The 144,179-nt window shown below is 34.7% G+C and overlaps 1 protein-coding gene across 1 annotated transcript; it reads left to right on the top strand.

Annotated features, from left to right (window-relative positions):
* The first annotated feature begins 47,443 nt into the window (after nt 1–47,443).
* On the top strand, nt 47,444–77,116 carry LOC149576737 (single myb histone 4-like). Its single transcript, XM_089819421.1, has 6 exons — nt 47,444–47,817; nt 55,010–55,221; nt 58,409–58,493; nt 70,064–70,147; nt 76,221–76,497; nt 76,590–77,116. The coding sequence occupies exons 1-6, from the start codon at nt 47,668–47,670 to the stop codon at nt 76,619–76,621; spliced, it is 840 nt and encodes a 279-aa protein (XP_089675547.1). The 5' UTR covers nt 47,444–47,667; the 3' UTR covers nt 76,622–77,116.
* Nucleotides 77,117–144,179: the final 67,063 nt, after the last annotated feature.

Genomic DNA, 144,179 nt, shown 5'->3' with positions numbered 1-144,179 from the left:
ATCAGTTCTTCATGAGCAACAGATAATATCAATTAGTAATCATATGATCACGACAGTTCTCTATTAGCAACTGAAGGCATCAATGATAAGTTACAAAATCCAATGGTTCTCCAATGAGCAACCAGAAAGTATCCCAATAGTAAATTACCATACTGATCGAAGACTCCAAAATGGTCAAGTCAACACATGACATCATCAAGAACATAACAACCACTTCAGTCCTTTCAAGCAACTGAAAAGCAATCCAAGTAGAATTGATCGAGACTCAAAAATGGTTATCAAATATAACTGATCAAGACTCGAAAATGGTTAAGTCAATTATCTCAAATACGTACATCTCAGCTTCACACAAGGAAACTGGAAAGCAATAACAAACAGTAAACACAATCATGTCATAGAGCACTTCATCACATTACCATGGTCGGGTTAAGAAAGATCGAGACCAAATCATCATGACATCACATTCACAACCCCGAGCCTCTGGTAACAACCTAAACTGGTCAACGCTAAACCAACCCCAAAACATTCAAAGCACAAAGACAACATCAAAGTCTCAAAGATTGGATCTGAAAGTATATTATTTGAGTTAAGGTAAGGTTTATGTTTCAGTTTAATGTCGAATTTCAAGTAACTAAGTTTTCATAGCTACCCCTTACGATTAACCCATTTCTATAATAACTTCCATTAAGTCAATATTTCAAATCTACCATTTAATCAATTAACATTCATTATTAATTAATTTTAATTAAACTAATTTTAATTAAATTAATCAATAATCATTTGTTCCAATTACTTATTTTAATCTATCCATTAATTGTTAATTTATTAATATTTAACCAACATTATTAATAAATTAATATTCAAAAACTATGTTAAATGTATTATTATTTAACTAATCAATATTAATCAAGATTAAAAATATTTATTAATTAATATATATTAAAAATTTATAAATTGAAAATTTTAAAAAGTAATAAAATTTATACATAATAAAAAACGAATTTAAAAAAATCCTTTTAAAAAAAATGTTTTAAAGCCCGTCGGCTGAAAAAGACCCTACGGTCTGCCGCAGGCCTGCCGTCGCAGTACCTGCGACGCAGGTACTGTCGGCTCTGCCGACCGTGGGGGTGGGCACGGGATAATTCCCTCCCCCCCACTAATAACATATGAATATATATTTTTTATTATTATTTTGTTTTATATATTATTTTTTTTTTTTTTTTAAACAAAAGAATACCATTTCGTTATTAATAAGATTTTTATTAATAAACAAATTAATTAAGAATATATATATATATATATATATATATATATATATATATATATATATATATATATATATATATATATATATATATATATATATATATATATATATATATATATATATATATATATATATATATATATATATATATATATATATATATATATATATATATATATATATATATATAAGCATTGAAAAATTGGTTCCCTTCTTTAAATTGATATAGAAAATATAGTCAACCATTCGAACTTCTAATTTAGAATTTCGGTATTAGATTCAACCCTTCCCATTTAAATCTTATGTATACAGAAGTTTGTTGACAAGCATCTGATAAATTCCAATATTGTAATGTTTTAACATTCATCACAGAGAATTCCAGATTTACAAACCCCAGACACGAAGAAGACAGGAAAGGATAATTGCGTATTTAATCGATAATCGAAAACACAAGACCCTACCTGATCCTGATGCTATTATGCAATCTCCAGGAACTGTAAGAGAATTTGCTCCTCTCAATAACCTTCTTCTGAAAATCTTCCTTTAGTATTAGCCTTCTGAAATTCGCTTCCAAAAGTTGTCTCTCCAAAAATTCCCGTCCAACTTCGTATATCTCAAAAATGAACCCCCAAAGTTGTGATAAGCAATTTCTCCTCAATTCGGGGCACTAATTATGCGTTTACCCAAGAAGACTCTTTGCACAACTCAGTTAACTCCAAATTAACCTTTATTATCTTTTCTTATTCTTTTGCATTCAACTTTCATGCACATTAAGTTGAATTATTAAATAACTTTATTTAATATTCCACTTGACTTCTATTTTAAATTAATTTATTACTTTAATCTTATGTGCACTTTTAAGAAATTAAAATAACATTATTAATTTCTATAATTTAATCTTTTAATTTAATTCTCATATTTAAACTCATGCTTAGATCATGCGATCTAGAATTCTTAATAATTTAATATCTTTCAACTTTTAATTTATTTTAGAACTTAATTGATAACATATTTAATTAATTTAAATAACAATAATATTTAGCATTTATTTAAAAATGAACTCCAAATATATTATTATTAAATTAAATAAATATTACCCTGTTCTAAATTCATCTTTGAACTTTAATCTCCAAATTTAATTCTTTTATTTAATTAATTAATTAAATAAATATAAAGATATCATAATAATTCTCTATTAAATTAAATCATTAATTAATCTTTTTAATTAGACTTAATTAATAGAAAATACACCAAGGACTCATAAAGCAACATACGAAAACCCATCATAGAAAAATACATACCAAATCAAAAAAAAAGGGTTATAATCACGAAATTGCATCATTTGATGCATTCGGAGGGTACTTAACTCAGATACTTGTCCTAATTATCAATTAGGACAATTGGCTAAAGGGTTTAGGATTTGGACTTAAGAGTTTATCTCCCCTCTCTTACCATTGAGACAGTGCGATAGGGTACGCTCATCCTGACAATTCAGGGAAGTCGATACCCGGTACCTGCAACCTGCATAAAATCCACGCATGTACAAACACAATATTCTAAGCTAAACAGACAATGGCAGGAAGTGGTGCATCGTGTAGATCCTGACTAGCAGGTGACTACGACTCCCTTCCTTAACCATATTAGAAACACCATACATAAATAAAACAACACGCACACCATACACATGCAGTATGGGGTAAGTATCCATAAGAAGCACATGGAATAATAAACCATCTAACTAATCATCATCGATATCTGAAACCATTGAATAATCATCATACATGCATGAAATATAGAGTACCAAGTAATCTCATCATATAATAAACTGAGTGTAAACATCATCTGATAATCTCTAAAATAATAATACTAATCATCAAACATAAATTGGCCTAAAAGAGTTTGGCAATGATATCAGAAATGTAGCTCGAAAATGTAAACTAGGGGCAGGCACTACATCCACCCCCCCTAGACTTAGGCTTACTCCTGGAAGCCTATAAACAAATAGGGATATAAATCCCATAATCTAGATGCATCCTCCCATGTAGCTGAAGAGTCATCAGTAGGGTCCCATTGGACCCTTACCTGCTCTATGGTTCGACCCCTGAGGGTCAACTCCCGCTGCTCCAGAATACGAATTGGCTCCAAAGCCAGCTGCCCGTCCTCTACCTACAATGCATTCCGATCAAGAATATGTACCACATCAGGGATATACTGTCTAAGTACTGAAACATGGAAAACATCGTGAATGCGAGCAAGGCTGGGCGGTAAAGCAAGACAATAGGCAACTGGACCAATCCTCTCAAGAATATCGAATGGTCCCACAAAGCGAGGTGCTAGCTTTGAGCCCTTTCCATAACGGATCGGACTCTTCCACGGATGCACTCTCAAGAAAACCTTCTCTCCCACAGCGAACTGCTTATCTGACCTATGTGCATCAGCATACTTCTTCTGCCTATCTTGTGCCGTTGTCAAGTGCTCTCGGATATGCACCACCTGTTGCTCCATGTCACGAAGCATCTCTGGACCCAACAGGATGCGATCCTCAAGGCTATCCCAACTCAAAGGTGTACGACAAGGGCGTCCATATAAGGCTTGGAAAGGTGCCATGCCAATAGAACTGTGATACCCGTTGTTGTAAGCAAACTCCACTAGGTAGAGATAGTCCTCCCAATGAGTTTGCCTATCCATCACGTACATCCTCAACATATCTTCGAGAACCTGATTCACTCTCTCTGTCTGCCCATTTGTCTCTGGGTGATATGCTGAACTAAAATTCAACTACGCTCCAAGATCATGCTGTAGTGATGTCCAAAATGCGGAAGTGAAAACATGATCCCTATCCGAAATGATCTTTCGGGGAATACCATGTAGTCTCACAATGTCATGCATGAAGACATTAGCTACTGAAGTTGCAGTGTAGGAAGACCTGATTGGTGTAAAGTGTGCCACCTTGGTCAACCGGTCAACGGTGACCATGATAGCATCATGACATCGAAGAGTCATAGGTAATCCTACTATGAAATCCATAGAGATGATGTCCCACTTCCATGAAGGAACGAGATTCGGTTGCAAAAGTCCTGCCGGATGTTGGTGTTCTGCCTTGACTCTCTGACACTCAAGACATCTAGCCACAAAATCAGCAATGTCGCGCTTCATCCTGAACCAATAGAATAAATGTCGCAAATCTGCATGCATCTTCTTGACACCTGGATGTGCCGAGTAAGGTGCACGATGGGCCTCTGATAGGATCAATATGCGAAGCTCATCCAGTAGCGGCATATAGATCCTTCCTGAATGTCTCAAAAGGCCATCCGACTCTAGGACATAGCCTGAAAAATTACTCTCCAAGGGTCTCCCTGAATTGATCTCACTACACACCTCCAGATACCATGAATCAGTGGGGAGTGCCTAAAGTATCTGGCACCTCAAATCGACACTAAGAGTCATAGATGATATCACATGTTTCCTGTGACTCAAAGCATCAGCTACAACATTCTCCTTCCCCTGGATATACTTTACCTCAAATTCATACTTGCACAAAAACTCCATCAAACGCCTTTGCCTAGCATTCAGATTAGGCTGCGTGAATATGTATTGAAGACTATGGTGATCGCTATGTAGTTCAAATATGTGTCCCAATAAGAAATGTCTCCATCTCACTAAGGCATGAACTACTGTTGCTAACTCAAGGTCATGTGTAGGATAATTCAACTCATGATCCTTGAGTTTGCATGATTCATATGCAATCACTCGACCATTCTGCATTAGAACTGCTCCAATACCCTCAAGGGAAGCATCTGTACACACCATGAAATCACCTTCTGGATCAGGTACTGCTAAGATCAATGCACTGGTCAGAAGCTCTTTGAGTTTCTGAAATGCTTCTACACATTTTTCTGTCCACAAAAACTTCTTTCCTTTCCTCTGAAGGGAGGTAATAGGGTGTGCTATTCTGGAGAAGTTTTGAACAAATCTGCGATAATACCCAGCTAGACCCATGAAACTACGAATCTCTGACACAGTAGTGGGTGCAGGCCAATCTACTATTGCCTGGATCTTCGCAGGGTCTACAGAGATACCTTCGCCTGAAATAACGTGTCCCAAATACTGTATCTCTGATTGAAAGAAATCACACTTTGCCGCATTGGCATAAAGTTGATTATCTCTCAAGCACTGGAAAACTAAACTCAAATGTTCCTCATGTTCCTTTTGGGTCCTAGAATATATCAGAATATCATTGAGGAACACAAGAACAAATCTATCAAGATAGGAAGGGAACACCCCATTCATTAAGCACATGAAAACTGATGGAGCGTTCGTCAGTCCAAAAGGTACCACTGTGAACTCATAATGCCTGTAGCGAGTTCGGAAGGTGGTCTTATGAATATCAGCCTCCTTGATGCGAAGTTGATGGTATCTTGACTTAAGATCAATCTTAGAGAACACTGTAGCCCCCTTGATCTGATCAAATAAATCATCAATCCTTGGTAAAGGGTACCTGTTCTTTATTGTCACCTTATTCAGCTGTCTGTAATCAATGCAAAGGCACAAAGAACCATCCTTCTTTTTCACAAAGAGCACTGGAGCTCCCCATGGTGATACACTAGGTCGAATACTACCCTTGGCCAAAAGTTCCTCTAACTGCAAACGCAACTCACTTAACTCTTGAGTGGTCATACGGTAAGGAGCTCTAGAGATAGGTTCCGCTCCTGGAGTGAGCTCAATGCTAAAATCAATGTCTCTCTTCGGAGGCATGCCTGGAATCTCACTCGGAAAGACATCAGCATACTCCTGTAAAATAGGGTGATCTAGGGTCTTCCTCATAGAGTCTTCCTCATTTAGCTCATTTACCGTAACGGCAAATACCTAACATCCCTTACAAAAGCTTCGCTTTAGTTGCATAGCAGAGATCATTCGTAGGGATATAGGCCTCGGTATCCCCACAATCTCAACATCCTTCCCTTGGTCATCCTGACACATAATGGTCTTCTTTCTACAGTCTATACTAGCCCTATGAGAGCCAAGCCAATCCATACCTAAGACCACATCGTAGGAGCCAAGAGGAATAACTCAAAAATCGACTGAAGTCTCAAACCCTCCTATGCTAAGTCCACACTTATGAACTACAGAATCTGTGGAAACTTTAGCACCTGAGGCTAGTTCCACTTGCCAACCATGATCTTGCTTAACCGACTCCAGCTTACACTTATCAACTAGAGATGGAGAAATGAAAGAATCTGTAGCACCTGAATCAAATAATACAGAGAGAGGTGTACCTCGGATAGCTCCTATAGTCTCAACTACTGTCCCCTGATGGTCTGCCTGACGGTGATCCACCACTGCAAATACTCTATGAGATCCACCTGCATTTTTGACTGTAGGCTCAGATGTTGTTGGCCTAGGTCCTGAATACTGAGATGCTCGTTGTGGGCAGTACGCTGCAATATGACCAATCTGTCCACACAAATAACATCCCGTGCTTCTACCTGATCCTCTCCCTATAGGTGGTGCATTCGACCGCTAGTGGCTACCCTTGCTAGCAAAAGACTGGCTGCTCTGTGCAGGCCGAGATTGCTGATTCTGTTTATTATGTTGAGCATTGCGATTGATCCTAGAGTTGGATCCACCACCACCACTCTGTGCCTGAGGGTAAAATCCCTTATGCTGCTGAGGCTGCTGTTGAGAATGCTGCTAAGGATGTTGATTCCTCCTAGGGAAGGGAGGCTTCCTGATTCCACCGGAGTTGTGGTTGCCCTTAGATCCTGCTATAGTAGGCGCTCCCACAAATTCCCCTTGCCCAAAGTTGACACTCTGCTCTACCAGGATAGCTCGATGTACCGCATCCTTGAGGGTCTTAGGCTCAAATACCTTAACACCCCCAATAAAACGGTTGTTCAAGCCTCGAATGAAATGTTGTGCCAACTGCGTTGGGTTGTCACTTAATCCCGAAAAAGGCATGAGCTCATAGAACTTGCGCTCATACTCTACAACGGTCATAGTGAACTGTCTCAGGTTATGGAACTCATCTGCTCTATGCTGCTTCCATTCCTCTGGTAGGAATCGCTCATGAAAACTCTCCAAGAAAATCTCCCAAGTGACACTACCCATGTTAATGCCCAACTTCTTCTCCTCAATAGTCCACTAGGTGGCTCCAAATAACTCTAGATTGGTAATGGAAAATCTCGCTTTGACATTACTGTCAAAGTCCTGTATAGCAAAAATCCTGTCAAGGGCAATAAGCACTGCTCAGCTACATACCCAGAACCTTGCCCATTAAAGGGCTTGATCTTGGACCTCTGAAGGTCCTTCATCTGAGAAGATACTATGGATCTATGTCGATCCCTCTGAGGACTCCTAGATTTGTGTCTATGCTCATGTCCAACCTGGTGTGCTCTATCCTGCTCAAGAACAGGAGGTAAGTGATCAATAAGGGTTTGCATCATTTGCCTCAGATCAACCTCCTCAGAGTCGGCATGTCCCTCTTCATGGTTCTCTTCCTGATGTTCACTGACATGCTCTTCCCTATTCTCTACCTGAATGGGGCTCTCGTGGATAGACTCATGAACACTAATATCTCTACCTCATCCACGGCCTCTGCCACGGCCAAGACTATGGCCTCTAACGGAAGATCTCGTCCCAGATACCATCCTACAATAATATCCAAGACACAAGATGCTAAAATAACCATGAGACACTACTGAAACACATAGATAAAAGACACATGTTTTGCAAACAAGATATTTTCAATTTTCAGTTTACCTATAATTTCAGTTTAATTATAATTTCAGTTTTGAAGTTTTGAGTGTTGAAGTATGAAAAATAGGTAACTAATAGTTTACATATTGTTTCAGTTCAACTAGTTTCAAGTTTCAGTTTAAGGTTTGCATTTTTATTCAACTAGTTAACACTCGTGGCGTTCCAATATACCCAGAGCTCCCAATGTAGAAACTCGGGCTCTGATACACATTTTCTCGCACTTGAATAGGTTCCTAGCCAGTTTGAGGGGCTCAATGAATTCAAATATGATCGGGAAATGATTAGACCCAACAATAGGCAAAATGAAATACTGAATATTTAGATTACTAACATCCGGATCTCCCTTTAACATAAACCTGTCGAGTTTTTCTGCGATATAAGAAAAGTCCTTTCGCCTATTGTTCCATGTTTAAGTACCATTATTGGTTGGGGTGTCAATCAAATTATGCAAAGCACACCACTCTTTAAAGTCTTTGGATGCTTGTGATAGCATTTGAATACCTCCTACCTTTTCATTGATGTCTAGGATAGTGTTAAAATCACCTCCTAGTAAAAATAACTCATTATTATGTTTATCCATAAATTGACCAATGTTATTCCAAACTAATTTTTTATCAATATTATTAATCAGACCATAAACATTTATGATTGTAAATTTAAGGTTTGATTTTAAACTTTGAACATTACCACTAATCTAGTTGTTAGAACTATGAAGTATACTAATGCTAACCTTCCTAGGATCCCAGATGATGCCTAGACCCCAAATGCCCCTGAAGATTCTTGAAATACATAATACCATACTCCTAACATCCTACTTATTTTAGCTATTTCTACTGTATTTAATTTAGTTTCTTGAATCAGAACAATATCAGAAATAAAGGATTTGAGGTTATGTTAATAACCTCTTTTTGCTAGGGGCATTGAGGCCCCTAGCATTCCAAGTAGTGATCTTCATACCTGATCGGGAAGGCACTTCCCCTTCCCATGTTGAAAATTCGATCTATCTTCTATTGTTCCCTATTGAGGCCATCTACTTCCCTAAGATCCTTTAGTGATATTCTTCCTCTTTTGCCCTTTACTTTGCCACAATTGGGGGATTTGAGCCCTTCTTGAGACATATAGATACCTAGCTAGTCTAGGTTAGCTTCCGCCTTCTATACTATATCAATCTTCTCTGCTAAGGATTGTTCATGTACCTTAAGATTGGCTTCTATATAATTTGGAATAGAGAGACCAGATTGCTTAACAAACTCTGAAATATAACCCAATTTAATGTGATTAGAGGTATCACTATGCCTTTGCCATGTAGAGAGATCTAAGATTGTTATTTGGGATTGATTAGCATAGATGTTTTCCAGTTCAATGTTTGATAAGTCTTTTCTAAAATCTTCACAAGTATGGTTTTTCCCTCCTAGTTTAAGGATCCTCTAGATAAGTTCTTCCTTTTGAGCTGTCGAGGTTTTGTCAATTCTGTCAGCACTAAAAACTTGAATTAATTCATCAACGAGCTAATCCAGATTCTCTTCTTTTGATTCTATCATGTCAAGTTCAATATGTGTTGGTTTTGAGTAGCTTTCCTTGTTCAAAAATTCTTGAAGCTCTTTAACTGGTAGCTTGTTTGCTTGTTCACAGTCTCTTTCCCTATGGTGATGCTTGCTGATAGGTGTGAATGGAGAGCTACTTGTTGCAGCTAGAGTTTGCCAAAACTTATTATTCTTGATCGGAGTATCCAACTTGTTGTCAGCCAACCTGGGATGATTAAGTTCTAGTGAGACTACTTCCTTTTGGGGATATTCCTCTTTGTTTACCTTACAAGAAGTAAATAACATGAGATTCTCGAGCTCCTATAATTTTCCTTCTTGATTATCTTCTAAAACACCTACTTGCTGGATACTAGGGATCACTTATGAATTATAATCTTCACTTGTCTAATAAATTTTGTCTTTTAAACCTTTCTCAGTAGGTATCTCCTTAGATTTCTTATGGCTGGGTGAGGTAGTCCTGAGAGATTCCTCCCTATTATCCGTATGTCCCTGTCCTTGAGATATTTGAACTTTTCTATCTCTACTCTTTCTTTTTTTATTTTTCTTTACACTCTTTCTCTGTTTCCTATTGTCCACAATGATGCTCTACAACCTAGGTTTGCTAGATTTGTCAGAGGATTTATCCTTGTCTCTATTAACAACCTCTTGATAGGATTTGCCACTAGTTTCCAAAAGGTTCTTATCTGATTGAGTATTGTTGTCTTCATTGTTTGCAAATTTGTTTGAAATGCCTTTGTGGCACCTTTCCTTATGCCCTATCTTGTGATCTTCCATGATTGGCTTTAGTTTAGTCAAATTTGAACCAATTCTTATAAAGCATTCCTTTGAAGCCTAATCTTCTTGAAGCATCTTGAGTTGTCTACTTTTGATAAGAGGTAGAGATCTGCTAAGATCTAATTTTTTGTCCAACATGTTGAAGGATTGCCTTCTTTCATCGTCAAGTCTGATAATATCTAATATTCTGCCCTCATACCTGAGAAATTCTAAATCATACTTGGATCTATTTGTGATGAGTTTTAAATGTTTGGAATTGGATTTATTAATTTGACAGCCAATTAGGAGTTTAACATTATTGCTTTTTTCAAAAGCCATATCCAATCCAATGAGATGTCCTAGTGATCTACCAATCCTTTTTAAGATGTTAATGTGCTTTAATTATGGAGGTAGTGAGTAAACTACAAACCAAGAAGGAATTGATAAATCTAAATCGCTTTCATTACAATTAGGTATCCAATCAAAGAAATAAAATGCATGACCTCTAAACATGCAATCATAAGCCTTCAGAAATTCCTCTTTTACTAGTTCATCATGGCAATGAAGAGAGAGAATTCCATCAGAGAATTTAGAGATACATACCTGGGCACCACAAAACTCTTCAAGCCAGTCGATCAATTTATGCAAATTAGTAATGGGGCCATTCCATTAGGCGAAGAGGCCCACCTCTTGAAATTCTTCCCATTGCTCTTCACTGTCTTGATCACTGATGATGAGAACCGTGTCTTCTAATGCTATGAGGGAATGGAGGGATTGGGAGGGTCTAGGGTTTAGATGGGGGTTTTTACTTACTCTACGATGCGGGAGGATGTAGGTAGGGGACGAAAGTAGAGAAGGACAGATCAATGAATGAGATGGAATATCTAGGTGCTGAGAATGAGCAAAACCTTCGTGCCCTAAGCAAGAAAGATTCTGGTTATGGCTAGTGTACTTAGTCAAGTTGAACACCGTGATCTATTTGTCTAAGCTTGAGACCAAGAATATTTTGGATGGCTTCTCTCGGCTGAGTCTTACTATCGTGTTCTCCTCCTTCTCCATTTGCATATCTGCCAATGGAGCATAGTAATTTGAGGTATGGACCCTCGCTGTGCCAAAATAACCATAGTCATTCTCCTTGCTTTGGTCTCAATGATTATGCGAAGCTTTGCCAGGCAGTTTGGATGTTTGGGGATGTTGTAGGAAATGGTTTCCTATGATGGTCCTCGAGAAGGGTTTCAGAAGGTTCACTTGTTTTCTTCGATTCACATTTTTCATGTGTCTTTTTCTGCTTGCCATTTTTTTTAAAAAAAAATTCAGATGCATTTTTTTGTTCTTAATAATGAATTTTTTGATGGGATTTCTTTTTTTTTTTAAATCATATTTGATAAATTGAGTTTGAATAAATAATATTTATTAATCTATTTGAAGATTAAAAATTAGCATTTGCAACACTTGTTCCATTTTAACAATAGTTAGTATATTGAATGGACAATTGATACTTAACAATATACAAAATATACAACTACCAAAATATTGATAATTAAAAATCCAATTTGAACTTTATTCATATAAATGTGTCAAACGCATTTCAGTATGTGAGTCTTCTCAAATTTTTGGCTATTTGAAATACTCTGACCCCGTATTTATAGATAGAAGTTGAACAAATGACAAGATTTATGCATAGTTTTTAGGAAATTTTAATAAAAAAGTGAATGATTTTTTATTTTATTTATTATTTTAGAGATTTGCAAGTTTTATATTATTTTTTTTTATTTTTTTTTAAATGACAATTTATATTTGATTATTTTTAAAAATAAAATTATATAGTTTTCTTGCCAAAATTAAAATTTAAAAAATATTTTTTAAATTAATATAAATCTATTTTATTTCATACAAATCTAATTTAGCAGATAGGTTATTTGTGGGAACTTCGTTCCTGGAACTTAAATTTTTGACTAAAAAGTTGTCAGTTTAGTTTGGCCGAAATTTTTTAAATCCTTCCCGTTAATTATTTACTGGCTAATTTTTATCTCACTCCACTGTTAACTCTTATTTTGATATTTATTAGTTGCACTTTTAACTATTGTTTTTCCTTTTCTATTTATTTAACTTTTAATTTTTAAAATTGATTTGGATTTTAGGTTTTAAATTACTTTTATAGTTTAAATTTTTATTTCAATGTTATTTTTCATATTATTTTGACGTATTTCTCTTATTAATTTTTCATAATAAATTTTTTGATGGGATACTTTAAATAATTTTTTTCATATTTGATAATTTGAGTTTGAATAAATAATATTTATTAATCTATATAAAAGATTTTAGTAAATATTATGTTATTTAAATTGAAAATTATTAATAATCCAATTTGTTAACATAAGATTACATTTTAAATCTCCACTTTTGACTCTTGCTTTTTCAATTTATTTAAAAAAGAGTTACTTGTGATATCCAAATTAGCTTATGTTGTGATCTCTATTTATTTAACTTTTAGTTTTTAAATTTTTTTTTTAATTTTTAGTCTTTAATTTATTTTTTATATTAGTTTAGTTTTTTCGCAAAAAGAGGGGTAAAAATTTATTAAGACAGAAAGGAATACAACAAGGAGAGCTCAACAAGGAGCTCGATCCTGAGCAACAAGATCATCAAATTCTTGCACCATCTCAAAGGACAGTTGCCCCCTATCCCTAATATTCCAACCCGGATCATGACTAGAAGCCCATTTGGCTAAACAATCAGCAGGTCTATTCCATTCTCGCGGAATATACTTGAACCTAATGAACTGAAAAGAGGAAGAGAAGAAAATAATCTGCTTAACAACAGTGGCCAGCTGCCAACTAACATCCTCAAGCTCTTGCGAAGAAAGCATGTTCACCACCACCTGGGAATCAGACTCACAAATAATCTTACTCCATCCCCACAAGCAACACTGTTCCATAGCATATAAAATAGCCTAAGCTTCCATGAGATTGTTAGTATAATCACCCTTATGAATTGAGAAGAAAAATTTAACATTCTCAGAACTACAACGAGCCACTCCGCCAATACCAGTCGGACCAGGATTCCCACGAGAAGAACCATCAGTGTTAATTTTCAGAACTCCACAGGGAGGAGGAGTCCAGTGCCCATCTCGGTTAACCCAACCCTTCCTCTGATGGTGAAGCTGCCTGGACATAGAAGGAAACCTATGAGCCACAACCCCATCCTGCAGATGAAAATTGAGGCGATTACAGATAGCAAGATCAACCGGATCCATACCCTCATCAAGCTCACACTTCACAAGAATAGTTTCCTGGAGAGAATGTGATATTTTCCACCAAAGATGCAAAACACCAAGCCGAACATCTTGGAATATGCGACGATTCCTCTCCAACCAGATATGCCAAAGCATGAAAGATGGGCTAGCAATCCAAGCAACATGGAGAGAAGAAGACTTGGAGGGAGCACTACCCAAGCGAGCCCAGAACTCAGGCAAAGAGGAAGCATGCCGACAAGAGCAACCCCAAGCGCTCCACCAAAGGTGCCATATTTGAGTAGAATAGGAGCAATGGAAGAACAGATGGGAGACAGACTCCTCTCCATTACCACACAAAACACAATAAGAGGGGCCCTGAAATCCACGTTTACAAAGATTATCCCAGGTAAGACAACGGTTGGGAGCCACTAGCCACATGAAAAAATTGCACTTGGACCAAGAAACTTTATTCCAGACTTGCTTCCACCAAGGGACCTCAGCATCCCCAAATAATTGTCTAGTTATCTCCTGATACCCAGTAGAGACATGATATTTACCAGACAAGGTACTGCCCCAAGCCAATACATCTGGACCAAGCAAAGAGGAACACTCTCTAGAGGCCAGAATTTGAGAAAGCTCCTGACGATCCATGTCTGTACCTCTAGGAGGCCAATCAGAGGAATGCTTCCATCTATAACCAACAACAGGTCCCAATTGATAAGGAGTCTTGTAATGAGCCACTTTATCCCATCCAGCAGCAAGAAAAGAGTCACAAAGAGGCTAAAGATGAGGGTATATGGATAAAATGGAAGGGAATCCATCCCAAGCATCAAACCAAAACAAATCCTAAGAACCTCCTTTACATATCCAGAATAGACCCCTCTTCACCAACATCGCACCTGTCTTCAAAGTATGCCAAACCATTGAGCCATGACCTTCAAGAGGAAGTGCAGAAATAGAGCAAGGATCAACACCATGAAAATATTTATGAGTGATAATACGAGCCCAAAGTTGATGCTGTCCAGAGCACCATCGCCAATAAAGTTTAGCAGCCAAAGCTTGTCTACTCAATAGAGCAGAACGAAGACCAAGACCACCCTCCTTTTTAGGCCTACAAACAGTTGCCCAATTAACCAAGCTCCATTTAGTACTACGCAAATTACCACTCCAAAGGAATTGTCGAGAAAGAGCATCAAACTCCTTGAGAAAGTAAATAGGTGCAGCATGAACCATGCTTCTATAAGTAGGAAGAGCTTGGATAACAGCTTGAAGAAGAGTAACCCGGGCAACAGTAGAAAGCCATCTATGAGTCCAATGATTTACCTTATCCTAAAGCTTGGTAATCAAATTTTGCCAGAAGAGACGTGGCTGCCTGGAAATAGCAATAGGAATGCCAAGATAAGTCAAAGGAAGTGAACCTATTTGAAACCGTAGGATACCAACAATCCTGTGCTGAATAGAATCAGGAGTGTTAAAAAAGTAAATGAAAGATTTGTGCTCATTAACTTTCTGGCCTGAAGCTGCCAAATAAACGTCCAAAGCATGTCGAAAGGCTTCAGCTTCCTTGATCCTAACAAGACTGGCAAGAGCAGAATCATCAACAAATTGAAGATGGGAAAGAGAAGGTAAGCCATTACCCCACCGCCAGCCTTGAATAGAATTCTGGGACACCTGATGCTTAATGAATCTGCCCAAGCCTTCAGCCATGATGATGAATAGATATGGGGAGAGAGGGTCACCCTGGTGGAGGCCTCTAGAAGCACCAAATAGTTGTGAAGGTTGACCATTAATAAGAATAGTAAAAGAGGCAGAAGTAACGCAACTCATAATCCAACTCACCCAGTCAGAGCTAAATCCAAAAGAAAGAAGAATACTCCTTAGGAAGCTCCATTTAACTCTATCGTAGGCCTTAGCCATATCCAGCTTAACAAACATGGCTCTCTCCCTTGAAGTAGCCATAGAGTGAATAGCCTCAGTAGCAATAACCACCCCATCCAAAATTTGTCTTCTAGCAACAAAACCACCTTGTTCTTCTGAGATAATAATGGGAAGCCAACTTTTCAGTCTCTTAGCAATCAGCTTAGTAATAACTTTGTAGACCACATTACATAAGGCAATTGGTCTAAAAAACTCCAATTGATTAGCACCCTCTCTCTTAGGAATAAGAGTCAAGAATGTAGAGTTCAAAGCTTGAAGCATCTGCTTGCTAGCATAGGATTCTTTAACCACCTCCAACAAATCATGATTAATGATGTCCCAAAATTCCTGAAAGAATTCAACTAGAAAACCATCAGGACCAGGAGCCTTCCCCTTAGGCATGCCAAAGACCACCGCCTCCAGCTCTTCCAAAGAGATAGGACGCATGAGATAATCATTCATTTCCTAAGTGATAAGGGAAGGAATACAGGACAAAATAATATTTTCTTCATTATCAGCAGGAGGAGAGTCCTCAGAGAAGAGGGTAGAGAAGTACAAAATAGCCTCCTGGAACAAAGCTAGCAAGGAATTCAGTTGGATACCTTAAAAGGGTTTGTGGTAAACCTAGTGTGACTCGAACCGGAGTTGATGCGTAGCACCGGGATCATTAGCCTAACACTACGCCTCACGACTCGCCTTCACACCAACTCGGCTACTCACTCACCCTTAAAAGGGTTTGTGGTAAACCTAGTGTGACTCGAACCGGAGTTGATGCGTAGCACCGAGATCATTAGCCTAACACTACGCCTCACGACTCGCCTTCACACCAACTCGACTACTCACTCACCCTTAAAAGGGTTTGTGGTAAACCTAGTGTGACTCGAACCGGAGTAAATAATTTTTTTTTCATATTTGATAATTTGAATTTGAGTAAATAATATTTATTACTCTATTTAAAAGATTTTAGTTATTAATAATCTAATTTGTTCACATAAGATTATATTTTAAATCTCCACTTTTGACTCTCTCTCTCTCTCTCTTTTATCAATAAACGGCCAAGGCCATGATAGATTTTATTAATAATAGAAAGTAACAACAACTTTCTCCATTCAAACGGCCACTGGTAGGAAAGAACAGAGAACGAAAACCTCCAGTCTAGCCCGGGACTGAAGTCCTGTATCATTACATCTTATAAAATGGGCATACCCTAGTGACCTATGTACTAGATACACATAGATACATTTCTTCTCATGCATGGATACGCATTGACAGTTTAATCCATTCAATCTTCATGAAATAGCTACTATAAGAGAAAGGACCAATTTGATATATCCAATTTCCATAGATATACTGTTGTCCTCAGGATGATCATCCTTGACTGCACCCTACAACATGACATTTCTACCAAAGGAAATTTTCCAACTAACTAAACATCAAATGAGGTTAGAGCGAAAAATTATTAAACATAATCCTGTCAAAATTGTTGAATCAGATCTCAAATTGGCAAAGCCAGAACAAGTTTTTGCAATGAGATTTAAGAGACTACATTCTATTCTATCCATATTTCATCTATCAAAGCTAAAGTACAGACCAGAATACATACTAAACCACAACCTGAATAAGAAACTAATTAACATAGCATCTTAGTATCATACTGGAAGATGACATAAAAGCCCTATTCTCCTATACCCCCTAAATTAAGGTCATAGTAGTTCTTCAAACTTAACTTTCCTCCGAGTCTTTAAATCAAAAATCATAGATAAAGACTAACATAATCTTACCCAGCCAAGAAGGATATGTCAAAACAAAACAAACCAAGAAAAAGATCCAACTAACCTATCAATACGCTTCTTACCACAATTACCAATTCAAAATTACAGAGCTACTCCTAGAGGAACCATTATACATAACTCCCAGTCATCTAAGATTATAAATTTGATAGAAGCCCATTCAGAATTTAGGGCTTCTATACCAGTTATGATTCTGAAGACTACCATCTAAATCCGTCCTGAAATCATCAAGCAATAGACCTGGCATCAATTAAATGTCCATCTTTGTGCTACTTCAGAAAGGGATTCCTTCTAAAAATTTTGATACAGAGTGTTCCCAAAGCTTACATATCCTAAACCCGACTAATGAAATTTATACTTAAATAAATCTTTGAGCTGATATTCTGATTGAAAATCTCAATGAAATTCGAGCTGAGCATGTCAATTAAACAGACTATTGACGATCGACGCAAAAGAGCAGAAACATAAACATAGCCATGTCCAAGACAATGACATAAATTCTTACATCCAAGAAATATCAGGTGGTGACATACATCTATATTGTTTTTGTGAGGATACATCCCATTCTATAGTTTGAATCCTATAATGGAAATAAATACATACTTGAAGCAAACATTCCCCACTCCATGTTATAGGATTGCAACTATCAAACCTACTATTTCTCAAAACAAAAATCATCATATCTACACCCTTAAACCAAACATAATACATGCTAGGCTATGAAACTAAAACCACAGGTCCCAAAACAATCTTTGTCAAAAAAAGAAGATACAGGGGTTCATCCATAAAGCATTTTAAATATACGGCAAAGACCCAACATTATATATATATATATATATATATATATATATATATATATATATATATATAAACAGCAAGTTCCATAAGTATTGATTACATTAACATACTCTAAATACATCTGATACTGCTATCTAGACAACCCCTAGTAGGTAGAAGCATTTGAAACTTGAATTAATCCTTAATGTATCTATATGGGACTAGACTTTTAGCATAGTATATACCTACTCTACCTAATATAATAAAATTGGGTGTAGAGCACCACCTAAAGATCTACATACCATATTCTTGCGAAAATTAAAGTTCAAACCCTAATTCAACATTCAATTCTCTTCCTCCCTGCACCTTTCTTGTTTCTTCCATGAAACCATGATCACCTCTAGAACATCATCAGATTCCTCCACGTCCATGTAAGGAGGCAGTTCAAATGAGACCCTGTTTCTACTTGTCTTTACCGTGTTAATAGTTTAGAATTCTAGCTCACTGAGGTCATCAAATATCACTCCTGACTACACATAAACCTTGAATAATTTGAGGTAATATGTGATCCATTTGTTCTTTTCCTCTACAACTATCCTTCTCCATCATAAAAGAAAATTAACACTGGCCTCCATTCGTGGCCATTCCCTATAGAATGCTAGGTTTTCCCTGACTATGAGGGATTGTCGCCGAGGGGCCGTCTCTAAATTTGCAAAGCCTAAAGGTTCCCTCATATACCTTTCAGGCAATGGAATTCTGAATTTGTCATCAATGCTATAAACTTCCTTCTCCATTCCTTTCCTCCACACCGGGTCAAAAAGTTTGAAGCAGAGCCTTACTATATCTTCTTTCCGAGTTTTTGCCCTAATCATTACCCCTATGAAAGAGCCAATTATGGAGTTGTTGGTTCTCCAAGTTGCACTGTAGTCAAAAAAATCTTCTCCTATAGCTCTAATTATGGCGAAGTGAATCATATCATCTATCTCTCTCAGCAAACGATTCCATCTCTCTGGTTTGACCTTCCCCAAAAAGGCCATTGTCCTATTTTCAGTTGAGTGAAAAACATGAATATTAGTCTCCATTCAAGCTGAGATTAGGGTGCTCGAGGATATCAATTGAAAGACTTCTGTAGAAACAAATCCACCAACATCTACCTTAATTGAAATCCTTCTTCGCTTCTGCATCTAAAATACTCATTGTCTGTCCTTTAACAAAACGATCGAGATTACTGCCATCATTATGGCTTTGACACATATCACTTCTTAATGAAGCCTCACATGTAAAACCCCTTACCTCATCGTACTCGAGTAGCATAACATTGATAAGTTTTGGATACCATTACCAAAAGTGGGATCCTACAAGTGCCTTCTAATGATGCACTTTCTACAAAAAACTACAGTGGGACAATATCATACTAAAAACATATCCTTTGGGATAAGACTTAAGAGGGACGCGCATGAGAGCCCTAATTACTTCAATACCTTATAAGCATAAGATACCAAATTAATTAAAGTCCTAATATTCCTATTTATTATAACTATTTTAATGATAATTAAAATCTAGAAAGTTTTTAGCTACTTAGATGGGAAGGATCAAATCTATAAATTACAAATTGTATGTTAAAATTGGAATTCCATCCGCACCCTTATTAGCTAACCTGTCAGCTTTAATATTCCCTTCTCTAAAAATATGAGTAATATGAATTTCCTCAAAATTATCTAATATCATAAGGATTTCTTGAAGCTTTGAATTTAGCACCCAATTTGGAGTCTTTTTCTTATTAACCGCATTGAGAACAATTTGAGAATCGCCTTCTATAATGATCCTGGACAAGCCTAGTTTCTCACAAAGTTGTAATCCCTTCTCTAAAGCTACTAATTCAGTTATGTTGTTAGAAGACGAAGGTAGCGGTGAAGCCAACTTGGCTAACCATTTTTCACGCTCATCATTGATAATGCAACCAATATCAGCTATCCCTGGATTGCCCCAGGCTGCACCATCAAAATTTAATTTATACCACCCTTGAGGGGGTGGAACCCATTTGCAATTTTCTCTTGCCTCCTTGCTATGTATGTGATGAACTAAAGGAGGGTTGATAATGGTGGGCCAATTTTTCTTCATATACCCATCCTACATTGAGAATGAGCCTTCTACTTTTAATGATTTCCTAAGATGAGCATTTAGCACTTCCACTATAGAAGCTTCTAATTTCAATAAAAACCTTTCTATGCTTATTGATTTTTCTTGAAAAATGCATTGATTTCTCTCCTTCCACAATTCCCAAACCACAATTGAGGGACAAATATTCCAGAGCTTGATATATACCCCACCTATAGAATTTGTGGGCCATGAACCGAGCAACCCTTTGATAGAATTTTGCAAAGGGGAAGTCCAACTAAGATGAGCCATAAGCCATTCCCAACAATTGAGTGCATAAGGACAATTGAGGAATAGATGATCTACATTTTCATCACTCTGCTTACATAAAACACACCAATTAGGGCCTATAATACCTAATCTTGATAATCTATCGGCAGTCAAAACCCTCTTTTGTAGGACTAGCCATCAAATGAATCTGACCTTAGGAAGACATGTCGCATCCCAAAACAGATTAAGTGGGATTTCAATCTTAGACCATTTCTGAGATTGAATAATAGTATTATATCCTTGTTTCACACTATATAAGCCATCCTTGGATCCTGCCCAAATAAGGTTGTCCGACTTTGCGATTTGTTTGATATTTCTGCTAGAAATAATCTTTTCATAAGCCTGTATGAGGTCTGGATCAAATTCTATGTTGTCCAGCGAACACCACTTCCATTTTAGGACCCCTTCCGAAACTTCTTTTATTTTATAGTCCTTAACTTTACTGCCCCATAATGAGGTCAACCTTTTCTTAAGAATATCATTAGTGGGGGAGGATTCAATCGGAGGAAGTTCGTCCCATGAGTCTTCCCAATACAACGCTTTGTCACCAGATCCTACATCCCAAGTCAGGATTTTACCAATAAGACTTCTACATTTGGTCATGAAATTCCAACATTTTTATCCTTTAGGGAGTTTATCCATTCTAAACAAGGATTCTGGGTCTGAAGAGTTGAGATATTTGTTAAATTAAATTTTAGCCTATTTTTTATCCGATTCCTTATATAATTTCCAAATTAGCTTTGCTCCAAAGGCCTCATTTTGCCATTGGGGCTTTTTGATACCTAGGCCCCCAAACTCTTTCGATTTACATATGTTATCCCATTTTATAAGGGCCATTTTCTTATCTTCTCCTTTATCTTTCCATAAAAAGTTCCTAAGTTTGGATTCGAAAGACAAAGACATCCAATTGGAGAGAGGTAAAAAAGCCATAGGGAAAATTGGGATGGTGGAGAGGACTGACCTGATCTTTGTAATTTTACCTGCCTTAGAAAGCCATTTATTTTTCCAACTCCCAATTCGTTTATCTACCTTTTCAATTGTGTCCTTCTATACTTTGGATTGCTTTGATCCTTTCTCTAGGGAGATTCCTAGATATTTGCAAGGAAACTGACCCTTTTTAAAACCCATGATCCTACAGATCAAATTTTCCATCTCTAGTCTGGTATTGAAAAAGAAAATCTCAGATTTCTCTTTGTTCACTTTTTGTCCTGAGGCCTCCATATAGGTCTACAAAATATTTTTATAGCCCAAAGCCTCTTGAACTGAGCTTTTACCTGGAAGGATGGTATCATCCGCATACTGTTGATGAGTAATGTTAGGGACATTTCTAGTTACAGAAATACCTGAAATCCTTCATCTTAAATATGCATCTGAAATAGCCCTTCCAAAAGCTTTGGCCATAGTGATAAAGAGGGAAGGTGAGAGCAGGTCTCCTTGTCTAATACCCCTAGAAGTCTCAAACAAGCCTTCTGGGGTTCCATTGACGAGAACATAAATTTTAGGCATAGAGATAAACTTAAAGATTAGATTAATCCATTTGTGAGAGAAGCCAAATGCTTCTAATACTTTACAAAGAAAGAGCCAATCAACCATATTGTATGCCTTCTGTATATCTAGTTTCATTAGCATACATGGTTCCTTGTCTCTGTTTGCTGAGTGAATAGTTTCTTGAATTATAAGAATGCCATCCAAAATGGATCTCCTTGGAACAAAACCTATTTGTTCTTCCAAGATTAGTTTTTGTAGGTATTCCTTGAGTCTGGTAGCCATAATTTTCAAGAAAATTTTGTAAATTGTCTTACATAAAGCTATACGGCGAAAGTCACTAGGATGTTCCAGCCCTTCCTTCTTAGGAATTAGTGTAATAAAGGAAAAATTAATTTCTGCCAGCAGTGATCCACCATTTCGTGATGCTTCAATGGCTTTCCATAGGTCTATTCCTAATATATCCCAGCATTTTTGAAAAAAAAAAAGGCTTGAAAACCATCGGGCCCTGGCGATTTGTCAAGGTTCATATTAATGACTGCGTGACGAACTTCTTCTAGAGTGACTGGGCAGTTGAGATTTTTATTATCTTCAGGAGTTATGAGTTTTGGAATGAATTTGAGCATATTGGACTAGGCTATCCTATTCGATCCTTCATAAGTGTTGAGTAATTTCTTGAAATGGGAGACTAACGTATCTGTTATTTCTTGTGGACTTCCAGTTTGCATACCCGAATTGTTAATGATACTCGTGATTCTTGATTGAGCTCTATTATAAATGGTTGAGTTATGAAAAAAATTTGTATTACAATCTCCCTCATCCAACCATTTCTCCCTTGACTTTTGTCTCCAAAATGTTTCCTCTTTTGAAAGTATGTCTTCTTGTTTTGTCAACAATTCTTTTTCTAAAAGGTATTTCTCATAATCCATACCAGATCTAATGATTTCCAAGTTTAAATTATTTAATTTTCTTTCTATCTCCAGTTTTTCGTTGAAGATATTATTAAAATGTTCTCTATTCCATCTTAGAATGTTTTCTTTTAACATTTTAAGCTTAGATACAAAAATGAACATTTTAGAGCCCTCAAAGTTTGCCTGTACCCACCATATCCTAATTTGTTCAATAAATTTTGGATCTTGAAACCACATTTTTTCACACTTGAAAAGATTTCTGGGTGGTTTAGATGGTTTCGATATTTCCATACGTACTGGAAAATGGTCTAAACCTGCAAGTGGCAGGATGGATGAAACGAGATTTTTATTATAATTCAAAATTTTACCTACTATAAAAAACCTATCTAACTTTTTCACAATGAAAGCATGATCCTTCCTTCTATTATTCCAAGTAAATGTACCATTACTTAATGGAATTTCTACCAAGCTTTGTTTATCTATCCAAGATTTAAATTCCACGGAGGAGGATGAAAGATGTTGTATTCCTCCTACTTTTTCATTCAGATTGATAATGGTGTTGAAATCACCACCCATTAAGACATGGCTATTCTGTTGATTATGTATCACCATACTTAATTCATCCCACACCTCTTTTTTCTTAATTGGACAAATAGGTCCATATACATTAATTAAAATAAATTTAATATCAAATTTTAAACTTTGTATGCTGACACACATCCAATTAAAGCCATTAACTAAATACTTCAATTCTATTTTTTTGGGATTCCAAATAATACCTAGACCACCCGATGCACCCATTGCCTCAACAAATACTGAATCCCAAAAACCTAGGCTTCTATTTAATTTGGAACTTTCTAATTTGTTTAATTTAGTTTCTTGTATTAAAATTATTTATGAGTTAAAATTATTAAGGTATTGTTTAATTAGTCTTTTTTTACTGGGGGCGTTTAGACCCCTAGCATTCCAAGTTGTAATCCTCATGGTGCCTTGGGAAGGCACTTCCCCTTCCCCATGTTTAGAAGCTCATCAATTTTCTTCTGTTCCCTACTTAGTCCTTTAGTTTCTCGTAATTCCTTCAGAGTTTTCCTTCCTCTTTTTCCTTTCAACTTGCCACAAATAGGGGAACTCAATCCTTCCTGATTCATACGTAAACCTAGTTCTTGCATATTATCATCAATATCATGTACTGATGAGATTAAAATATCTCCTATTGTTTGGAACTCCTCTTCCTCTATTTCTCTGCATATCTTGGTCCCAATCTTTTCTTCAACCAATATTTCCAGCTTATGTTCCTCTTCATTTCCTTCTGATGTTCTATACTTCCCTTTACTAGTTTCTGATTTATTCCTACTTTGCTTGTCCATTTCCATAGCACTATCCTCCATCTGAATTTGAAGTAGATCTCTTCTAAGGTCTTTAGTTGTATACTCCTTCCCCCCCAGTTTGATGATTCTTTGAATCAATTCCTCTTTCTAGAGTGTAGTACTATTGTTTATATTATCATAATCGAAGGCCTGAACTAGCTCTTCAGATAGCTGTTCAAGCTAGTAACAAACATTCTCTGGCACTTCTGCTTCTTGAGTGGACTGTGAGTCCTTATTTAAGAAGTTCTGAACTTCTACCAATAGTAAGTTATCTGAGTTTATTTCTTTCCTCTGCATCTCTATCTTACTTTCCTCTGGGGTGAAGGGTGAAGTGGGCATATGACTGGGTGTTTGCCAAAATTTGGATGCTCCTTCGGGCCTCTTATTTCCAGGTGTTGATGAATCTGCCTCAATATTCTTATTTATTGTTTGCTGCATAGCATCCTGATTATTATCTCGCATTGTATCTTCTTTCAATCTATCTGTTGGAGATGAAAAGAGAAGGTCATTTTCTTCTTCACCTATGTCATAATTCTCTATTATTTCTGAAACTTTGGCTTGAGTATCACTGAGTTCCTTTTCTTTGAAATTCATTTCCCCTATTTTACTTGCAACTTGCTTAATTTGGTTTGCTTCCCCTATTTGTTCTGGGATCAAAGAACAATTATCTTTTTCCTTCCCTTCAGATCCAAGCATCTTTTTCGACGATTGCTTATCCTCTAACTGATTCCTAAGTTTAAGATCTGGTTGAGTTGTGTATGAAGTTTCTTCTTGCAATGTACCCTTTTTTGTGATATCTCTGATGGTAGTCACATTATTATCTGAACCAATGTCCTCCATATTTCCAGAATTATGTTGTATTTGTAGGTTGCCATCTTTGTCATTCTTAGTCTTACCTACATTCCTTTTCTTCTTATCCATTTCCTTTTCCATTTTTCTTTTCTATCTTTTTAGGATTACATCATTAGCCTCCTTCTTTGCCTGTTCCATGGGCTTAAGTACTATGACCGATTTAATCCTTCTTCTTTCTGGGGAATGTTCTTCCATATCTTTGAATTCCCTCCCTTCCTTCTGATTGGTTTGGGCATTCTACTGCTTTGTGAGCCAGTCTTGTTCTTGAAGTCTTTTAATCTTCATTATTCTTAGCCAAGGATACTTGCTTCTAACATTCGAAGTCAGGGGAAGTATCTTGGGCATGATCTTATGTGCTTCATCAAATTTTAAAATGTCAACTATTTTCCCTTTATACATCTGAAAGAGGATATCATACTTAGCCTTACTAGTTATGAATTCATTTTTAAATTCATTTGGATGATTAAACTTAACATTAATAAGTATTTTGACATTGTTACAACAATAAAAGGATGCATCTATACCCTCTACCTCTCCAACTACAGATCCTAGGGATTTAATAATATCCTCTTGACAAAGTTCTGGAGGCAGAGAAGGTAGAATAAACCATGAAGGCATCTTACAATCTATCTTTGCTTCATTGAAATTCTATGACCATTCTATGAATTTAACACAATAACCATTGAAAAAGCATACAAAAATAAAAATAAACTCTTTTTTCATAGCTTCATCTAAACATTGAATATAAAGTACCTTATCCGAAAAACACGATATACTTACCTGTTCCTTCCAGATTTCTTCCAACCAGTTAGATAAAAGAGGGAGATCATGTTGTGGACCATTCCAAATTGCGAATACTCCTCCCTTTAGGCATTTGTCCCAAGAATTATCAATTTTTTTAATCAATATCCTTGTTGGTTCTTCCAAATCTTTACCCAATCCAACAGATGCTTTAGGGTTTGATGTTTCTTTTTGTTTGTGACTTCGTCGGTGTGGAGGGATGTAAGATGGGGGTGGATCAGTTTTGGCGGGTATCTTTGCCATCTAAGGTGTTGCCAGATATTACTGTCTATAGGGTTTAGTGGTAGTCTCCGTGCAAGCATATTTTGTTAAATTAAAGATCCAAAATTGATTATCCAAATGCTCCAAAGTGAAAAACAAGTGCCAATTAATGGAAGAAAGTACCTCTGAGCTTTTGAAACAGGTTATCCATCATGAGTCTATGCATTGATTCATCTGCTTCCCTCTATTATTTGTTTGGCTGGGAGGCTCTTCATCGAATTTGTTTAGGATCTCAAAACTGTTACCTATTTTGATTTTGAATTATTCACCATGGTTGCTTTGAGGTGTTCTATGCTGCCAATTTTTGCCTTCGTCTAGATGCGATCCTTCCCATTACTTTCCCTGACCATATGAGTTGTTTTTCCATTATTTTTGCAAAAATTTCTTCTCATGATTCTTCGCTGGATTTTGGAAGTTCGGCATTATCGCAAAAGCAAAATTATTGTTAAGCAAACTTTTTGTCAAACTAAAGAATTTCCACTTTTGACTATTGTTTTTCTTTTTCTATTTATTTAAAAAAATAATTACTTGCGATCTCCAAATTAGCTCATGTGTGATCTCTATTTATTTAATTTTTAATTTTTAAAATTGATTTAGATTTTAGTTTTTTTTTTTAAATTATATTAGTTTAGTTTTTTCTTTAAATGTTATTTTTTCATATTATTTTTTTATGTCTCTTATGATTTTTTTATAGTAATTTTTTTGATGGAATTTTTTTAAATGATTATTTTTTCCATATTTAATAAATTAAATTAAAATAAATAATAATTATTAATTTATTTAAAGGATTTTTTGTATTAAAGATTGAGAGTTCAAAAAAAAGGATTACATCCAAAGAGGGGAGGCTAAGCCTCAACCCACCAATTGAAGAGTATTAGTTAGAAAAAACCACTAAACAAGTTATGTTTTTGAATTAAAAGGAGCCAAAAACTAGGGGGTTGGCCGATTAAACACTCAAATTGGTGAACCACTAGCAAATTACCACCATCCAAAATTACCCCCTACCACTTAAAACACAAAAACATAGTTCGGGAACATAACTAAAAGAGTTTCAACAAGCATAACATAACTACTGCCTGTACTAGAACTAAAAAAGCTAAGGAAACATAAAAACAAAGACACAACCGTCTTAAACCCAGCCAAGTTCAACAACCAGTAGAAAAAAAACATAAAAAACCAGAAGAAGAGAGCCCTAAGGCTTCTTGGCCTCCTTCCTCCCTAGGAGGATATTGGCCTAGTCTTCCACCAAGAAGTTAAACAACATTTTGGAGTCCTCCTTTAGCAAATCACCTTTTGGTCTTTAAGCAAGTGTAGCGTGGTTGCATTTGCATGTGCCTTGATAGTAAATTTTGTCAAGAGGTGCATTCTTTCTTCCAACACATGGATTCTTTCCCACATCATTGCCAGTCTTCTTCCTGATCTCTGCGGTAACCTCTTGCTTGTCACAAAGGTAGTCATCAGCCCGCTCCTTAGTGACATCCTACACAATTATGGGGTTAGCATTATCTTTGGAAGAAACCCTAACAAGAGAGGATATCATTATAGGGAAGGGCACTCTATCCATAGTTTTAGGGATCTGGTCCTGAGTTAAGTCCGCACACCCCAACCTAATGGTGGTTGAAACATGCATCATCTCCTTCTTCTCCTCTATCCCACCTCCTAAGCTAGACCTTGAGGAATAAAAAACCTCCACTTATTCCTCCCCCATGTTCCCCTCACCAAAAGTTGAAGCCTTTTCTTTCATCCTTTGTATAGGACGACCCATATCCTTTGAATTCGTCTTCTCCTCTTGTGAGGCCGTAGTTCTCAGTTTCCTTTTAGCATTGGATTTTGTAATTCTCCTTGACCCCCTCCTACCACTTCTCACCTCGTCCTCTGACTCATCTTATTCCTTCTCTTTCCCTTTGTCTGAATTCCCTATTTTTCAAAGGGGGTGGGCTTCAACTCAATAGAGAACCCACTGGGCCAAGGTTGTGGGGTAGGGGCTCTAGGACTCGTGATCCCAAGGGGGGCTTGTTGAGGCCAAGGCTTGGGGTGAGCAGGAATATCAATCTCAACAATCCTAGGGGAGACCAAAGTAAGGTGAAATTGATACAGCTAGAACATCAACCCTTGATGCAAAATGGTATAATTAACACCCTTCCTAATTTTTTCTTTGACATCAGTAACTGTACCCACCAAATCATGTAACAGAAAGAACGAAATGGAAATAAAGTCATGGTGGTGAAAATGGTTTAGGAGAGGGAAGTGATAGTAATAATAGACACCATACCTCCTTTCCAAATTTGGGTAGTTCATCAACATCAAACAAACCTCATTCTATGGCTTGGGGAGCTTCTCCTGCATAAATCCTCCTCTATGTCGAATAGGTTCCTCCCCTTCCAAGAAGAAGCGTTGCAGACTTGCTTCGTTAGCCACCCTTGTCACTTTTTGCCATTTTCTTCCCCTCATAGCAAGACTCATCACCGTAGAGATGACTTCCTCAAAGATATGAAACGATATGCCATTAATTATTACTCTTCGGTACTCCCAGGAATTGACAAATTGCAGGGAACAATTTTCATTGTACCCATTCAATGCCTCCATAAATGGGATGAAACCACCTTCCTTCAGCATGTACCACACCAATGGCTTTCTAGCATTCTCCTCTATCATGGAAGACTCAATTTGCAAAAGATCTCCTCCCATCTCTACAATTTTCCCTAAAATGCTCTTCTTCTTCCAAACCCAGAGGCAATTACTAAGAATGAAGTCACACTTAGGCATAAAAATAATAGCCCTTAAGTGGACATAAAGGCCTTTATTGTTAATAATAGCAACATCCCTTCTTGACATAAATGTCACGTGGCAACCGCCTCTATCTCTTCTCTAATCTTTTGCATCATTCCCAATACTCTCAAACCATTTAAAATTTGAACCTTTACTTATCCCAGATTACAAGAACACACACAAAAAAATCATTAAAAAACCTATCATCTCAAACTTCAAAATTCTTTCTTTTTTGGGCCATGCAAATTTATTATTACAACTACCTTTTCCACCACTCCTTGCCATCTGTCCATCATGGCTCTATCCTATCCGCCTATTTAGCAACAGGTCACTAAAATTTAAAATGATCATCCAGCTAGATTTCATCATACTTGATTTCTTTATTCACTAAATCCCTTACCAAATTTGGCAAGGCATTAAATTCCCTCCAACATCTTAATCCCTTCACATTTAGGCCTATAGCTGCCATTCCATCAGCCACTCCATTTCCCTTTCAAAAAATATGATTCAAATTATGTTATTTAAATTGAAAATTATTAATAATCTAATTTGTTCACATAAGATTATATTTAACTTTTATTATTTATTATTGAGCACCTATCAACTTATTGTTGCAAGCACAAAAGTGTGCAACTCCTAGTTAAGCCGATAGGCTTATTGTGGGAGCTTTGCTCCTGGAAATGCATTTTATTGTCGAAAAGTTTGTAAGACTTTTATCGGATAATTATCTTTTCTGGTGAACATGAACTTTATTAACTTTGTAAAAAAATAAAGTTCTTAATTTTTTTAATTTTTTAATAAACAATGTTATTAGAAACTTCCTATTTTTCAGAATATTTGTTTTACCCAGTTTCCAATTTTTTATAGTTATCTTTGTATTTGTAATTATGAATAATTACTATTTTATAGTTTTGAAATGTGTTTAATTTTTATTTTTTATGATTGTTTATATATTTAGAGAAATCTTTAATTTCTATTTAAATTTTTGTTTTGAACTTTTTTTAATAAAATTAATTGATAATTATAAATAATTTAAAATTCAGAATTCTTATTAAATCTAGGAAAAAAATAGAGAGATTTTATATAGATATAGATTTTAATTTTAGATTTATTCTAAAATTAAGTGATGATACATTTTAAAAATTAAAAATTATTATAATTTTTTTTTAAATGAAATAATTTTATGTGAAATAAAAAATAAAATTAAATAGAAAAAATAGAAAGGTTCTATATATATATATATATATATATTAAATTAAAATTTTATTATGAAATTAAGCATTGATGCATTTAAAATTAAAAACATATATACAATTTAGTCTAATTTTAGAATTTAAACAATTTACATGCAAAAAGGAAAATATAGGTTACAAGTGTTGTTTATTTATAGATTAATTTCTTTTTTTTTGGGTATATTTTATCCTAATGTCTAAACAATATAAGTCTACATTTTAATTAAAAATATATTAATTAATTATTAAATTTTAGTAAGTAAAATAAAAAATAGAAATGTTAAATCGCTATAGTTCTTATGCATTACATTTATCTAATATATTTACTATTAAATATAATAGATATTTGAATTATTGTTTGATTAACTTTCACTAAATAAAGTGTACAAAATTATCAAATGATAAATTGAAAAATTTGCAGATTAAATAACAAAAATCATAACCAATGTGTAATCTAAAGCCTGCAAATATATTTTAATTGTAAATAGTAATTTTAACCTTGATCTTACATAAAACAAAAAGATAATTATAACTACAACTAGTAGTCGCATGCTTTTGTACATGCAACGAGTGTGCCGATAGGAGATGAGATTTAAGAGAAAAATGTAGAAAGAACATTAAATAATGTAAATATAAGTTTTTTTAAAAACGAAAATTAAAAAATAAAAAAGTTAAAAATTAAAACATAGATATAAAATTTACAATATTTAAGAAATTTGAATATTGCTTAAGAAACGTCTTCAATAATTTCAATATTTTACAATTAAATTCAATTTACCAAATATGAAAAAAAAAATCATTTAAAAAAAAAAAAAACCATTAAAAAATTTATTACGAAAAATTAATAAGAGAAATACAAAAAAAATAATATGAAAAATAACAACATCTCTAACAAATATTCTATTGATTAAATAAATTATAGAAATTAAAAAATATATATTTAAAGAAAAAAACTAAACTAATATGAAAATAAAATTTAAAGTAATTTAAAAACTAAAACCTAAATCAATTTAAAAAAATCAAAAGTTCAATAAATATAGATCACAACATAATCGAATGTGGAGGTCACAAGTAATTATTTTTTAAATAAATAAGAAAAGAAAAACAATAGTTAAAAGTGGATATTTAAATTATAATCTTATGTGAACAAATTAGATTATTAATAATTTTTAATTTAAATAACATAATCTTTACTAAAATCTTTTAAATAGATTAATAAATATAATTTATTTAAATTAAATTTATCAAATTAAAAAAAAAATCATTTTTAAAAACGATAAAAAATTCTATTATGAAAAATTAATAAGAGAAATACAAAAAAAAAAAAAGTCTAATAAATATTCTATTGACTAAATAAATTATAGAAACTAAAAAATAATAATTTAAAAAAATTAAACTAATAAAAAAATAATAATAATAATTTAAAAACTAAAATCTAAATCAATTTTAAACAACATGAGCTAATGTGGAGATTCCAACTAATAAATAATAAAAGAAAAACAATAGTTAAAAGTGGAGATAACAACTAATCAATATCAAAACAAGAGTTAAAAGTGGAGGGAGGTAAAAACTGACTGGTAGGTAAAAACTGACTGGTAAGTAATTAACGAGAAGGATTTTCAATTTTTCGGCCAAACTCTTACAAATTTTCTGTCAAAAAATTAATTTCTTGGAACAAAGTTCCCACAAATAGCCTATCGACTAAATTATAATATGAAATGCAACCCTAACTATAATTCTATTTTAAATCCTATATTTTATCCCGTTAGTAAACAATAACTGAGCTTTTCGCACCTTCCAAAATCTACTCCCTATCTTCAATGAAAAATTTGGATCACTTGATAAATGAATCTTTAAACTTAACCATAAAACTTGTGCTAAACAAACTTGAATCTTAATCCATATACAATCTAAACAAATTATGAGCCTATATCATACATATCCCTAATCTAATCCAATTTGAAAAATAACCATAAATATAGCTAAACCTTAACTTAAAATCTAAACCTAATCTAAATATAATTAAATCATGATCATATGTCAATTCTCGATAGAAATTTAACTTGATGAAAGACTAATCTTGATTAAATACCAAGCCTCGTAAAATTAACTAATTCAACCCTAATTGAACTATAGTCATAACCTTATCTAACTAAATGTAGTTGATCTATGTTGCATTCGCGTATAATACTGCACTTTTATTCCACATCAAACATATCACTCCTGTCACAAACATATCACTCCTGTCAGCTTATCATTGCATGCACAAAAATGTGCAACTGCTAGTTTATTTAGTATTCTAGAGATTTAGGTATTTTATTACTGTTTATTTTTATTTTGATATTTTAATTTAATTTTAAAAAAAAATTATTTTGATTATTTTATTTATTAACAAATAGAGAAAAAAATTATATATTGAGAAAATATTTATTTAATTTTTAATATTAAAAAAATCTTAAATTTAAGTTTATTTAAATTAATTAAGCCTAGAGGCTTTCTACAGTGGTAGCAATCTTCAATGTAAACATTTTTCATTTAAAAAAAAAATTGACGTTCATTTACATGTCAAAAAAATAAAATAGAAATAAACTAATTATAATTAAAATTGTGAAAATTAAAGAGAAGAAATGGAAGTAAAAATGAAGCAAAGCAAGAGTTTCGAATCATTTTCTCATGCCTCTTAGACTCGCATAAACATGCAATGATGAAAAATATGGGATTATGAAAATAGGTGCCTCGAGAAGAATATATATGTATGTGTGTGTGTGTGTGTGTGTGTGTGTGTACATGTACATGTACATATACATAGATACATATGCATATATATGTATATGTATATGTATATATGTACATGTACATATGTATATACATATATACATATACATATATTGGTATATACATATGTACATGTACATATACATATACCTATACATACATATACATATGTGTGTGTGTGTGTGTGTATACACATATATGTGTATATGTATATACACATATGTATGTATATATATGTACATGCATATACATGTATATTTATGTACATACATACATATACATGTATATGTATGTACACACACACACACACACACACACACACACACACATATATATGAGCATAAGCTAGTTAAATAGACTATAGTAATTTTTTTAATGAAATAAAATATTGAGAAATCATTTGTTCAATTGTTCATATAAAAAGTAATCTTAAATTTATTATATAATTTTTTTCAAATATTATTATAATTTAATTTTTTAAATGGGAAGACATTGCATTTAGATTTTTTCTATTTTATTCATTGAAGGATAATATTTTAATTAGAATGAGAGTTTTTTTTTGCAAATATAATATTTTACAAGTTTTAATACTTTATTTGATTAATATATGTCTTTTTTTCTCAAAAATATAAATTTTAAATTTTATACAATTAATTAATGCTGATAGACATTAAAGGGTGGTAATGTTAACAATTACCTTTCTAACTTAAATTTGACAACCATTTGCACTCTAAAATTTTAATATTTATTATAGACATAATATACTTTTAAAAATAATTTAATAAACACCACATAAAAAATAAATATATGATTTTCAACAATTACATGTTTTGAAGATATAAATAATCAATTTAAAAAAATTAAAATACAAAACTTAAGTTAGTCTGAAAAGAATAAATATATATATACAATGAAATATAAATATTTTTTAGTGTAATAAATTAACTTTTTAAGTAGTTTATAACTCACATCTATTGACGTTTATTTAGATAGATTTATTATATGTATGTATATATACACATACATATATATAATAGTTTTTTTTTTTTTACTATTATTTTCTTTAAATGTTATCATTCCATTTAATTTATTTTATTTTGTTCACTTCAAAATATTTTTTTAATTAGTAAAAAATAAAATGGTAATAATTATTTTAATTTTTTTTCTTTTCTTGTATTGCAAAAAGAATAATTAAATTAAAGAAGAACTAAACTTGTTATATTATAATTTATTAAAAAAAACATACATATATTTTTATCTAAAAAATATAAATAGATTAATCTAATTATCTATATGACATCTTTCTTGTGTTCTTTTTTTTTAATATTTCTATGTGGTTACCAACTTAGTTAAGTGTTATCTCTATCACTTGACTAATCTTTAAATTTAATAATTTATAAAAACTAATATTTTTGAAGTATCGATGATGAGAATAATGCATTTGGGGAATTAAAGGATGAGAATTGGTGAGCCAAAAAATTGAAATATAGAATGAAGAGGGGACAATTTATCATTTTTATGAATTGAATTATTCTTTTGGAAAAAGAGGGGTAAAAAATTGTTAAGAGATGAATGATTACAACAAGGAGCTCTATCCTGAGCAACAAGTTCATTAAATTTTTGCACTAGCTCAAAGGGAAGCTGCCCGCTATCCATAATATTCCAGCACAAAACATGACCAAAAGCCAATTTGGCCAAACAATCAACAACTTTTTTCCATTCACAAGGAATGTAAGTAAACCTAATGAACTGAAGAGAGGTACAAAAGAGAAGAGTCTTATTAACAATAGTGGCAAACTACCAACTAACATCCTCAAGCTCTTGTGAGGAAAGAAAGTTCACCACAACTTGGGAGTTAGACTCAAATAATCTTGTGCCACCCTCGCAAACAACATTGTTCCACAACATATAAAATGGCCTAAGCCTCCATGACATTGTTAGTGTAGTCACCCTTATGCACTGAGAAAATGAATTTAACTTCACCAGAACTACAACGAGTCACTCCCCCAATACCAATAGGGCCTAGATTCCTCCGAGAAGAAACATCAGTGTTAATTTTCATAACTCCATGAGGAGGAGGAGTCCAATGCCCCTCCTGACTCACCCGTCCTTTTCTCTGATGTCGAGGCTACTTGGGTACTCTTTGATACCATTGAGCTACAACCCCATCGTGAAGATGAAAATTGAGGCAATTGCATATAGCAAGATCAGTTGGATCCATACCCCCATCTAGCGCACACTTCACTTGAATAGTTTCCTGAAGAGAATGTGAGATCTTCCACCAAAGATGCATGACACCAATCCGAACATCTTGGAAGATGCAACGATTCCTCTCTAGCTAGATATGCTAAAGAATGAACAATGGACCAACAATCCAAGCAACATGGAGAGGAGAAGACTTAGAGGGAGCACTGCCTAAGCAGGCCCCTAACTCAGGCAATGACGTAGGCAAGAGGAGGAATAACTAGGCCCAAAGGCTCACTCAGCTATCCAAACCACCCTGCAAGAGTTAACACAATAGAAAACACAACACAAACACAACACCAAGGAGAGAGAACAAGATATCTTTATTTAATTCATCAAGTAAACAACATACATGCCCAACTGTAAGGCCTTCTCGGTTACGGCCAGATATAAAATACAACTTCCAGATCCATGATCCAACTTCAAATTCGCATTTCCAAACTCATACCCTATTCTTTCTAAACTCTCCCCAAAATATCCCTTTAATCTAAGCCTAAGCACTCTATTTATACTTGCCAAAACGGCTTATAGAACATTCTAGAACTTAGAGAAGCCACAAGTCGACTCTCAACAAATATAACTACCTATACCAAATTAAATGCGAGCAAAGTCGGCCCAAATAGGAACCAGACACAAACAACTTGGCACCCACTGGATCACTCGACATGATCAACTAGAAACTGGTACTCGATACCACACGGCATCCACTGGAAACTAGCACTCGGCATCAACTAAAAACTAGCACTCGGCATCACTCGGCATCAACTGGAAACTGGCACTCGGCATCACTCAGCTTCCACTAGAAACTAGCAACTCAGCATCACTCGGCATCCACTGGAAACTGGCAACTCGACATCAACTGGGTAACTCGGCACATGAAGGAATGCTATAATAACTCGGCACATGAAGAGTGCTACAGTGACTTGGCACCAACTAAAGGATGAACAAAATGAGTAGGATAACAAGGCAACCCAAGATGCTCCTGCATCAAACAACCGGGGTTGAAAGAAATGATTTTCCTGAACCATTGAGATGTCCCAACCTGATTTGAATCCAACTCAAACTGAGAAATCCATGAAGCATCTTTAATAGGTTTGTTCTTCCACTTCACCAAATATTCATAGTAATCTTTTCCTTTTGTACTCTTGCCAACTCTCTGATCCAATATCTATTCAACTTTCTCAATCTGTTTCTTAGGATAATCATCTGGTATAACAACTTCATCATCTGACTCATGATACTTATACAAATCAGCAATATTGAATATAGGAGATATATCCATGTCATCAGGTAACACAACTTCATAAGCATTACCACTATGAAACTTCTTCAGGTTCTTACAAGGTCCAAATTTTTTCATCTTCAGCTTGCTATAAGTTCCAACCAGGAATCTTCCTTTCTTTAGATGAACCATCACCTCATCACCAACTTGAAAATCATGGTGTCTTCTAGACTGATCAACATTCTCCTTATACTTTTGATTGCTTTGTTCCAACCTCAACTTCACTTCCTTATGTAAGGACTCCATAAAATCAACAAATTCTTCTCCTGCAGCACTTCTCTTTTCTTCACTGGCAACATCTCTCAAATTTGATATACCTCTAGGATGCATTCCAGTAACAATCTCAAAAGGTGTCTTCCCTATACTCCTATTCACATAATTGTTATATGCAAATTCAGCTTGTGCCAGTACCATCTCCCAATTACTCGGCTTATTCCCAACTAAACATCTCAGCAAATTACCCAAGCTTCTATTCACAACCTCTGTCTGTCCATCTATTTGTGGATGGAATGTAGAACTAAACTTTAATTCAGTACCCATCTTCTTCCACAAAGTCTTCCAAAAATAACCAACAAACTTAATGTCTCTATCTGAAATAATGTTTCTTGGTAATCCATGCAATCTCACAATCTCTTTAAAGAAAAGTTCAGCAACATGCTCAACATCTAATGTCTTCTTACATGGTATGAAATGAACCATCTTAGAAAATATGTCTACTACAACAAATATAGAATCATACCCCTTCACTGTCTTAGGCAATCCAAGAACAAAATCCATACTAATGTTAGTCCAAGGTTTCTCAGGAACAATAATAGGTGTATACAAACCAGTATTTTGACTCACTCCTTTTACAACTTGACAAATTCCACAACTCTTCATAAATTTTTGAACATCCTTATACATTTGTGGCCAATAATACTTCTCTTTCAGCAAACTCAATGTCTTACCAATTCCAAAATGTCTAGCTAATCCACCACTATGCTTTTCCGTAATCAAATTCAACCTCATAGGACTTCTAGGAATACACAACTGAATGCCTTTGAACAACATACCTTCTTGAATGAAATACTCATCATACTTACTTATGTGATCTGTCAAATTTGGTGCTCTGCACTCTCTCCACGCCTTAGAAAAATCAGGATCAACATCATATAACTCTTTCATCTCATCAAAACCAAAAACTTCAACCTTCATTTCAGTCAACAAAAAACGTCTTCTACTTAATGCATCAACAACTTTGTTAGTAACCCCACTCTTATGATTGATCACAAATGTAAAACTCTGCAAATACTCAACCCACTTCATATGTCTTTGATTCAATTTATGTTGACTTCCCAAGTATTGTAAAGCTTTATGATCAATATACAACACAAATTCCTTAGGCATCATATAATATCTCCACTTTTTCAATGCTTGAATAATAGCATAAAACTCTTGATCATATACAAAATATTTCCTTTTAGCATCATTCAACTTTTCACTAAAGAAAGCAACAGGCTTACCTTCTTGACTTAATACAGCTCCTATTGCATTATCACTTGCATCACATTCAACTTGAAATACTTTGTTGAAATCAGGTAAAGCCAATATAGGTAATTCAATAATCTTTTATTTCAAAGTTTCAAAACTCTTATCAACTCCATGTGTCCACTTGAATTCCTTTTTATCTCCCCTCATTGTTTCAGTCATAGCATTACAAACGTCACTGAAATTCTTTATAAACTTTCTTAAAAACTAGCCAAACCATGAAATGATCGTACCTTGCCCACATTCTCAGGTGTAGGCCATTCCAAAATTGCTTTAACCTTCTCAGGATCCATCTTCAAACCATTAGCTGAAATCACAAATCCCAAATACACAATCTCCTCTTGCATAAAAGAAAACTTTTTTAGATTAATCAATAACTTTTCCTCTTTCAACCTCTGCAATACTTGTCTAATATGCTCAAGATGTTCTTCCTTAGTCTTGCTGAATATTAGAATATCATCCAAATAAACAATCACAAACTTACCCAAGAATCTTTTTAGAACTTCATTCATCAACCTCATGAAAGTACTAGGTGCATTAGTCAAACCAAAAGGCATAACCAACCATTTATACAAACCATCTTTTTTCTTGAAAGCAGTCTTCCATTCATCACCTTCTTTGATTCTGATCCGATGATAGTCACTCTTCAAATCAATCTTGGTAAAATACTCTGCTCCACTCAAACAATCCATTATGTCATTCATCCTCGGCATAGGAAACCTATGTTTCACTATTATCTTGTTAATGGCTCTGGAATCAGTACACATTCTCCATTCTCCATTCTTTTTAAGTGCTAATACAGCAGGTATAGCACATGGACTCAAGCTTTCTCTTATCAAACCTTTCTACAACAATTCATGCGCTTGTCTATTAAGTTCTTCATTCTCTGCAGGTGTCAATCTATATGGTGCTTTGTTTTGAAAACTAGCTCCAGGGATCAGATCCATACAATGACTTATACTTCTTACTGGAGGTAAACCATCAGGAATATCTTTAGCAATAATGCCTTTATACTCATTCAACAACTCTGTAATTTTTGATGGCACTTGGTCAATACTACCATCTGTCACTCGGTCACCACTGACTGGCACTCAGTTAACATTATTTTCTGGCACTCGATCTCCATTGACAAAACTCGATTTTCTTAGAATTATAGCAAAACAAACTTGATTCTTCTTCACTTCCTTTTCAAATTATTTCCCATTAACCATGCAAATTTTTATAGTAGTACAATTAACCTCATCCAGAACTTCAATCAAAGGCAACAACGTTTGTTTCTTCCCATTTACCCAAAGAGTATATTGATTCAATCTTCCATCATGTACAACATATCTATCATATTGCCAAGGTCTACCCAACAAAATATGACAACAATCCATGGGCATAATATCACACAAAACTTGATCAAAGTAATGTCCAATTTTGAACTTCACAAGGCATTGCTCACTTACCAATATCTTATGCTCATCTTTGATCCATGAAACATGATAAGGTTTGGGATGTTCCAGCCTCTGCAACTGCAACTTTGTAACCAGCTCCTCTGATGCTAGATTTGTAGAACTTCCACTGTCAATGATCATTTTATAGCATTTTCCAGCCATCTTACATCTTGTCTTGAAAAGACTTCTCCTTAAAACAGGTTCCTCATTACCTCCCTTATTACATAAGGTTCTTCTCACCATCAAATTTTCTCCAACCTTAGGTCCACTTGGTGAACCCTCATCATCTTCTTGAATCACAACATTTCTATTATTCTGCTCACCTTCAGAAGATCTACATTCAAAGGATCTATGCCCTTCTTTGCCACATCTAAAACAATTACCATCAAATCCACCTCTAGAATAAGAATTACCTCTTCCTCAGTAAGAATTAGTGCCTCCTCAATAAGAATTAACACTTTTCCATTCAGTCTTGCCTTTGTCATCATTCTTCCATTCAGATTTTCCTTTATCTTGTACAGAACTTTCAGATCTACCACTTTCTCCATAAGATCTACCTTTGCCTCTCTAGAATCTACCACCTCTACCTCTCTGTCTTTGTTCATGCTTCTTTGTCAAGATCTCCTCAACTTTCAAGGCATATTGATATGCTTCTTCTAGACTTTCTAGCTTCACAAAACTTATTTCATCTTGCATTCCAGATCTCAATCCATTAATGTACCTTGCAATTTTCTCAACATCATCATCCACATGTCCAGATCTGATGTCTAATCTATAGAATTCCTCAATATACTCTTTTACAGTCATGTCTTTTTTGTTTCAAATTTTGCATCTTTCTCAATAAACTAACCTGGTAATCAGCAGGAAGGAATTTGTTCTTTACCTTGCTCACCATCTTCACCCAAGTTCTGATCTTTTCGTTTCCTCTCCTTTGTCTATCAGTTTGCAAATGCTCCCACCACAATGAGGCATGACCTTTCAACCTAGTAACCACAATCTTCACCTTCCTATTATCATGAGTGTTTTCATACTCAAAGAACTTCTCCATATCAGAGATCGAATCCAACACAGCATTGGTATCCAATTTTCCATCATAAGGAACAACTTCCATAGCAGGCTTTGTAGTTGTCCTAGACAACACTCTCAACAACCTTGCTTCATCTTGATCTTCTTCAAGTTCTAGATTAGGGTTTGGTGCCACTACTTCATCATCACTTACATCATCTAAATGTGCTTCTCTCCTCTGGGCTGTCTCTACAGCATCTAATCTGGCTACAATTTGTCTCAAAGTGTCCAATATTGCATTATCAACATTTCCTCTACCTCGAACCATTTTTACAAATTAGGTTCCTCAAGATCATAACCCTCTACAAGTTATAAGTCAAATCTACAGATCTGCCACCCTACAACCAAATCCAAATCAGGGTTCTACACAATCCAATTTCCACAAGGACGAACCTCAAGCTCTGATACCACCTGACATAGGCAAGAGGAGGAATAACTAGGCCCAAAGGCTCACCCAGCTATCCAAACCACCCTGCAAGAGTTAACACAGTGGAAAACACAACACAAACACAACACCAAGGAGAGAGAACAAGATATCTTTATTTAATTCATCAAGTAAACATCATACATGCCTAGCTGTAAGGCCTTTTGGGTTACGGCCAGATATAGAATACAACTTCCAGATCCACGATCCAGCTTCAAATTTGCATTTCCAGACTCATACCCTGTTCTTTCTAAACTCTCCCCAAAATCTCCCTTTAATCTAAGCCTAAGCACTCTATTTATACTTGCCAAAATGGCTTATAGAACATTCTAGAACTTAGAGAAGCCACAAGTCGACTCTCAACAAATATAACTACCTATACCAAATTAAATGCGAGCAAAGTCGGCCCAAATAGGAACTAGACACAGACAGCTTGGCACCCACTGGATCACTCGGCATCAACTAGAAACTGGCACTCGGCATCACTCGACATCCACTGGAAATTGGCACTCGACATCAACTAAAAATTGGCACTCGGCATCACTCGACATCAACTGGAAATTGGCACTCGACACCAATTGGAAATTGGCACTTGACATCACTCGACTTCCACTAGAAACTGGCAACTCGGTATCACTTGGCATCCACTGAAAACTGGCAACTCGGCATCACTAGGCATCAACTGGGTAACTCGGCACATGAAGGAATGCTACAATAACTCGGCGCATGAAGAGTGCTATAGTGACTTGGCACCAACTGAAGGATGAACAAAATGAGTAGGATAACAAGGCAACCTAGGATGCTCCTGCATCAAGCAAAGAGGAAGCATGCCTACAAGAGCAATCCCAAGCACTCCACCAAAGGTGCCATAATTGAGTAGAAAAGGAGCAATGGAAGAATAGATGGGAGACAAACTCTTCCCCGTTACCACACAAAACATAATAAGAGGGGCCCTAAAATCCATGTTTACAAAGATTATCCCATGTAAGACAACGCTTGTGAGCCACTAGCCACATGAAAAAATTACACTTCGACCAAGAAACTTTATACCAAACTTGCTTCCACCAAGGGACCTCAACATCCTCGAATAATTGTCTAGTTATCCCCTGATACCCAACAAAGACATGATATTTACCAAATAAGGTACCTCCCCAAGCCAAAACATCTAGTCCTAGCAAAGAGGAACACTCCTTAGAGGCCAAAATCTAAGAAAGCTCCTGACGATCCACCTTCGTGCCTCCAGGAGGCCAATCAGAAGAGTGCTTCCATCTCGATGAAGGGCCACACCACCCTTACCAACTCACAACCAAGATTACAACAATATGGAGACAAAGAGATGACAAAATGCTTCCCAAGAAATTTTATTATAATTGAAAATCCAATAGCAATTACAATAACATTTCTACAAGATCTCTCAAGATCCAATCCAAACCCAAGCTAGTCCAAATCCACACTCTGGTAGAAACCTCTAAGATCTCAACTTGTGCTCGCAAGCCACCAAGCAACCTTCTTGTTTCTAAATCGCAGCCACTAGCTATTCTCCAACTTTATCCAAGATCCAAGTGTAAATTGCCTCACATTCAACACTCTATCCACACACTCACAACTCCACCACAATCCTGCTGTAAATTGCCTCACATTCGGTGCTCTATCTACAGACTCAGGAAAACTCGCCCTTTAGCTTCCTCCTTCTCTCCAAGCTTCTACTAAGAAGAGACCACACCTTGAAGCCTTCACACCTTTCAAATTTCCACCTTGAAGCTTCTAAAGCTTTCACACCTTGAAGCTTGACCTTCCAAAGCTTGATTAGAAATGCTTATAAGCCTTGCTTAAATAGACACTTACCACCCAATGCATGATTTATCCACAATCTTCTAGATTTCCACTTACACAATATCCACAGCCCTCTAGAATTCCACCTACACACCTTGATAAATGGAATGACAACCATTTTAAAAAAAAAAATCTCTATTTATGTCACCTATGCACCTCGAAAATAGAAATTCCTCTTTTTTTTTTCTTTTCTCCTTTTTCCCTTATTTTATTATTTTTATTATCTTTCCTTCTATTTTTGTCACTTTCTCTCTCCTCCACATTATTTATTTATTTTTTATTTTAAATAAATAAAATTTTCCCATGCAAGATGCTCTTGCATCACATCTATAACCAACAATAGGTCCCAATTGATAAGGAGTCTTGTAATGAGCTACTTTATCCCATTTAGTAGCATGAAAAGAATCATAGAGAGTTTGAAGATGAGTGTACATGGATAATATGGATGGGAATCCATCCCAAGCATCAGATCAAAACAAAGCCTCAGAGCCTCCTTTACAAATCCAGATGAAACCTCTCTTGACTAACACAACACCAATCTTTAGAGTATGCCGGACAATAGAGCCACAACCTTCAAGAGGAAGTGCAAAAATAAAGCAAGGATCAACACCACGAAAATATTTATGGGTGATAATATGAGGCCAAAGTTGATTTTGTCCAGAGCACCATTGCCAATAAAGCTTAGCAGCCAACACTTGATTACTCAAGAGAGATGATCAAAGACCAAGACCACCCTCCTTTTTAGGCTTGTAAACAGTCTCCCAGCTAATCAAACTCCATTTAGTGCTACACAAATTACCGCTCCAAAGGAATCACCGAGAAAGAGCATCAAACTCCTTGAGAAAGTAAATAGGAGCAGCCTGAACCATGCTTCTATAAGTAGGAAGAGCTTGAATAACAGATTGAAGAAGAGTAACTCAAGAAGCAGTAGAAAGCCATCTATGAGTCCAATGATTTACCTTATCCTGAAGCTTGGTAATCAAATTTTGCTAGAAGAGTCGTGGCTGCCTAGAAATAATAATAGGAATGCCAAGATAAGTCAAAGGAAGTGACCCAATCTGAAACAACAAGATATCAACAATCCTTTGCTGAATAGAGTCAGGAGTGTTAAAAAAGCGAATGGAAGATTTGTGCTCATTAACTTTTTGGCTTGAAGCTGCCAAATAAATATCCAGAGTATGTCAAAAGGCTTCAACTTCTTTTATCCTAGCAAGACTTGCAAGAGCAAAATCATCAACAAATTGAAGGTGAGAAAGAGTAGGTAAACCATTACCCCATCGCCACCCCTGAACAGAATTATGGAATTCCTAATACTTAATGAATCTGCCCAAGCCCTTAGCCATGATGATGAAAAGATAGGGGGAGAGAGGATCACCCTGGCAGAGATCTCTAGAGGCATCAAATAGTTGGGAAGGTTGACCATTAAGAAGAATTGAAAAAGAGGCAGAAGTAACACAACTCATAGTCCAACTCACCCAGTCAGAGCTAAAGCCAAAGGTAAGAAGAATATTCCTCAAAAAACACCATTTAACTCTATCGTAGGCCTTAGGCATATCCGATTTAACAAACATTGATCGCTCCCTTGAACTAGCCATAGAGTGAATAGCCTTAGTAGCAATAACCACTCCAACCAAAATTTGTCTTCCAGCAACAAAACCACCTTGTTCCTCAAAGATAATAATCGGGAGCCACTTTTTAATTCTCTTAGCAATAAACTTAGTAATAAATTTGTAAACCACATTATATAAGGCAATTGGTCTAATAAACTCTAATTGATTAGCCCCCTCTCTTTTTGGAATAAGAGCTAGGAAAGTAGAATTCAATGCCTAAAGCATTTGCTTACTAGAATAGGATTCCTTAACCACCTCTAACAAATCACGATTAATGATTTCCCAAAATTCCTGAAAGAACTCAACTAGAAATCCATCAAGACCAAAAGCCTTTCCCTTAGGCATGCCAAAGACCACCTCCTCAAGCTCTTCCAAAGAGATCGGTCACATGAGATAATCATTCATTTTTTGGGTAATAAGGGAAGGAATATAAGACAAAATAATATTTTCTTCATTATTAGCAGGAGGAGAGTCCTTAGAGAATAGGGTAGAAAAGTACTGAGTAGCCTCCTAGAACAAAGTTGGCAAGGAAGTTAGTTGGATACCTTGAGAATTAACCAATGAAGATATATTGTCTGATTCCGACGAGATTGCACAGTTTTATGGAAAAAAGTAGTGTTCCTATCAACTTCCTGGAGCCAATCAAATCTAGCCTTTTCCTTCCAAAAAAATTCCTCTCAAAGTTCCCATTCTTCTAGAACTCTAGAAGCTAGGGATTTAGCCCTTCTAAGATCTGCCAAGAAACCTCGATCTCTAATATGCCTGGTGATGACATCAAGATCTTCCTGAGCAAGCCTATTCATAGAGTGAAGGTTCCCAAAACATTGTCTATTCCATATCTTGAGTTGCCTTTTAACATATTGAAGCCTTTTAGAAAATGAAAACATAGTAGTACCATATGTAGGAGCGCCATCTCTCCACGAACATAAAACAAGATCATGAAGAGAGGAGTCACAAAGCCACATCAATTGGAACTTAAAAGGTGGACGCTTGGGAATAAAAGCCCCAGTAGTAGAAAATTTGATTGGCCAATGATTAGAATCCCTCCAGTCTAGAATTTTTGAAGAGAGAGTAAGGGTGCCACTGACCCAGAAACAAGAAACAAGAAATATGTCCAAATGTTTTAAGATACAATCAGCCCTAGTCCTTCGATTATTCCAAGTATAGAGACCATTATAAGGCTTAACATTAGAGAGGTGCAAAAGCACTATGTGCTGCTAAAGAAGAGCAGAAGAAGGCCCCAATCTAGCCAAACCAGCTTGTTTCTCCTTTAGACTTAAAATTGAATTGAAGTCTCCTGCTAACACCTAAGGATGAAAAGGGTGACAATTTCTAACATACTGAATATGCCTCTAAAGTTCCTCCTTTCCCACAAAATAACAGGCGCATACACATTAGTAATCATGATTACCTCTCCTGAGTCCAAAGTAGAAGCCACCATAGGAAGAGCTGAGCGAGAAGACACCCAACCAAGGGGAGAAATTTTATGCGGATCCCAAAAGATAGCCAAACCACCAACACTGCCTAGAGCCCCAACACACTGGCATTGCCTATGAGTCCAAATACTAGAGGCATATCAGACCATAGACTCCACAAAGAGCTTAGTCTCTTGGATACAAAAAACATTAGGAGAATGATCAACTACCAAATTCTGAATAGCCTTTTGTCTAGGGGTGCTATTCAACCCCCTAACATTCCGTGATAAAATAATCATCATTGAGTAGAATGGGGAAAATGAGCATCCAATGGTTTTGCTGACCCAGACTCTATCAATACATCTCCTGTGAGTTTAATCTTTTCTTGGTCTGTTTTGCACCCACTCCTTAGAGGAGGAGTAAAGGAAACCTGCTTAAAGGGTCTGTGCATCAACCCCAATGGGAGAGGAGATCCCTTACCCTTACCAGATGCTAGCACATCCTTAACCAAGTTTGCCATAACAATGTCATTATCCTCCGACACCACAGGTGTCACCAGAGCATCCGACGCAGGAGCCATAGGGACCTCGCAGTTTTGATGTACCACAACCTAGGAGACCCCACAAGCGTCAATAGGTAAAAGTTCTTCATCTGGGCAGACTGAGTTAGAAGAAATATTAGGAGGAATAACCTCCTCTAGAACCATACTAGCCAACACCTCAAAGCAATTAAAACCCGAATCAAAAAATCTATCTTTCAAAGGCATCTTCTAACCATGCCCCTTAGCTCGTGGCGAGCAGGGGTAAATCCATCCTTATCTTGTATTTGAGCCTTTCCCTTTCCTGTAGCATCTAGTCGATTCTTCCCATTGGTTGTATTATCCATCTGAGCTTGTCCTTTCCTTACAACATCTGCCATACCACCACCATTGCCAGCCGCAGACCATCCACTCCTTTGGAAGTCAAGTTGCGAGGACACTGACGCTGTAAATAACCATACTCATGACATATCCGACAATAGAAAATTGAATTATTCTTAAACTTATCTAAATATTAAACAATTTACATCAAAATTAAATAATATTTAATTGATGAAAATCTAACACTAACTTGGTACAATTATAAATGTGATCTTAATGAGACTCCAATCTTAATTTGAACTTTATTTCTAATTATAATACTAATCTTAATTCAAATTATTAGATAAGTCCAAACTTATGTCATACTAAATTTATTATTATCATTTTTAAACTAATATTTTTCAATATAACATTCAACATATATATTAAACTCGAGTAAACTATTGCACCTATTTTTAGTGAAGTACTAGTAAATAATAAATAATAAATCTAAAAACTCGTGATGGTTAACTGGAAACTAAATTACTGTTTTAACAAACAAATAAGAAGTCTGATGCCGGAGAAGTTTACTTCAATTGCAAAATCGTTTTTTAATCTGTGACCGCTAATTGCGAAGGTAAAAAAGTGTTCTGAAATGGAGCTGCTTTGGAAGCGTCGCCAGGCTAGCAATTGACCGCACCTCCTTCGATTTGGTGGCGGTGTGGAATGAGTATTCTTTTTACTTTCTGTCCTTATCAAAATCCACCTCTTAAACCCCACTATCCAAGGGAGACGAATGCGGACGTAAAACCCGCACACAAATACAGCAGAGGGGGACTATACACACACGACTGAAGAGAGCAAAGAGAGGAGAAACACACAGAGGGAGAGAGACCAGCTAGCTAGCTAGCTAACCAGGTGGGTGGAGCTCCAACTCCACTCATCGGCGGCCATTTAAGATTTCAGGTTTTCTTATTATGAAGAAGAGCTGTCCAGTGAGACCACAATAGAAGAGATTTTAGATAGATATACATAAGAGGCATATATACACTAATACACAGATTGGTTTTGATGGGTGCTCCGAAGCAGAAATGGACTTCGGAAGAAGAGGGCGCATTGAGAAAAGGGGTAGAGAAATATGGCGCGGGGAGATGGCGGACTATCCAAAAGGACCCAGAATTCGGGCTATGTTTAGCAGCTCGCTCTAATGTCGACTTGAAGGTGAATCCTCTCACTCGACCTTTATTTAGTGAATAACCCATTTCTGTTTTCTGTTTAGTTGTTTGCATTAGTAAACCCTAAACCCTTATTTTTAACTAACAGTTACGTTTGTCTTTAATATGAGTTGCCTGGATTAGTCTGCACTTGCCAAACCTAAATCTTTATGGTTTTTGTAAACCCCTAAACTCATTTTTGAATACCCATTTCTTCTGCTTGATCCGTTGTCTAAAACAAACTGCAGGGGCCTAATCTAAAATTGGACTTTCTCGTAGATCTTTATCTCTTTTCCTTTAGAAATACCCATTTTCTTAAATATATAGTTGTCTATAACAGCCTGCTTTGTCCTAATCCGAAGATAGAGGGTTTTGCAAACCTTAAACCCCACATGGGATTTCATGAAAATGGGATAGCCAGGAGAAGGAAATGGTTGATTCTGACGTCTTTTGTTTCAGTTTCCGATTAAGTAAAGCAGGAAAGTTAAATGTATAACAAAATCTCAGATATTTTTTTACGCACGGTTTAGAGTATAGTATTTAACATGGTTCGTTAACTAGTTTCTTCTATGATCTGGCCGTTAACGGGCTTGAATGGTGCATTTGGAACTGGACACGGGGTTGGAGGAGTGACATAGAAACTATGTTTTATTGCATAGCGATTGTTCCTCAGTCGTAATTGTGAGGAGGTTCTTAAAGGTTACCCTTCTCGTCATCGCACCATCTCTCCTAACATGTGGGTTGTTTAATCAATAAGCTTTTGCAAGCATGGTTGGTGGCTCAAAGGCGGTTTGTAACCATATGTGACAGAGGGCGCCTGTCGTTAAGACCGGTTGTTCCAAGTCTTGTAACTTATGCCAAATGGCATAGCAAGTGTGGAAATGCCTTCGGTTTGAGAGGTCTGAGTTTATATTGTTCTGGAAATAACATTATTGATCCAGTTAATGGAATACGATAGGTTTTTGGGGATTTGCAAAATAAATATGCAACTAAAACCCCGAGGAAGAGAGAGAAGCATTTTATATTCATTGATTAGGTCTGCCACCTGTTGCCAAATCTTCCTGGAACAATCGATGTTGCTGAGTTTCTAAATGGCACCTGTCAAAAGGTCAGACATGAAAGATATCAAATATTGAAGGAATTTTCTTGTTGAGAAAGTTTGCAAATTTTCCTGTCATATGCAGAAAAACAAGTGAAAGGAAGTCATTTCGGTTGTGATCCCTTTATGATGGGATGCTAGATGTCTGGCATGTCACCACAAATTTTCCTGTCATATGCAGAAAAACAAGTGAAAGAGTCATTTCTGTTGTGATTTCTTTATGATGGGATGCTAGATGTCTGACATGTCACCTTGATGCCTCTATCTTCTTTTCTCGAGAGAGATACCAAATTATGGTAAGTATCAGAGAACTTCTAACTGGAGTTTTTGTTTTCAATCCAGAGGAAATCTGAAAAAGATTATGCCATTAAGGGTAGGGAGAAAACATCCGATAGTGCAAAATGATGGGTAGTGCCATTTCTGCAATAATAGTATGGAATGGCAACAAAATAGTTGAACTAAATATCAGGGAGTGTTCTATAAATACAATCACCATAATGTCAGGAGAGATTCAGTTTTCATTATATTTAAGAATTTTTTGCCATTGATAGCAATTTTGGCAGGCATCACAGAGTAAGTGCACTATATGAAAATCCTCACCAAAATTTGGATTCCAAAAATCGTCAAATTTGAAGACCATTTTGTAGCTTTTTAGTTAAATTTGTCTGTTTTATTGGGGTATCAAATAACAGAAGTGTTGGAGTTTTAGTCTACTCTTTTGCAAATAGGGTCAATGGCCACCTACATGGTCAGGTGGCAAGCAATGCTGATTGGAGATCTAGGCTTGAGTTCAAGCTTGATTGTGTGACATGACAAAGGGGACTGGGTCTGTAGGCATGATATGTAATAAGAACAAATTATTTCAGCCAAATAGCATAGGATGCTCTAGGTTTAAGTATACTACCTGATGAGGAAAAGATTGGGTTATTTAAGACTAGCCTGGACCTGGAGGCTGTTTTATTGACATTGTAGACTAAATCACAGTTGATATAGAAGCCCAAAGAATCATAGCAGCATTATATGTTCAATGATTATGATGGTCATTTGTTCTCGAAATTGAACTCATCGACTGTTGACTGATATATTCCATCAATCATTGGGATTGGATTCTTTGAAATACAAAATTGGAGTTGAGAAAAGGAGAGAAGATTAGATCATACTGCTACTGGTTTTGGCATTTGCAAAGCAGATGATTCAGGAAAGTTTAGCTGTGTGGTCTATTACAAGGTGTAATTTGTATTGTCACTAGCCTGTCTGCTTGCTGCCTGTGACAATGCAGAGATAAAATATGGCATACAAAAATGTCAATGAAAGAACCTATTGTACTAGATTCTCCAAAATCCCCTTTGTACCTGAACTGAAATGATTTTGGTACTGATTCTTGTTCTGGGTTTTCTGAGGAATGCATTTGCTTACTACAAAGTATCAGATGCTTCCTATAAGTCTTCCTAAGCCAATACGATTTCTTGGGATAACCGAACATTTCCAGGGCGTATCTCTGAGGTGAAGCCACAAATCTGCTGGAAGTAAAAAAATCGTATTTAAGAAGTAACACAATTTAATAAATAAATAATAGTCTAGACTCTATATGATCTATGAATTGATCATTTAGTAGCTTCTGGCTTTGATTGTGTGTGTATTTTTAGCATCAACGTTTCCAGTCACACTCTATGATCCATCACCAGGGTGAGAGAGAGTGCAGGTGATTTTAAATTTCAAGATCAAAATACAATTTTTTAATAAAATTTATATTAATTTCAGTGTAGAATGTGTACATAGCATAATTGTTACTTTTGTTACATTTTTTATCATATTCAATATTTTCACAGATATCTGCACCCAGGATCTCTCAAAAGTAAAAATCCATGTTCATCGAACTAGTACTTGTACTATTTCCTCTCAATGTGGGCAAAGTGTGATCACTCTGATTAGGAAAAAGTTAAAAGATTAGCAAATTGATAGAAGCTGATAAAGCTCAAGAGCAGAAACCCCTTTTTTGGAAAGGATAGTCTGACATATGACTAAGGAATAATCACTGAAGGTGGGATTCAATTCACTCTTGCAAGAAGTTCATGGGAGAGAGGAGAGTATGATTTCTGGAAGGGTTTGTAGAATTTGGGAGGGAGGAAAAACAAATATCTGTAGAGCAGCATGGTTTAAAAGAATAAGATATTAAGGTGGAAATAAAGAAAGTATATGAGCCCTTGTATTAATGCCAGTATTATAATTGACTTGAGAAAGAATGATGATATTTCTCTTATACAGGATCAGGAATGAGCTACTACATTAATACAAATGAGCTACTATGTTAATATCATCATGATAAAGTTACATTTTTCCACTCAAGATTCATTTAGATCTCTGATCATAATAGATGTAGTTAATATATCCTGTTTAGTCTAGGTGTGGTTGCCAAATTTTGGCCATGAAGTTTGCAATTCCATGGACTTCATAACATGATTTAAAAATTAGTAGACATTTGCCTTAATTCTGAGTGGGTCTAGGGCATAGTATTTTAATTTTTTTATTTTAGAAAACATTTTTACACTTTCCTGTTAAAGCATAGACACAGAAATCCTGTTGAATCATGGTCTGCTCAGGATTTTCTGTTTAGGCAACCACAGGCATGGCCGGAGAAAAAATTTCTGGCAGGGATAGGGAGATTGAGATGAATACTACAAATTTTCGCTTGCCCACATTCCATACTCTGCTCAGGATTTTCTGTTTAGGCAACCACAGGCATGGCTGGAGAAAGAATTTCTGGCAGGGATCGGGAGATTGAGATGAATACTACAAATTTTTGCTTGCCTGCATTCCATACTAAGGCGAGCACCAGGTCCACACATAGGTCTAACTTACTATACAAGGTGAAAGGTAAGTAGGCAGAAAGGTAGAGCAATAAAGCCCAGCAAGACATCAAACAAGCAGCATAGAGCAACTATGAAATTGAAACATGCTTTTGACCGGAGCAAAGAAGTGGCGAGTAAGAAGGGATCCAATACAGATGGGAGTTGAGAAGGGTTTTCAAAGGATCCTTAAATCCTTTACAAGAAGAAACACCTTGGACTGTACTCAAGAAAAGACAAAGAGGCAACCAGAACCAGTCTCACAGAGGAGATAGAGACTGGTAAGGAAACCCATAGAGAGAAGAAGGATGTTGCAATGGGCAATCAAATGTTATGACAGACCAACTTCTTCAGGGTTATCCCCCTGAGCTGAAAAGTTTCTCACACAAAGGCCTTCAATAAAATAAGATCTATCAGTCATTTCCTTCCAATGTGGAAAAGCCCCACCAGTAACCTCAAGTGTAGAAACCAGCAGAAGCTACTGAGACATTCAGCATGGTCCAGGAGAAACTTGCCAAAAAGCAGCCCTGCAGAAAAGACAACTTCCTCTTTAAATCAGATCTGCATGCAGGTAACACATGTTTGTTTTTTGATAGGTAATGGACCGAAGCGTAGATTAATTATTATTATTTATTGTATTTAATTATTACACTGTGTTAAGTTTGAGTAGACTTGAACTCAAGGCCTCCCACACGAGATGCTCGCAAGTTATCATTGTGCTATAGGCTCTTGCCTATGCAGGTAACACATGTTAAAGTCTTCTTACAAATATACGTAAATATTTATCTGTTAAAATGACACATTTAATTATGGAATAATTATATATTGATAACATTTAAATTAAAATGATAGAATCTTGAACATATTTGTATTATAATGTTTTTAAAAATTATTATAATATATTCAAATTTAATTAATATAGTAGTATTCTATTTTTAAAAGATTAATTACTTATAAATTAAAAATTTGAAATTTTATAAGGTGAATTTATTCATGAATTTTTATTTTTAGTTTATTTAGTTTAGTGGAAATCAAGCTTGAACTTTGTGACATTGCTTGTAGGCTAAGCAAATCTGAGGATATTTTTATATGCTGGTAAGTAGGAAATATTTTCCACAGCAAGTCAAATTGTTAACATGATTCAACTGTCTAGTTTTTGAGTCAAACTCATTGATTCATGTTTCATGAATTATGAGTTTGACTTGAAAACTAAACAGTAGCAGATTTGACTTGAAAACTGAACAGTAGAATCCTGATACCGATATCACAAATTGTATAAGCTGACAGGTAATTTTGAAAGAAGATCATGTTTTTTAAAGATAATTGAGTGAGGTTTCTAATTTGGCCCTTGTCTACGCACAATATTGCACTGATCATTTAGCATGTATATAACATAAGATTACCAAGACTTTATATAAGCTTCAGAAATTTTATTAGATATTGCTGGACAAAGTCCAGGCATTAGTAAAACCCAACACAAGAAATGCCAAGACCAGAAAGGCCCTCATCAACTTGCAACAACCTTTGTCTAAACCTCGCACCCCATTTCTCATTGCCAGATTGCTCATCTGCTAGCAGTTCGATCACACCTTACTATTCCCTGAGCACCTCTTGGGCCTCCCATTTGACATTTTGAAGTGCAGCCAGCGAGGAAAAATCCATATGGATGAAGAGCTTATAGTGGTGCCTAGAACAGTGAATAGACCTGTTGCAAAACATTGAGATGGTGTAATCAGTTAACTTTTAGCCATCTGTTGTTGTGCAGGATGTTAAAGCCAAACTAACACTCTTTCTGCATTCTAGGTGTAAGCTCACAGGAGCTAGACTTCACTTTCCAAAGCATCAAAATCCACATTTCAACTATCTTGCTACACTGGCTTGCATTAAACGCCTTTTTCTTCCACTGCTCTTTCTTCCAAGTCTTTGGGGCAGTCATCACATGCATTTTTATTGGGGCAGTCATCACATGCATTTTTACCTCAACCATGTCGATTAACTTCTTTGGCAGAACCAGTTTTAGCAACCAGAGGCCAAGGTTAGTTCTGTCATCAGAAGACCCAGATTAGCCTTCAAATATACCTTAAGAGCCAGCTTTGGCTTTTATCAAGCTCTACCTTCTACTCCTCTGAGACTCTGCACATGAACTCTAGGGTCCCCATGAGACCACCAGAAGAATTGCCTTATATTGTATGGAATGACAAATAGTGGTGTCTCTTTGTATCCTTTCTCTTTACCACCTGGCTAGAACTCACCATTCTCACCCACCTCCTTACGCAACCCATGTATACAGAAGAGCCAAACTGAATAAAATGCCACACATCTCAACATCAAGCATAAGTGGAATGTGTCTTGTCCATGCTTTTGAAATTCTTACATGTGTTCTAGGGAACTCCACTTATAGATACCGCCACCAAAGCATCCATAGTATATCCATGCACTTTTGCTCTCCTAACTTTCAGTGTACGTGTCCTCTTACAACCACACGTATTCTGCAAGAATCCAATCTTGCTTGCAATAATTACTTATTACTTTTGCCTCCTTATCACTTTTGAACAAAATTAAAACCTAAATCCTTATCATGGTGGTGAACGGTTATCATAGTTTCTTGAGCAATATCTGCATGCACTATTAGTTCTGTCACTGCATCTAACATGCTCTTACAACAAACAAAGTTTCTCTCCTCAAATGTAGGTTTTATTTCTTCCATTTCCATTGCATATCTATTTAACTTCCAATTTGGACTCTTTCAATATGAGATCCGCAAATGACTTTTAGAGAAACACCTTCTGCAATTAGATCATGCAGCAGCAAAGGAACTGCTGCTACGATACTATCTATAAGAGCTTCCAATTCATCTTCATCTTTTTGTTTCTTATTCTATAGAGTAAAAGCTGCCAAAAAGGAGTTCTGTGGTAATATTCTAGAGTACCAATCCCCATTTCTTCGTTTTAGTTCTGTGAAAATTATGATCTTTAGCCTCCTTTTTGAAGGATAGATTGCCTCCTATCCTTAAAACAGGAGGCTAAAGATCATAATTCTCTGCACATCGATTGAAAAGTAAGGTTGCATGATTGAGCTATAATTTATTGAGAAATCATTTAATTTAGTGTGCTTTATTTTACATGAGTTTTTGGTTTTGGTAGGATTTTTTCACCATTTCTTATCATAACATCTCATTGAATACTTTAGTGGGATGCCTTAAGCTTTGCTATATATTCCTGTTAATTTAAATTTAATATGATGTATTTATTCAGGACAAATGGCGCAATATGAGTGTAAGTGCTAGCGGTCAAGGATCAAGGGAGAGGATAAGAATTCCCAAGAAAGCAATTGCTGCTGTTCCTTTTCAATCTTTGACTCCCGAGGCTGCTTCCCCTATGCTTGCAATAGAATCAGCACCGTCAACATCTACAGATAATCTTGTTTCCCGTAAGATTTCGACAAATGGAAGAACCCCTACGCCAAGGTAACTCTGCTTCAGAATATTTCAGGATTCAAAGGTTCAAGTGAATTTTGTCATTCATTACTCTTAGCTTGCTTGTTCTACATAACTTCTGCCATAGGAACAATGTTCTTTTTATCTTTTGATATTACAACTACGTTCATGGTTTTAATCTAATTAGAGATAATTTAATCGTTGAATATTTTGTTCCTTGGCCGTTGCTTATCTGTTCTTGTCTTCATCAAGCTACTGTGAGAGTGGCTTTTTGCAATACTGTTCTTGACGTGGTTATACTTGTGTACAATTTTCTGCATACTCAATTATCAAAGCCATAACTCTCTAGTAAATTACACAGTTGTAATCAATGGATTATAGGCAATCTGTTTTCGTTATAAAAGTGTATATATTTGACATGATAAAGCTTTTAAAAATGATTGGTCATTAAATGCACAGTACACAATTTTGTAATCAATACTGTTAAAATTATGGTTCTCTTGTGAATTACCTTCTGTTGCATTTATTTACGTTCATCTTCATTAGTGTATCCTCTTTTCCTAGGTAATCAGCTGAAGCCTAGATAATTTATTATTATTGTTAAGATTGATTATTTTTATGTGTTGATCTTGAGTAGATTCGAACCCAAGACCTCCCTGATGAGAGGCTCACAATTTACCGTTGCATTGTAGGCTCTTGCCTGCCTCTTGTATGAATATTGCTTTCAACTGTGTAGTACTATTGTTTCTGGGGTTCACTGAAACATATATTTTCTTGTGAACTTAGGGTAATTAACATGCACGGATATTTTAATTTTCAGTGGGCTTTTTAGACTGTAGAAGTCATCTTAAGTTTCAGATTATTTATGCCCATTATAAAAATGATAGGGGGGGATGTTACACAGTGTCACTACAGTTGTGAATGTGAGTTCAAATGTTTCATTTATTTGTTGTACTTGTATCATTTTAATATATTTTTCACCGTAATGTTTCTCATGAACTACGCTTTAGGAAACTTTCGACATTATAATTTATGTTAGGTATTCTGTGGGGTGCATTCTAAGGTTAAGAATTCTCTTGAACATATGGTTCAAGAGTTACTTTACTCATCCTGTCAAATATAAAATCTAAAATTTCTCACCTCTAATAATTCATGTTTTTCAACAAGCTAATTATTCATTCTCAAGTTACCTAGTACGTGTAAGGCTACCCAGAATTCCACCACTCTCATTCCTTCAAATGTTTAGTCTCAGATTTTGAACCTTGCTGATTTCTCTTCTCCAAAACTGCAAATTTATTCAATATATCAGAGTGAAGCATTAAAATAGTGCAATTACATCAATTTTTCATGTTCAATCAAATCTCTTGTATCCATTCATCATTTGAAGCTGGCAGTGAGTAAAGAAAATAAATTCATATTAAAGCTTTTTTGTGTTTTTGTCATTTTTTCGTACAGCTACTTTTGTTTGTCAACCCACACAGAAGATTTTACTTTTTCCATTTATGCACATTTTCTGGCAAACGTCTTGCAAACCTCCAGCATAGCTGCCTTGTAATGGGAGGGGTGGGGGGATTTTTTGTTTTTGCTTTTTCAGTTTAGTTTTGTTTATTTGAGATGTGTTCACTCAATATCCATCTCCCTCTGATACCCCTGATGGTGCTGGAATATTCTGGACCTGATATTATGCAATAACAATGAAGCATTTTAATAATGGTTGAGACTTGTTCGAGTGATTTTTAATATTTTATTTTTAATGTTCTATGGTTTCTGTTTCCAACAATAGAGTTCAATTTTCAAGCAGACAATGTGTTAGGCCTCAAAAGAAAAATAAATTCCACATCATTTTAGACAAGAGTAAGATTTGTCCACATCCATTGGAGGAGGTCTGGATAGATAAGTAGTTCCCCTGTTTTTTTTGTCTTAAATACCTTCAACCCGTCTCTATTCAACATAGGCCTTATTGCACGATCACTTGCATCGCCATATCATGCAAAGAGGCTTAAGCACTTACGTGAAATGAATGCCTTGCACCCATATTTCCTGGACTCTCTGAGACCTTGTGAGTTCCTTGAGTCATACCCTGGCCGAGTCTCAGTGACTGCGACTCTCCAGAAACTTGGCGTAGGCAAAACTCCCCAGAAACCAAGCTTTTGCTGTTGCCAAGTCCCAAATTGAGGCAGCCTTACCGAGTTTGAGTCTGGGAACTATGGTTGCACCATACTTCAAATTTTGTGTAAAACATTTAATAGCTATTTTTATATGGAAGCAATTGTTTTACTGATGGCGAGAAGATTCACTTTGGGTTTCAGTCTAGGTGTTTGCCTTATATTTACAAAAAGCTGCTTTGATATATAAACATGGAAATGATACAGGATCTGGGAGCAGACGATGGAAATTTAATAATGGCTATTATTATTCAAAAATGTTAAGTACTGGCTCCTGGACAAATATATGATTTATAGAATCTTGAAATATTCTTCGTTGTAAATTGAAGGATTGTTTTGGCATGAATGTTGTACAATGGGATGTGCTTCTAAACGAAGGTGTAAAGTTGATGTGTAAAATGTATACATGACCAGAACATGGAAATCAAATCATGGCTGTTATAATTTATCATTCGAAAATGTTGAATACTGACTCCTGGACAAATATATGATTTATATAATCTTTGATATTCTTAGTAAAAATTGAAGGATCGTTTTGGCATGAATGTTGTGCATGGAGAAACGTTGATGTGTAAAATGTATCTCTGTTTATTTAAGAGAGTTATTTTCTATAGAAACAACAATCTTGGTAACCAAAGTTTTTCAGTTTCATCTTGCTATGAAATCGTTTGAATCAAGTTGTGTAGGTGTTATTCTGTATTCACATAATATTTGACAACATATCTATTGTATTTGTCAAGTTTGTTTCAATGCTTTTAAAATTCTGTTCATAAATCTGTACAAAAGTTCTTGCTAACTGGTCCTTTGTCTTCTTAACAGTTAAACACATCTATATTTTATACTTCTCATGATTGATCTTGAATTTAACTTGCGACTTATCTCTTATAATCTCTTGCAACAAACTACTAGTCATGTCGATCATTTTCATTGTTCTCATATTGCTATCAGGATTCAATTGTGTAGTTTTCAAGTCAAACTCATTGACCCATGCTTTCAAGTTATGTTGATCAACTTAATTGTTTTTGTTTTGTGTAAAAATGTGCTTGTTGCAGGTATGAAGAGATGATTGTAGAAGCTCTTACAGCTATGCAAGATCCAAATGGCAACGATGTTATTACAATTGCTAGTTACATTGAGGTTAGATGAGAAAACCTGGTTGAGATAGTCTCCAGTCTGTATAACATTGTATATTACTACTTGTAGTTGATGGTAAATGTTTTTTTTAATATAGTAATGAGTTGAAATTTGTCAATGGGTTATATACTATTTTGAAACGATGTTTTAGCTTTTGTGAAACTGAGGTGAGCATATGAGCAATATAAGGGATTTTGCTTTATGGTTTTTGAAAATTTACCATTCCACATATAGTATCCATTTTTATTTAACACATGATTTTTTTTTAACTATACGTGTCTATTAAAGCCATGCAATTTCAACTGTGCACAATGGTATCGATATGTTTCTGGATTTAACTGAGGTTTTTCGTCATGATAGAAAAGAATATGACACAGTTAAATCCGGTTTCATATTAATATTTGAGTGTTTGGTTATTAGAGATTGTAAAATCTGAATACAGGAATGCCAGTTGAGTTATTTTTGAGATCACCTTGGAGGATCTAGTATGTCCAATCAGAAAATGTTTATATTAATTATTTATGTTGGGAAAAGTGTTACAACTCAAGCTTGCAGGGTAGGGAGTTTGAAAATAAAGAAAAAATTAGAGGAACCATCTTGAAGGCAGTGGAACCAAAAGCAGACTGATATTCTTTGTAGGGTCTTCCAACTATAGTTGTTTCAATCACATTCTTGTTGCAACAAAGGAAAGGGACTGCAAGGTATGGTTCCCAAAATGTATAATAATTCTTAACTGAAGTGACAACCCTAAGTTAAGCTATTTAATATTTAGAAACAAAATGTCTAGCCATTGCTATGTATGGTTAATTTATGGAATTGAATGCTTCATTTTGGCAATCAATGTGAGTTGACTAATTTGAAAAAAAATGATCTTTTATAGAGCCTAGTGCAAATATTTGAGATTTGGAAGGCAACAATTTCAAATACTAGGTAAAATGAAGAACTTTGTCATAAGCAATTGCTTATTACTTAGTTTCTGGATTAGATTGTGTAACGATTTTTGCCATCAACGTTTCGAATCACACTACGTGATCCATCATCAGGATGAAAGAGCAAGAGATGTAAAACAGTGTAAGTTACAGATTTAGCAAAGACTCACCATATAAAGGAGACTAGGGGGAAGGGATTGCACAAACCCCAAGGCAGGAGAAAAAATAAAAACCTAAAAATAAAAATAAAACAGAAACAATTGGGGTGAGTGACTAAACCAAAACACAACTCACAAAGCAAGTAAAAAGGTGAAGGTAAGGCTAAAAAGGAGAGAAAAAACAAAAAACCAAGAACCAATCTAGATCCTGCTGAAGTAAGCAAATAGATTAAGAAGGTGAAAAAAGAATATAAATAACCTATATATATTATAAGTATATAAATATAACATATAAAACTATAGAATATTATATATATATATAATATATGTACATATTTATGATATATAATCTATATATATGTGCTACACATGTTACATATATATATATATATAATATGTCTATGTTTATGATAAATACTTTTTTATCAATATGTAATACACGTAGTATATATATATATATATAAGCAAATTGTACTATATATAAGCAATTAATATGCAATACAAAAAATACACATATATGATATATATTTATCTATATATATGTAATATAGATATATATGTGTCATATAGATGTATATATCTAAAACAATTACATATAACTAAAATTAATATACAATATAAACATATATATAAAATGTATATATAAGTGAATATTAAAAAATGATAAGTATAACAAGTAATTATATATATATATATATATGAAATATATATGGGATCTACCAAAAATATATAAAGAAAAATGCAATGTATCAAAAAATGATAAGTATACACAAAATACATTGCATTTTTCTTTATATATTTTTGGTAGATCCCATATATATTTCATATATATATATATATATATATATAATTACTTGTTATACTTATCATTTTTTAATATTCACTTATATATACATTTTATATATAGGTTTATATTGTATATTAATTTTAGTTATATGTAATTGTTTTAGATGTATACATCTATATGACACATATATGTCTATATTACATATATATAATGATTACTTATATATATGAAATATAGACTTTTATATATATATATATATATATATATATATATATATTATGCCTATATATATGTAATATGTATATTACATATATATAGATAAATATATATCATATATGTGTATTTTTTGTATTGCATATTAATTGCTTATATAATAGTACAATTTGCTTATATATATATATATATATATATATACTACGTGTATTACATATTGATAAAAAAGTATTTATCATAAATATAGACATATTATATATATATATCAGCATATATATATAATATGTTTATATATATGTAACATGTGTAGCACACATATATAGATTATATATCATAAATATGTACATATTAGATACACACACACACACACACACACACACACATATATATATATTTATATATGTAATATTCTATAGTTTTATATGTTATATTTATATACTTATAATATATATAGGTTATTTATATTCTTTTTCACCTTCTTAATCTATTTGCTTACTTCAGCAGGATCTAGATTGGTTCTTGGTTTTTTTTTGTTTTTTCTCTCCTTTTTAGTCTTACCTTCACCTTTTTACTTGCTTTGTGAGTTGTGTTTTGGTTTAGTCACTCACCCCAATTGTTTTTGTTTTATTTTTATTTTTAGGTTTATATTGTTTCTCTTGCCTTGGGGTTTGTGCAATCCCTTCCCCCTGGTCTCCTTTATATGGTGAGTCTTTGCTAAATCTGTAACTTACACTGTTTTACATCTCTTGCTCTTTCATCCTGATGATGGATCACCTAGTGTGATTCAAAATGTTGATGGCAAAAATCATTACACAATCTAATCCAGAAACTAAGTAATAACTACTATGGATTGTGGAAATCTGATTGCATTAATAAGCAAGTGGTATCATATATTTGCCTTGGTGATGCAATCTTGCTAAATCAATGTCAATGTCACTGTTGATATGGTCTTCATAAAAACTAGAAGGTGGGAACTTTCAATAGAAGAGATATCGACCTTCATCATGTCTACCAAACTCAGAGTGACATTTTTGAATTGTTAGTTTCAATTCTTCTGTTCAAGTAACTAGCCTATACTGTGCTTGCTACAAGCTGAAAAGTTGGTGCCTTGTTGCATTTTGATCATGGGATTCAGGGTTCCAGGTTGGTCCCTGAGGGCTCAGACAAGCTAGTCTGTTTGCCTCTTGCTATGTTTAGATATGTGTCTTCTAGTTGTACGACATACAGCACTTACTCTGAGATAGGATTTATAAAATCATTTAAGTTATAAAAGTTATTGGCAGTTAGAAGAAAAGAGTTAAGTACTTAAATAGCTCTCTCTGGTCTGATGTTAGCCTGTAATCATAAAATTGGGTCAGAGTTGAGTTTTTCCTTAATAAAGTCCAGTGAAGAGCTAAAATGGTGAGATTGTCAGTGGAAACTGGAAAGTATCTAAATCACAATTGATATAATAAAGAATGAATATAAAGCCAGGCCTCATAGTTAGTGGAATATCGAAAATTTGAGAGAACTCTAAGATACTAGTTTCCTGTTTACTTGGACATGTGAGCTGTGAAAACCCAGAAACCTAGAAATGCAATGCAACCAAACTGAATGCTAGAGGAAAGCCTCTCGTGTTTCTTTCTTGCAAAGTCAAAAGATTGCAAAATCACAACTCATTCCTGCAATGTCATAAAAAATAATCTGATTAATTCTTATTCAAGCCTTATTCTTCATAATCAAGGGAAGATTCAATGAAAATCTGTAATAAAAGTTTTCAGGATAAACCTATGTTGCTTTTGGCTGAGGTTGCTAATTATGATATAATTTGGTGGTGTATGTACTTTTGTTCTCTGTATTGATCTTAATAATTGGATAGGAGATACCAGAATGTGTGTCTGCAACTCCTATAAAATTTGGCAAAACATCATCATTGATTTGTTGTTTTTTTTCCCTCTGTTCTTCCATGAGCTCAAACCATTGTGTATAGGGAGTACCTGGATTTTCTGTTTTGTTCACATCTCATCTACAAATTTGAAGTAATTTAATCCTTTGGGGCATTAATATAAAATTTATGAATTTAATTTACATTTTGTATGATATAGTATTTAGTTTGTTATTTTAAAAAGAACATTAGGAACGTAATAACATTTGGCTAGGCTGCTGAATTGGCACATATACAGACTGATTTCAGGTCAGAAACATCTCATAATGAAATCATAATTGATTGATAAGTAGGAGATGATTTCCACAGCTAGTCAAATTGTGATGTGAATATCAGGGTTTAACTATGTGATTTTGAGTCAAACTCGATGACCATTGTTTCATGAGTAGTGATTCAACATGAATCCATCTCTCATGAGAATAAATGGAGCACTTAGCACTCATTGGATCTAGGTGATGCTCACAGGGGTGAAACACCGGGACTTCCCGGGAGGTCACCCATCCCAGTACTACTCCAGCCTGAGCGCGCTTAACTACGGAGTTTCCTCCACAGTTAAACCCAAAGCTTGCAACCCCATTTGCAAAACCTTCACCAAGTGGTGTGCCTTATGAACCATTCATTAGAAAGTCCCTTAAGCTCATCAATTGATAAGTAGGAGATGATTTCCACAGCTAGTCAAATTGTGATGTGAATATCAGGATTTAACTGTGTGATTTTGAGTCAAACTCGATGACCCATGTTTCATGAGTAGTGATTCAACATGAATCCATCTGTCATGAGAATAAATGGAACACTTAGCACTCATTGGATCTAGGTGATTGATGCCCACAGGGGTGAAGCATCGGGACTTCCCAAGAGGTCACCCATCCCAGTACTACTCCAGCCTGAGCGCGCTTAACTACGGAGTTTCCTCCACAGTTAAACCCAAAGCTTGCAACCCCATTTGCAAAACCTTCACCAAGTGTTGTGCCTTATGAACCATTCATTAGAAAGCCCCTTAAGCTCATCAATTGATAAGTAGGAAACTCTGTAGTTAAGCGCACTCAGTCTGGAGTAGTACTGGGATGGGTGACCTCCCGGGAAGTCTCGGTGCTTCACCCCTGTGAGCATCACCTAGATCCAATGAGTGCTAAGTGTTCCATTTATTCTCATGAGAGATGGATTCATGTTGAATCACTACTCATGAAACCTGGGTCATCGAGTTTGACTCAAAATCACAAAGTTAAATCCTGATATTCACATCACAATTTGACTAGCTATGGAAATCATCTCTTACTTATCAATTGATGAGCTTAAGGGGCTTTCTAATGAATGGTTCATAAGGCACAACACTTGGTGAAGGTTTTGTAAATGGGGTTGCAAGCTTTGGGTTTAACTGTAGAGGAAACTCCGTAGTTAAGCGCGCTCAGGCTGGAGTGGTACTGGGATGGGTGACCTCCCGGGAAGTCCCGGTGCTTCACCCCTGTGAGCATCACCTAGATCCAATGAGTGCTAAGTGTTCCATTTATTCTCATGAGAGATGGATTCATGTTGAATCACTACTCATGAAACATGGGTCATTGAGTTTGACTCAAAATCACACAGTTAAATCTTGATATTCACATCACAATTTGACTAGATGTGGAAATCATCTCCTACTTATCAATTGATGAGCTTAAGGGGCTTTCTAATGAATGGTTCATAAGGCACAACACTTGGTGAAGGTTTTGCAAATGGGGTTGCAAGCTTTGGGTTTAACTGTGGAGGAAACTCCGTAGTTAAGCGCGCTCAGGCTGGAGTAGTACTGAGATGGGTGACCTTCCGGGAAGTCCCGGTACTTCACCCTTGTGAGCATCACCTAGATCCAATGAGTGCTAAGTGTTCCATTTATTCTCATGACAGATGGATTCATGTTGAATCACTACTCATGAAACATGGGTCATCGAGTTTGACTCAAAATCACACAGTTAAATCCTGATATTCACATCACAATTTGACTAGCTGTGGAAATCATCTCCTACTTATCAATTGATGAGCTTAAGGGGCTTTCTAATGAATGGTTCATAAGGCACAACACTTGGTGAAGGTTTTGCAAATGGGGTTGCAAGCTTTGGGTTTAACTGTGGAGGAAACTCCGTAGTTAAGCGCGCTCAGGCTGGAGTAGTACTGGGATGGGTGACCTCCCGGGAAGTCCCGGTGCTTCACCCCTGTGAGCATCACCTAGATCCAATGAGTGCTAAGTGTTCCATTTATTCTCATGAGAGATGGATTCATGTTGAATCACTACTCATGAAACATGGGTCATCGAGTTTGACTCAAAATCACACAGTTAAATCCTGATATTCACATCACAATCATAATTGATTGTTATTTAATAAACAAAAGAGAGGAATAGTGCTTGTACTAGCAATTACAGAAGATATTTCCATAACAGAAACAATTGGAAACTGCAGACAAAATAGAAAGATACTAAATGCAGGCTGATTGACTGAGAGAACAGAAGTTTACTAAAAACTAATTAAATGACTAAGATGACCTTTATAAGCTAAACGTTACTATAAAACTCTTATACCCTCCCATAAGGGTCATTCTACTAACTATAACATTTGTTGTGAAATTTTATACAAGTAGCTGATACAACCCATGATCTTCGATACCAACTGTGATGGTTTTCTTCTTGCGATACTGCTATCCGGGTTTAATTGTGTAGTTTTTGTGTCAAACTCATTGATCCATGTTTTCTTCTTGCCACTGATGTTGGACAATGAAGTCATCACTTCTGCTATCTAGAGGCATGAAAAAAAAGAAAAATTTAGCTTCTTATATACTTTTGATATTTGTTGATTAAATTTGGCAGAAAACTGCAAGTGCAAAATTTTTAACATTCACGATTTCTGAAAAAATTGTTATAAAACCTTCATGGTTTTGATATTTGAAAACCCATTGCCAAACATTTAAAAACCAGCAATAGCCATGAATTTTTGGCATAAAATATCAAAAGCAATTGCAGAAGAACATTGTGCACCCTAGAAACCCTGGGTGCAGCTCAAAACCAGGTGCAAGAAACGATGATGTTATGAAAATTGTCAAAAGAACAGCAACCCATTACAGGAATAGAAAACCCTTGCAGATTGTTGGAAACTTTGTTTTTTGGGTAAATTATGGTGAAGTAATTTGCAGAAACCTCAATTGTTTTCCCCAAAAAAGAAGCAAACTCAAGGCAAATAACCCTTTCTTTCTGCAAAAAATACTCTAGATGAATCAGAAGCTTTTGGACAAGAATACCATGTGTGCCCTAGAATCCGTAGGCACACAAAAATAGAGGGTTGATTGCTACAAGAGGGAAAGAAAACCATGATTAAAAACAACTGCTAAAAGCACGGAAAATACCATGTCCTTTTGTTTGAAAAAAATGTGCATTAAGATAAAAGAAAGATGGCGGGTGACAAAGGGTTGACAAGATCTTCAAGCCAAAATGTTCATTAAGATAAAAGAAAGATGGCGGGTGACAAAGGGTTGACAAGATCTTCAAGCCAAAGTGCAGAAACCCTAGCTGCTGTGAGCAAACTGATGAGCAGACAGAGGGTCATAAAAATGCTGCTGGTTCTTTAGAAAAAATACCACAACCTGCCACATTTTCCACTAAGAGCTGCAGAAAATGAAAGATCCAGTTGCATGCACTTGACATGCAGTAAAAACTTTATAAATGATGCTTCTGGCTTCAACTGTGAGATTTTATAGCATCAACGTTTCAAATCACACTCTTCTCTTTATGCTCTCTTATTCATCTTGATGATGGATCTCAGAGTGTGATTTGAAAAGTTGATGTTAGAAAATTGCTCACTGTTGAAGCAAGAAGCACCATTTACAATTATCATGGACTGGAAATTTAATATTGTGGTGTGGTTAAAACTGCCGATGCCCGGACACGGAGAGATCGTGCAGTTAGCACAGAAAAAACACTAGGCGCGATCATTTCAAAGATGTCACGAGGCCTAAGAACATATCGATGGGTGCAGAAAATTGCACTAACGAACAAAAAATGCCTTTTTAAAGAAAAAACAATCAAAAAACCATTTGCAGGTACAGTCATGTGAACAGGAAAAACATAAACTACAGTGAAAAAAACCCGTTATGTGCTCTAGTAGAAGGCAAACCCTCACTCAAACTGCAACTCTTGAAACCCTCAATTTATTCAGTAAAATCAACCAAAAACTTTTGTCAATCAAAGTCCTCAATTCTACAGACACAACCCACAATTTTGTTCTTAAAAATATCGAGCAAAAAGCTTCTAAACATTTCCTCAAAAGTTTTAGGTAAAGACCAGAATTATTATTTATAAAATAAATTTTCTAGAAGGGAACCCATGCTCTGATATCATAAAATGATTTGATTGTTATTCAATAAACAAAGGAGAGGAATACTCCTTGTATAAGAAATTATAGAAGATCATTCTTATAACAGAAACAATTGAGAACCAAAGACAGTATAGAAAGATCCTAAATATTGACTAACAAAATAGAAAGTCAATAAAAACTCATTAAACCATTTAAATGACTATTATAAACTAAATATTATAATGGTATCTTAATATAGAATCAGATCAGTGTTCAAATCTCCTATAGATTTGACCAGGGTTCAAAGTCTACAGCATCAAACATTTGTGAATTTCACGTGGTGAACTTGGCCATCTTCAGTGATGACATGGTGATTCCAGATTGAATTTCTAACATTTCTATCCACAAACATGATTTTGGGCTTTTTTATTATATTCTTTTTGCCCTATAGAAGCAATAAGGTGCATATCTGAAATGAGATATGTAGGTCAGTTCATAGGATATCTATCATCTTGGGCCTAAGGCAATAGAGCTATCAGTTACAGTTTTATACCGAGGTCATTAAATCCATACCAATGATTAGGGCATAGTTCAAATTATTGTTATCAGCAATTTGTGGCCGAGGGCAAAAAAACAAGAGATTGAAAATATCAGGAGATAAGCCAGAAACTTCTCAACAGGTGCTTAAAAATTGCTTAAATTTATTTAGAAATGCATTTTTTTTGCAAATTCATTAAGGAGATGCCTCTACTGAGTCAGTAAATGAGTAAACAAAACAAACAAGTTGAAATCAATGTATGGCTATGAGCCATCAACATTCCATACGAGTAATATGTATATAATGCAAATAGTATACAAAATCACATCCTCATGTGGAAAGTATATATACATATATATACATATATATACATATATAATGTGAATAATGTACAAAATCACATCCTTGTGTGGAATGCTGATGGCTCATAGCCAATACATTGAATGCTTGAACTTTGAAGCAAACTAAAAATAGTAAATTGTCTTTGTAAAACTGTAAGCAAATTGTCTTCAAATCCACAAGAAATCACTCTAGAGCACAGCAAATGACCTCCTTTCTCCTCCAAACCCTGTCTCTCCTTTCCCTTCTTGTTTTTCCAAACAAAAAAATACGTTTTGCTCTTTATTAGGTTGTCACAGCAGTCTATACTGAAACCACAGGCAATAAATTGGCGATTTATCGCCGATAACTTCCAAAACTATCAACAATATTTTAAAACTTCTCTGCACAAGAACTTGATACAGTTTGTCGATACATGAAACTGTGCACGATAAGTTGAAATATTGCAGATAGATCTGCAATATTTCAATATATGGATTAGGGTTTTATTCCTAATGATCTTGTATGAACTATGATGGACTGTTCAAACATGGCTGAAGTGACTCATTAAAATTGTCGATAACCAATTGTATTATACTTTGATGAATGGTCTCTGCAAATTATACCATTGGCATTATATGGGACTTCGATGAATGCAATGCGCAGATATCTTGTATGGATACTTTGATGAGTATATTTAATATACTTTATTGAATATATTATCATTAACTCATTAACTATTACGTGTACATAAATACATATAATTTATGTATATTACTGAATAAAAATATAATTATATAGTAGTATATACAATTTTCTAAAATATATTAAATTATGTGATTTTACAAATTATTATTTTTAAATATTTCGTCTGTATGACTAAATTGAAATATTAATATTTTTTCTAAAGAGTGGTGAACACTTTGACCCAGAGCTGTGAACCGTAGAGGCCACAAATGGGGGACCTCATCCCAATGGGATATAAACCATGATGGCACATGATTTGTGGTGGCCTGGATGAACTTCAGCCCCTCCTGATTTGGTCTACAGCTGACCTTCCGGAGGTCCATTTTCTGGTGGCACGTACTGAATGGTGGAGGCTCACATCCTTTCCTCATTCATTGATTCAGGCCCATGGCCTTGGGGCTGAGCCATGTTTCCGCAAGCTGTAAAATCTAATGCCCCTTTGGATGATTTTGGGCGCCCTCTGATATGTTGTCAGCTTCCATCCAAGATGGCATGTGGGTCAGGCACGGTATGGGGTGGCGAGCCTGTGGAACAGGACGTCGAGCGGTCTGGGGTTGATGTATTGCTGTTGGAGGAATGGGCAGAGTCGTTCATTCAGGCAAGAGGTTGTGGGAGGAAGACAAAGCCTATGCTGGGTGTTGGCCTCCCAATTTTTCTCGAGAAGATGCTGCAAATTGGTTCAAATGATTGCATGTGTTGGTCTCTTTTGTGGGTGTGGGTGCTTGTTTCCAGTTTTCTGTCACGTTTTATCACATTTTGGCCAGTATGGCTTGTGATGTCGATGTAATATCAGGAGTCTGTATTTGGATTTAGATTGTGGCATGGTGTGTTTTGGGCTAGTTCCAGGCTGGATGGTGCCCTTGCGGCAAGCAACTCGTGTAATCTCTCTTTTTGATATCAATACAATATAATCTATTAGTTTACCGGTCAAAAAGAAAAACAATTTGACCATCACAACTTGTCACTATTGACAAATTGAAATATTAATATTAAATACAATATAATATACAGTATAAACTATATTGTAACATAAAAAAATATAATAATTATATATGATTATGTATATTCTATCTGACTCTATATTTATGTATACTATTATATATATATATATATTTTTGGGTTTGGATGCACCCAATGCACCCACACCCCCAAAAATTCTGTATTGGTATATTGAACCATGTGATTGTACTGGTACCCATACTTGATTCAGCAACATAGATGTTTGTCATTATGCAATATTTATGTAAATTAAAGTCAATCCATGTTTGTTTGCATATTTTATTCTTATTCTTTCTTAAGTGTGAAAGATCCGGCAGTGGAGTGTTGCCTATTACAACTGTTAATGACTCGGATTAGAAATATAAATCACTTCACGTCTTCCCCATCGCTAAAAGTAAATTTCAGCACATGAATTCACAGCTTGCACAAAACCATGTGTTTATTGCCGTGGGATGAGGGAACATCTAAGTATTTAATTGTTATTCCATCAGATAGTTTTTGTTATATGTGTTTTTTTGGATGTATTCTAGATGGTTCTGTGTCATGATTACATAATTAGTGTATTATTGTATTCATAGGTTTGAACACATTTGGCACAATTCTTGTTACTCTTTGTTTTGATATTTTATTAAATATTTTGCCAGCAACAACATGAAGTGCCTCCAAATTTCAGGCGACAATTGAGTTCAAAGCTAAAGCGATTGGTTACACAGGATAAAATTGTTAAGGTTGGTACCTTAAAGAATATTTTTTATTTACTTATTTTTGGCCCCACAATATGTGTCAAGAATTATTATAAGAGAATATTGTTACCTTTTAGTGTCATCAATCAAGACACTTTTTCTGGTTTATTGGACTTGTTTTTGGGATAAAGATGTAAAAATAATTTAATCAAAGAAGCAAATGTTACTGGCCAGTCCATTAAATAAACCCACAAGTGAGCCACCGAGCCCCAAACTCACAGGAGAACTTGGCATGCAAGAGCCATCAACACAAATTAAACAAACAGCTGACGATGCCAAATAAAAGATCCCCAATTGCTCCAAATGGCTAAAAAAACTGGAACCACCAGCACACCCAAACAAAACACTCCATTAGACAGGCAAATCCTCAGGAATCAAATTAAACATTTGGAATACTCAGGAGACAAATGCTCCCAATCATTAATATTCTAATCGTGAAAATGCTCTAAAGCCCATTTAGCCAGACAATCAGCCGACCTATTCATCTCCCTCAGTATATGGAAAAAGGAAACAAACTCCATTGAGATACTCAGCCTTAGATTCTGTTGAACCATTGAAGCCAACTGCCAATTCTCATCCTCAAGTTCTTTTTCATTACTGATCAGAATATCTTGATAAGATTGCCCGTCTGATGGCCAAGGGCCCATCCCTTTCAAGAGAAATAAACATAACAAGGGCTTACATAAGAGTGTCAGCCTGATGGCCTTGTTCTTCTGTTGAAGAACCATCAGCATTAGTCTTGAAACAACTGCATGAGGAGACCATGGATCCTCCTGCTGGGTTTACATATTGTTATACATTTCCTCCTTGTAGAGCACCTCAAATCATTAACATCAACACCTAAGTTTTGCATCACTTCCATCTCACTTGTGTCCAAGGGGATAAACATCTCACGTTTAATATTAGAAGACTCTTGAATTATCTCACTTGTTTATCCGAGGGGATAACACCTCGCATTTAATATTAGAAGACACTTGAATTATACATAAAATCCTCAGCCAAATCTGTTGAACAACCGAAGTCTTTCTCTCAAGATTTTGGTGGTTCCTTCACACCAAATGTGTCAATGGATGCAAGAGGACTTGATGTGCCAGACCACCTGCAGAAAGAATGCTTGAGTAGGAGATTTTCCCATAGTCCTCCAGAAGTCAACCGAGCAACAGGAGCATGAATGCAGACTTGCTTTCAGATGAATGCATGAATGCCCGTCTAGGATCAGCACCCAAAGCTAGAACCTGTCAAAGAACTGCAGGACCTACCTGCTAAAATCCGAGATAATTCTGCTCGATCTTCCACAGAGCCTTGCAGTGGTCACCCAAAAGATTCCTTCCATTTAAACACATCACCTATCCGAAGCTTTCAGTAACTTTGAAGTCCTCTACCCAAGTCCAACCTGCCTCCAAGAAGCTATGACAAAGAGCCTTAAGTGCGGGCAGACAGACATGATGGGGGGGGGAGCCCATCCCAATAATTATACCAAAAAAGAGCATCTAGACCCGTATGATGAATCTAGAACGTCTGCTTAGTTAACTTGACCCTCTACGTAAGGGTGCCCAAAAACATAGAGCCCTTAACTGATAGTTAGAGCCTGAGTACATCTCCACTTGCTACACCCTTGAGATACTTTGAGGATAGGATCTTGGCCCAAGGTTGATCCTGATTAGAGCATCAAACTTAGTAGCCAAAGCCTGCCCAGTGGAGGATAGCTTGCCACAGACCAACTGCATCAGCTTGGTTTGGTCTACAGATACTTGCCCACTTAACAAGACACCACTTCAATGGTTCCAAATTGCCAGCCCGTAAGAATTGCTTAGTGAGAGATAATCCAACTCTCTAAAGAAGCTTAAAGGAGCAACTTGCACCAATTTTCTGCAAATAGGAGCTCTTCAACAATAGAATTAAAAGACATCACTCTTCTTGCAAAAGGAATCAACCTGAGAGTTCAATGGCAAACCCTCGCACAGAACTTAGACAAACTAATTTAACAAGTACCCCTAGTCAATGAGCCAGAAGAGAGAGGAAACCCAAGTAAACAAAAGGGAGAACATGGATCTGAAATATGAGGATTCTAGCAAATTTAGATTGAATGAGAGGAGGGTATTGAACAAAAAAATAGAAGACTTTCCCCTTATTAATCTGCTGATCTGAAGCAGCCGGGCATATATCCAAAGACTGGCTGAAGTTGGCCAATCCAAACTTACATTAATTCATGCAACACCCAGCAAAAACAGTGTCATCTACTAAGTCTAAGTGAGAAGAGGAGGCTAGGCTATTGCCCCAATTTCCTCCCTGAATAACACCTTGTCTCACCTTGGACTTTAGAAATCTTTCTAAACCCTCAGTCATGATGATGAACGAGTGCATGTGGCAGATGGTCAAGCTGCCTGAGGCCCATCAAAGCACCAAGCAAGGCAGAAGACTTGCGGTTAATTTACACAAAATAATAAGTGGAATAAACATGGCTTATCACCCATTCAATTTACTTTGATCAAAACACAAAAGTGAAGAGCATTTTTTGGAGAAGTGACCATTTGCTTTGGTCGAGTCTTTGGCCATGTCCAATTCAATGAACATAGCTTTCTCCTTGGAATTCGCCATAGAGTGAATGACCTCAACAGCAATGACCACCCCATCTGAGATTTGTTTGTCAGCAACAAATCCACCCTTCTCATTAGAGATATTCCTATTACGACATGACTTAAGCCTCTCCATAATCACCTTAGAGATGATTTTATACACCATAGTACAGAAAGTTATGGGGTCTGATCTAAAGAGTTAGCACCTTCTTTGGGGATAAGTGCAAGGAAAGTGGAAATAATTGCTCTCAGGATCTGCTTGTTACTTCGTGAGTTTTGTGCTACATCCAAATAGATCAAATTTGGTAGATTTCCTTCACTCTTCAAAACATTCCATCAGAACACCATCTTTACTGGCAAGTTTCCCCTCCATCTGAAAAACAGCACCCACCAATTAATCCAAAGAAGTGGGCCTACTCAGCATCTCATTCATTTAGATACTAATGAAGGAATACAGTCCAAAATATGTTTCTATTCATCAATGGTAAGCAGAGAGTCTTCTGAGAACAAGGCAGGATAGTTAAGAATAGCTTCTCTTGAGATATCCTGAAAAGAGTATAATTGGATGTCAAAAAAAGACGATAAAGAAGAGCATAAGGAATACAGTCCAAAATTAGTTTCTCCATCCATGGCAAGGAGAGAGACCTCTGATAATAAAGCAGGATAGGTAAGAATGGCCTCCCTTGAGATATCCTGAAAAGAAGATCATTGGATGCCCAAAAAATATAATAAAGATCATATTCCCATGTCTTCTGGCTTTGACAAAGAAAGCCATGTTTCTGTCACTCTCCTGGAGCCGATCAATTCCCCATTTTTGTTTCTAAAAATTCTCCCGCAAATAACCAAAATCTCTTCCCTAAAAGACTTTTTCGTATAACCATAATCTCTATTTTGACAAGTGATGACATCAAGATGTTGAGCAGTTGACTTAGCCTCAAAAAGATGTTCTCAAAGCACTGTTTGTCCCGCCTTCTTTAGCTGATATTTCATGGATTGCCATCATTTACAAAGGAGAATATAGCTGTGCCATAAGCAGGCCTACCTCGTCTCCACCAATCCATCATAGTGTCCTGCAGAGAGGGCTTTCGCAACCACAAGACGACACTTTTGGTTGCTAAATTGGGCTCTAGCTACAATTCTAGTCGTACTAAAAACCTCTCCTGGTTGCTAAATTATAGCTAGATTTCTTGAAGGACAGTGTTCTGACTCAATCCAATCTAGAATCTCTAGACTAAAACTCTAGTTGTTTTCTGACCAAATGTTAGAATTTAAATCTCGCCCAACCTATCTAAAGTAGTATCCAAGCGACATCTCCTGTCATTCCAAGTATACAAGCCCTCACTAGGCTTTATGTCCAACAAATTGAGAAAGAGGATGTATATATAAAAAGAGAGAAAAAAGGCTCCAGTCCATATACTCTCCCCCTCTTTTCCTCTAAACTAGCAATAACATAAAAGTCTCCCTCCAAGATAAGGAAATAAACAGGATATGGTGTTAACATACCAGATATGTGACCAAATCTTCCTTTACTAGGAAGATCTGTGGGAGTATACACATTGGTAAATAAAATAATTTCCCCATCTTGAAAGCTAGAAGAAACCTTGGAAAGAGAGTATCTGCTATGGATCCACCATGAAGGGGAGACCTTGTCGGGGTCCCATAGCTAGGTGATACCCTCAGCAATACCATGAGCTCCAATATAGTGACTGACATTGGTCCCTCCACCAGAATCTTTAAGTAATGTTAATCATGCCATCCACTAGATGCTTAGTCTCCTGAATAAAGACACATTCTCGTTGTAAAGTTTAAACTGACACTGGAATGGAAGAGATTCATAATTTAGCTGCTAAATCCATGAGGAGGATTCAAGCTGGATTTCCAAAGAATCTAGTAATGAATTATTTAAATCAATTTCAACAAACACATTAGCATAAGAAGTTACCCTTTTCCAGCATCTATTGCAACAGACCTACTGGCTTGCCAAGTAGCAGAACAATTTTGTGCAAAATGCCATTTTCCCAGAACCTTAGAGTGAACCAAGGGAGCCACACCAACACGGCACCATTGAAAGGAGCTACTCTTTAGGCCAGAATTCCATGGCGTAATGAACAGGTCAACCCGGTTATAGAAGTAAGGTTCATCCCTGAAGGCTACTTAGCCACCGAACAAGAAAATATCAACATGAATTTCCTTTTTTGGTTGCCAGTGTTACATCCACGTTCCCCTCAGTGTTCCATGTCTGATGTACCCAAGATTATAGAAAAGCAAGGGAAGTATGAGTCATAAATTTAATGCATGGCTAGGCCATGTGATTGACATCCTCCTCCACAGAGTCCTTGTTTGGATGACTAAGACTGGCTGATCTTTTGGCTCTTTCTTGACATATTATTAACCATCGAAAGACGAAAGCCCTCACTATAAGGAATTCCCATGCGAGCCGTGGCTTTATTTGGCAAGAAGCCTGCATTCTCGTGCAAAGATGAGGATGGGTCAAACCCGGTCAATACATCATGAAATAGCAAATCAACAGATGCACCAGGCACTTCCATGAGTAAAGACAGTAAAAAGAAAGAAAATGCCCTCTTCTACGGCACCCTGCTCCAACCTGCAGCACAGAGACTTGAGAAAGAAATGCTGATGCAGATCACAAGACAGCCCCCTATCTGCTAATTGCAAGCACCAAATGCTGTCACACACAGAAGAAAAGGCAAACAACCTGTAGCTAGGGCTGACAGACTAAGGCTTATTGAATTATAAAGATAGGGCAAAAATTATTTTCCTTGGAACCCATATATATATATATATATATATATAGTCCCTTTTGTTAGTATCGTTTTTATGAAATAAACTGGTTTTCTTGTTAAACAGGACCCTACAGGAGAAAGGAAAATGAGCAACTACATTAGGGAGGCCATACTGAGAAATTCTGAAATTCTATTTATGGTTCTAGATCATGCTGATCTGCGGATAGTTTAGTTATGTCAAATTTTCATAGTTCTTTTGGGGTGGGACTATGTACTTTGTTAAAATTTGCAGTGTATTAAATTTTGAAAGCATCCTGGAATTTACGTCCATGCAACTGGGTCATGCTTCCACAGTAACTACTGTGCTAAAAACCCACCTCACTGAAATCTCTAATATCATCTACCTAACAAACATTGGCACTGAAAGGAAAAACCAGCATAACAGTGTGACAAAGTTATCACATGACTGCAAGAAACTGATATTTCTTAGATCATTTATGGTCTGTGGCAGCCAGCCAACCAAATTCAAATAATTTAAAGAGTACTTTTTGTGTATGTAACTGTATTGTATTGCTTATGGTACAAGATAGCATGGGCATACTGAGACGTGATGAATTATTTATTTATATTCCATACCTGGCCTGTGCCATTTAAACATTGACAAGGCCAGGCACTGCATATTGAGAGTTTTGTGCCTGTCATGAGAGGTCCCTATGAATTTTTTTTGTTCATCTGCAGGTTCTTCAAAATTACAAGCTTAAATCCTCTATAGCAGATGCGAAATCTGCAATTTTTGAGTCTGCATCTGATAGTTCATATCAACTCTCTAACATGACAAGTGACTACATGGATGATCCAATAAATGAAGCTTCCATGGCTGCTGCAAGGAAAATGGCCGAGTCAGAGGAAATGATATATATGGCAGGTGCAGCAGCACAAGAGGAAGAGTTCGCCTTAGGAGTGGCAGAGGAGTCTGATATGCTCTATCAAGCTGCCTCTATTGTATTCGAGCAGTGTAAGAACAAAAAAATTGGCTTTATCTAAAGTATGTAAATTTTAAGATGTTATCCATACAAGGTTTATTCACTTCTGTTTTCATTTTAATAGTCTTGCAGGATGGTACCGTTGAAGTTTGGTGATAATCTACGGCTTGGAGGATAGATTCCAAATGATAGAATGTCATTTTAAGCAGTTTAGGAATCTAATTTATGTACAGAATTTTGCACCCGGTTTGAGTTTGACCTCTAAAATGTAATTTTGAGAATACTTCAGAGCTATGCTGTTGCAAGGTGTGAATTGGCAACACCCTTGCACTGTTATGTGTCCTTTGCATTCTTTGATGGATTGATGCTGTTCTTTAAGGGTTTTATCCCCCTGCCTTTTTGTTCTTAGTGCCATGGTACATTGCAGCTCTTGGAATGTCGTAGTTGGAGCCGGAGGTATATTGGCCACTTTTGATGATGACAGTAGAAGAGTTGTTTGTGAATTACTACCACTTTTAGGGTTCAAGAAAGCTTCAGAAGTGCTTGAAAGATGTGAACTGTTTTATTGAGGTAAAGATAGTATTTTAGGACACAGCTGTGGAACACTAGATTCTTTTTACATTAACCTTAATACTATTTAAATTTGATGCACATACCTTGTTCTCTGCATGAGGAAGATCTATAATCACAATCATTGCATCTCTCATCACCAAAAGATGAGGCTTTCTTATGTCAGGACTTAAGATCATCATTAAATTGCTGTCACCATATTATTGTAATGCTATCACAATCGATACATTTTTCCTGAATTTGTGAAGCGGTTTCCTATTAATACCTTTTTGTTCCAGATAATATTATAGATTTTAGAATAAATATTATGCTTGTGACATTTTTTTTTTAATAGAGGAAGACGTTTGTGCTCTATATTAGTGTACAAAATTATTAAGACTTCAAAGAATCAAAATACTCATTACTTGAAGATTGACCTAGTCTGTGAAAGGCAAAGAAGATTGGCTTTGTCAGGTTACCTATCCTTTAATATGTCCCACAACAATGTTACAGACTTTCTGCCTGCTTGTAGGAATTAATTTTCAGCATGTTTATTGAAAAAGAGTTGAACTCAGACCATCTAGGTGCTTACAACATGAACTTATGATTTATCACTGGTGTGGGCCATTTTGAAGACTTAGTATATCCTCCAATTGATAATAATTAAAGCTGGTTGAGACTTGAATTATTACATATGAAATATTAAGGCACTGTTTACGGCAGAGAAACCATTAGGCTGAAGAGCTGATGTAATACACAAGTGATCAACCCAGTTACATGAATCTTGCAGGCAAAATTCAAAATATTGAATGTGCTTATGGTGAGCACAAAAAACTGGTACTAAGAAGATTTATCGAATCTAGAAGGCGGCAAGGGTGGTATTAGCAATGCTCCAATTTTAAAAGGATGATGCCCAACTGCTATAAACGAAATGATCCAGCTAACAATGGTTTGGACAGGTTTGGTGATGAGTGTTCTGCAGCAAAATGAATGAATACATCAATAGAAGACCTGTAAAATGTGAACCAAGATACCTCATCTAGCAAAACTTGAATTCCATGCTCATTGAACAAGAGCAGCTGGGCTTATGCAAAATGAAGACGGCATGTCAAGAGAATAAATACTGAGGCTAGCATTATGGCTCCTAGGGGAAACCTATTATAGTTGATGTTAACTTCTTGCTCTCCCAGATTTTGATTTGTTTGAAGCATTGAAATTTCTATGTATATACTTCAAAGTTGTGTTCAGTATAGGGTTGGTACAGGGAACAGGTTGAACTTGAGGATGCTATGCGTTTGGTGGGGAATTATATTGAGTGTCAAGGGACGTTCTTCTGTGAAAATTGTTACAATTAGATTCTCTGGCAGCAATAAGTTAATCTATCAAGAATTAGCATTATCATTAGGTGCTTATTTTATTGTAATTATTCTATTACTATTTATATATCATTTCAAGCCTTTTTGACACGATTATTTATTTTTTGTGGTAATTGTATTATAAACTCTTAGACACGGTGATCAAACATTCCAACTTTTCTTCTATGATTCTATTTTGTGTACAATCTACATTGATGCGAAGGCATTCGTGTTTGTTGATACCAAGGGTTCAGTTTGTTTTTAACACTCAATTTCAAAGTTATATTGTACAGTTGACAGTTCTAACGGCTTCTTTTATGGTTGGCGATTTTTTAAACTTATCCCGACTGTTCTAAAGTACGCGTCTTTGTTACGTTTGATGTGGCAGAATACCATTTTTGACTCCCGTATATGCCTGCACCTAGTGTTGTTCTCTTTTAGCCTGATTGATCCTCGTGTATTTAGAGGAATGCACCCTTATTTCATTTGCTTCCATATCTTTTAGCTCTGGGTCTTACACTCGGTTCTTACCATGTCCATCTTGTGTTGTCAATTACTCATTAGCATTCCTGCAGGAGTTACAAAAGCATGCAGGTTTCTGTTTCTAAGTATTAGATTGATTGCAAAACTTATATCTGAAAAGCCTTATCTTCCCTAGTATCTGGAGGATTCCCCGCCACGCTTTGGAGCACAGCATCCAACCACTTTAACTATAGTCTGAAGCAATTGGTTTTAGCTTTTTATTTATTTTATAATTTCCATGTCGGGCATAGAAACGGTGGTAGGAATCATGTCCAACTATTTTCTAAGATCATCTCACTCCTGAATTGACCAAATCATTTCCAAGGTTATTTTTCAATTTGTCACCATCGATACACAAGATTGCTTGTAAATGCTCTCATATTTCGTTGAGAATTTTATGGCATGCCATTTTATTTGGCTTGCCTGCCTTTGTTTTTGTTAAACAATTATTCTGTTTTGTTTAATGCACTAGTTTTATTCTTATTATTCTCCTCCTAAGAGAAATGTTCTCCAGTCTCTAATTCTCCTCCAACGGGGTTGGTGACGACCTACTCTTGAGGTGGGTTATTTGCATTTTTTTGTTTTGTTTTGTTAGTGTCTTGTTAATGATATGTTTTTAAACGACCTTTTTGATAAGGGCCAACGTTCTTTTATATGAATATACTCTCATTTAAAACTAGTTAAAGGAACTTCCTTAGCATGATTTTAGATGGTTCCTAAATCCTTTTATTTAACTGCTCAATGTGTCCAATGTAAGGTTGTCTTCTCAATCTTCCCCTTCATTTCTGGGAGAATTTTTGCTCTAAGACCATTAGTAGCTCTATTAGCTATTTTTTTAAGGTGTACGAGGCTATGACAACAATGTGGCTCACTACTTTTGTTCACATTCTAGTTGACATTGACCTCTCTACACCCTTCTTAGGGATGTGGTTCTTATGGATGGGAATAGTCCAATGAATCAAATTGTTGGATTATGAGGGTCTCACCTTTCAGTGTTGGCAATGTTTCTTTACTAGCCATTTGTCTACAAATTGCTTTCTTTTGAGTTGTTAAGGCTGCTACCACATGGTGTAAGGGTGCAAATGGTGATTATTTGATTGAGTATTTGAATCTTCCTTCTTTTGATTCTCCATGAGTTGATAATTACTCACACAAGGTGATATTGTTATTGAGTTGGCTTCTTCAAACCCAATGGATCTAATTCTTCTCGCTACTAGCGTGGTCCTCTTATTCTCCATTGACACTTACCCTAATTGTTGTAGCTTACCCTAATTGTTGTAGCTACCAATATGCTCCTCCCTTTGGCGCTTGAGCTACAACCTTCCGCTAAGATGGGGGCATTACTAAAAGCATTGCCTAGGTTGTAGATGAAAAAACCACTTTGCAATCTCTCATTCTTGTCCTCATGATGTGGGTGAGTTGTATACCCACTCTTGATGTGGTTTATTAGCTATACTTATTTATTGTTAAGGGTTTGTTTTTGACCTTGTTCTAACCAAATGTTTTGGTTTGTTGTTTTAACATTTGGTAGGTTGTACTTTTGTAAGGAGAAGCATCATGTTTTATTATTTAGAATATCAAAAACTATAAACTGCCATCAGTTAGATTTCACTTTTAAGTATAAATCTAAGTATTGCATTTTTGACAAAATTTAGTACTTTTGAAAGTTGACTTAAAAAATATGGTTGCATGCTTATTTGCTTGGTTATTGTAATTTGATAGTTATTTGAAGACATATCTTGTGTGACTATTTTTTTCATCTTATTAGCTTAATGACATGCAAGAATTTGAAATTAATTTAAAACCATGATTTGGGAAAATTCTAAGCTTGTTGCAAGGTAAAATGATGGCTTTCATAAGTCTTACATCACTCTTCTTTGGTTGAAAAGAGCCAACTCTTGCAAGTTAGTCTTTAGGAATTCATCATTTATTGCTAAGATTTTTTTATTGTTTTATTTTTTATTTTTTTGCACTAGTTCCTCCACTACACTAGATATTTATGTAATGACCTTGTTTTGTGTAAACAACTTGTTTAAAATGTGTCAAACTTTTTTTATTTAGAGCTTGATGCCAATCCACTATTTGGTTCACATTTTTCACCCTCTATTGTTTCTTTGCTTTCATATCTTCTATTTACATAACATCTTTAATATAATAAAAAATTCTATACCTTTCTCCTTTGTAATTGGAATAAAATCTTCTTCACTCTTTGCACTTTCATTTTTGAAACTTTCACATCCTTTGAAGGATACTTAATTGCATTTGTTGATATTGGTTTCTTCACTTCACATTCATCACTAATGTGTAATAGAAGTTTGACGTATTCATTATTTTGACAATGCCTCTTGTCAACAACAAATTTCAACTTACCCCTTAGCTTTTAAGGGGCAATGAAATTGTTTAGAACCATGTTACTGAAAAATACATGATTTTCTCCACTTGTTATGTTGTCTCTTTTGGTCCATAGTGTCATGTACTATCAAGAAACAGATGGGATGTATCTAATTTAGAACACGGAGAACTAAACCTCTCAAATGGAAAGCTTAATTGAATGTCTCATATCAACATTGATTTTCCCTCGTGCTAACAGTCTCACAAAGAGGATTTGCTCACTTCTTATTCCTTGTGGTGGGGATCCTAGTGATAATATTAATTAGATGATTGTTCATTGATGTAGGAAAGATTGTTCTTTAGTTCCTTATTCTCTTTCCTATGTTGAGGGTGAGTTGTTTGTCCACTCTTGATGTGGTTTACCAATTGCCTTGCTAGTGTATTATTAGATATATATTCTTGACCTATTTGTAAATGGCCTTTTTGGCCTTTTTTTGTTGAGGCCTAAACCTTTGTTTTGTTGCTATTTAATTTTAAAGACATTGATTTCATTTCCTTCTTAAAACCATGCAAAATGATGAGGTATTTCTTGTATTGCAATTTTAGTTTTTAATCTTGTATGACTAACACTTGGCTTGTAAAGAACCTTAAAGTAATTTCTTGAGACATCTTGTGCTAACATCGTGGTCAACAACATCTCTCAAAAAACTAGAGTATTGATAATTTTGTCTATTTGATGTTTAGAAATATTGATTCCATGGTCAATAATGTCTTCTAAAAACTAGTCTTGGCAATTTGTTTTGTTTGAAGTCTAGAAATATTTGTTAATGTCTGCTTTTCTTGTACATATCATTTTGTCAAACTTGGACTTGTGTGAATAGAAAATAAAGGAAAATGATGATGTTGTATAGGGGATTGGTCAAATCAAACTCTATGTTAGTATTCTTACCTCCACAAGGAGAATGATAAGGTTGAGTGTGTGCCCTCACAAGGACATAAACAAAACATATTACAAATGCTAGAGCGGGAAAATTATCTTACATATAAAAACCTCTCCATGGATATCACTTCGAGGCTTGAGGTGATGCTCATGAAGTAAAATATTAATAATGTTATTGATAATAAATCTGCAATAGACTTGAAGTTCAATTGAATTTCTTGATTGTATGAAGTGTATAAATCAACTTGCTCCTTTGCAATAGAGTGAATAGTTGATAAAATTTTGGCTAATTATTATTGAATGAAGGTGAATCATATTCATACAAGTGTGACCAACTACTCTATCTTTAACTATGTAACAGTAGGAAACCATATTGTAAAAGTCGTATGTACTTAAATGTCACACTAATTCTCCCCTTATTACATTGTTCCTACAACAATCAAAAGCTCAAGTTGTACCTAGCACCAAGGAATCTCCCTCAAGGTCCACACTAGAAAATTTACAAATCATATTAAACAAATACACATTTTTTGAGATGTCTTTTTGAACAAACAAATACAAAATCAAAGTGAAGCTCTCCATTATGCTACATTGTAACCCTTAGGATGCAACCTTGAGTTGAACTCTCAAGTTATGAGACTTAAAAACTCCTGAATCATTGATTCCTAAATTATTTGACAATAATCATGTTAAACTACAAGAGAGCTTAATCAAGTTGTTTGATGATCCTTAGAAGGGTATGAATTCTCATTAACTTTCTAGATGACAATCCATATTGAGCTTAATATCAAATCAATTACATGTCGTTACAAAGCAATAATACATATGTTATTCAAATATGTCATCATCTGCAAGGAAATATAAAAAGAAAGCAAGAAAGCATAGGAAAATAGCTTATGATGTAAAGCACCATTTTTAGTGGGAGTCTTGGTATGATGAAAACTCCATTTTTTAGTGAGAGTCTTTGTATGATGAAAACTCTTGTATCCTCTAGTGCCTCCTGCATCCAAAAAATGGATGCACAAACCATGTGGGAGATGACACATCAACTTTAAAAGTGAAATGTTGCAAGATATCTGAACCAACAATAGGCTCAAACAACAAAAATCTTACACCTCGAGGAAAACTTTTAATAAGTTTGAATCTTTTACAAAAATAAAGGAAATGGTATGTAGTTATCCATCATTGTGAACATGTATCAAGCATATCCCATCCTTTTCTTTCATTTAATGCTTTCCAAAGTTGGTGTGTAGTGTTGAGCTATAAGTACTTTGATAAGAAATTCCCATGACTTTTTTGAAAATTCATGTAAAGAAAAGGAATCAATTAAGTTGAAAAAAAACCAAAATAATTAATAAAATGTGCACAATATTGATGACACCTTATCGACTTCTTTATTTGTGATAGATCTCACATGCCTTTTAATAAAATTTAATAACTAAATACTTGCCAAATTCTCACGATGATCACATGCATTGTTTGTATATGGATAGAGAAACACTCCAATCATAAATCATCATAATCATTAGGAAAGTGGGAAAATGTAGCTTTTTAGAAAATAAAATATATCATTTACAAAAAGTACTAACACTACAGAAGCACAAAATATCATCTATGTTTATAGACTGTTCAAGAATATATGTTCCATGATGATCACTTGCATTGTTTGTATATGGATAAAAAAATGCCCAAATCATCAAACTGTTTAGGAAAGTGAAAAAAAATATGTCATTAAAAAAAAAAAAAAAACTAACATCATTGAAGCATAAGACATCACTTATATTTTTAAACTATTCAAGAATATATCTAGAGTAGTAGACACACTAACACTTAAAGGCTTGAAGTTTTGGCAAGGTGGTGTTTTTTTCTTGTAGTGCTTGCAACCTAGGTTCAAGTCCTTATAGGGTTGCTCTCTATTGTGGTTCTCAATGAAGAGTTGTTGACTTCAACACTTGGTGAAGTAGCGGGCTTCTTGACTATAGAGCTTACAATTAAGGTACAATTCTTTTTAGGGCTTGACCCTTTGGTGAAATGGTGGGGCTTCTTGCCCATAGTGCCTACAACAAAGGTTCAAATCCCCACAGGGTTTCTCTCTACCATGACTCTTAATGAAGAATAGTTGATTCAACCCATTGATAAAATAATGGAGCTTCTTACTTGTAGAGCTTATAGACAAGGTCCCAAAAAGTTTTAAAATGTATAAGGTCAAACTTGAATATTTACACAATGTCATATGTTGTGATTTTTTTCCCAGGTTGCGATTTGGACTTTATGACGAGCCCTTTGCCTCCCTCATCCATGTTGTAGACCTTCATTAGGATGAGCGCTTTAGGGGCTACTAGGAGGCATTTGAGTGTTGTCCTTGGATTCTCACTCCCACTCTTGGCTATGGGTCATTCTCTTCTTGACTTAGGAGGTGGAGGGGCTTCTACTTTTGGGACTATGAGGGATGGGGTTCCTCCCCAAAATCCTGTGATTGCCGATGGTAGAGTTATGCTCATGCTACCAAATCTGTTGGATATCGGGGAGGTTGTTGTATGGGATGTTGACATTCAAGTCTTGTTATTGATATCAACATATGTTCATACATTTCAGAGATATGTTGGTTTATTTAAACAAATGATGATTTTGGATGTTATAGGTTATTAGACATAGCAATACAAACAATGTATGGCATTCTTGAGTATGTGAGCTTGGATATATGTTTTAGAGTGAGTATAGACCTTATTTATATGGTTGCAACACTTTATGTGTTGAAATTTGAGAGTTACAATTGTTTTAGTGAAAATCAATTACAAGCTAGTTATTGGGAATTATATTAGAAATGGTTACTATGTTTTGGGTATAAGCTAGTTGTGACTTAGATTCATGGTGTGCGAGAATAATGCATGGTAGAAGACTTGGATTAGAGTATGTTACATTTGGGACTCGCTTGAGTTGTGTTGGTTACTAGTGTGTGTCATTTCAATAATTTCGATAATTGCTTTTGTGAGCCAACCGTAGAGTGTAGCCACTAGCGTGTATTAACGATTAGCAAGTGATTATTATGAATCATAGTGTGTATTTTAACAATTATAATTGTTATACACTTGTAATAGGTACCCTGTGGACCTTAGCATTGTTTGATGCAATTATTTGTGCATTGGGGAAATCCTAACTCATTGACCTAATTGCTTGTTGTAACTTGTATAAAGGAAAGTAATGCATTTTTTGTAATGCATGGTATGTAGATAATATAGATGCGAGCCTTGCTGTTGGATATTTGAGCTAAGTTGAAGATTTGGTCATATGCTTTGATAGAGGTATGAGTGGAATTTATGATTATTCCTTATACACTTCAATGGAATTGTTAATACAATTGAGTTGTCATCAGTTAATTCATTCAAGTTGGATTTCACCTTCTCTTTTTGGATAGTGAGTCCTCTTGAAGGTGGCTTTAACCTTAACCCTTCGAGCAATGTGTTCAAGTAGTGAGCCTTTTCTTTTTGTCAAATCCTAATAGGTTTGTGAACCTTTTAATGGGGGTTCCGTCCTTTAACATGGACTTATCCTTTAATAGGAACTGATGTACTAGATGTATTCTATTGATTCCTAACCAAACCAGGTCTTCTAACAAAGACATTTTATACTAGTGCATTATCTTCTAGTTTATCATCCACACTGAGGTTTTTTCTCTTAACAAGGTTTTCATTGAGAACAAATATCTTGTGTCTTACGGTGTTGGTTTATATCTTGTTCGTTTTGCTATTATATCTTTTATTTTTGATTTGGTTAAAAAGTATAAAGTTTATCAATATAGCACATAATTGATTGATCCCCTCTTAGTTGTGATGTGTGCATCTTTATTCCTAACAATTGGTATAAGAGCTTGTGTTTGTTGATGTTATTATAGATATGGTTGGATTCCTTCCAACTAACATAGATAATATAATTGGTTATAACATATTTATATTATTGTGTTAATATAATTATATTGATAACATAATTATTGTGATATAATTTTTATAATAATATAGTAAGATTATATGACAAATAATTATTAGTGATATAATATATATTATATAATAATTAATTAAATTATTAAATTATATTATTATATATTAAGGGAAGAGTGATGATCTCTGGTGAAGTGTCTCCAACAATAAGTATAAAAGAAAGAAATAATTCTCCATCTTTGACAAGATGAAAAAAGATATACAATTAGATTAACTTGTATAAAAATAGCACAAGTCATGTTGGAGACGAAATATTAACCGCTTGAGGAGATCTAGAACGAGAAGTTACATGAAAGACAATCCTTAATTTGATTGTGTGAACTATGAAAACTGGAAGAAAAAGATGAGGAATCATTTGATTTACTTAGGGATTGAATACTGGTTGATTACAAAGAACAACGAAGACATCAAGACAAAAGATGAACCCAAATCTAGCACTAAGGTTGTAAGGAAGAAATTTTCCTACAATATGATTTCTAGAGAAGCTTTAATTAGTGCACTATCAGAGGCAAAGTTTACAGACGTTAAGGAGCTTTATTCTACACACGAGATCTAGGAAGCATTTTAAACAGAAGATAAAGGAGATAAACACATCAAGTAGACTAAGTTACAAAATATGAAAGAGAAGTTAGAAAACATGAAGATGCAAGAAGATGAAGCTATCAGACCAAATGTCTAGAGAATAACATAGGTTGTTATTGCATTAGGAATTCAAGAGGAGTCATTACTAAAGACATTATCACTGCAAATATCTGGAGATCCTTAACACTAGTATATAGTAACAAGGTCTTTTCAATTGAGGAGGTCCTACCAATCACACAAGATTTCACAAGGTACTTTGATTAGTAAGTTTCTTAATTTGAAACTTCTAGATTACAAGATGCTTTACCTAAAGTTGAATTTGTACTTAAGGCTATTGTCCATAAAGAGAAAAGATACTAACAAAAAGTGCAAGTACTAGTAGAACTGGTAATCATGCCCATCTGGAAGAATATGCTAAGAATTGAGCAAATATAAAGGAAAAATAAAAGAAATTAAAGGAACTTGAAGCCCTTGTCACCAAAAGAGAACATCGAGGTAAAGGGAAATATGAAGACAAGTTACCTTTGATATATTTTTCATGTAATAAGATAGGTCATTTTTCTTCTAGATGCCCTAATAGAGTTCCAAAGTACAAGACTAAACTATATAAATCCAAATATCCTAAGGAATGTTACTATTCTAGTGAGAATGGTTTTGATAAATAATATGTGAAAAAGAAATCAAAATGGATTCTAGATAGTGGATGTTCTCATCATATGACAAGTGGTAAAGGTAAATTTATGTAGCTTAACAAGTATGATGGTGGGATTTGGAGACAATACTTATCTCATTTTTTGATTAAAAGAAGAGGATATGTTAATATCAATGAAAAAACTAATACCAATGATGTATTTTTTGTTGATTAACTAAAGCATAATCTATTGAGTTTTGGACATATTCTTGATAGGGGATGTCATTTGCAATTTAGGGATGAAAAATGCAAGTTCAAAGATCAATCAAATAACATGATCACATCAAGTACATAAACAAGAGGTAGTGTGTTCCAATTAAACCCATCAGTAGTGAGTTATTTTGTTGCAAAGATAGATGACGGTTGTGGCATAAGAGGTTTTATTATGTGTTTTTTCTTGGATTAAGATAAAAATAGGTTTTGAGGTGACTCAAAAACCCTTACATCTAATCACAAACAATATTCAAAAATCATCCAATCATCCCAAATTAGGTTTTAGGGGACCCAAAACCCCTTACAACAGACTTGGAGGGACCAAAACTCCTACAACAAACCAAAATATGCCATAGATTAATAGTAAATGTATAGAAGCCCCAACCAAACCAAAACAAAAGCCAAGACAGAAGACATGGTATAAAAATATGCATTACAACCACACTAATCGAAATTTGGTTTTTAAGCAACATGAGCCCACAACCTACAAACTAGAAGTAAAAGCTAAGTTTTTCCCTTACCTCCCATCTTCTAGGAATGGAGAGTCATATCAAATTAAGGATCCTTTTCAGAATGTTTTCCAGTCACATGTATCCAACCATCCTCCACCATATAAACCTTAGACTGCTACACCTGATAATCCAAAATAGAGAATACATAGATAGTCACCTGAGTATGACCGACACAATATGCCCTTGCTAGAGGAACCACACTAGGAATAACAAGATCAACATCAACCATAAAAATGAGAAAAAACTCACAGACTGTTGAGAGGATCGACGAGCAACACAAGTACCACCACCTCTCTACTTAATAGACCCATCCTAAGCAGAACTAGAAATTCTGCATTGAACACAGAACCAACATGTACTATATCCACCTTTTGTTATGTGAATTTTGATAACATTGTGAAGATCAATAATACTAATACTACCAGAGATTTTCCAGAGATAGTGAAGCCTACTGACATGATGTGTAAAGAATGTGTTATGGGACAGTAGACCAAGATTTCTTTTAGAGAAAGAATTATACTAAAGGGAGATTGGTTCTAGCTCATACATATCTATGAGGTCTTACAAAGACAAGGTCATCCTATGGTGAGAAAATATTTCACACTCTTTGATGATTATTCTAGGATGATGTAGGTTGCTTTTATTAAAGAGAAATATGAGGCTTTTGATTGTTGACCCTATGGTAAGACATATTGCCAATTAGTGACAAACCACTTAAGCTATCTAGGAAGGTGGGTTAATACTGCAACTAAGATTTCCACCAGGAAGCATACTTCAGTGTAGTTTGAGTAGATGAAGGTATACTGTGTTAACCGAGCTCACAGTATGACTCGAGCTATTTAGAATTTTTAGTGGAAACAAGTTCATGTGTGAACCGAGTTCACAGAGTTAACCGAGATCTCTGTGTGAACTGAGCAAGCTATGTAATGCTTCGATAGGGGACCCAAAATAAATTTAACCTATAATGTCACTAAGTTTGCTAAACATTTTTTTAAAAGATGAATGCAAAAAAGAGATAACATAGTGGAAGCAATAACTCATATACGTACATAAGCAATAACATAATAGTTACATTTGTTAAGAGTTCCATGACATTAAATCACACATATAAGTTTTAATAAGATTAAATCTGATAAGTAAGAAAAGTCCATGTCATAAAATAACCATAAGCATGAAATCACATGAAATAATATGCAAGTACATATGATGCCACATATCATAACCAAAATGCATAATCATCCTTTTTACAAGTCACATGGTATGAAATGCTAAAAGAATATATATAAAGATAAGATACAACATCTCAGAGGACCTCAAAATCAAAGTACGATAAATTAGAATATGAGCATAGAACATAATTACAAGAGCAAGATAAATGGAATAACTTCACAAGTACATCCAACAATGACATCCAACTGTCGAATCTCGATGGTATAAGAAACACTACCACCCGATCTTGTAGAACCTAAATGGCCCACTCCCATCGTGTTGAGGAGATAATCTCAATCCCAAATGGATAACAATCCACAAGTCTTGACAAGAATCTAGGTCAAGGAATCTTGATAGAAATTTATCTCAAAGGTACCAAGTACAATAGCAACATCTAATCCTAGAGGCAACAAAGACACGTAGGAAACCTAATATGCATGTGGGCAAGTGTCATCACATGAGTCAACAAAAAGGTTACCCTGGTAGCCCCTTTGGACTTTGTCCCTCTACCGACTCTATGCGGTATTAATATCCTTTCTTATAGAAAATACATACTAACGAGGTAAGGTTGCAAGCAAGCATCCTCTTTACTCCCATCCTAGCCTATACTAGCACTCAAGAGATGGGTGAGGTAAACCAATGGCTCTTGTTAATTCACTTTAATTCATTTGATGAAATGTTATCACTTATTAATACAACTTATAATGGGTTACCCAGGCAACCTCTTTAGGGCTTCGACATCCATTGCAAGCTACTTTTCAACATATGCATAGATAACCTACCCTAAGATCATAAAAAGTAAATCTTGTAAAACCACAATATTCACCTCAATCCTATACAAACAATTGAAAAGAAACAATAGATACATCACAATATTCACCTCATTCCTATGCAACCAACTCGAAAGCACCAATAGATATATCACAATATTCACCTCATTCCTATACAAGTAACTGGAAAGCACCAATAGATAAATCACAATATTCACTTGGTTCTAATAACTTTGGATAAGACATAGAATTTGTTTGCTATTTCAAAAGAGAAAACACACAAAAAGAAATATATTTTTGTATTTTTTTTTTGTTTTCTAATGAATGCAATCTAACAATGCAACTAATATGAATTCCTAATTTAAGCAAGGGGTTAGTAAAGCAAATAACGAAGATAAGGTAATAAGAAATTTAAGTAAATAACATGAAAGTAAAATCCTAACGGACATAAGCCATAGAAACAACGTGTCTGTGAATTAAGCCTTCGAAAAGATCGGTGGGTAACCAATGAAAATAGGAGTAGTGCTTCCTTAATTCCACTGATGCAATCATTGATGGGAATTCAGTAACTGAAAGATGTTTCACTTTTCATCAAATCACAAGGCCACAAAAAGTAAGCTCATGCGAGACAAAAAAAGTTATGCAGGAACAAAATGGGTGATCTCTTCTCGAACTAAGTATGTCACCAAAATTTGTAGACCTGTAGAAAATACTAGAATTAAAAGATCGCACCACTAGAACAACGCAATAAAACTATTGTCTCAATTACACTTCACGAACATACATTCACAAAATATAACACACTTAAAGGCAAGAATCACTACACTCCAAATGCGAGCACCAACAACATATATTGTTGCATAAAAAAATGGTGGCCTGGAATACATATTACATTCCTGAATTTATAAGAAATCTTCTCCTCAATTTGTGTTGAGAGAGAGAGATATATATATCTTTACGCAAACATATGCTTCTAAACTAATAAAACAAATACATTTATGTACAAACTGACTCTCTAACTAGTGCTTAGTAAGACTCCATCTATATTTACATCATTAATTGGATACATGAGCCTTTACATGTCTTAAAGTAAAGAAAACATGATAATATAAGGAAAGAGACTTCAGTTGATGTAGGAGTGTTTGGAAGTGCCAAAAATAGGAGCTCCATCTTCATTAGGTGTCTGTCGGAGTTAAACTGCTGTCAGAATGCATTTCTGATGCATGGAAAGCTATAAATTTGGAATTGGTAGTTAGTTGTCAGCTCACCTCGAACTTCTTCAAAATCTTCCAAAACACTATTGCAAAAAATGCACTTGCGCACCTGCACACCTAGCGCACCAGTGCACCATCACACCTTTGAGGCAAAAAATGCAAAATTTCACCAAGTGTCAAAATTGAAATTTCGGCTTCTGAGTTTTGTTCCCCTTTATTCCAGAGTTATGTCTAAGCATTTGACCTTGGATTTCTCAATTATCTCAGTGACTTGAGGCACATCTGGGAAATCTAAGGCCTTATATTTGTCTTTCACCTTTTTCCTATAGTTGCCCACCTCAATACGGGTCTCCGCAAATCTCCTAATTTTACATCCAAATCTAATAAAGTCTCTTATGTCCTAAATGCCTGCCTGATATCATCATCATTAGTAGCCTCCTTAAAAGTTTTCTAGAATTTCTCTACTACTACCTCTACTGGTATTAACTTCTCCTTAGAATCATCCTAAAAAATGTCTAAGCATGCATCACTATAATACTTCTCTGCTTCCAAAATTCAGTTTTGGGCTTTATCCTTGAGCTTAAGAATCTCCGCATGCAATGTCTCCATTACCTTATTACCATCTACAAAATTTTCAATCCAATCATCAATTTTTTCTAACTCCTCATCCGTATATACATCCATCAGCATCCGATACCTTTGGCCTTTAATTGCCTGTAATGCATTCAAATCCTTCCCCCAGGTATGTACTTCATCCATCAGACCAAAATCTCAATTCAAAATTGTGACTAGCTTATTCGTATTATCCTGCATAACGTGTAATAGCTTTAGATTTTCCTAAATAATATGTACACCCTTTTCCTCAAAACTTTCTCGCCATTGTTTACAAGATCTCAAAAATGGATCCAATTGGCCTGTACCCCTATCTCTTCTCTCAATTGCTACGTTCAAGGCATCTTAGGGGTTTGTAGGATCTAGGGGACCAACAACTTCGCTTAGATAACCCTTTAGGATTTTATTTTGTCGCAGAAGTGTTATTAATTCCACCCCATCCTGTTCCAAGCTTTTGAATACTTCCTTTATTCCAGTTGTAACCATTTACATAGTAGTATCCAAGGTTGGCTTTCCAAGCATGACCTCCCTAATCTAATAATCCCCTGGAGTCAATTATTCAATGTTTGAATGTGGAGGAGGGATGCTACATGGGCTAAAAGGTCATGATTCTGATCACTCATAACAAAGGCTAATGCTCGTGCATCCTTTGGAGGTGAATCAGGATTCCTTACTACTTTAATAAATTCCATTCTATCTTCCTCCTTTGTAGTAAATTTCTATTTCTTATTCCTTATCACTTATTTTCTCAGCCACCTTGGGATATGCTCCAACGAAGATTTTCCTTTTGAGGATAAAGGAGTCTTTTTTGCAATGCCTTTTCCCTTATCTCCCCTTTTCGGAGTCCTCTCATTTTGTAGGAGATCTATATTGGGAGTCTCTGTGTCTGTAGAGTCAATGATCCTTACCTCAGTGTTTTGAGAAAATTGCTAAGGTTGTTGAATTATTTTCCCTTCTTCTGACACTTCCTTGGTAGATGTTTGTTGTGGCTCTTCCTCTTGCTGTGTTTGGACTTGTTCTGCTTTAGTGCTTAGAAGAAGAGGGGTAGCCAATCCCTTATCTACACAAAATGTGATTTTAATTAGGGATGATGGCACTACCTTGGGTCCTTGTGGTTTGGGTGGTTGCTGACTCCAATCCTCCTGTTGAGGTTGATTTGTTGGAGTATCTCTTATTTTATCCCTGACCAATTTGGTACCCACGGGCATGAAATCAAAATCTAACATATGAAAGACATCAGTACCCTCCACATCCTTCTCATCTATCCACTATTGCATTTCATCTTCTAATGTGGTAGTCTGAATGGGTTCATCAAGGATAGATGGCTACGTGATCCTGGAGCTTCTCCTCCTCTCTGACTCTGTGGCTCTGACAAGTCAAGTTCTCTGGTTCAAAGGTAGATTGTCCTCTTCATCCCCATCACTATCTTCTTCTACCTCTTTAGGAATTGGTTCTGGAAATGATGGGAAAGGGATCACTCTCCTAATAACCTTTTGCCTCCTTTTTATTGGAGTCTTGAGCTTTCTCCTTTTAGGCACCGAAGAGGAGGTTTTCTCTACTTGTTGAGGCGGGGATACCTCTTGTACTTCAGTTTCTACTTCCTGTTGGCCTTGTTTAGCTGGTGGCACTTTGGGATCACCTTGGGCTTGTGTAGCTTCTACATTTTTTGGCCCCTATACATTTTCTTCTCCCTTTTGTGGAGGCACTTGAGTCTCTTCCCCTTTTGGCTTGGCCCATTGAGGAGAAGTTCTCTTCCTCTTTCCTTTACCTTTTTGTGTCCTGTAATAACCAACTGGCCTATCAAGTTGGTGCATCAAAATCTAGATCCCTTCTCTATATTGTTGGGTTGGAGATCTAGGACGATCTCTCTAGTTATGCTCTTGACAACCCTTTCTTTTGGAACATATTTCTCTGCTAGCATCATGATTAATTTTGAGGATTTCATTGAAACTGGATGCGATGCTGCATTAACCAGTCTTGATCAGATCAATGCGAAAGTCATTGGATACCTTTCTATTAGTTTGTTGCACAGTGTCAAGAATTCTCCCAGATCAGTGTGACCTAGTTTGGTGTCTTGAATATCTAAATAATCATCCTAAAATTGTGATTTGGTCAAAACACCTTGAAATTTGAATACTATGGGCTTTGGAACCATCTTCTCAGTGAGGGAGGATGATGAGTAAGCCATTGAATCCACACAAAAACCATGCATATTAGTCCAAAATCAAAAACATATCAACTAATTCAAACCCTAACACTAATTCAGACAAGATTGAAAAACCTAAATGTTTGTATGACACCAAAAAACCTTGCTTTTACCCTAGATTGCAAAAATAAAAATTGGCGCACCTGGTGCACCTAATGGGTGCACCATTTTCCTTATACATTTTTAATACATGGGTGCACATTAGTGCACCTCATGGGGTGCATTGATGCGCACCCTATATTTTTTTGCATAAAAAGTAAGTTATGTTGTTTTTAGTTGTGTAGTAACACACCTAATCAGGTGTGCTATTGCGCACCTCAATTTGATGTTAAAGTTTTTTTCTTTAAAAAAAAAAACATTTTTTTTTAATGTATTTTGCATAAAGGAGGTGTGCATTAGGGCACCTAATCAGGTGCGCTACTGCACACCTTAGTCTTAATGTTTGTTTTGTGGTTTTGTAGGTGTGAAAGAGGCAAAAAGATGCACCTCTACTGATACCAAGCTGCGGTTTGTGGGAGCAGAGGAGGAAAATGATGGAGGGAGGAGGGGGTCCCTCAGGTTATATAGACTCAGGGATCCACACACCCCTTGGTGCTAAGCTGCTGTGCATCACCAAGGGTGATGACCTTACAAAGAGTTTTGGCACATTAGCGCACCTCATTAGGTGCATTGGTGTGCCTCTTTTTTTTTGCAAAATGACTAATCTCCTCCCAAAACTCACTTTTTGGAATTTAGATCTTCGAACTGGGACTTGGACATGAACTAAGACACTAAATAAAATTCCAAAAAAGACTCGAACCTTGGCCTAGGGTTCTAAAAAATAAAGTAGGGGGTCCCCATTTCTAGTCGAAAATGGGGCATGCATTGTGAAACCACAACAAATAGCCCCAACAAAAGGAAGAAATGACAAAGGCATTTCTTTATCAGCAAACATTCATCTGACATGTGTCAAACACCAACTGAATTGGGAATATTGTAAGTGTAGTTTGGATCACTTTATAGTCAAAAGCTCAGAATCTCAGATCTCCAAGTTCAATGTGTATTCAATATATCCATTTCCTTTGACCTCTCAAAATGCAATCTATTAAAATTTTCCAACAACTGGGAAACAATCTTCCACCCCGTCTAATCCTTTCATTGTGAATCTTCACGAAAGCTGTTTCTCAATCCTTTGTCTAACCAGATGAGAGAATCAGTTCTGAGGGTTCTTGGTGGGTTGTGTCTTTTTCATTTGAAGTCCTAGGCAATTTTCTAATTGTTTGCTTCACATAGCCCATAATGTCGCCATTTGATTCTTTTCATGAAGTGATGTTTTTGTACTGGATAACTTATTTAGAGTGCATACTTGTATAATCAGATTTCCTTTTCTCAAACTTTGTAGAATCCTTCATTCTTAGCACCATTCTTTTCTTTTTTATTTTCTTTATGTATCCTGGCCACTCTTAGACTGTGTGGCCAAGACATTGGTGTTGTTTCTTGGATTCAATCTTTTGCAAACATCCATTGCATTCCTCCTTTAATAACTCTTAGAAACTCTCATGCCAAACAACGTTCTTAGCAATTCCTTCGAGATCCTTTACTTGAACCAGTAGGGTTTTGACTATCCCTTGCTACCTTCAAATTTGGTTCGAAAACACCTGAGATAATTGATCTTTAAATTTGCAAAAGTTTTGAGAACTTGTTGATTTGCAATCCTGAATTCAAGACTAAAAGTCCCCTATTACTGCAACTAACATCCATTCCTCGATATAAGAGACAAAATCATAAAAAACTTTTAACAAAGAAATACCTCTTCCCAAAAATTAGAACCAAAAGAATGGTTAGTAAAATACATCAAGATAAAATCTTGAGTGCACCTACCTCCTGGATTGATGCAACTTTGAAAACAAACACACGACTAAAAGAAAACATGTAACCAAAAAGAAACACTTATGCAAAAATAAACACACTTGCAAAAAAGAAAGCTTTTTTTTTTTTTTTTTTCCATTCTTTTAGGCTTCAAAGTAATGCTTCAAGAACTATCCATTGACTGGAAATGGAACCAATTCCCCCTATAAGGAACTCAACCTAAAAGTCTTTTCTCCCAGAATTTTTGCAATCTGATAGGGACCAATCCACAAACATTGAAACTTGGTGTGGCTGCTTGACTTTTCTTTCACCTTGTCCCAAAGTAGAACAAGGTTGGATATTCTGAAAGACTTTATCGTGGCCCTCTTGTCGAACAACCTCTTGATGACAACTTGATGTTTAGCCATGTGCTCCAAAGCAGCTTCCCATTTTTCATCCATCTCTAAAAGATTCATCAATCCGATTTATACTCTATCAGCATCTTTAGCATATCCACTCATGAATTTCAAAATAGGAATCTTGAGGTTAAGCAAGAATAGTGGCTGTTATCTATAAACAAGCAGATATGGAGATGTCCCCAAAGCATTCTTGACCCTTACTCAATCTGTCCATAGAGCATATTTGAGTTGTGTATGCCAATCTTTAGGATTCTCCTTCACCAGACATCTTATTACCGTGATCAAGTTCTTGTTTTATATTTAGCTACGCCATTTCCTTGTGGATAATAATTTGAAGAGAACTTGATGATAACCTGATTTTCCAATGTCTATTGAGTTATAAATACTGATGCAAAAGCTGATCTATTATCACATACTAGGGAGAATGGAATCCTAAATCTAGTAACAATATGTTCTTCTAAGAAGTCTATAACCACCTCCGCGGTGCAATTTCTAAATGTCTCTACTTTTGTCCAGTGTGTACAGTAATCAATAGTTGTGAGAATAAAAGTGTGTCTAGTTGACGATGGTAGATTGATTGAACCAATAAAATCCAACCCCCACTTTGCGAAGGGGTGTATCTTGAGCACTGGTTGTAATGGCATTGCCTTATGTCTTTCTCTGTTAGCACTAGTCTGACAAATATGGCAAGTACGCACATGCTCAAAAGTATCTTTGAATATAGTGGGCCATAAGTAACTCAATCTTAAAATCATATGAATAGTTGCTTCTGCCGAACCATGCCTTGTACCATACTTATTGTGAAATTGTTCCAAAACTTCTTTTACTTCCTCTCGTCCTGAACATTCAGGTAAATCCCTTTATAGTTCCTTTTGTATAATTTTCTATCCTGCAACATGTAGGATTCACATTTCATTTTGACTCCCCTACATTATGAACTATTCATCCAACTAGGATACTGATTTTGTAAAAGATAGTAAACAATATCTTGGTGCCAGACATTTGTTATTACTCCTTGGTCAATATCAACTTGAAATATTCTTCTGATCTTCCATATCTATTTCACTGCCAAACCTGAATTTCTTTTCATCCTTGATCTGGTTATCTGCTATCATCTTTGATAAACCTTGACCTTTAACTAACCTCATGGGTTGAATCTCTAGATCAAATTCTTGAAGTATTGCCGTCCATTTCCCCCATCTTTTGCCAAGTTCATTTTGCATCAATAATGTCTTAACTGATGGATCATGCACAATTGCATATACCTTACTTCTCAGTATATAATGGTAGAATTTATTTATCGCTTTGATTAAAGTAAAAGATTGTTTATCAAGGTTGGAATAGTTTAACTCAACATTTTTCAGAGGGTTACTCATAAAGGCAATAGGTCTTTCATCTTCCTTTTCCTTCTTTTGTGTTAGAATCCCAACACATGAGTGTTCCAAAGCAAAAGAGTATATTCTAAAAGGTAGTCCATAGTCAAGACTCACTAGTATTGGGGTCGTGGAAATGGCCATCTTGATATCCTCAAATGATTTCTTAATCTTCAGAACCCATTCTATTTTAGCCCCCCTTTTGAGTAAATCATTAAGGGGACGAACTATCTCTACAAATCCACTTATGATTTTTCGTACAAAATTTATCTTCTCGAAGAAAGACTTAAGTTCTTTTTGACTGTGAGGAGGTGATAACTTTAGAATAGCTTCAATTCTATCAGGATCAATGGAGATTCCAACTTCATAAATGATATGGCCTAGGATCTTTCCTTTAGTAACCCCAAACAAACATTTCTTAGGATTAAGTGATATGTTGTATTTATGACATCCATTGAATACCTGTCCTAAATCAGCAATATGAGTGCTTCAATCCTTTGAAAAGATAGTTAAGTCATCTATGTAGATGACTATACATTTGTTTATTAATCCCTTACAAGCTTCGTCCATGGCTCATTGAAATGTAGTCCCTGCATTAATCAGCCCAAAAGGTATTTTTCTGTAAGCAAAAGTTCCCTATTTAGTTGTAAAGGCCATCTTTAGCCTATCTTCTTCATCAACCATTACCTAATTATATCTTGAATATCCATCCAAGAAAGAAATCATATAGGAACCATTTACAATTTGCAAAACCTCATCCTGTAAAGGCAAAGGGTTGTTGTCCTTTTGAGATGCAAGGTTCAAGTTACAAAAATCCATGCAAAGACGAATCTCTCTAGTCTTTTTCCATACAGGAACCAAATTATCCACCCACATAGAATGGTGAATGGGGAAGATGATCTTGGCATCAAGTAACTTTTTAACTTCTTTCATTATCAACGATTCAATGATAGGATTGATAGGTCCTTGCCTTTTCCGGAAAGGTTTGGCATCTAGTTTCAATGGAATATCATGCGTAATAATCTCGAGGTCATATGTCTTTAGCTCTTTGTAGCTCCAAGCAATAACATCCTTATACTCTGCAAGTAATTTAAGCATGTCTTCACTTTCTTGTGCATTGCATGCTTTTCCAATCCTTACCATTCTAGGATCTTCATTAGTACCTAAGTTGTATGAGTCACATTCCTCGATCCCCTTTTCTTAGGCCATTCTTCTATTAAGTGCTGATTCATCACAATAAAAAATGCATTCCAATTCAACCATCCCCTTAGGAATAGTGTTGGTTTTAAATTTAGAATCCCAGCTTCATCTTCAAGTTCATCATCCTTAGGTTTTTCATCTGGAGTGTCATCAATTTCTTGCCCTTTAAAGTGGCCATTGCACATGATAAATTTGAGTACACGTTGATCATCCTGAAAGACTTAAAAATTTGCAATATTGTCTGGAATAGATGGAGCAACAACTAATTCTAGTGAAAATCATTTCAATTTAGTTCTCTTGACTGGTTGTAATGCACTTGTCAAAATAGTGAGAGCATCTGCTACCATGTTTTTCCTTCTTGGAATGGACTTTATGTTCAAAGCTTCAAAATCAACCATTAAATCCCATACTCTTTTCTTGTAAGCAAGTAACCTCTTATCGTTGCAAGAGTATACTAATTTCACTTGTATAACCAATTGAGAATCTCCCTTGATTATGAGAGCTGTGATTCCTTTCTCTAGTGTGAAAGTAAGTCCTCAGATCAAAGCTTCATATTTTGTAACATTATTAGTACATCTAAACTGTAATCGATATGTTGCATAGAAAGACTTACCTTTTGGGTTAATCAACTCAATACCTACACCAGCTCCTAATTTGCACTTGGAATTGTCAAAGCAAAGTGTCTAGATTGGATCTTCTTTGGGCTTTCTAACCTTATGTTTATTAATCCTTAACTTCTCTTTCACTTGATCCTAAAAGGATTGTTTCTTGGGAACCCACTATAATCTTTCACGAGGTGGATTCGATGATTTTTCATTGTTACTCCTTGATAGAGGAAGTGTATGTTTTTCTTGTTTGTCCTGAATTTCCCCTATCAATTCTTTAATTTCATCCACTTTGGGTTTAGGACGGATGAATACTGAAGTCCATCCTTGACCTTTCACATATCATCTTCTTCTTTGAACTTTGATCATTCCTAGTGGAGGAGAAGACAAACCTCTACAATGTGAAGAGGTATTACTATGTGACAGATTTAGATCTTCAATTTCCTCTTCAACTTTTTCCATAGATTCAGATATGTTTATGGGACTTTGATTTTTTTCTTGTTGGTCTTTTGGGATGTTACCACTCTTCACTCCCATCATTTGTGTTAATACCTTAGTGACTGCTTCTGGGAACAATGAGCATTCAATCTCTGAATGGCTAAGTTTATGTAATCAACAAAATCCCGGGAGAAGTAGGATATTGGGGTCAGCTTCTTCTCCTAAACATTATAAATTAGCCACCATGTTATCTATGAATTATGTTATAATCTCGTCCTTTGGAATTAGAATCTTGAATTTTTCATCTCGATCATCTGATTTTTTGGTTGAAGTTGTATCAAATGCCATCACTTTGTAAGAGCCTAAATCTGATTGTAAGAATGCCACTTCATTTGGAACATTGTATTTTGTAATCATTATTTTTAACTTTGGCTTTGCATCTATCTTGATTTGATTGTTCAACCCTTTTCATGGTAACCATAACTAAGTGAAATCCATAGAAAACCATCCTCTTAGGCATTTCATCCATTCTCTACTTAGAAGCAATTTGTATGTTTTAGGAATATCAACCACATGTATATCAATGACATCTTGAATCCGAGGATCAACTATCAACTGTATCCGAACATCTTTCAACACACCAATGAATTTCACCTCTGTTTTATCCAACTGTATCACTATGTGATTAGAAGGCTAAGGAATGACTCCCAACCTTTTCACTATTGATAGTGGCATGACATTACACGAGGCTCTTGAATCAATAAGGAAATTATGAAGATTTTTTCTATATATCCTTATGCTAAGTAGAAACGAGGACACCTCGACCTTATCTTTAAACATAGTTGGCATTACCTCCCAATCGGTAACTTGTTGAGATACTATCTTTTGAGGGACAATATTCATATTATGGGGTACCTTTGTATGATCCAAAGTCTTCATGAATGCCTCTCGTTGATGTGGACAGTTTTGTAGCATGTCAAACATGGACATGTTGGCCTTTGTTCATTTCAAATCTTCTACTCCACTATACTTTTCAGTAGACCAAGTAGAATTTTTCAATATTGTTGGCACATTTCCATGGTTCTAATTTGGTTGTCCTCCACATGGTGGCCTAATTGGTACAGGATTGTTACTTGCTCTTGGATCAAGAGGAGTTGGTTGTGTTGGAAATGATTGAAAAGATCATGAGGAAAGTTGTTAGAATGATCATATGGAACTGGTAAAGAATGTTCTCAATCATTGTTTTGTCATTGATGTCAAACTTGCTACTTGCAGGAATGACAATTGCTTTAGTGATCCAAATACTATCAGTTAGTTGATTGACAAGGAGGCAATCAATAAGATGTAACTAGTACACCAAGAGAAAGGTTGAAGTTATGATGTTGTAATGAAGTACAAGGATCAGCTAAGCCATTGATGAAAAAGTGTGTTGATGACATACTATAAGACACAAAGAATGGGCACACTGAAACATATCAAAGATGTAAGGTTTTTAGCTAAGACATCTATAAAGCCTAACTAAAGTTCATTAGAGAGAGGGAGCCGATCAAGCTAGTAGGTGCTGAACAGATTCCTAGTTGAAGCTGAGCAAGTTCAACTTCAGATGCCGAGTGATACAAAATTTATCAAGTGCCGAGTAAACTTCAGATGCCGAGTGATACAAAATTTATCAAGTACTGAGTAAACTTCAGATGTCGAGTGATATAGAATTTATCAAGTGCCGAGTGAACTTCAAGTGCCGAGTGATACAGTTTTATTTAGGTGCTGAGCTATCCAGGAAACAGATGCCAAGCATCAAAAAACCAATAGTGCCAAGTAACACAGAGGTGCCGAGCACCAGTAAATCAATAATGCCAAGTTGCTGCATTATTTTGAAAATCAAAGATTTGCCAGATCTAAGTCGACAAGGTTGTTATCTAGAAATTTGTAAATTAAATGGAAGATAAGAATGATGAGCTGGTGACACAGAACAACATGTAGAACATTTTAAAAAGATACAACTGACGAAGTTTTTAATAAGAACAAGATTGGGATAGATACATTGTATCCTACCTAATCCATTTGAAACCCTAAAATTGGAGAGGGATAATTAAGCAGAAAAGAAAAATTAGATTTCTATTTAAGGAGACATAAAATGCTGAAGGAAAATATAGAGAGAGAGGCGGTCAAACATGAAAGCATAAAATGTTGAAGGAGGTGCTAAGGAAGAAAGAGAGCATAGTTACTCTGTTTCAATAAGAAGACCCCAGATATGGATGCATTGGTATGATGAGTAGGAAGACTCAAGGAGACGAAGCTTGAGAAGAAGACAAGCAGTTAGAGCTAAAGTGATTAAAGCCAAGCAAAAGGATAGAACTGAAGTGTGATATGAAATCTGCAAAGTATATTGTAAGTTGTATTAGATCAAAAAGCCATTATTGTTACTCTCTAGCAATTGTAACAAATAGTTTAAATCCTATGGACTTAGGTTGGTTTAATAGCCATGAGGTAAATCTTTTAACAGGGTGACATTCCAAGTGAATGTTCAAAAGTCCTTTAACCAGGCCCATTCTTAATAGTTTGGTGAAATCCTCTAACAAGGTCACATTTAACAGTGTGTTGTAAGCCTTTAACAGGGAAGGCTTTTAACAAGGCATCACTTTAGAAGAGTGAAAATCAAGTAGCATGTTACTGGTGGTTTTTCCCAAATTGGGTTTCCACGTAAATCATTGTGTTATGTGTTGATCTTTCATGTTTTATCTCTGCATGTTGATTTACTATAACTTGCTAATATGGTTGATTTAAGTTTGGATGGATGAAAAGTGTATGGATTCATTAAAAGTAGAGAAAAAGTATTATTAGGGAATTTGGACCTTGAATAACTGATTCACCCTCCTCCCCCCCTTCTCAGTTATTCTAAAGAATTCTAACAATTGGTATTAGAGCTAAATTGCTGATTCAGTTTAAAGGGACTATATGCAGAAAATATCAAAATGCCTAAGAGAGAAGTTCCCAAGCTCAACAAAGACAACTTTTTTGCATGGAAAAGTTTGATGAAGCTACATCTTGGATCCATAGGAGATTATGCCCAAAATTCAATTGTCACTGAACATGTAGATCCAACTGGTACTCTTACTGTAGAAGACATGAAAAACAAGCAAGAACATAATCAAACAATGCTGGAGATTGCCTCTGCACTCAACTATGCTAAATTTGATGATATCAAAGGATGTGACACTACATTCAAAATGTGGAAAGCCCTATTAGAAATCTATGGAGGAGATCAGAATTTATAGAGAGCAAAAAGAGAAAGTCTCAGAGGAAAGTTTGATGATATGAAAATGGAAGAAAATGAGAATGCTGCTCAGTATGGCGCAAGAATAAAGGAATTGGTAAGTGCAATAAGATGCTTGAGTGGTCAATTGGATGAACATACTATTAATAGTAAGTTCTTAAGAACCTTTCTCCCTATCTATGCTATTAGAGTATCAACAATACAAGAACTAAGATGTGTACCAGGAAACAATCTAAGTTTTGAAGGTATAATAGGTAGACTGACTGCATTTCAGTTATCTAACTTTGACAACTACAGACCTAAGAATGTTGAATCTGCATTTAAGGCCAAGCTATCACTGAAAGATGCTAAACAGGTGAAATCAAAGAAAGGAAGAAAAATGAAATATGTGTCCAGTGACAGTAGCACTGATGAGGAAGATGTGGAACAATTGGAAGCATTGCTTGCTAGAAGATTTCACAGAGGAAAATGAAAATTCAAAGGTAAGATGCCTATCATTTGTTTCAATTGTAATGAAGTAGGTCATATTGCTGCCAGATGTACACATAAAAAGGATTACAAAGAAGGCAACAAAAACAAATTCAGAAGAGATGATGACAGGAGAGATTACAAAGACAGGTAAAAAGTGTTATATTGTTGAAGAAAATTCTGATGATAATGATGATGAAGTTGTTTATGTAACCATGAAGGAACAATCTAATGAAGAAGAGCCCACAACACTGGTAACATGTATGAACAAGAATGACAGGTGGATCATAGACAGTGGATGCTCACATCACATGACAGGAGACAAAAGTAAGTTTGTTAACTTTACTCAGTATGATGAAAATAGTGTTAGATTTGGTAATGATGCTCCAAGTCAAATCAAAGGAAAAGGTTCCATTAAGCTCACAGATAAAATTTCATGTGATAATGCATACTATGTTGAAGGATTAAACAAAAATTTGCCGAGTGTCTCACAGTTAGGCAATATAGGATGCAAAGTAGAATTTGGAAACAAAATTGCAAAAATCTATGATACTGATGGTAAGCTGATAGGAAAAGGAGATCAAACAAGGAGTAATCTATTTTACCTTGATATGGATGATGTTTCTTGTTTTATTCCAAAATTTGATGATGAATGGTTATGGCATAGAAGGCTATGTCATGTCAACTTTGAAATTCTGGTCAAGATCAGTAAAATGAAGAAAGTCAGAGGTTTACCAAAATTGAAGAAGCCTGATAATATCATGTGCAAACAATGTCAGCTAGGAAAGATGATAAAGTCAAGTTTCAAAAGCAAAAACTATACATCCAAAGAAGTACTTGAACTAGTTCATACTGACTTATGTGGTCCAATGGAAGTGCAAAGCTACAAAGGAGATAAGTACATAATGTTGTTTGTTGATGACTATTCCAAGATGATGACTGTTATGTTCTTGAAGCAAAAATTTGATGCTTTTCAAATATTTAAGTGGTATGTGGCTAGAGTTGAAAAGGAAACAGGAAAGAGCTTGAAATGCCTAACATTAGACAGAGGTGGTGAATTCACATCAAATGAATTCGAGATATTTTGTAATGATAAAGGAATCAAAAGAAAAACATCAACTCCTAGAACTCCCCCAAAGAATGGAATTGCTGAAAGAAGAAATAGATCTGTGATTGACTGTGCCAGAACATTAATGATGGAAAAGACCGTTGCTCTAAAATACTAGAGAGAAGCTGTAAGTGTAGCTGTTCATACACTGAACTGAGTACAAGTCAAGAAAGGTACAAATACAACAACTTTTGAATTATGGTATGGTCACTCACCCAATGTAAAACATTTCAAAGTATTTGGTTGCAAATGCTTTATCCTTAAAGATGCTAAAAATGAAAAATTTGATGCAAAAAGTGATGAAGGCATATTCCTTGGTTATTCCACTAGAAGTAAGGCATACACATGTTTGAATACTGACACTAATAAAATTGTGCAAAGTGCAAATGTAAACTTTGATGAACATATAGAAGTCCAAGCTAAAGAACCAAAAAGAATGGATGAATACAAAACCTTTGTGTATTCTTATGAAGGAATGACTGATGAGGATGATATCAATCAAATTGAAACTCAACAACAAGTTTCAGTTTCAGCCGACTCACAACCAGTGAATGCCAAGTTGCATTCAGAAGTTGAGTTGCAGAATGAAGGAAATGCACAATCTGATTCTGAAGTCAGTACATATGAAAGAAATGAAGAACAACCTGAAAAATCAGTACATAGTGACCCTGAATCAGAAATATCAAACATGGAAACAAGGACAGAACCAAGATTATCCAAATATGTAAAAAGACATCACCCTGCTGAACAGATAATTGGTGACAAAGATGCAATACCAACGACAAGGAACAGACTAAGACATGAATCATGTCTGATTAGCAAATCTGAACCTAAGATAGTATATGGTGCATTACAAGATAATGACTGGTATAAAGCTATGGAAGAAGATATTGATCAAATAAAGAAGAACAAAACTTGGAGTTTGGTTCCTAGACTAGTTGAGAAGAATGTGATTGGCACCAAATGGGTATTCAAAAACAAGCTAGATGAGAATGGTGAGATTACTAGAAACAAAGCTAGACTAGTATGCAAGGGTTATGCTCAAGAAAAAGGACTAGACTATGGGGAAACATTCGCCCCTATTGCTAGAATGGAAGAAGTAAGAACTTTACTTGCATATGCTGCATATAAAGATTTTAAAGTCTATTAGATGGATGTAAAGTCTATTTTTTTAAATGGTATACTAGAAGAAGAAGTCTACATAGAACAACCGGAAGGATTTTTTGATGAGAACAACAGGGATATGATTTGTAAGCTACATAAAGCACTCTATGGTTTGAAAAAAGCACCTAGAGCATGGTATGAGAGACTTCACAAGTATCTAGTGCAACTAGGATTTGAAAGAACTGATGATAACAACAACATGTACATCAAAGAAGAAGAAGGTAAGGATATTATTGTATCTGAAATCTTTGTGGATGACATAGTGTTTGGTGGAAAGGAAGTGCTTTGCAAAGGCTTTTCTGACAAAATGAAACATGAATTTGAAATGTCTATGTTTGGAGAAATCAAATTTTTTGTTGGATTGCAAGTGCATCAACTAAAACATGGTATATTTGTGACACAATCAAAGTAAATCAAAGAGATTCTTAAAACGTTTGGATTGGAGGAGTCCAAACTAGTCAGCACACCAATGGCAACAGGGAATAAGCTATCCAAAAATGATGAATCAGCTGAAGTCAATCAAACAATGTATAGATCCATGATTGGAAAACTACAATATGTTGTACATAGTAGACTAGACATAGCATTAGTAGTTGGAATAGTGACTAGATTCTTTGCTAATCCCTAAGAAAATCATCTCATAACAGTAAAAAGAATAATGAGATATCTTAAAGGAACTAATAACTTTGGTCTATACTATAAGAAGAATGAAAAATTTGAGCTCAATGCATATATAGATGTAGATTGGGGAGGCAACATTGATGATAGAAAAAGCACAAGTGGAGGTGCATTATTTCTAGGCAAAAGGCTAGTTACCTAGACTAGCAAGAAACAAACATGCACATCGCAGTCCATTGTAGAATCAGAATATGTGGCAGTAGCAGTCAATTGCACAAACATTGTGTGGCTCACACATCTATTGAAAGGAATGAAAGAAGAGGTAACAAAACCTGTGATATTGTATTGTGATAACACAAGTGCTATAAACATATCCAAAAATCTAGTAATGCATGCAAAAACCAAGCACATCGCAATCAAGTATCATTATGTCAGAGAACTGGTAGAAGACAAACAAGTAAAGTTGGAATACATTCACACAAAGGAACAAACTGCAGATATCTTCACCAAACCATTTCCAAAGGATGCTTATGAATATCTTAGAGGCAAGTTGGGGGTAATACCCCTAACTCAAGTAGTTTAAAGCAACAAGAAAGCTGCCCTGCATCACTAGCAATAAATCATTGAAATATTAGAAGAATGATGCAGAGGATGACAGCAGGAGCAGAAACTCCAAATCAATCACAACCATGGTGACAGAGGGATAAAAACAACAAGAAGCCAAAGCTTATATTTTCCATGATAAAGATGCTACATCTTTAGCATTTATGTCAAAGAGGGAGAAATATGTAGAAACTTGAACAATACAAAGCAAAAAAGGGAGATATATATGAAAAAGGGAGATATATGAGATCAGTAGTAAAGATGTAGTAGTTATACAACAACCAAGAAAAGTAGTAGACAACGTATACAATCTTGGTGGTAACTAAGTTGAAAAATTGATCAATTTGGTTTTGCCATCAATGCCAAAGAGGGAGATTGTTGGAAATGATTGAAAAGATCATGAGGAAAGTTGTTAGAATGATCATATGGAACTGGTAAAGAATGTTCTCAATCATTATTTCTTCACTGATATCAAACTTGCTACTTGCAGGAATGACAATTGCTTTAGTGATCCAAATACTATCAGTTAGTTGATTGACAAGAAGGAGGCAATCAATAAGATGTAACTAGTACACCAAGAGAAAGGTTGAAGTTATGATGTTGTAATGAAGTACAAGGATCAGCTAAGCCTTTGATGAAAAAGTGTGTTGATGACATACTATAAGACACAAAGAATGGGCACACTGAAACATATCAAAGATGTAAGGTTTTTAGCTAAGACATTTGTAAAGCCTAACTAAAGTTCATTAGAGAGAGGGAGCCGAGCAAGCTAGTAGGTGCCGAATAGATTCTTAGTTGAAGCTGAGCAAGTTCAACTTCAGATGCCGAGTGATACAGAATTTATCAAGTGCTGAGTAAACTTTAGATGCCGAGTTATACAAAATTTATCAAGTGCCGAGTAAACTTCAGATGCCGAGTGATACAAAATTTATCAAGTGCTGAGTGAACTTCAGGTGCCGAGTGATACAGTTTTATTTAGGTATTGAGCTATCCAAGAAATGGATGCCGAGCATCAAAAAACCAATAGTGTCGAGTAACACAGAGATGTCGAGCACCAGTAAATCAATAATGCCGAGTTGCTGCATTATTTTGAAAATCGAAGATTTGCCAGATCTAAGCTGATAAGGTTGTTATCTAGAAGTTTGTAAATTAAATGGAAGATAAGAATGATGAGCTGGTGGCACAGAACACGATGTAGAACATTTTTAAAAGATACAGCTGACAAAGTTTTTAATAAGAATAAGATATGGGATAGATACATTGTATCCTACCTAATCCATTTGAAACCCTAAAATTGGAGAGGGAGAATTGAGTGGAAAAAGAAAATCAGATTTCTATTTAAGGAGACATAAAATGCTGAAGGAAGATATAGAGAGAGAGGCGGTCAAGCATGAAAGCATAAAATGCTGAAGAAGGTGCTAAGGAAGAAAGAGAGCATAATTACTCTGTTTCAATAAGAAGACCCCAGATATGGATGCATTGGTATGATGAGTAGGAAGACTCAAGGAGATGAAGCTTGAGAAGAAGACAAGCAGTTAGAGCTGAAGTGATTAAAGCCAAGCAAAAGGATAGAACTGAAGTGTGATATGAAATCTGCAAAGTATGTTGTAAGTTGTATCAGATCAAAAAGCCATTATTGTTACTCTCTAGCAATTGTAATAGATAGTTTAAATCCTATGGACTTAGGTTGGTTTAATAGCCATGAGGTAAATCCTTTAACAGGGTGACATTCCAAGTGAATGTTCAAAAGTCCTTTAACTAGGCCCATTCTTAATAGTTTGGTGAAATCCTCTGACAAGGTCACATTTAACAGTGTGTTGTAAGCCTTTAACAGGACAAGTTTTTAATAGGGCATCACTTTAGAAGAGTGAAAATCAAGTAGCATGTTACTAGTGGTTTTTCCCAAATTGGGTTTCCACGTAAATCATTATGTCATGTGTTGATCTTTCATGTTTTATCTCTGCATGTTGATTTATTGTAACTTGCTAATATAGTTGATTTAAGTTTGGATGGATGAAAAGTGTATGGATTCATTAAAAGTAGAGAAAAAGTATTATTAGGGAATTTGGACCTTGAATAACTGATTCACCCCCCCCGCCCCCTCTTAGTTATTCTAAAGAATTCTAACAGGTTGTAGTGTTGGTGGAATTTTGTCTTTCATAGGTTCTTTTCTACTTTGTAGATTGTATGTATTTCGATTGTCATTGTGAAAAACAAACATCTCTTTAGGCTGAATGTCTGGTTCCTGACTAATGGAAAAGAGAATTCTTTTATTGGGCAATTGTTCCACCTATATGTTCTGTGTGGAATCGTAAGATTCTAGTAACATAGTATTAAATTGCATGGGGGGGACATATTCATTCCCTTGCAAATTCTGGTTCATCGCTTGGTTTCCAATGTAATATGAACCATCATTGTTAGCTTCATTTTAACCATCATCATACTGATTGATATCCGTATAATGAACATTATTGTTGTTGTTGTCTGTAGGAATGCTTCCATTATTTGAACGAGTGTTCAACTATCAATTCTGTCTTTGGAAGCCATTGTTACGATTAGGAGGATTAAAGTTGTTTCCTCCATTATTGTTTCTTGCATTGTTGTTTCCACTAAAATTCCTATTATAATTCTGATTATAATTGTTGTTGTAAGGACCAACATTGTTTCTTTGAAAGTTTTTATTCTGTCCTTGTCACAAACTTAGATGAGTCTGCTCATTGTTCATTTTTGATATAGTCTTTTTCATTTGACCAAACTCAAAGGCAAAATTGTTGTCTGCCTCAACATAAACTATTGTCTTTTGCTCAAAGAAAGTAGCTTTTGGAGTTTCATACCTTGGATATGTTAAAGCGGGGTTTTGTAGAGTGGGTGCCTACTATAATGGAATTGGATTCATAGAAATGAATTGGCTAGGCATCATAGGTGCTTTGACAGGGTATGTTGGCATCATTGTGATAGCTTGAGTTGGAAGCATCAATCCTCCTCCATTAGGATTGGCTTGCTTAGTGAACGTAATTGCTTTTGTAGACTTTATCCAATGTGTTGATATTTGCTGCAGGGAGTCTTCTCAAAAAAATAGTAGTAAGATGGTCCATAGCATTCAGATAAATCTGATTAGCAACTTCAACTTGTATAGTGTATGGTGTTTCTAGTTTGCGATATGCCATGTGAAAGTGATGGTTGAAATGTGAAACTGTCTCAACTGGTTCCCTTTTGATTGATATGAATTGTTGATGTATCACAACTGGATTGATGAAGGTTTTAAATTATTCAAAGAACAATTTATCAAAAGTATCCTAGTCTCCAATACATCCAGGTGGAAAATTAACATACTAATTAAAGGCAACCTCCCCCAAAGAGTAGGGGAATAAATGAAGAACCACATTCTTATTAGCAATCTACTTTTAGTTGCAAATTTCTTTGAATACTTTGATGTGATCTTCAGTAGTTCATGTCTCTCCATAGATGAACCTTGGGTAAAACTTCTCAGGATTCTTAGGAAGGTCATTGAGTATGCCTACCAAGTTGATTGGTGAGTCTACAACATTTGTGAAAAAGGCCATTGGAGAATTTGGTTAAATGAAGGGTGGTTGTTGCAGAGGTGGAATTGAAGAAGATGATGAAATATTGAATGGAAGTGGTTGAATTTGAGGTATTCCTTTGTCACTTCGAGGCTTGTGAAAATGGCTAAGCTTGAGGAACTCATGTGCACTTGGTGAAGATATTAAAGCTCACTAAAATGGGGATTCTGGATTAGGATCCTCTAGTTTGCATCAACTCTAGAAAGAGTGCACCTTTGCAGAAGTACACTTCTCAAAAAATTAGGCACAATTCAGAATTTAGCACACTAGTGCACCTAGCACACCTACACACCTAGCGCACCTGCGGACCTCAAAATATCAGAAACTAAGAATTTTTTTTGAACTTTGTAAAAAAGTGTAGAATTTTGAAGTTTGCAATTTTTTTCTTCTATTCCAAAAGTCAAGAGGCCCTCCTTCTAGCGCCACTTTTGTTGAGCTATCAATTTGCATGATGCTTAATGACATGAATCCTTTTAAATTCCTCTCTTGAAAAGTTAATCTTGGAGATCAACTCCAAGGTTTTAGGCGATCTTGTGACCTACTAGAATCTGCTTAGTTGAAGATAAATGTGAGTGTTTATGAGGAGGCCTTTGCTAGTTCTGATAACTTTGGATAAGACGTGGAATCTGTTTGCTGTTTCAAAAGAGTAAACACACAAAAATAAATATATTTTTGTATTTTACTATTTTTTAATGAATGCAATTTGACAATGCAACTAATATGAATTTCTAATTTAAGCATTGGGTTAGTAAAGAAAATAACAAAGATAAGTAACAAGAAATTTAAGCAAATAACATGAACATAAAATCCTAATGGACATAAGCCACATAAACAATGTGTTTATGACTTAAGCCTTTGAAAAGATCGGTGGGTAACTAATAAAAATAGGAACAAAACTTCCTTAATTCCACTGATGCAATCATTGATGGGAATTCAGTAATCGAAAGATGTTTCACTTTTCATCAAATCACAAGGCCATGAAAAGTGAGCTCATGCAAGACAAAAAAGTTATGTAGGAACAAAATGGGTGATCTCTTCTCAAAGTAAGTACGTTAGCAAAATTTGTAGACTTGTAGCAAACACTAAAATTAAAAGATTTCACAACTAGAAAAACACAATTAAACTATTGGCTCAATTACACTTCATGAACATACATTTACAAAATATAACACACTTAGGTATGAATCACTACACTCCAAATGCGAGCACCAATATCATATATTATTGCATCAAAATAATGGTGGCCTGGAATACATATTAAATTCTTGAATTTATAAGAAATCTTCTCCTCAATTTGTGTTGAGAGTGAGATATATCTTTATGAAAATATATGCTTCTAAACTAATAAAACAAATACATTTATGTACAAATTGACTCTCTAACTAGGGCTTAATAAGACTCCATCCATATTTATATCATTAATTGGATGCATGAGCCTTTACATGTCCTAGAATAAAGAGAACATGAAAATATAAGGAGAGAGACTTCGGTTGATGTAGGAGTCTCTGGAAGTGCCAAAAATAGGATCTCCATCTTCAATAGGTGTCTGTCGGAGTTAAACTATTGTCAGAATGTGTTTTCGATGCATGGAAAGCTCTAAATTCAAAACTATCAATTAATTGTTGTACACCTTTGACTTCTTCAAAATATTCCAAAATAATCTTGCAAAAAGTGCACCTATGCACCTATGCACCTATGCACCTGGTGCACTAGAGCACTAGCGCACCTTAGAGGCAAAAAATGCAAAATTTCACCTAGTGTCAAAGTCAAAATTCGAGCTTCTGGGTTTTGTTCTTCTTTATACCAAAGCCATGTATGGGTATTTTTCCTTGAATTTATCAATTATCTTGATGACTTGAGCCACATCTAGAAAATCTAAGGCCTCATATCTATCTTTCACCTTCTACCTATAGTTGCCCACCTCAATACAGGTCTCTGCAAAATCTCCTAATTTTACATCCAAATCTAATAAAGCCCCTTCCATCCTAAATGCCTACATGATATCATCATCATTAGTAGCCTCCTCAATAGTTTTCCAGAATTGCTCCAATACTACCTCTACTAGTACTAACTTCTCGTTAGAATCATCCTAAAAAATTTCTAAGCACGCATCACTATAAATACTTCTCTGCTTCTAAAATTCACTTTTGGGCTTGATCCTTGAGCTTAATAATTTCCACATGTAATGTCTCCATTACTTTATGACCATCCTCAACTTTTTCAATATAATCATCAATCTTGTCTAACTCCTCAGCTGTATATACATCTATCAGCATTCGATACATTTGGCCTTTAATTGCCTATAATGACTTCAAATCCTTCCCCCAGGTATGTACTTCATCCATCAAACCAAAATCCTGATTCAAAATTGTGACTAGCTTATCCACATTATCTTGCATAATGTGTAACAACTTCAAATTTCCCTGAGTAATTTGCACACCCTTTTCCTCAAAACTTTCTCGCCATTGTTGACAAGCTCTCAAAAATGGATCCAATTGGCCCGTACCCCTATCTCTTCTCTCGATTGTTACGTTCAAGGTATCTTCGAGGTTTGTGGGATCTAGGGGACCAACAACTTTGCTTAGATATCCCTTTAGGATTTCATTTTTTCACCGAAGTGTTATTAATTTTGCCCCATCCTATTCCAAGATTTTGAATACCTCTTTTATTCTTTTTGTAACCATTATCATAGCAGTGTCCAAGGTTGGCTTTCCAAGCATGACCTCCCTAATCTAATAATCCCATGGAGTCAATTCTTCAATGTTTTAATGCAGAGGAGGGATAGCTACATGGGCAAAAAAGGTCTCAATTCTAATCACTCATAACAAAGGCTAATTCTCATGCATCCTTTGGAGGTGAATCGAGCTTCCTTAAGACTTCAATCAATTCCATTCTATCTTCCTCCTCTGTAGTGAATTGTTGTTTCTTATTCCTTATCACTTCTTTTCTTAGCCACCTCGGGATATTCTCCAATAGAGATTTTCCTTTTGAGGACAAAGGAGTATATTCTGCAATGCCTTTTCCCTTATCTCCCCTTTCTAGAGTCCTCTCCTTTTGCACGATATCTGTACTAGGAGCCTCTATGTTTGTAGAGTCCATAGTCCTTACCTCAGTGTCTTGAAAAGTTTGTTGAGGTTGTTCACTTATCTGCCCTTCTTCTGACACTTCCTTGGTGGATGTTTTTTGTGGCTCTTCCTCTTGCTATGTTTGGAATTGTTCCACTTTGATGCTTAGAGGAAGAGGTGTAGCTGATCCCTTATCTACACAAAATGTGATTTGCATTAAGGATGATGGCACTAGCTCAGGTCCTTGTGGTTTGGGTGGCTGCTGACTCCAATCCTCCTGTTGAGGTTGATTTGTTGAAGTATCTCTTATTTTATCCCTGAGTAGTTCAGTACCCTTAGGCATGAAATCAAAAATTGACATTGAAAAGACGTCAGTGCCCTCCACATCCTACTCATCTATCCACTATTGTATTTTATCTTTTGATGCGGTAGTCTAAATGGGTTCATCAATGATAGATTGCAATGTGATCATGGACCTTCTCCTCCTCTCTGACTTTTTGGCTTTGGCTAGTTGAGTTCTCAAGTTTAAATGTAGATTGTCCTCTTCATCCTCATCACTCTTTTCTTCTCCCTCTTCAAGAATTGGTTCAAGAACTGATGGGAAAGGGATCACTCTCCTAATAACCTTTTGCCTCCTTTTTACCAGAGTCTTGAGCTTTCTCCTTTTAGGTGCGGAAGGGGAGGTTTGATCTACTTGTTGAGGCAAGGATACCTCTTGTTCTTCAGTTTTTGCTTCCCCTTGGCCTTGTTTAGTTGGTGGCACTTGGGGATTACCTTGGGCTTGTATAGATTCTACATTTTCTAGCCCTTCTACATTTTCTTCTCCCTACTGTGGAGGCACCTGAGCCTCTTCCCCTTTTGGCTCGACCCATTGAGGATAAGTTCTCTTCCTCTTTGCTTTACCTTTTTGTGCCCTATAATAGCCAACTGGCCGATCAAGTTGGTGCATTGGAATCCAAATCCATTCTCAATATTGTTGGGTTAGAGATCCAAGATGATCTCTCTAGTTATTCTCTTGACAACCCTTTCTTTGGGAACATAGTTCTTTGCTAGCATCATGATTAATTCTGAGGAGTTCACTAAAATTGGATATGATGTTGCATTAACCAATCTTGATCGGATCAATGTAGAAATAATTTGAGACCTTTCTATTGGTTTGTTTTCATAGTGTCAAGAATGCTCATAGATCAGTGTGACCTAGTTCAGTGTCTCAAATCTCTAAATGATTATCTTGAAATCATGATTTGGTTGGAACACCTTGAAACTTGAACACTACAGGCTTTAGAACCATCTTCTTGGTGAGGGAGGACAATTAGGAAGCCATTGAATTTGCACAAAAACCATGCATATTAGTCCAAAGTAAAAAAAAAATCAACTAATTCAAACCCTAACACTGACTCAGACAGGACCGAAAAACCTAAATGTTTGTAAGACACCAGAAAACCTTGCTTTTACCCTAGATTGCAAAAATAAAAATTGGCACACTTGATGGGTTTTCTTGGTGCGCCATTTTCCTTATACAATTTTAATGCATAACTATACATTAGCACACCTCATGGGGTGCCACCCTAAATTTTTTTTGCATAAAAGTAAGTTATGTTGTTTTTAGTTGCACAGTAGTACACCTAATTAGGTGCACTACTACACACCTCAATTTGATGTTAAAAGTTTTTTTTTTTAAAAATATATTTTTAATGTATTTTGTAGAAAAGGAGGTCTGCATTAGCACACCTTATTCTTAACATTTTTTTTTGTGGTTTTGCAGGTGTGAAAGAGGCAAAAAGGTGCACCTCTGTTGATGTAGAGCTACGGTTCATGGGAGCGGAGGAGGAAAATGATGGAGGGAAAAGGGGTTTCCTCAGGTATATAGACCCAAGGACCCACACACTCCTTTGTTCGGCACTACTATGCATTAGCAAGGGTGATGACCTTTACCAAGAGTTTTGCGCACTAGCGTACCTCATTAGGTGCATTGGTGCGCCTCTTTTTTTTTTTGCAAAATGACTAATTTCCTCCCAAAACTCAGTTTCCAAAAGCTAGATCTTCGAACTAGGACCTCAACATGAACTAAGACACTAAATAAAACTCCAAAAAGGACTTGGACCCCAAACTAGGGTTCCAAAAAATAAATTAGGGGGTCCCCATTTCTAGTAAAAAATTGGGTGTGTGTTGTGAAACCACAACAAGTCCTATACAAACAACTAGAAAGCACTAATAGATAACTGATAAAAAACATCATAGGTTACACCAAGAAAATCACAATACACGAGCTTATAAAAAAAGAACTCAATCTCATCACACAAACCCTTGGATATAACACATTGGTTGGGAATAAAATAATTGTGACAAAACAACATCACATAAAAGAATCATAAAAATAACCACCTCCCAAGCCTCTAGTAAACATGCTTATATGGTCAAACTACTAGATTTCTCCCAAACCCACCATAAAATAAAACATGACATCTTGACATGCATTTAAGACAAGTGTAGTTATTTAGTAATTAAAAAAAAAAAAAATTTCGTAAAAATTGATTTGCATCAATTTCAAGTTTTCATTTCATACTTGTTTGACAATTGGATAAAGGTTATAAATCATGCAATATTTTCATGTTATTAATTTAAATAATCTTAAATCATGAATGGTTTAATTACTAATATAAATGTATATTATTGGATTAAATGTTCCAAAAAACCATTCCGTGAGAGCTCCTGAGTTAGGTTTCCCCTTCCATCTTCCAAGACAATGTGATAATTTCAACAACTTCATCCAAATCTTTGGCCTTGGATCTAAGAGGGAAAATGTATGCAATCCTTTTCTTGCTAGATTTATAAAATTTTGGTAAGCATAAATCCAAAGCATTGAGGTATTTGTATACAACCCTAGGTTGGATGTATGTTTTGAAAATTCAGAGGTAATGTAGGATCCATCCCTTGTTTGGGTCCACTAAAATTCCTCTCCATCGAAGAAGGAAGTGAATGTTGGCCTCCATCTTTGACCATTCTCAAAAAAATTGAATATTTTCCCAAAAGACCAGGGAGGGACACCTAGGCACACTCTCTAACTCTAAACACCCAAGAGGATGAGACATGTAAAATTTCAACAGGGGGACCCTAAGCTTATCATCTATGTTGAAGATTGCCGATTCTAAGCCCTCCAACAATACTAGGTCAAATAAATTGTAACAGAGCTGGATGATCTCCCATTTCCCAATTTTAGCCATAGCCAAGCACCCAAAAAAAATGACTAAAATGTTGCTATTGGCTCTCCAAGTATAATCATAGTTAAAAACCCCTTCACCTAACACTTGGCTAATGGATACCCTAGATGTATCATCAACAGGATTGAGTAACCTGTTCTAGCTCTCGAGCTTAACATTTCCTCTAAATGCCATGGTACAAACCTTTAAAGCATGATACAGATTGATGTTCAAATCCATCCTAAAACCCAAGGTATACTATGCCTAATTAAATTATAAAGGGTTTTAAAAGAATATAGTCATAATATTTTTCTATAGTTTTCCTCAGCCACGTTTTCTTGATTAATCCTTTTCAAAATTTACAACATAATTCTTTATCCAAAGATTAATATAATAAATTAATAAGAATTATGCAAGCACCCATGAAGACATGAAGTAGATAGATCTTTCAATAAAATTCTACAATGGGTTTTCAAATCCTACCTCAAAACAATAGCTAAAATCTAAGACAACATGTGAATGCATGCAAATCCATACTTTCCAAAACTTTCAACAATTATTTTGCTCCCCAAAACTTATGTGTGGAGAAAATGAGCTCTAATCTCCTAATAAAGAATTTCTCAACCTAGGGTTTCAATTTTACGAACATTCAAAAACCTTTTTCTATTTTTATTTTAATTAATTCAATTCTTTGTTCATGCTTTTTGCATTTTAATTATTTTCAGTTTGTTTTAATTATTCTCAATTTGTTTTTATTAAACAATAAGACATATTTAGAGAGTACATTTATTAATTTAACTAATAATAATATTTAGAGTTCATTATTTTAATTATTTTTGGATCAATAAATGACCAAAGCCTTATGATATATATTAATGAATAAAGCTTTACAAGAATCTTCGTTCAAATAGAAGAAAATCTCTAGTCTTGGCCGAGACCGAAGTCCTTTTTAGAATACATTTGTAAAAGGGGCATATCCCAGTTTCTAAAACTTTGATCAAGGTCAAGTATTGCCAATAATATACATTGAAAGTTCAAACATCAAAATACAATAGATGTGTGTAGATACACAATATTCTCTTGCTAAAACAAAGGGAGAGGATATCCATATAGTCAAATGATGGAGCACTCCAAGTTTCTAAGGATAAGATTAGGAAAAAAAACTTCTTGTAATGGCAATATCTCGTTTCGATGTCTTCATATTCTGCTATTCTGCATTTACCACACTTCACACTCCACATTAAATATTAGTACTCACTTTATGTTATTCACTTTGATTGACATATAACATTCTATCTAGATCTAGTCATATTTGGACATCTTAATGAGAGAACCTACTGTTGATCAACACTGTTATCAATCTAAAATTTATTTGATTTTAATTTGTTGTGCATGAGATTACTTTTTCAATTATTCTCATGTATTGTTCCTTTTAATTGTTTGGTGATTATTATCATTTGTATAAAAAAATTTGTTAGCACTTGTTATAAATGGAATATCATCTAATAGATTGCCTAGATATGAAGTCTACATTTGGAGGAGAGCTACTAAAACTCAGGGACTAACTAAATAAATAGAACTAAAAGACATTTGAAATAGATAAACATAAAAATTACACCATAACATTAAGGCATATTAGTTAATCAGAATCAAAATTACACCAACACCAGACTATAACAACCGAACCCTTGGACACAAATTTAGCTCTAGAACTCTGTAAGCGAGGAAGACTAATAATGTATAATACCTAAGAATTGAAGGATCCTCTGATTCTTCATAGAAAACCAAGATTACATCTTTCCTGTTTAAAGATGTTGACGTTAGGCTATATCCCCATTTGATATATTCTAACCAAAATGATATCAAGCCTAAACTAAAACACACTAAACATTAAAAAGGGTGAGCAAAGAAGAAAATAACTAGAGGACTTTTCTTTTTAATTCATATGTCCTTGGAGAAAATCTTGAAAAAAAAAGGCAAAACCTCCAAGATAGTAGCCTTGGAGTGCAAAACTTGAAGCCAAGACAAGATAACCCCAAAAATCCATTCTGCAAGAACTCCTGAGTTAGATTTCCCCTTCCATCTTCCAAGACACCATGATAATTTCAACAGCTTCATCCAAATCTTAGGCCTTGGAGCCAGGAGGGAAAATGTATGTAGTCCTTTCCTTGCTGGATTTATAGAAATTTTTTAAGTAGAAATCTAGAGCATTGAGGTCTTCGAAACCCCAGGTTGGATGTACGCATTAAAAATATAGAGTAATGCAGTATCTAACCATTTTTTGGGTCCTCCAAAATTCCTTTCCATAGAAGAAGGAAGTGAATGCTAGCCTCCATCTTTAGCCATTCTTAGAAAAATTGAATATTTTCCTGAATAACTAGGGAGGGACACCTGGGCACACTCGCTAACTATAAACACCCAGGAGGATGAGACATGTAAAATTCCAGCAAGGGGACCTTAAGCTTATAATCTATGTTGAAGACCACTTGTTCCAAGCCCTCCAACCATGCCATGTCAAACAAATTGTAATGGATCTAAATGATCTCCCATTACCCAAATTTAGCCCTAGCCAAGCACCCAACAAATGCTCCTAAAATTTTGGTATTGGTTCTCTAAGTATAATCATAGTTAAAAACCCCTTCACCTTACACTCGACTAATGACTACCTTGGACATATCGTCAATATGATACTGCGATAGGGCATGCTCATCCTAGTAATTCAGGAAAATTGATGTTTGGTACCTGCAATCTTCATAAAAGTGAAACATGTACATAGGCATGTATATCTAAACTAAATAGACAATGATAGAGAGTGGTTTATTGTGTAGATCCCAACTAGTAAATGACCAACTCCCAACCTCAACCACATCAGAAAAATCAAACATAAAGTAAAATATACATGTACACCATACACATGCAAGTATGGGGTAAGTAACCATAAAAATGTATATAAATCATCCATATAATTTTCATAATGAAAGTAACTAAAATTAGTATTCATCATCAAAAGAACAACCATGAACACTTAAATATCTGAGTATAAAGTATCTTGTCAAATATATAATCTAAACATGTAAATAGTATGAACCAAATCAGGTAGCCAAGTACCACTAAATCATAACACATAGGCATAAAAGATGGCCTTAAAGAATTTGAAAATATAATAAAAAAAAAACTAGGGGTAGGCACTACATCCTCCCCCCTAGACTCAAGCTTACTCCTAGAAGCTGGCTATTGCTACTAAGATAACAAAAATGAAATATATAGTCACAAAATACCATTTGAAACACCAAGTGTTATGAATACAAATTTTATTTTCATAGTTCTATTGTTTCCACTATTTTTGTTTATATTTTCAATTGACAAGTCTTCTTGTTTAATCTTGTTGCAAGTTTAACTATTTGTTAACTGATGGTGCACAATATGTCTAGAGTTCCCAATGTTGAAATCAGGCTTTGATACCAGATGTAACGGCCCACCAAGAAATCCAAAATAAATTTAACCTAAATGTCACTAAGTGTGCTAATTTTTTTTTAAAAAAAGATTAATGCAAACAAGAGATAGCATAACAGAAGCAATATCTTATATACATACATAAGAAATACCATAACAATTACACCTCTTAAGGGTTTTATGACGTTGAATCATACATATAAGTTTTAATAAGATTAAATTTGATAAGTAAAAAAAGTCAATATCATAGAATAATCATAAGTATGAAATCACATTAAATAATATACAAGTACATAAGATGCCACATGATAACTAAAATGCATAATCATCCTCTATATTAGTCACACGGTATGAAATGCTATAAAGAATATGCACCAAGATAAGATACAACATCTCACAAGACCTCCAAATCAAAGTATGATAAATTAGAGTATGAGCATAGAACATAATTGCAAGAACAAAAGAATGGAACAATTGCACAAGTACATCCATCTATTGGATCTCGATGATATAAGGAACACTACCACCCAACCTCGTGGAATCTAAATAGACCACTACCACTGTGCTAAGGAGATAATATCAAGTCCCAAATGGATAACAATCCACATATTGTGACAAGAATCCAGGTCAAGGAACCGTGTTAGAAATATATCTCAAAGATACTAAGTACAATAGTAACATCTAATCCCAGAGGCAACAAAGACACATAGGAAATCTAATATGCATGTGGGAAAGTGTCATCACATGAGTCAACTCTAAGGTTACCCTGGTAGCCTCTCTGGACTTCGGCCTCCTAGTGACTCTATGTGACATTAATATCTGTTCTTAAAGACAAGGCATACTAACGATGCAAAGTTGCAACCAAGCATCCTCTCTACAACACTTGAGGCATGGGCAAGGTAAAAAACTAACTCTTGTTAATTCATTTAAACCCATTTAATGAAATATTATCACTTATTAATACAATTTACAATGGGTTACCCATACAACCTCTTTAGGGCTCCAACCCCCATTGCAAGCCACTTTCTAGCATATACATAGATAATCTACCCTAAGCTCATAAAAAATATATATTGTAAACTCACAATATTCACCTCATTCCTATACAAGAAATTGGAAAGCACCAATAGATAAATCACAATATTTACCTCATTCCTATACAAGCAACTGGAAAACACCAATTGATAAATCACAATATTTACCTTAGTTCTATACAAGCAACTGGAAAGCACCAATAGATAACTGATGGAAAACCTTAGAGGTTACACCAAGAAAATCATAATCATGAGCTCACAAAAAAAGAACTCGATTTCATCACACAAATGCATGAATATAGCACATTGGTTGGGAATAAAATAATCATGACAAAGTAACATCACATGAAAGCATCACAAACCCACAATATTCACTTCGGTCCTATACAAGCAACTAGAAAGCACCAATAGATAAATCACAATATTTACCTCATTCCTATACAAGAAATTGGAAAGCACCAATAGATAAATCACAATATTTACCTCATTCCTATACAAGCAATTGGAAAGCACCAATAGATAACTGATTGAAAACCTTAGAGGTTACACCAAGAAAATCACAATCATGAGCTCACAAAAAAAGAACTTGATTTCATGACACAAACGCATGAATATAACACATTGGTTGGGAATAAAATAATCATGACAAAGTAACATCACATGAAAGCATCACAAAAACAACCACTTCCCAAGCCTCTAGTAAACATGCCTATCTAGTCAAAATAGTGGATTTCCCCCAAACCCACCACAAAATAAAACATAATAAAACATGACATCTTGACATGTATTTAAAACAAGTGTAGTTATTTTTCTTTTAAAAAAAATAATATAATTCAATAAAAAATGATATGTGCCATATTCAAGTTTTCATTTCATATTCGTATCATAGTTGGATAAAGGTTATCAATCATGCAATATTATAATGTTATTAATTTAAATAACCTCTAATGATGAATGATTTAATTAATAACATAATTTTTTTTATTAGATTAAATTTTAATATCAATTCCATTTCTAAAATATTAATTTGAATTCTATTTAAGTCTTATATTAATATTTACTTTTCCTTTAATTTATAATGCAACTAGAGATAACTCAAATTATAAATTTAATTTAATTATTTATAATTTCTCTCATAAAGTCAAATAGTTATTAATCAGGTGATTACAAAGTGAACATGACCACAACTTCTCTTAAAATATAATAAAATTATAAATATTTATTTATTAACTTCTCTCTTGCATTAATAAATATAAACTCATTTATATGCAACTAAGATTTTAACTAGACTTAAAGAATCATAAATACTAACATTCACTTTATAACTAAATGAATAATATTTATTTAATTTTTGAAATTAATAATTTTTTTTTCAAGAGTATTTAAAAAAATATTTTTAAAAGAATTTTTCAAAATTAATAATTAATCATAAAAAAGTAAAAAAGGTAAATTTGAAAATTAAATTATATTTTTATAAAATAAAAATAAACATGCAATTTGTATTTTCACATTCTTTTGATCTCTCAAATCATGCAATCATGATATACTTAGTTTTCTCTAATTTTAGTATATTTGTTTTCACATGCATGTATAAGTTTAGCTATAACATTCTTTCCTCTCAATTAATTTTTTGCTTTTCCAATAATTTTTTCAATAAAATTATTTTAGATATAAGAAGAATATTTTTTTTATTAAAAAAATCATGATAATCACATGAAAAATTTAAAGTTCAAACCCTAGTTGTTCAATTTGTTGTTTTCTTCCAATTTTCTATAATCAAATTAGAAAGGGTTTTAATACAGTAATAATAATTTCACATTTTCTTGATTACTGAGTTTTCCTTTTCAAAATCTACAAGATAATTCTTTATCTAAAGATTAATACAATAAATTAATAAGCATTATGCAAACACCTAGGAAGACATGAAGTAGACAAGTCTTTCAATAAAATTCTACAATGGGTTTTCAAACCTTACCTGAAAACAACAACGAAAATTTGAGACAACTTGTGAATGCATGCAAATCCATACCCTCACAAAATTTCAACAATTCTTTTTCTCCAATTTTAAATTTTGTTTCCCAAAACCTGCATGTGAAGAAATTAGCTCTAATATCCTAATAAAGAATTTCTCAACTTAGGTTTTTGGTTTTATGAACATGCAAAAGTCTTTTCTTTTTATTATTTTTATTAATTTAATTCTTTGTGAATACTTTTTGAGTTTTAGATATAATAAAATTAATTTAAATTATTCTCACTTTGTTTTTATTAAATAATAAGAGTATATTTATTAATTTAACTAATAATAATATTTAGAGTTCATTATTAAAATGAAACTTCTAAATTAATCATTATCAAATTAAATAAATATAATTATGCCAAATTTAGACTATTAATTAAATCTTTAAATTGGTTATCTCTATTTAACTAATTTTTCAATTAATTAAATATAATTTAAAATTAATTTTCCTTTATAATTTATTTGTTTAATTAAATCATTTAATATATCTTTAATTGATTTAACTATAACTGAAAATCACAACAGACCCACAAACTAAATAAGAAAACCCATCTAACAGGCAAAATACAAAATCAAACTCAAAGGGTCAAAATCTCGAATTCACATCACTTGATGAATTTAGAAGGGTGCATAACTCAAATACTTCTCCTATACTCTAGGAAAATTGACTCAAGGTTAGGATTTGGACCAGAGAACTATATCCCCTCTTTTATCATTAAGATACTAAGATAGGGCATGCTCATCCTAGCAATTCAGGGAAGTCGATGCCTAGTACCTGCAATCTGCATAAAAAATAAATATGTATTTATATATTAAACATGCAATGACAGGGAATGGTACATCGTGTAAATCTTGACTAGCAGGTGCCTACAACTCCCTCCCTCAACCACATCAGAAATGTCAAACATAAAGTAAAATATACATGTACACCATACACATGCAAGTATGGGGTAAGCAACCATAAAAACGTATATGAATCATCAATATAATTGTCATCATGAAAGTAACTAAAATCACGATTTGAAGTATTCATCATCAAAAGAATAATCATGAACACTTAAATATTCAAGTATAAAGTATCTCATCAAATATATAATCCAAACATGTAAATAGTATTAACCAAATTAGGTAACCAAGTACCACTAAATCATAACACATAACCATAAAAAATGGCCTAAAAGAATCTGACAGTATAACAAAAAAACCAACTATTGGTAGGAACTACATCCCCCCCCTACACTTAGGCTTACTCCTGGATGTTGGCTATAACTACTAAGATAACAAAAATGAAATATACAGTCACAAAATAATGTTTGAAATACCAAGTATACCATGTTTTATTTTCATAGTTCTATTGTTTCTATTTTTTTGTTTATATTTTCAATTAATAAATCTTGTTGTTTAATCTTATTGCAAGTTTGCACAATATGTCCAAAGTTCCCAATGTTGAAATCAGGCTCTAATAGCAGATGTAACGCTTTGCCAGGGAGCCCAAAAAAACTAAACCTATAATGTCACTAAGTTTGCTAAATATTTTTTAAAAATATTAATGTAAACTAAGAGATAACATAACATAAGCAATAACTCATATACATGCATAAACAATGCCATAACAATTGCATCTCTTAAGTGTTCCATGACATTGAATCACACATATAAGTTTTAATAAGATTAAATCTAATAAGTAAACAAAGTCCTTGTCATATAATATATGAAATTACATGAAATAATATACAAGTACATAAAATACCACATGACATAGCCAAAATGCATAATCATCCTCTGTATATGTCACATGGTATGAAATGCTAAAAGAATATACGTCAAGATAAGATACAATATCTCATAGGACCTCCAAATCAAAGTAGGATAAATCAAAATATGAGCATAAAAATAATAAAAAGAATAAAAGAATGGAACAACTACACAAGTATATCCATCAACGACATCCAGCTATCAGATCTCAATAGTATAAGAAATACTACCATTCAATCTCGTGGAACTTAAATGGACCACTCCCACTGTGTTGAGGAGATAAATTCAAGTCCCAAATAGATAAAAATCCATAAGTCATGACAAGAATTTAGGTCATGGGATCCTGATAGAAATCTATCTCAAAGGTACCAAGTACAATAGTAATATCTAATCCCAGAGGCAACAAAGACATGTAGGAAACCTAATATGCATGTGGGAAAGTATCATCACATGAGTCAACTCTAAAGTTACCCTAGCAGCCTTTTTGGACTTCACCCCCTAGTGACTCTATGCACCTTCAATATCCTTCTTACAGATAAGGCATACTAACAAGGCAAGGTTGCAACCAAGCATCCTCTCTACCCCCATCTTAGCCTATACTAGCACTCGAGACATGGGTGAGGTAAAACATTAACTCTTGTTAATTCATTTAAACCCATTTAATAAAATGTTATCACTTATTAATACAACTTGCAACAGGTTACCCATGCAACCTCTTTAGGGCTCTAACTTTCATTACAAGCCACTTTCCAACATACACATAGATAAACTACCCTAAGCTCATAAAAAGTATATCTTGTAAACTCACAATATTCACCTCAGTTCTATATATGCAACTAGAAAACACCAATAGATAAATCATAATATTTATTCTATACAACCAACTAGAAAGCAACAATAGATAAATCATAATATTTACCTCATTACTATACAAACAACTAGAAAACACCAATAGATAAATCACAATATTCACGTTAGTCCTATACAAGCAATTGGAAAGCACCAATAGATAACTGATCAAAAACCTTATAGGTTACACCAAAAAAATCACAATACATGAGCTTACAAAAAAAAAATTCGATCTCATCACACACACATGTGAATATAACACATTGGTTGTGAATAAAATAATCGTGATAAAAAAACATCACATAAAAGCATAAAAAAAAATCCACTTCCCAAGCCTCTGGTAAACATGCCTATCTAGTCAAACTACTAGACTTCCTCCAAACCCACCACAAAATAAAACATGACATTTCGATATGCATTTAAAATAATTATAGTCATTTAGTCTTTTAAAAATATATAATTCAATAAAAATTAATTTGCGTCAAATTCAAGTTTTCATTTCATACTTGTATGACAATTGGATAAAGGTTATCGATCATGAAATATTATCATGTTATTAATTTAAATAATTTTAAATAATGAATGATTTAATTAATAACATAAATGTTTATTATTAGATTAAGTCTTAATATCAATTTCATTTCTAAAATATTAATTTGACTTTTATTTAAGCCTAATATTAACAATTAGTTTTCCTTTAATTTATAATGCAACTAGAGATAACTCAAATTATATATTTAATTTAACTATTTAGAATTTCTCTCATAAAGTCAAATAGTTATTATCGAGGTGATTACAAAGTGAACTCCACCACAACTTCTCTTAAAATATAGTAAAATTATATATTTTTATTTATTAACTTCTCTCTTGCATTAATAAATATAAACTCATTTATATGCAACTAAGAGTTTAACTAGACTTAAAGAATCACTAATACTAACATTTTCTTTATAACTAAAAAAAAATAAAATAAAAATAAAATAAAATAAAAAATAAAAAATAAAAATACTAACATTTTCTTTATAACTAAATAAGTAATATTTATTTAATTTTAAAAAATAATAATTTTAATTTTAATTTTTTAAGAATATATTTAAATTTTCTTTTTCAAAATTAATAATTAATCATAAAAAAGTTAAAAAAATAGAATATATATTTGAAAATTAAATTATATTTTTACAAAATAAAAATAAACATGCAATTTTATTTTCACATTCTTTTGATCTCTTAAATCATGCAACCATAATATACTTAGTTTTCTATTTTTAGTATATTTGTTTTCACATGCATGTATATGTTTAGCCACAAAATGCTTTCCTCTTAGTTAATCTTTTTCTTTTCCAATAAAATTTTCAATTAAATAATTTTAGATATAAGAAAAATATTTATCTTTATTTAAAATATTTATGATAATCACATGATAAATTTAAAGTTCAAACCCTAGCGGTTCAATTTTATTTTTCATTTGTTTATAATCAAATTAGAAAGGGTTTTAAAATAATACAATCATAATAATTTTCTAAAAATTTCTATAGTTTTCCTCAGTCATGTTTTCATGATTAATGAGTTTTCCTTTTCAAAAACTACATCATAATTCTTTATCCAAAGATTATTACAATAAATTATAAGCATTATGCAAGCACCCAAGAAGACATGAAGTAGACAGGTCTTTCAATACAATTCTACAATGGGTTTTCAAACCTTACCTCAAAAAACCAACTAAAATATGAGATAACCTGTTAATGCATGCAAATCCATACCCTTCAAAACTTTCAACAATTCTTTTGCTCCAATTCCAATTTTTTCTCTCTAAAATCTGTATGTGGAGAAATAAGCTCTAATCTCATAATAAATAATTTTTCAACTATAGGACCATCATGATTGGGCATACATTTGCCAAACTCTATGCTACAACATTGAATACTATTTTATCCAGTGAGCTTGAGAAGAGGAATTGTAGGGCTAAGTGTTGAGCATGATTCAAGGTAGACTACCAAACCATGGATCATATCTTTACACTATGGGCTATTATTGAGGAGGCTTGACACCACTTGAAGAAAGTCTACTACTATTTTTGTAAGGAAACTTGCAACAAAGAATATAACTATTTCCACATAACCCATAATAGATTTGAAATAAATATGCAATTGAAATCCACATGCAAGATAATAGACAACATACCCACAAAAATGTGACACAAGATATACCCTGAGAAACCGTCATTGAAGGAAAAATCCAGCCTCCAAAAGCATCCATTACCATGTATTATTCAACAAAAAACCATTTGCAATACAACCATGGAAGCCTTCAAAGACATAGCCACTACTAAACAATCCATGTGAACAAACATGAATCCACACATCCCATGCCATGCTTCCAACCTTCACAAATGCTCCTTTGGCTAACCTATCAAGCCTTGTCTTGCTCGATTCTTTCCCTTTTTTCCTTCTTCTCACTTTCTCATCTTACACCAACAACTACCCTTGTGGCTGCTTATATAGTAGCAAGTCTCACAAAACCACTAAGTGGTATTATATAAACCATGTGCTACCTAACCCATTGACCCCACATTTAATACTAAAATTTTAATTCTTTTCTCCAATATTAAATAATTACATGAAATATTATCACAATGTTACAATACAACTCATCAAGTATATCCCATGGGAATCTTTACATGTTGCATGCTCATCTAGGTGCAACATTACATAATAAAATAAAATAAAATAATATGAAAATATTATGTAATGTGTGCAACACCCATTATCTCAACAATCTCCCACTTGTTGTATACATTGCATAGGGTCAATATGTAGCCATATAAATGAACAAGGAAACAATCTCTCCTTGCACATCCACCATCATGGATCAAAGTACATGAAATACTCCATCCTAGTACCCACAAAAAAATTAAAGTATCCAACATCTCAAACATGAATGATCTTGCTTTCTATTATGCCATTGCCACCGAACATACATAAAAGCCATCAAAAGAGAAAGTTGCCCAACCTATCATATTAGAAGATCATAAAATCTTGTAACAACTAAAATACCAAGCACAAAAAACTTGATCCAAAGGTAATCACACGTATCTATAGTCATCAAAATATTCATGGCTGAAATAACACCCATAGCAAGCGCCAAACCCATCCAACTATCCATACCTCCAAAGGTATACCAAGTGAATCTCACATCATCAACATATCCAATCTGTAACCTACAATCATAAGCCTTAAGAGATATACCTACCACATATATACCAAAAATCTCCCAATGCAAAAGATAATGTTAAATCTATAACCAATCCACTCACAACATCTCAAAGAAGTGAATTCATGAAGTATCAAGGACATCCACAACACATAAACTGATATCCTATAAGAAAAACTCTCATAACAAGTCTCCAACAGTCTCCCAAGCTCTCCACAACCAAAAAAGGAAAGAGATAAAGGAATAACCATGTAATCTCTCATATGACATACATGAGAACAACCAGTGATCATAATCTCTAATCCAATGTAAGAAAAATTGAACATCTAGGAAGATAACCAAGACCAAAGAGAAACCATGCAAATCATAACCTATATCATGTCCTTCTACACACACCTCTAGATGTAAACTGTGCAAGTATGATCTCCTCCATAAAACCCCAACCAAGAAGTCTCAACAACACCCAAACCATACCATATAACTCATCATGGATGTAAGTCTCTCACAAGAAAATCAAACTCATAAACCATTCCTAATCCAAGGAATATGGCCACTATAAAACCATCTCCTAAACTCAACCAACATAACAACATATGAAAATGGAGATAACCAATGCTAGAGCATCTTTCAAATGAACCCTCCATAACTAACTTATGTACCATAGCTCAAGATCCATATCCATGAAAGACAAACATAAATATAATGCACCTGAAACAAATAATGGGCTATACCTCTCAAATAGAAGAACTGCCAAGTAGACCAAGAGTGGGGAATGATAATTCTCATCAAGATATCTAAGTCTCCAACCAAGACTCATCTAAGAAAAATATCCTCTCAAGTCCATATTAGGTGAATGCCCCTCAGACTTTCTGCTAAAACCATCAACCATCCCAAAAAATACTTCTCTAATCCAAGAGAAATCAGCACCACCACCATCTCTAAGTATCCATGAGCACCTGTAACCAATCAATCCATGCCAACTCCAAATGCAACATAGTACTATCATGAAGTATCCAACTTATGATCAATATACTCAATACCAAGAAATTAAACCAAGACCAATGTCAAAATTCTAACCATGGCCTTAGAAATATAAACATGACAACATGATCTAAATAATCTCAATCAAAGAGATAACATGCTCCATATGAACATACTATAACATATCAAAACTCTAAACTCGTATCAAAAGTATACCATGACATAATAATGAAACCATCCTCACACCAAAGATAGCATGTCAAATGAAAGCATAAACCACACCTTTACCAAGAACTCCATGAGTCCTCAAGATACAATCATCTCCACACACCATGAAGATAACCAAGAACCCAATGAGTCCTCAAGATCTATCCATCTTCACACACCATGAAGATAACCAAGTGCACCATGCAAATGTTAAAGATGCTTTCATAGCAATAGGATCTAAGACAAATCTCCAACATTTGAAAACACTCAATCATTATATCAATGCCAACAACTCCTACTCAACCATGGTACTCAGTTATTCATGACATCATAAAATCCATATCCTACATGAAGATCATCCAGGTCTACACTCACATAACCAAAGTGTCAGTACCATGTGAAACTAAGATCTTTAAACCAAAAAGATACACACTAAACTAGGAACTAATCTTACACTATCACCCCATCACTACCACAAGCTCTCACTAAATTATATATCTAAGCTATCCATGACAACATGATGAAAAACCATCCTTTAACCATAAGAATCAACTAAGGCATCAAACCATCAAAGAACTCAAAGTGCACATCATGAGCTCCTCAAAAAAAACCAAATAACCATGATCCTCAACCAAGAAGATATACCACCATAACCAAATTAGGAATCAAAACCAATGAACATCAAGGATGTACCTATATATCTAATCATGTCATGCCAAAATAAATGTCACCGTGATCACATCTATGAACCAAGCATTTGACTCTCAATGTGTCCAACCTGTCAACATAAAATAGTCAACCACAATCTTCCACCATGACTATACCTAGTAACAATATCTCATTCCTTTTATATGAAGAAAAATCAAAAAATCATGTGACTTAGGGCATAGACAACCCAAATTCAAGCCACCAATCTAAATATGCATCAATAATGAAAAATCAATGGGAAAAGACAACCCATATCCAAGTCATAAATGTAATCTATAAGTATAGACCACTTACAACACTGCACAACTAGTAGACCCAACAAGTCATCATACATATCCAAAACAAACACTGATAACCATATCACCATGAGACCAATCTGAAATATGAACTAAGTATTAAATGACATCAAACCTTAAATCTCCAAACATACAATGTCATAAACGCACAATGTTACCATAGTCAATATATAAAATAAACTATTTAGATCAATATTAAACCAAATAAATCTAGCCAAACCTACACCAAATCTAAACCAATGTGTAGAGCTTTTCAAGAGCTTTCTATTGACTACTCAAAGTCCAAAATCTGACCTCGTTTGCTCAACTTATGCCCTAATCTATGCTCAAAATAAATAATATCTACATTTTAGGCTCTTAAAACTTGAAAAAATGTTAAAATCACAAAACCAAACCTACATCAAGTTGTAGTAGTCTGAATTAGCTTTCCAATTCCTATAAGAAGTCTAAAATCCAATGTCTTGAGAAAAAGTTATTGCCATTTTACTAAGACTATCTTTTTACCATTTTTACTGCAATTTTTTGTATGGTGACAAAAATTTTGACGGGATTAAATTTGATGGCCATCACGGGCTGAAACTAAAAAAATATTTCATTTCCTTTGAACATGGCCAAACTAGGGCATATTATATATCAAAATTTATGGAAACATTAACCTAGATCCAATGGTGAGGTTTGTTTTTACCTAGGAGGTCATTACTGCAAGCCACTTCCTAAAACCCTAATTTAAATGAAACATCCAAAAATCCTTTTGTCCAATAATTTCACATGCCCAAAATCTACCAATATCCCATCATAACAACAAACTCAAAACCCCCAGATCTACAATAAACAATCTACGAAAGCCATATATCTTGCCATCTCTTTTATCCTCGGATGCATTCCCATGGATTCAATCTAAAGTTACAACAACACAATCATAGCTCTGATACCACTTGCAAGGAAACTTGCAATAAAGAATATAACTATTTTCACATAACCCATAATAGATCTAAAATAAATATGCATTTGAAATCTACATGCCAGAGAATAGACAACATACCAACAAAAATGTGACACAAGACATACCCTAGGAAACCCTCATTGAGGGAAAAATCGAGCCTCCAAAAGTATCCTCACCATGTATTATTAAAAAAAAACCATTGCAATACAACCATGGAAGCCTTTAAATCCATAGCCACTACCAAGCAATCCATGTGAACAAGCATGAATCTACACATCCCATGCCATGCTTCCAACCTTCACAAATGCTCCCTTGGCTAACTTGTCAAGCTTTGTCCCACTCGACTCTTTTCTTTTTTGCCATCTTCTTCTCACTTTCTCATCTTACACCAACAACTACCCTTGTGGCTACTTATATAGTAGCAAGTCCCATAAAACCACCAAGTGTTATTGCATAAACCATGTGCTAAAACCATGTGCTACCTAACCCATTGACCCCAAATTTAATATTAGAATTTTAATTCTTTTTCCCAATATTAAGTAATTACATGAAATATTATCACAATGTTACAATACAACTCATCAAGTATATCCCATGGGAATCTTTACATGTCACACATCCATCTAGGTGCAACATTACATAATAAAATAAAATAATACAATATAACAATATTATGCAATGTGTGCAACACCCATTATCTCAATAGTTTTGTGGATTTTCGTAAGGCTTTTGATTCCATCTCTAGAGTGGCCCTTTTTTAGAGACTAAGAGATATTGGTAGTTTTGAGATCTTACTAACGAATATCATGAGGTTATATGAGATAGTGATTGGTAGACTCACAACCATAGAGGGCCTCTCTAACCCTACCCAGAGCACCGTTGGGGTGAAGCAGGGCTGCCCTCTCTCACCCACCTTGTTTGAGATCTACATTGATGAGCTCAAGGATTTTCTCAGTGACTTCTTGCTTCCAGGTGATGGTTGTAATCTACACTAGGTATTGATATCCATCCTTCTCTTTGTTGATGATGTGTTTTTTCTTACTTCTTCTTCTGAGGGTCTTTAGAGGCTTTTGGATAGATTTGCATCTTTTTGTGACATGAGACCGTTGGTCATAAACCTTGAGAAGACTTGTGTTATGGTCTTCAATAGTCTAAAGAAATCACATCTCCATTTTCACTTCTAGGGATGGGAAGTTGAGATTACATCATCTTACACATACCTTGGGGTTAAGTTTTTCGGATCTCATTTTAGCTAGAGATCAACCATTCAGCCTCGAATTAGTAAAGGGTTGGGTTCCCTTACCATGCTTGAGAGATAGTGCTTCAGACACCACTTTTAAGATACATCATCTAAGCTATCCCTCTTGGATTCCTTAGTAAGACCCACAGTGCTCTATGGTTTGGTGGTTTGGGGTCCTTCCCTTTTAGACTCAGATTGGGCCATGATCAAGTGTATGTAGGCTCTGCTCCTCTATCATATTATTAGAAGTCATAGATCTATCCCCCATAGTATTATTTTGGCTGAGTTAGGAGCTCACCTATTCAAGCTTGCAGGCATTTTTGACCTGATCTAATTTCTCCACCATCTTCATGGATTTGTAGACTTGATTAAAGGCCAACATAGATACCCTTAGCCTATTTCTCCTCAGTTTCTATTGCAGATTTCGATCCAACCACTAGAGCCCACTATTGGTATGCTCAGGCTACTATCCTATTGAGTTTAGTTGGGATCGACATTGACTATCTTTCTCTATACCAGTTCTCATTGGACGCTCTTGCTCATATACTCTCCTCTCGGTTGGAGTTGAATGGGCATTTTAGACTTGACATTTATAGGCAGTATATCATATGGAACTGGGTGGATCCTCTTAGGGGACTACATCTGAGGATTGCTTTTTAAGTTGAGCACTTCTTAGATATTCGGGATGGGATTATTGTATGCCCTGAGTACTTATGTACAAATATTGGACACATGCCCTACATATCTCCCTTGGCTCCTTCAGGGTAGGCTTGCACAGACTCTAGATCTAGGTCGATCACCATATTGCTAGAGAGAATTGGGTGTGTACACTTTGTACCTTAGTAGAGGCAGAATCTGAGATCCATTTCCTTTTTAGATGCCTCCATATACTATGAGATTAGAGGGAGATTTTATCGTCTATTTAGAGATTGTAGATCCCTCTCAAAATTTTTTAGGTACACAGATTAGTATTGCATTGCGCTCTATCTGTGTGAGTCCTTACAACTTCATGGTCATACTTTATAGCTATCATTTCCTAGGAGTTAGATGCAGGCACAACTTATTATGACATTCTTCTTGCCCTTAGCTCTGGCTTAAGGTGTGAAGTGACTATACAATTTTCTTAACATGGGCTATTCTAGATCTGTGAGACCTCGCAAGGGACCTCTTTGCTAGTGACACTCCTTTCATAGCACTCAGCTTCATCACAGGGCCTCTAGTAGCCACACAGATTAGTCACTGTTGGACCTTTTTCCCTGCGAGAATGGATACATAATCTTTTCCATTATGTCTCCTTCTTTCTTCTTCATTTGTTGCACTTGTTCTTTTGTGGACACCATTTGGTGCTCTGTTTGTCTATTTTCTTCTTGGTGTAAGCTTCCATTCCCATAGACCCACATTGTGGTCATTTGTTGGACATTAATAAAATTATCTTATCTTATCAACCTAGGGTTTTGGTTTTACAAACATGCAAAAACCTTTTCTTTTTATTATTTTAATTAATTTAACTTTTTGCATTTTAATTATAATAAACTTTATTTAAATTATTCTCACTTTATTTTTATTAAATAATAAGACATATTTAGAGAGTATATTTATTAATTTAACTAATAATAATATTTAGAGTTCATTATTAAAATGAAACTCCTAAATTAATTATTATTAGATTAAATAAACATAGTTATGCCAAATTTAGACTTTTAATTAAATCTTTAAATTTATTTCCTCTATTTAATTAATTTCTTAATTAATTTTATATAATTAAAAATGGTTTTTTCTTTATGAATTTTTTGTTTAATTAAATCATTTAATATATCTTTATTTGATTTAATTATATCTGAAAATCACAATAAACCCACAAACTAAATAGGAAAACCCATCTAATAGACAAAGTACAAAATCAAACTCAAAAGGTCAAAATCTTAAATTCACGTCACTTGAAAAATTTAGAACGATACATAATTCAGATACTTGTCCTATATTCAAGGACAATTGGCTTAGGGATAGGATTTGGACTTGAGAACTATCTCCCCTCTTTTATCATTGAGATACTCGATAGGGCATGCTCATCTTGACAATTTAGAGAATTCAATGCCTAGTAACTGCAATCTTCATAAAAATCAAACATGTAGGTATATATATATATATATATATATATATATATATATATATATATATATATATATATATATATATATATATATATATATATATATATATATATATATATATATATATATATATATATATATATATATATATATATATATATATATATATATATATATATATAAACTAAACAAACAATGACAGGAAATGATACATTGTGTAGATCTTGACTAGTAGGTGACTATGACTCCCTCCCTCAACCACATCAAAAACATCAAACATAAAGTAAAACATACATATACACCATACACATGCAAGTATGGGGTAAGCAATTGTAAAAACACATATAAATCATCCATATAATTATCATCATGAAAGTAATAGAAATCACTATATGAAGTATTCATCATCAAAAGAATAACTATGAACACTTAAATATCTGAGTATAAAGTATCTCATCAAATATATAATCCAAACTGTTAGAGTAATTAGATATTTTCTAATTAAATCTAGTTGTTTAAGCTAAGTTTTAGGCATCTAATAATCAATTCTTTTATTAATTTTTATTATGCAACCTAGGTTAGACCTTTTTAGGGTTTTGATCTCCTTTAAAAGGATGATCTCTCATTGTAAACATTTAGCTGAGAAATTTGTTGTTGATACTAACAATCTACTTTTTTTCTCATCAAGAATGTCTCATCTATGGATTTGGCAATTTCAACCTCCATAGGTTTTGCCTCTCTCTTTTTGTGACAAGTGTTTGCATGCAGGTGATTCTTGGGAGCTATAGGGTTGATCTTTCATCAACTTTAACATGGTTTCAGAGCTCTAGATCTTCATGCCCCTATTTTTTTTGTGAGGGATTTGGCATTGATTTTCAGATCTTAGTTTTCAACATTTTTTACTAGATATATGGGGGGGGGGGGGGGGGTGTGGTGCGGTGGTCACTAATTTTAGCAAAAATAGACATCACCGTTGAGCTCAGAGCACTCAAAAACCCCTATTTCCATATAAAATACATTTAGTTTAGACAATGTTGAAATTTGAGGCAAAACTTTTTTGCACCCAAGGCATATTAACCTGGGCATACAAATTGAGACAATGAATTTTTGATTTTAGTTATAAAAAATAATGCTCGAAAATTAAGGCGATGTTTTTTGTTTAGTTTTTTAAACAAATTTTTTTCAAGCCTCTCCATGGACATTGCACGTGCAATTTTTGAAGCCTACAATTGGAAAAAGTGATTGGTGATCTTTGTTTTTTTTCTAGTGGTGATATACTATGGTTTGATTTTTTTAGGGGTCACCCACCTTTTTTTGAGGAAGCCGTCATTAGACACAACTCAAGAAGGTCTTCTCTTTTGAGAAAGTGGGCCAAGTTGTCACCCTCAATTTTTTCGAGACACATTTCTTATTTGGCCAAAGTGGTGGGTGCCTTTGATTATCTACCATACTTTGTCAATAGTTTTGGAAGGAGTTGTGTGTTCATGTGTTGCAGTTGTTTTGCTGCGATCTCTTTCCTTGATCAAAGTGGTCTCCTTCCTTGATCAAATTATAGTCACCATAGAAAGTTTCACTCCTAATTTTTTCCTCCTTCACTGCATTTCTTGACTTTTGGCAGTGATTTTGCTTTGTAATTGGTGGACTCCATGTGTGAATTTTTGTTTGGATTGGGTAGAGAGGAGTTGGTGAGGGAGTTGAATTCATGTTTTTTTATGGTGCACATGTTAATTCTGGTTGGAACAATTTTGGTTTTAACCAAAATCTACATGCATTTTGTGCCCTCATGTTGGTTGGATCACACATTAATTCTTTGTTTGGTGATCACTGCGAGTGATCTCGGGTTATGCACCTGGGCTTTGTTGTTGGAATTTGTTTCTTAAGTCCATGTGGGAGCTATTTTGTCACTGACTGTATGTTTTGTATGCCCATCTAACACCTTGTTTGGAGGGCAAGTGAAGTTTCTTTGCCCGCATGTAGTTTTTAAGGGGTGATTTACTTGGGGGACTCCTCCCAATCGCTCTTGTTTCAGCATAGTCTTTTCACCCATGACTTGATTGGTGGGTGATTTGGGGGAGTGTTAGGTTCATTATTAAAAGTCAAACCTTTCTTGATTACTATTTTTCACTCCTTGGATTTGGCCGACACACTTCAGTTCATTAGAGTTTTTGGCACCCTTGGAGATCTTGCCCACCTGGCTTGCCACATTGTATGGCCACTGTGGTCCACTCTACCCTATTAGCGCATGGACCCCTTTTGTAGAATTTCTTTTGGTTCTTGGTGATGAGTGAATCTAGTCACATAGATAGAGTGCAATGTAAGAAAGAGTAGATCACTGCATATGATCTCTAAGTTGGGACAACAGATCACACTTGGTCATTTGAATATACATGTGGTTACATTTCTTTGTGGGCTTGTTTGGTAGTTTCTCAGACACTATGTTTTTTGGGATCTCCTTCCTAAACCACATGGCATCTACTCAACCTATCTTTTATTCCTTGGTTTGGAGTTAGAGAAAGGTTTCCTAGCATGTAGGACGAGCTTGTGCCTTTGTTTTTTGGCTTTCTTGATCCTTTGTTCTTGGAGTTGACTGTGCTTGAGCTTTGTTTTCCATCATTCTATAAGTAACTTTTGGTGGAGGCCTACCAATTGGTTTTTTATAATGGTTCAAACTCATAGTTGGATTTAATGGCCACTAAAATCCTTTTTCTAGTTGCGACTAAAAAAACACATTATTTTGGGCTCATGCTATGTTTTTTGGCCACTAGATTTTTATTCCAACACTGGCTCTTTTACCAACAATAGTGAATTTTTCATCATCCTGTCTTTTTTCTGGCAGTTGGATTTTCTCTCTAGTAGGGTCATTTTTTAGGCTTTTTTTTGCCTCGATGACTGTTTGACTGTCAAATTTGGGCTCATCACTTTCTGACATCAACACCACATCAACATTGCATTAGCATTCTTGTCACCTCCTTGGGCTCTATTTTGACCTACCTTTGTGTTTTTGCTCATATCTCAAGCATGCAGACTCTATTTTCCAAAAAATAGATATTTTCAAAAAATTGGTTCCGAGCTCATCATAGTGGTATAGTTCATTTTCAATTTCAATGTTTTTTGATGGCTTTTTCTACAGTTAAAGTTAGGGGTACAATTTTGCACTCTAGGAGACATATTTTGAGCATCCAATCTCCGATTTGGGAATTCTTTATATCATTGGAAAGGTCTTTCTGTGCTCTTTCCAATTATGCTAGCTTTTTTCCATATTCTACTCTAGGAATATTCTATTTTGTCTTTTGCATTTTTGCATTCTAGTAGATATCTTGGATGTTTCAAGTTTGAGGATCGATTTTGTTGCTTCAGATGATTTTTCATGACTTTTACTATCTATTTTATTAGTCTTATGTCTCTTCTAGTCTATTTAGACATTTTTGTATGCATTCTTGAAAATACATTGAGACGAAGTGCCATACTGCATCTATATTTTTGTTTCAGTTGTTTTTCCTTGTTTTGCCTTCTAATTCAAGCAGTGTCATCTGAGGACACTTGTGTAGATTACTATATTCTTGGGATTCGTTATGCCTTGTGCCTTATTGTACATGCATTACTCTAATTAAAAGTGCCATGAGTGGGTTGATGTTTTTCCTTCATTTTCCATCTTCCTTTGTCCATTGAGTGTCCCTTCCATGACATTAGTCTCATGACTTGTTTGAGATTGATCACCTTATTACACACATATGTACTCGTTTGTGCATCTTGATCGTGGTTCCTTTACATGCAGGCCCACTTTTCCAATTGCCTATCACCTCACCCTTGTCTACATTGGGGGGGGGGGGGGGGGTTCTTCTATTGTTTCTCATGCTTCCTTGGTTCAATTGATCAACTCTTCAGACTTTGGTGTTTCATGCCATCTATATCTTCAAGTTCAATTATTTTCCTTTGTGTGCCTCCTGATATGATGTAGAGTATAGTATTCTCTACCTGGTCAAGTTCTATTTCAGTGGAGGTTCTTTAGATAAGCAAGTACTTTTTGATAGATCTTTGTAACTTCTACATGCTTCAATGATATTCTTCATGATCATCTTTTGTTCCTATCTATTGGGATATTCCCTAGTTTGGAGGCTTCTTCAATCCTTCACTAGTTTCTTTCAACATTATTTCTATTTCTTTTTGGAGCAGGGTTTTTCCCATGTGGTTTTCTCTATTTCTCTTCTTTATAGATATTTGGTTGTTCTTGTGTACCTCATTAGAATTTGTTTGTCAGGACCCAAATCTACTTTTAATAGTAGTTTCTAGGTTTTAACTACTCCCTAAGTTTATCTTAAGGGGTGTTAGAGTAATTAGATATTTCTTGATCAAATCTAGTTGCGTAAGATAAAGTTTAGGCATATAATCATTAATTATTTTATTAATTATTATTATTCAACCTAGGCTAGACCTTTTTAGGATTTTGATCTCCTTTATAAGGACGATCTCTCATTGTAAATATTTATTTGAGAAATTCATTGTTCATACTAGAAATCTACTTTTTTGCTCATTAAGAATGTCTCATTTATAGATTTAGGATTTTCAACCTCCATAGATTTTGCCTTTCTCTTTTTGTGATAGGTGTTTGCATGCAGGTGATTCTTGGGAGTTGTGGGGTTGATCTTTCATCAACTTCAAGACTAACATGTAAAAAGTATCAACCAAATTAGGTAACCAAGTACCACTAAATTATAACACATAACCATAAAAGATGACCTAATAGAATTCAAAATTTAACCAAAAAAAAAAAAAAAACCAGGGGAAAGAACTAGATCCTTTCTCCCTAGACTTAGGCTTACTCCTAAAAGCCAATGATCACTACTAAGATTAAAAATAAAATGAAACATACAGTCACAAAATAATGTTTGAAACACCAAGTGTTATGAATCCAAGTTTTATTTTCATAATTCTGTTGTTTCCAAATTTTTTTCTTTATATTTTTGTTTGATAAGTCTTGTTGCAAGTTTAACTATTTGTTAACTAATGGCACACAATATGCTCAGAGTTCGTAATGTTGAAATTGGGCTTTAATACCAAATGTAACACCTCGCTAGGGAACCCAAAAGAAATTTAACTATAATGCCACTAAGTTTGCTAAATATTTTTAAAAAAAGATTAATGCAAACTAAAAGATAACATAGTGGAAGCAATAAATCATATAAATACATAAGAAATACCATAACAATTACATCTCTTAAGGGTTCCATGATGTTGAATCACACACATAAGTTTTAATAAGATTAAATTTGATAAGTAAAAAAAGGTCCACAATCACATGAAATAATATAAAAGTACATAAGATGCCACATGCCATAACCAAAATGCATAATCATCCTCTGTACAAGTCATAGGGTATGAAATTCTAAAAGAATATACATCAATATAAGATACAACATCTCACAGGACCTCAAAATCAAAGTACGATAAATTAGAATATGAGCATAGAACATAATCACAAGTACATCTAGTTGTCAGATCTCAATAGTATAAGAAACACTACCACTTGACCTTGTGGAACCTAAATGGCCCACTCCCATCATGCTGAGGAGATAATCTCAAGTCACAAACAGATATCCACAAATTGTGACAAGAATCTAGTTCAAGGAACCCTGATAGAAATATATCTCAAAGGTACCAAGTGCAATAGTAACATCTAATCCCAGAGGCAAAAAAGACACATAGGAAACCTAATATGCATGTGGGCAAGTGTCATCACATGATTCAACTCTAGGTTTACCCTACCTGCCTCTCTAGACTCTGGCTCCCTAGTGAACATATGTGACATCAATATCCTTTCTTACAAACAAGGCATACTAACGAAGCAATGTCACAACCAAGCATCCTCTCTACTCCCATCCTAGCCTGTACTAGCACTCAAGGCATGGGCAAGGTAAAGAACTAACTCTTGGTAATTCATTTAAACCCATTTAATGAAATGTTATCACATATTAATACAACTTATAATGGGTTACCTAAGCATCCTCTTCAGGGTTCTGACCTCCATTGCAAGCCACTTCCTAACATACACATAGATAACCTACTCTAAGATCATAAAATGTATATATCATAAAACTACAATATTCACCTTAGTCCTATACAAGCAACTGAAAAACACCAATATATAAATCACAATATCAATCCTATACAAGCATCTGAAAAGCACCAATAGATAAATCATAATGTTCACCTCAGTCCTATACAAGCAACTGGAAAGCACCAATAGATAACTGATTGAAAACCTCATAGGTTACACCAAGAAAATTATAATACATGAGCTTACAAAAAAGGAACTCAATCTTATCACACATATGTGTGGATATAGCACATTGGTTGGGAATAAAATAATCGTGACAAAACAACATCACAAATATAACCACTTCCCAAGCCTCTAGTAAACATGCCTATCTGGTAAAACTACTAGATTTCTCCCAAACCCACCACAAAATAAAACATGACATCTCAACATGCATTTAAAATAAGTGTAGTTATTCAGTCTTTAAAAAAAAAAAAATTCCATAATTTTTTTGTTGCGTCAAATTCACGAATTCATTTGATACTTGTATGACAGTTGGATAGAGGCTATCAATCATGTAATATTGCCATGTTATTAATTTAAATAATCTTAAATCATGAATGCTTTAATTATTAACATACATATTATTATTAGATAAAATCTTAATATCAATTTCATTTCTAAAATATTAATTTGACTTCTATTTAAGTCTAATATTAATATTTACTTTACTTTTAATTCGTAATGCAACTAGAGATAACTCAAATTATAAATTTAATTGAATTATTATAATTTCTCTCATAAAAGTCAAATAGTTATTAACCAGGTGATTACAAAGTGAATTCCACTAGAACTTCTTTTAAAATATAATAGAATTAAAATATTTATTTATTAACTTCTCTTTTGCATTATCAAATATAAACTCATATAGATGCAACTAAGAGTTTAACTAGACTTAAAGAATCACTAATACTAACATTCACTTTTAACTAAATGAAAAATATTTATTTAATTTTTGAAATTAATAACTAATTTTTTTTTTCAAAATTTTTAATTTTTAATTTTTTTTCCAAAATTAATAATTAATGATAAAAAAAAAGTTTTTATTCTTTTATTTTTTTGAAAATAACTAAATCTAAAAATTAAATTACATTTTTACAAAATAAAAATAAACATGCAATTTGCATATTCACATTCTTTTGATCTCTCTTGAATCATGCAAGCATAATATACTTAGTTTTCTATTTTTAGTATATTTGTTTTCACATGTATGTATAAGTTTAGCTACAACATGCATTCCTCTCAATTAATCTTTTGCTTTTCTAGTTATTTTTTCAATTAAATTATTTTATATATAAGAATAATATTTATCTTTATTTAGAAAATTCATGATAATCACATGACAAATTTAACGTTCAAACCCTAGCTCTTCAATTTGCTATTTTTTTAAAATTTTATATAATCAAATTAGAAAGGGCTTTAAAAGAATACAATCATAATAATTTTCTAATTTTTTTCACATTTTTCCTCAGTCACATTTTCTTGATTAATAAGTTTTCATTTTCTAAATCTACAACATAACTCTTTATCCAAAGATTAATACAATAAGTTAATAAGCATTATGGAAGCACCAAGAAAGATACAAAGTAAACAAATCTTTCAACAAAATTTTACAATGGGTTTTCAAACCCTACCTCAAAACAACAATAAAAATCTAAGACAACTTGTGAATGCATGCAAATCTAAACTCTCCAAAAGTTTCAACAATTCTTTTGCTTCAATTCTAAATTTTGCTCCCCAAAACCCGTGTGTGGAGAAATGAGCTATAATCTCCTAATTAAGAATTTCTCAACCTAGGGTTTCAATTTTATGAACGTGCAAAAGCTTTTTACTATTATTATTTTAATTAATTTAATTCTTTGTGCATACTTTTTGCATTTTAATTATAATAAAGTTTATTTAAATTATTCTCACTTTGTTTTTATTAAATAATAAGACATATTTAGATAGTATATTTATTAATTTAACTAATAATAATATTTAGAGTTTATTATTAAAATGAAACTTCTAAATTAATTATTACTATAATAAATACATATAATTATGCCAAATTTGGAATTTTAATTAAATCTTTAATTTTATTTTCTCTATTTAATTAATTTTTCAATTAATTAAATATAATTAAGAATTGATTTTTCTTTATAAATTTTTTATTTAATTAAATCATTTAAT

Source organism: Cupressus sempervirens, chromosome 1 (genome assembly GCF_028749045.1).
Source record: "Cupressus sempervirens isolate cs-2001-9-10 chromosome 1, ASM2874904v1, whole genome shotgun sequence".
Classification (NCBI taxonomy): domain Eukaryota; kingdom Viridiplantae; phylum Streptophyta; class Pinopsida; order Cupressales; family Cupressaceae; genus Cupressus; species Cupressus sempervirens.
The sequence above is the reverse complement of the archived record's forward strand: the minus strand, read 5'-3'. Positions and strand labels throughout refer to the sequence as shown.

Excerpts from the sequence above, each read along its gene's own strand:
- LOC149576737 (XM_089819421.1), top strand. The coding sequence starts at position 47,668 with ATGGGTGCTCCGAAGCAGAAATGGACTTCGGAAGAAGAGGGCGCATTG. Across the intron at positions 58,494-70,063 it reads CAATTGCTAGTTACATTGAG|CAACAACATGAAGTGCCTCC; the intron begins GTTAGATGAGAA and ends ATATTTTGCCAG. Across the intron at positions 76,498-76,589 it reads CTCTATTGTATTCGAGCAGT|TCTTGCAGGATGGTACCGTT; the intron begins GTAAGAACAAAA and ends TCATTTTAATAG.